The sequence below is a fragment of the Ictalurus furcatus genome, chromosome 10 (genome assembly GCF_023375685.1).
Source record: "Ictalurus furcatus strain D&B chromosome 10, Billie_1.0, whole genome shotgun sequence".
NCBI lineage: Eukaryota > Metazoa > Chordata > Actinopteri > Siluriformes > Ictaluridae > Ictalurus > Ictalurus furcatus.
Window position 1 is genome coordinate 24,337,565 of NC_071264.1, and position 118,296 is coordinate 24,455,860.

General features: G+C 39.2%; 2 protein-coding genes and 1 non-coding gene across 3 annotated transcripts; 1 reads left to right on the forward strand and 2 right to left on the reverse strand.

Annotated features, from left to right (window-relative positions):
• Positions 1–3,984: 3,984 nt before the first annotated feature.
• LOC128613320 (hydroxycarboxylic acid receptor 2-like) lies at positions 3,985–5,456 on the reverse strand. Its single transcript, XM_053633984.1, has one exon. The coding sequence runs from the start codon at positions 4,954–4,956 to the stop codon at positions 3,985–3,987; it is 972 nt and encodes a 323-aa protein (XP_053489959.1). The 5' UTR covers positions 4,957–5,456.
• A 6,171-nt stretch (positions 5,457–11,627) lies between these two features.
• LOC128613339 (CLIP-associating protein 1-A) lies at positions 11,628–93,466 on the forward strand. Its single transcript, XM_053634006.1, has 41 exons — positions 11,628–11,944; positions 13,914–14,399; positions 32,119–32,197; positions 32,405–32,508; positions 32,767–32,858; positions 32,965–33,040; positions 33,828–33,925; positions 34,549–34,613; positions 51,975–52,103; positions 52,211–52,287; positions 52,758–52,850; positions 54,344–54,489; positions 54,793–54,928; positions 57,854–57,924; positions 58,004–58,063; positions 58,410–58,487; positions 58,572–58,739; positions 58,841–58,887; positions 59,010–59,180; positions 62,239–62,346; positions 64,302–64,445; positions 67,783–67,890; positions 68,888–68,947; positions 70,256–70,359; positions 70,511–70,534; positions 71,628–71,872; positions 74,841–74,904; positions 75,072–75,074; positions 75,175–75,338; positions 75,449–75,527; positions 76,317–76,460; positions 79,232–79,378; positions 79,633–79,739; positions 82,795–82,942; positions 84,212–84,446; positions 85,399–85,455; positions 85,552–85,742; positions 86,926–87,054; positions 88,322–88,528; positions 88,782–88,898; positions 89,421–93,466. Exons 2-41 carry the CDS (start codon positions 14,205–14,207, stop codon positions 89,505–89,507), a joined length of 4,557 nt encoding a protein of 1,518 aa, XP_053489981.1. The 5' UTR covers positions 11,628–11,944; positions 13,914–14,204; the 3' UTR covers positions 89,508–93,466.
• Positions 31,585–31,714, reverse strand: LOC128614308 (U4atac minor spliceosomal RNA). Its single transcript, XR_008387040.1, has one exon. It is a non-coding gene; the product is annotated as a U4atac minor spliceosomal RNA (small nuclear RNA).
• Positions 93,467–118,296: the final 24,830 nt, after the last annotated feature.

A 118,296-nucleotide genomic window follows, 5' to 3' on the forward strand; every position in this document is an offset into this window, starting at 1 on the left:
GCTCTCTTCTTTAGGTCAACGAAAAAACTTTCCTTGACCCAAAGAAGAGAGCCTTCACAGAATAATGTTATCTGCAGTAGTTCTCTGATGACACGGCAATCATGGGGTGCAACAGAGGTGGGCAGGTGGATGAATACAGGGCCTCGGTGGATAGCTTTACTGACTGGTGCAAACTTAACCAAATGCAGCTAAACACTGGCAAAACAAAAGAGATGTTGGTGGACTTCAGGAGGTCCAGGCCTCACCTTTCACCTGGCACCACTGATAGAAAGGGTGTGGAGGTAGTGAGCACATACACCGATCAGCCATAACATTAAAACCACTGACAGGTGCTGTGAATAACTTTGATTATCTCATTACAATGACACCTATCAAGGGGTGGGATATATTAGTCAGCAAGTAAACAACCATTTCTCAGTGTTGATATGTTGGAAGCAGGAAAAATGGGCAAGCGTAAGGATCTGAGCAACTTTGACAAGGGCCAAATTGTGATGGCTAGACGACTGGGTCAGAGCATCTCCAAAACGGGTATGCAGTGGTTATCTAATCAAATGTGAAATGTGAAAACCTATCAAATGTGGTCCAAGGAAGGACAAGCAGTGAACCAGTGACAGGATCATGGGCACCCAAGGCTCACTAAAGCATGTCAAATCCCACAGAAGAGCTTCTATAGCACAGATTGCTGAAAAAGTTAATGCTGGCTATGATAGAAAGGTGTCAGAACACACAGTGCATCACAGATTGCTGCATATGGGGCTACATAGCTGCAGACTGGTCAGAGTGTACATTGCTTAATTGGGGAAGAGGTGCACCAGGATGCACTATGGGAAGAAGGCAAGTCGGCGGAGGGGTGTGATGTTCTGAGCAATATTCTGCTGTGAACCGTTGGGTCCTGGCATTCATGTAGAGTGAGTAGTGAGTACATAAAGCTGGCACTCCCCAGCATGGTATGCACTGTTAATATTTTGTTTCAGTATCCATGTGCCTCTTTTTTATACAGGCATGTATGTTTTGTTTTGATTCATGTCTTGTCTCCACCCCTGTCTTATCATAGGTTTATCTCACTACTGTGTCATGATCATTCTTACCTGTTTTCAGGTCCTTCCTTTATTCGTTTGTGTATTTAAACCCTTGTGTTTCATTGTTTCTGTATCATAGTTTATGTCAGATTTGACCTGCATGTTACACATGTTACAGCTTCATTGTGAGGATGGTGCTCTCAGAGTAATGAGTACTTTAGTGTCTTTACCTAATGGGGAAAAAAGTACCAAACTCCAAAAGGGAATTCATAAAAAAGCTGTGAACAGCATCTCCCATCTGAGCTGTGGATTGCTCCAGCTTCTTCAGAGATATAGCTATGGAATGCTCTACTATCAGAAATAAAAACGCTAACAGACCTCAGCCACCTCATATTATGGCATAGGCATGTATGGCTGCCAATGGAACTGGTTCCTTTGTCTTTATTGATGATGTGACTGCTGACAGAAGTGGCAGGATGAATTCTGAAGTGTATAGACATGATTGAACAAAGTTTACCTCTACTCTCCCCATTTTTTGTGGATAAATGAGGTAGGGCATTAAACTATGCAGTTTGACACCCATGTCTTATCCAGTGGAATAAGATCTGGACATATTTGCATATTCATATTTGAATGGCCCCACTGCTTATAAGAAACAACTCAAGCCTAAATATTTCCACATTTTCATTTGAATTATTCATACTATATGTGCGGTGAGCACCTTCCTTACTGCTACGGTCTACTTACGTAATCAGCAAAAGAAATTATTTGGTTGGAACTGATGGTTAATGTCTTCTAAGGAGCTGACATACTGGAGATGAAGTTTTGCTGCAAGCTTTCATTGAGTCATATCTGGAAAATGAACATTTTAAGTCTTTTCTTCAAAATCATTTCCTTGTATTTGATATCTTTTTCATTCAGTCATCTTCAGTAACTGCTTTATCCTGGTGAGGATCATAATGGAGCCAAAGCCTGAAACACTGGGCAAGAGACAGGGATACAATCTACTGTACTTTTTAGGAGATGGGCAGAATCTAGAGAACCTGGAGTAAACCCACTTCCTTGTGCCACCCTTCAAATGTTTTTTTAATTTATTTTTATTGCAATGACATTCCAATAACTATATCAGCATCCTACCTAGAGATGAAACAATGGCTTCTACATCACCATAAGATCAGTAGATACAGTGGGGTCTAGTAGTCTACTAGTGAAAATGCTTCTACTTTGCATTTTTTTTTTCTAAATTAATACAGCAATTTTCATTACAAATGATTTGTGTAGCAAAAACTTGAGTGAAAAGTAGAACCTTTGAAATATTTGTGTGAATTTCCCAGTTTCTAAGTATTTGATACATCCCTTTTTGCATTAATGACAGTGTGCACTCGAGCTGGCATGGACTCCACAAGTTTGTGCAAAACCGTATGATCCAGTTTACATCAAATCCATCAGAGTATTGTCTGAACACATGCTTCAGTAGAAGAGATTAGGCATGAGGAAATTTGTACAAAGCAGTTAACATGGTAAATATCACAAATTTGCTCAAAATTAAATTAGGTCCTAGAAATAGTGCAGAAAGATATTGAACATATAATTTCTTTGTTTTAAATATTTAAAAAATTCTAAATCCTTGTGTTTATTTCCAACTAGTAAAAAACATCCCAGATTTTCAATGTGGTCTCGGACTTTTTGGTTTGAACTGCTCTCCAGCTACTAAGAGTGCAAGTACACAAGATAAATTATTTAGTACTCCATTGTTTTTTTATTTAAATTTCAATAGCTTTCCAATAATTACAGAACAATAAATCTGTATTTCTGTATTTAATTCCAAATAAGAGAAATCATTTTAATGATTTAATAAATTTTAATATTATATTAGTTTACTGGGTCTAAGCAATAAAATATAAGGCAGACTCTAACCATTTCTTCTTGCACACACACACACACACACACACACACGCACACACACACGCACACACACACACACACACACACACACACACACACACACTTTCTGATGCAATGCACATGCAAAATATGCAAATTTATAATGGTTTAATCTATGTGTATCAACCACAGATGACCTTCACATTTGGAAGAGATTGAGGTTTAATGGGGCATTTTTATCAGACAGGAAATAAGATCATTAGCAGCAAATTGTCAATTTCAAATGAAAACCAGTTTCAATTGTTTAAGTTATACAGTAGTATGTGTAATATGATCCATGCATTATTGACCTACATGTTTGGGACTATTTATTAAATTTAAACAAGAACCCTTACAGAAACAAAGAGTATTAGCATGCACAAGTGTACTGTAGTGTTGCTGCGCATTCATAGAGTGGACGTTAATTTGCATTCTCATGAGCCCATGTTTGAGTAGCAGAATTTGGCCTATTAATTGAACATTCATGCTACAAGGTTCTCATATTTGGTGCTCAAAGTGAAATAGGTACAAACATGTATGCGGAACTTCTCACAAAAGTTGGTAGATTACAATTTTTGTTTACATGCTCCTACAGAATTAATAAGCTACCTATAAAATGATCAGCCTTCTTATTCTGGAACAAACACTTTTCCTAGAAGGGAAAGTCACTACTTTTAAATTTTTGGTTCAAAGTAATAAGATTTACATAAATGACAAGATATGCAAAATGTCTCATTGATGTTAAGCTTGGCATGCAGTCAGACACTTTGCAAGTCAATATGAATTCACATGTCACATGATGTTGAACACATCCAGTATTTCCTTATAGTATAAATGTAGTGGTCTACCGAGTTATTATTTCTACCATTTGTTCTGTCCCACCAGAATGGTAAATAGTACAGTATTGGTTGTTATTTTTTGTCTTTAGGCAAACTGAACTATGAAAAGCTGGCATATATACACATCATAACAATTTGAATGATCACTATAACAAAATGCACCTATCAGGTAACATTTTCCACATATTTTGTTTAAATTTACTTTATTCACTTGTTACTGTAGACACACTTGTGTTCCCTGAAGTCACCTCTTCTTTTTGCCCTGTAAGTCTCCTGAAAAATTTCTGGATGATACCACTGAATGCGGGAGTGGAAAAGTAGTAAACCAGAGGATTTAGCATACTATTTAAATAGGTGAAGCAGACTGAAGTATAAAATGCCAGATTTGCCTCACTGAAGTATGAACACTCCTGGTACCAGGCCTTCAGGATCCAAACAGCGACCCGTGAGGCAGTGCTTGGAAAGAAGCTGACGAGGAACACCATGGCAACAACGAAAATGAACTGGACGGCCCTCTTGATTTTGCCTGTGGTGTCCATTGTCTTGGTTTTCAGCTGCCATGTAATACACGCTGTGCAGTAGATGATGATGCTGCCTGGAACGCAGAACTGGATCACATAAAAGGTGTTGTGCCATATTGAAAGCGGACTGTTGTCCAAGCATATATTGAAGCTCTCACACTGGATGTGGCTGCCGACGATGAAAAAGTGTGGTGAGCCCAGCAAGTAGGCTGTCATGGCTATAATAACTGCCCATAAGCCTGCAGAGACCCACATGGCGTAGCTCAGGTTCATCCGATTTATGCGATGAAGTGGATGCACAATTTTCAGGTAACGGTCGACAGCCACAGCAGTGAGGAAGAAGATGCCAGCGGCCCTGTTGGCTGCAAGGAGGAAGAGCAGGATGCGGCAGAAGGCATCTCCAAAGATCCAGTCCTGGCCCCTGCGGTAGTAGTCGGCTCTGAATAGCAGGCAGAACAGCACCACTGAGTCGGCCACAGCCAGATGTGCCAGGTAGATGGAGTTAGGCTTCCAGCTCTCCATGTGTAAAGCAAACATGGCAAGGGCCATAACATTCCCTGTGAGGCCAAAAATGAATTCTATAAACAGTACAGGGGGGAGGACCTGCTTTAAAGTGGGGGACTCAAAAGCACAACAAACTGAGGAGTTTGACATATTGGCAGTACTGATGCAAATGGACTTAGGAACTCTTTGCCCCACACTGCATTTTTATTCTACAGCCATAGGCAAATAACTAGGGGAACAAAACGTCAAACAACCTGCCAGTCTGTGCCCACATTATAATTAGGAAGACACCATGCACTGTGGCATGCAACACACTTCCTTAGCGGAAAGTGTCATTAGTAAAACACATATAAACTGTACATATAAAAAATAAAAGTGCTTTGTGTTTGTCCTAATTTCAGTATCCTGTGGTTATGAATTAAGAGAAATGTCAAGAGTGTATATATATATATATATATATATATATATTGCAAACACAGCACGGGTTTATAAAAAATATCTTTGTTAAATATAGGTGTACAACAAATACTGAAACCCCTATGAATTCATATGAGAAAAATATATTTGAAGTATATTCCCATTGATATTTAAAAAAAAATGTTGTACACCTGGGTGACGAGGAACAGGAAATTGTTCACCCATGACTTCCATAGGCCAAATTCCCTTAGTCATTCATAACAATGGGTTAGATCAAGGAATATAGCTGTGATGTGTGGAAAAAGTGGTTGAGCTTCACAAAATATTGACTCACATAGACAAAAAGTTCCAGAAGGACTTTGGCAGTTGTTGGCTATTGTGAACACCAAACTGATGTCGAGTAGAGCACGAGCAGGGTTTCTCCAAAATCAATCTCTGTTGTAGCTCACAGCGTGCATATATTCTCATCCCTGATTTTTTTGAACATCGTGGGTCCACTACTTACAAAGTTAAATCCCGAGACATTTGTGCACTCATGGATAGGTAAGTATGCTTACTGTATGAAATGTAGCTTTGTTTTCAAAGTGCTTTTGGCAAATGTGTTTTGTAGCTTACTGAGGTGACAACACATAAGCTGATAGAATGTGCAATCCATAAATGTTTCCCTTTGTATTGAGAATACTCAGTGCTATTAAGTTTATTATGCTATTACGTTGTTGTACCAGTGTGATCAATTACATAGGCCTATCTATCAGCATTGAATATCGCGGGCTACGTGAGATACTGGAAGCACTTTTACATGACTATAAGTTCGAAGACCGGGACCTTTCGTGTGCCTCCCGACCTGCCGAATCTCTACACTCTTAGTGTTCCAGGACATGCAGATTTACAAATTAAGCACTAGAGGTAGCCATATAGAAAATACCTCTTGCCCCCAGTTAAATATGGTGGTGGCTCTTTAATGTTTTGGGGCTGTTTTTCTGCCAGAGGTGCTGGACATTTTGTTAGGATACATGGCATCATGGACTATCAAATATCAACAGATATTAAATGAAAACCTAACTGCCTCTGCCAGAAAGCTTAAAATGGGGCATCGTTGGATCTTCCAACAGGACAATGATCCAAAACATACATCAAAATCAACACAAAAATGGTTTACTGATCACAAAATCAAGGTCCTGCCATGGCCATCCCAGTCCCCTTACTTGAAAACCATAGAAAACCTGTGGGGTGAACTAAAGAGGAGAGTCCACCAGCATAGACCTCAAAATTTGAAGGATCTGGAGAGATTCTGTATGGAGGAATGGTCTCCGATCCCTTGTCATGTATTCTCCAACCTCATCAGGCATTATAGGAGAAAACTCTGAGCTGTTATCTTGATAAAGGGAGGTAGCACAAAGTATTGACTAAAAGGGTGCCAATAACTGTTGCACACCTATATTTAACAAAGATAGCTTATGGTTTTTTTTTTTGGTTGATATTGTTTTGTTTGCAATTGTTTGATATCCATGAGAGCAGAACTTTTTTGTGATTTTTTTTTAACAAAATATCAAAAGGTTAAACAGTAATGACAATTTTTTCTTTGCTAATATTTATCATATTTGTTATATATATATATACAGTTGCGGTCAGAAGTTTACATACACTCATCATGGACATGAATGTCATGGCAATATTGGGCTTTCAATAATTTCTTTGAAGTTTTCGTTTTCTGGGGCAGAGTGATTGAACATTCTATAATATAATGAATAAAAGAAAAAAAAAAGAATTTGGCTCACAAGTTTTAATTCATTTGGGGTTTTCTGTAATCAGCACAGGACCAAAATGATACATACCGGGTCAAAAATATACATACAAACACTTAGATTATTAATTCAGTGATGCTGAAAGTTCCAAAATGTTCTTTAATTTACCTTCATTTCCTGTTAGTGATCATGATTGACTATAGCTGGCAGCTTCTCTGTGCCAACATAAGAAGGGTTTGTTTGACAGCACTAATTGGATTGACCAACACACAGTACTATGGGAAAGGCCAAGGAGCCCAGTGCAGATCTGAAAAAGAGCATGGTGGATTTACACAAATCAGGAATGTCTCTTGGAGCCATTTCCAAGATTCCAAGACCATCAGTTCAAACAATCATCTTTACTTAAGTACAGGTTATTGGGAAATGTAGCCACTTCAGCTGAGAGGAAATTGGTTCAGATGGTCAGGAAAAACCCTAGGACCGACCAAGGCACAGGCCTGCCATGAACTGGAAGCTGCTGGAACATCAGTGTCACTGTCTACAGTCAAGCGAGTTTTACATCACCATGGACTGAAAGGCTGCCGTCCAAGAAAGAAACCCCTGCTCCAAAATCGACACCTTCAAGCCCGTGTAAAGTTTGCGGCTGAACATATGAACAAAGAAAAAGTCTTCTGGAAGAAATTTTATTGGTCAGATGAGACAAAGATTGAGTTGATGGCCACAATGATGATGGCTACCAAAAGCACCTGCTCAAAGTGAAACTTGCTAAGGGACATTCAGCTAAATATTAGGTGTACTGTATGTATATTTTTGACCCTGTATGTATAATTTTGACCTTGTGTTGACTACAGAAAACCCAAATAAATTAACACCTGTAAACCAAATTCTTGTTTTTGATCTTTATTAAAAATGTATGTTGTACAATCCTTCTGCCCCAGAAAAATAACTTATTGAAAGCCCGATATTGCATATTGCATATTGCATATTCATGATGAGTGTATGTAAACTTCCAACCGCAACTACACACACACACACACACACACACACACACACACACACATATATATATATATATATATATATATATATATATATATATATATATATATATATATCCTAGTCACTTGTAAATTCCTAACTGAAAACAAAAACAAAATACATGCCCAAATCAAATCCAGAGAATGAGCCATGATCAGCCATTTCCACTCTTCTGGGAAGGCTTTCCAATAGATTTTGGAATGTAGCTGTGGGTATTTGTGCTCATTCAGCCCTAAGAGGCATACAGTCTGCATTCCTATTCATCCCAAAGGTGTTTAGTGTGGTTGAGGTCAGGGCTCTTTGCAGGCCACTCAAGTTTTCCCTCACCAGCCTTGGCAAACCATGCCTTTATATACCTTGGTTTGTGCACAGTGACACTATTATGCTGAAACAGGCTTGGGCTCCTTAGTGTCAATGAAGGGAAATCTTAATCCTAAAGCATATAAAGACGTTCTAGACAACTGTGTGCATACAACTTTGAGGACTGACTTGAATTCAGCTGAATTAGACAATGAAGGACTTAATACTGTATGTAGCTGAAGTTTAGTTAAATTAAATATGTTAAATGAGGTAGGGTAACTCTATAGTGCTGAGAGGTAATTTTGCGGCGCTATGGTCCTCTGTAACTGCAGATTGAAACATGTCTTATCCAGCGGAAGAACACTGATCTGAACATATTTGCATATTCATAATATAATGGCTCCACTGTCTACCAGCAACAACTCAAGCCAAAATATTTCCTCCTTTTTATTTGAATTCATAATATAGTGTGGTTAGCACCTTCCTAACCGCTATGGTCTACTTACCTAATCAAGGAAATAATGTGGTTGAAACATAAGTCTGATGTCTTCTGAGGAGCTGACTTAAAGAAGCTTAACGTTTGCTATGACATGCAATATCAATAAAATGCTGATCCAGTTTGGAAAAGGCAAACTATATGTCTTATATTCAAAACCAACTTCTTATACTTGATATCTTATTCCTTTATTCATTTAATCATCTTCAGTAACCACATTACCCTGGTCAGAGTTCAGAGCTTATTCTGAGAACACTGGGCATGAGGTAGGAATAAACCCTGGATGTGGTGCCAGTACACCATAAAGCACACACACACACACACACACACACACACACACACACACACACACATACGCACACACAATTTCTAACCTTGTAAGGACCTTCCACTGACAGAATTTTTAATACAGCTAATTAACTCACACCTACATCAAAATCTACCCCAATTTTAATGATATTATAGAACTGCTTTGTTGGTGAAGTTTTAAAAGCCAAGGATTTTTTGCAATTTGGGACCAATTTATTATTTATTATATAAATAATTACAGGTCATTTTTTCACAACAATTTTATTGGGAGATATGGTGATGGCCTGAAAAGGAGTAAGTGGTTGAAGATGGATGGATAGATGGATGGATATGGTGATGGCCAGATGTTTTGGGTTATTATGTAGGCAAGAAAGAATTTGAACAGTTTGGGATTTTGACAAACATTTTAACTTTAGGATGAGTGGAGGCGTAAAACGAGCAAGGCCTATTGTATGGGACCATTTAGAAAACCTCCAAAACAAACTTGTGAGGTGTGTGATTTGAGACCAGAAACTGACTTACCACCATAACACATCATCAATGTTGTGACACCTCTGCTCAAAACAGTCTTATTTATCTGAGGGACATACATCTGGTGGAGCTGAAACTTCTGTTGTACAAGGTATATGTGAAATCTTTTACACTGAATTTTGTGTTATGGACAAGACAAACAGTTTTAGGCCCTCAAAGCCTAAAAATTATGGACACTATAAATGACATTTTCATTTCACACAGTATACAGTGTAATAAGTCATTATGTTATTTTCAGGAAGGCAAAAGTACATTGATGAGTCTTTAGTGGACATGATCAAAGATTCACAGCCATTTTCAGTGGTGGAGGATGATGGCTTCAGGGCATTTGTAAAGAAGCTTGACCCAGCATATGTGCTTCCTACAAGACATGGGCTGAAGGACATGGTTGCTAAGGTACAAAGTGACAAAAGAGAAGGTGGTGGCAAAGGTGAAAAAGCAAACAATGTTAATTTAAAATCTTATATGTGGATATCATGAATATGGATGTATACCTTACAGTAACTTTCCATTACATCAATGATGAAACCAAGTTGTGTACTGTTGTGCTGGGAGTTATACAATTTCCTGAAACATACAGACAACTGAGCACATTAAAGAAGCAAAGGCTGTTTTGCTGGAGTCATGGGGAATAAGAGACAAAGTTACTGACCATGCCTCAAACATGACTCTGTGCGCAAACCTCCTTCAGATGAGATGCATTGCATGTTTTCTCACACCTTAAATCTGGTGGTGAAAAAAGCTTTCTCACACACAGCCGAGTTCAGTGCCATTAGGGATCAGTGCAGAAAGGTTACCTTCTTCAGATCAAGCACCAACGCCACAGAGAAACTGTCTGCAATCCAGCAGCAGATGGACAATCCAACATTGAAGCTGATTCACAAGGTGGAAACAAGGTGGAATAGCACATTTTTCATGCTTCAAAGCCTATATGAAGAACAGTTGGTGCTGCTTTAACCACTCGAAACACCAACATAACTCCCTTGAACAGTGGACAGTTTGAAGCCATCTCGCAGTGCCTCCATGCCCTTTCATCCTTCAATCATGACACAGTTGAGCTCTCAGCAGAGAAGGTGGTCACAGCTTCAAAGATAATAGCTATCATCAAGATGATATTTCCAAACAACAGTGTGCCAAACAATAATCCCTCATCTGTTCCATCTTGCCAAAAAATATATTTCAGTACCAGCAACATCTGTGCCATGTGAAACAATTTTTTTTTTCAAAACCGGAGAAGTTCTGTGCAAAAAAGAGAAATTGTTTACATGTTATAACATGGGAACAACTTCTTATCTTTTCTTTCTGTATCACTTTATTCTTGTCACACATTTACATAATTTCCCTTTCACACACAGGCCTATATGGTTTAAAACAAAATGCGCAAAAATCTTGTCATATCATATTGAAACACAAAACATATCTGGACAAAAAACAGAACTAAATGAAAAGATTAAACCACTATTCCAACGTCCTCCTCTCCTGACTAATAACACTTTCTCTTTGACTGCTAAACCGATGTGTGTATTATTAAAACGGGAGAGTGACAGTTAACTGTGTCTAAATGGTCTGATTAGCCAAGCCTGTAACTGAAAAACACAAAATACAAGCACTAATATATAATGATATTTATTTATTTGTAAATTATATTTAAAACATTACACTTGTATGATATTATTACATTTGATATTATATTTTTTAATTATATATATATATATATATATTATATATATATACACTTTTATTATATAAAACATTACACATTTGCAATTGTTTTTTAAAAGGTGTCATGTTTTGACTGCGTTCTCGTTGCTTTTACAACGGTTTCACCAGCAGGTGGCATCAGCGTGTGGTGTTTCGGTGTTTGCGAAGCAATTGGTTCAATTGATTCAGAGTTACGAAAAGCTTCCTTACTCCCATCGCTACATCAATGTACCAAAACATTTTCTAGCGGTAGAGGGCGTTATCTCATAACCTAGCGTGCAGTCCTGAAAGGTTCCGCCTTGTTTGCCAGGATTGGCTCGTTCATATTCACAAAACGGTGAATTGTCCAATCAGCGAAAAGTTTGGGTGTACGACGAACATGCTGCCTCGCAGCCAATCGTAATGCAGGAGGCAGGATTTGCGCCAGTTCTGCTGGAAAAAATAACGCGTGCAAACGCGCTACTACTGGCGCATGCGCAGTTTAGCCTTTATTCCAAACGGGCGCTTCGGGGCGGAGATGAGCAGTGCTGCCTGCTCGCTGCAGATATATCTGATAATCAACAAACCCAGTGATGCTCAGTGCAGAGGACTGACATGGCAGGTATGTCTGTTTACAGCCTGTGTTGCTGTTTTTGGGATCCATGATCATTTTTTTCTAGAAGAAACGGCTTCGCTTCCTTAACTGTCAGAAATGCTTTTTCAAGTGAGCTGAAACAAAGCTAACCAATGAAAGTAGTATTTCTGTAGCTAGCTAGCAAGTTAGCTAGCAATCCTTTACAGCTAACTGCATGACTTCTTGATATTAAACTGTTTAACAACAACAACAACAACAACAACAAACAGACAGTGGTTTCTGAGTATTGCATTTAAATGTAAAACGATCACGGCTAGTACTGGAGTTTATCAATCAAGCCCAGTAAATTGAACATATGATTGGTGCATGAGCTGCATTTATAAGGATTTTGCACCAAAACAAACCTGAATTGCATGTTAAATCATATGCCTGGGAACCATCTGTAATAAGAAATCTACTGCAGCTAAGGTGAGATCTGCATTTACAAGTACAGCTTGTTAATGAGTAGTTTATTAATGATCGCGTGCACAAATGCAACTAATCTGCTTCCACTTGTGTGAAACAATTGAGAGTTTGTAAAACACTGTTTTAGCACTACAGTGTGTTTGGGTAGATACATTCACTGACCACAGCATGCATGTTGTTCTTCTGCAGCCCTGAGAATAAATTTATTTGTCCAATCTCCCAACTTTAGTCCTGAGCTGTTTTTTCCTCCTTTAGACAGTTGTGTCCAAATTATCAGATGCATGGACATGGAACTTGGGAATTTCATTTAGGGAGTGAGTTCCTAAACGATGTTTTATATTAAAATTGGTCACATGCATGATTGTTTAGGTGTCAGTGAGATTAAAAGATCATTTTGTCTTTTTATTGCCTTTGGACATGTCGAAGTTTTGTTACCGAGCTTGATATTAATGACTCATTTCGTTGGTGATCTGGGACACTTAAAGATGTTTTTGATGATGTTTAGTAGATATGATTAATTTTCCCTACTTTTAAAGTCCCCATGAAATCAAAATGGAAGTTCTGCGGCTTGTAGTATGAATGTTAGCCTTAAAGTTTTCTGTAAGCTAGTGTGCTCCAAAACAGTGACAAAATTCATATTTAGAAGATGTATGCATTCAAAATTTACACTCTCTCTCTACCACCGATACGGATCAGCAATTTTGATGACTTCATTCTGCACTTCAGCTTCTCATCAGATTTTCTGTCCAATCAAAAGTGTCCCTCCCCCAACAATTGTAAGTTTCCTGGTTATGAGTTAAGCTAAACGATATTGGCTATTTAAAAAGGGGGAGGAGCCAGTCGATATGTCCTGCTCTGACTTCCTGTTTCAGTGGAAATTACCGTACGTCAACACATCGAATAATGCTACGTGTTTCAAGGCACTTCACGGGGACTTTAAGTAAGGAATAAGACAACAGTTCATGTTGTTATAGGAAAATAATGAACAGTGGGGTAGTGTGATTCCCAAAGTTGATTATTTCCCAATAACAGCATGTCCTGAAGTGTTTTATTCCTCCTCTACCGTCCATCCATTTTCTATACTGCTTATCCTACACAGTCGTGAGTTCCCAGGGAACTCAGGGCATATTCACACACTATGGACAATTTGGAAATGCCAGTTAGACTACAACGCATGTCTTTGGACTGGGGAGGAAACCGGAGTACCCCAGTGGAAACCCTGAAACACGGGGAGAACATGCAAACTCTGCTAATATTTGGGCAAAGAAGGGAAAAGTAACCCATCATTTTGAGATGATGAAAGCAGAGTTGTTTAAAATACCCAGAATTGTAGAATAAAAGTAACTGTACTTACCACTGGTGTGGTGTCCGTAACATAACAGCACCATTGATGGCTCACTTTTATTGTATTTTTTTAAACAATATATTTGTACATTATATTTTTATCCTTGGGCACTAGAATGCAACCTGTGTGTTAGGAGGACATACTTGTGTACCTTGTCCTTATAAACTCTAAACCATTCTGTTTCAGCTTTCCTCAGAAGACTGTGAGTTGATCTGCAGGAGAATGCTGGAACCGACGTCACGTTCGTTCTCCATCATAGATGAATCCCTGAAGTCTTTCTGTTCCCAGTGTTTGAATTATTTGCTGTAATCGCTCTGAGCTCACATATGGTTCCCACGTGCCACAGGCCTGTAAATAAAGGGAGAGCCTTTTTGGAATAAAGTGCTGTTTTTGCACATCGTTATTACAGATCACAGCGTTTGCTTGCCTTTTTTTTATGCGAGTTTTGGTCTATAACTGGTTCGATCGTAAGGAAACATGGAGGCCAATATGGAATATATTGTGGGACAGGTGATGCAGAAAGACCTGGGACGACGACTCCAGGTCGGACAAGAGATCATAGACTACATTCTGGACAGGCAGAAGTCACATGATCTGGAGCACGATCAGACCATGCTCGACAAGATGGTGGACGGCCTGGCTACTTCATGGGTCAACTCTAGCAACTTCAAGGTGAATAAAATGATTTCGCTTTATTAAAAATGGTCATTTGAGCGTTATGAAAAGGCTCACATGCTCCTTTAGATGACTGCGTATGGAGGTAGCTAAGTGGTGCACTATATTTGGATATCACACCTCAGCAGAAATGCAGCACATGATTAAGATGAAAATGGCTATTGATTTTAGGCGATAAGTTTCCTGGAAAGGAAACATGGAGTTCACTTACATGCTTACACACTGGGGCTTTGCAGTCTTGAAGTGTCTCAGCAGCAGCTTCTGATTTATGCTCATAGTGCTGTTTAAAAGAGTTCTTGCTCCTGGAGTAGACTAATTTATATATAAAACACAGTTTCCAGATTTATTTAACGATGAAGCTCTGGATTTGTGTCCAGTATGATGTGTAGTTCTTAATAAAAATTGTAACTGTTGGCAAAATGACTAGTATAAGAGGAATCAAATGCTTCAGGACATGCTGTTATTGGAAAATAATCAGAGCCATGGTGGTTACAGTAACTCCGATTTGCATCAGGCTGCATCACACCATTCTGTTGTTGATTTCTTGACGACATTTCATTGTGTTTTATTCCTTGCTTATGCCATAATATCATGATTTTAATAATACAAATGATGTATAACATGGTTTAATGGGGTGGCATGGTGGCTTAGTGTTTAGCATGTTTACTTCGCATGTCCTGGGTTGGGGGTTCTATTCCTCTGCTCTGGGTGCGCAGAGCTTGCATGTTCTCCCCGTGCTTTGGGGGATTCCCCAGGGTACCCTAGTCCAAAAACATGCATTTTAGGCTATTTGGTATTTCTAAATTGTCCATAGTGTGTGAATGGGTGTGAGATAGATAGTGTGTGTGTGTGTGTGTGTGATTATGCCCTGCGATGGGTTTGCACCCTGTCCAGGATGTCCCCCACGTTGTGCCCTGAGTCCCCTGGGATAGGCTTCAGGCTCCCCCACAACCCTGTGTAGGATAAGAGGTAAGGAAAATGAATTGATTTATGGTTTAATGATGTATGTTTTAGGTAAAGTGTTTGGACAGTTTCTGCTGATAATGTTAAATAAAACAAAAACGACACCTACACTTTCAAGTAGTGGTGCTGATAAAATCAGCCATATAAAAAAGGTTGTGTGGACATGTTCCTAGTGTCCCGACCGAAATCTTCTATAATGATAGTAAGGAACAAGATAGTTTCAATCTTTAAAGTCTGACTGCTGTTACACAAATATCTACAGTTAGATTGTACAAAACGATGCAGATTGAGAACAACAGAATTCCCTCTTTACCACATAGTGCACTTTGGGATGCAGCCATTTTGTAGTGTTATCCAAATTCACTAATCAGTCCCTCCAGGATTTTGTGATATTGTGACCACAGATGTTCATGCAAAATCAAGCAAACGCCGCAATATTTGGAGGAGCTTGCGATTTGTCAAAATTACGCAGATTTTCTACAGATTTTGTCCAAGACACGTCATATGACGGCATCACAACACGCGTTCAGTCAAAGCCCTCTTCGTTTCACGTGCGTCGAACATGAGTACAGCTAAAATGTCTCATTTACTAAAAAACATCACTGCGAAAGACAAAACAAATTTTGTGAAACTGCAATTTTGCTAAAAAACTCTGCAAATTTCATCACAAATTTTGAAAAAAGTCACAGCAAAATCAAGCATATTTGGCCGCAACAACCCCCCCCCCCCAAAAAAAAAACCCTGTGAAATCCCGTACGGACTGATGAGAGTGAATCTGTTCCTATGCCGTATTCATTCATTTATTGAGCATTAAAAATAATTCATACTGTATATACTGTATGTTTATAACTTATTTATTAAAGCAATGCAAAAATCCCATTTTCTCTGATATGAATCTGTTAGGTATCTAATATCCAGTATATCTTCATTGTTTTACAGTCCTACCCAGCATAAAACATTACAACTAGGATGCACATGATGTTCAAAAATCAATTTGAATCTTTTATAAGAAAAGTTAAGTATGTTATGTAGTGTAGATGAAAGGGGGAGGAAAAAGAACAGATCCAGTACTCCAGCTTTAACGTGCTGAAATAGTATAACCTGCTTTTAGTTGTAAACTGTGTGACCTCAAAGTGTGTCATGGAAAGAGGCTGTGTTGAATATTATAAGTTCAGCGGAAAGTATTCGAGGAGTGAGAAATATTGCCTGGAAATTACATTTAGAGTTCTGTGGGTTTTTTATTTTGATAGCAGCGCTCTGTAAATTTGCACCATATTATGTTTATATTTTCATTTATTCATGTAGCTTTTATCCAAAGTGACTTACAACTAAGATAATACTTTATTAATCCCCAGATGGAGAAATTAGGGTGATGAAAATGAGGTAATACAAGCATATTAGTATAAATCATTACAAATTGTAGCTCAGTTTATCTCGGAGATCACAGACCAGAGTGTTTACTCAGACTCCCTCCTGTTCACTGGTGTTTTGTGCTCGTCATTGTACTGATTGAGGATGCATGATGAGGTTTTTGAATGATTTGTTCTTTATGCTTTTGTGTCATTTTTGTTAAAGATGAGTTTTGATGTAAAGTGGATTACCAAGCGGAACAGCTTCAAGCTTAAGTAAACTTGAACTTTGTTGCACAGGCCCAAACCTGTCTGACTTCTTACAAAGCCTTAAACTAGTCTCATTGTTGTACATGCTGTATGTGTATGGAAAGATTTTTCACCTCACGTTGCTCGAATCGCTCTATACTCATTGCATGTGGAAATTCCTATGTTTACTTTCTCACCAGTTGCCATGGTTTCACTGGTAGCATCAGGATAATACAATAACTATAATAACTAACCAGCTAGAACACAAGCTACACTATATAGCCAGAAGTGTGTGGACACCTGACCATGACCATCACACCCATATGTAGGCCTTCCACAAACCTCCCTGACCTCAACCCCACTGAACGCCTTTGGGATGAACTGGAACACGCACTGCACCCCAGGGCTCCTCACTCGATATCAGTGCCCGACCTCACTAATACTCTTGTGACTGAATGAACACAAATCCCCACAATCATGCACCAAAATCTAGTGGAAAGCCTTCCCAGAAAAGTGGAGGTTATTATAATTGCAAAGGGAGACAACATCTGGAATGGGATGTTCATCAAGCACATGGGTATGACGGTCAGGTCAGGTGTCCACAAACTTTTGGCTTTATAGTGTAGTTATAGAAGGCACATAACACAAATTTGATCACCAATCAGATGTCTTCCAAGATGTCTTCCAAGTACAGATGTCTTTCTTTATAGTCGTAAAGGGCTTGATGTACTAAAATACTGTAGAACATGAAAACAAGGGCACTGTTCTGTTTTCGGTTATGTAGGGATGAATGTACGCAACCATAAAACGCAGATAATATTTCCCAGTTAGGGGATAAAAGGAAATCTAACACTGTCTCTCACTCCCATTCGTCACCTATTGAAAATGATAGACTTTCAGCTGCTTTGTTGTATCACGTCACTGTGCGGGGTTAGACTTCCCACTGTGTCATCTGAACAACACTGACCTCATGATGACTCTGCAGATAAACTACAGCATACTGTGTGTGTGCGCTCGCATTGTGTTTCTTTATCCTCCTCTTCAGGCACGTCCTTCATCCTGCATGAATGTTAGATATGCACGCTCGTTCGTTATGTGTGAAAAGGAGCCTGTTGGATGTGAGATTGTCAGTGGTCATTTCCACAGCAGAATTTGTTTGGTTGCATGTTGTAAATCATTTAGTAACACTTATAACAGCGTCTAAAAATCCACTACCACTAGCTGTTCTGATCGAATAAAACACTTGGGGCTGCTCAGTTATGGGAAAATATTCAACGATTGGGCCCTGAAGTGGATTCTTTTTCATTTGTAGTAATTTGTCAATGCTAACAACATTTCTATCGATTTTTAATTACATTTAACGTCCACGAGACGAGGTAGTTCCTGTTATTACTTATGTTATAGCAGTTGTCATTCCCTCGCCACTGTTTCTTCTCTCTTGAAGCTAAGACAAAAATATAGCTTGTCATGTTACTGAGAAACCAGAACACACAAAGTCCCCTGTCCTGAAGACTTGTTTTTAAGTTTTGGAAACCGTAAAGGAACAGCTTTACTTCTGACTGTTACAAAGTACTGATACTGGAGACTCATTCCAAAAAAAGGCTAAAGAAACATCTTCTCACACACATAGTGTTGTGGTCTAGGAGAAATGAAGCAACAATTAGTTCCGCTCCACTAATCTGATTGGTCAAACAGTGTTCCAAGAGTGCTTAAATTTAGTATAATCGCACTAGGACGTTTTGTATGTTCTCCCCATGCTTCTGGGGTTTCCTCTGGGTACTCCGGTTTCCTCCCCAGTCCAAAGACATGCATTGTATTTCCAAATTGTCCATAGTGTGTGAATGTATGTGCGATTGTACCCTGCGATGGATTGGCACCCTGTGTCTAGGGTGTCCCCCACGTTGTGCCCCGAGTTCCCGGGGATAGGCTCCAGGCTCCCCTGTGACCCTGTGTAGAATAAGCAGTATGGAAAATGGAGGGATTATATTACTTGTTACCTCTCGGGTATTTGACAGTTTTCATAAATTTTTCCATTTGTGCCCGTGAGGATGACAAAGCCTTATTCACAACAGCAAAACAACATTAAAATAAAAGAAATATCTGTGAAAGTATGATAAGCAATGCCTATCTAGACCAAACAAAGGCACCAGGGCACAGTTCTCTCATTGTTGTGTGTCAAATAAGTATAACCAGTACTGGAAAGGACAAATGTTGTAATGCCCATGTTGAGTCTTGCACATGTCTCGTGTACATCTGTCTTTAATGCTCAAAAGTACCTGCAATCTATTATGAAGTCATTTCTGTCTACCGAATACTGAGTAATGAAATATTCATTGATTGTTTTATAAGTCAGTCAGAGTTTGCTCATGTTGCATTAGCATTTTTAAGTGATTGCAGTGGCAGCCTTCATGGATTCAGTATTCCAGATGGACACGATGACCTTGAAGGAGAAGAGAGACTGTAGATCACTGTCACCCGTACACACAGCTCAGCGCTGAATTTGCCACTGAAATGACAGTTCAATACGAGCGAGTGGAGAACGCCAGGCATCTCTGTGCTGCAAATAAACAGTGTAGTGTGGCTTTTTCCACAGATGGGTGAAATTAAGATGTTATATATATATTATAGCAATATCATGTCAGCATGTTGCTCAGTCCTAGGGCTGGACGATATATTGATATAATAGCGATATTCAATTCAGTTTTATTTGTATAGTGTTTTTAGTAATGGACAAAGCAGCTTTACAGAGATATATAAATTCAGGATATAGATTTTAAATGTATGAATTTATCCCTAATGAGCAAGCCAGAGGCAATGGTGGCAAGGAAAAACTCCCTGAGACGATATGAGGAAGAAACCTTGAGAGGAACCAGACTCAAAAGGGGACCCATCGTGCGATTATAAATAAGTAAATCCCTTCTATAAATGTGCTAATAGTGTCAATGGTCAAATAATGCAATTGTGTAACTAGGAAAATTCATTACGGTTTTCACATGAAGTCTGTTTTGTTGAAGTTATCCACTGTTCACTGAGGGAGACTTGAGTGCATAACTGTTATATTGTTATACTGTTATATTATAGCAGTTGTAGTCCTAGCCATCATAGCATAACTGTTCATATGAACTGAGGTCCAAAGCCACCATATGGTTTTTCATTGGTACCATCCTCAGCAATCTCAATGTTCTTTAGACTGCACCATGTGGGACCATCCTCAGCAGCAGCATGTAACTCAACCAATTGATGGGAACTACAACCAGAAGTAGGTCATCAGGATGGATCAGGCAGGTCCGTAGAGCAGAAGCGGTCAGGATCACTGGTATCTCAGGAGTATCATGGTTAATCGATATCATGTTCATGATTATGTGCTACACTTTTCTGAAATATTGTTGGTATGGTGATATATTTTAAAAAAAATGTTTTTAATTATTACAAATTAAATGGTACTGAATGGATGCTGTTGGTTTGATGTAATAAAAAAAACAACAACTTAATCTTCTTTGTCTTTGTAGACATTAAGAAAAGTATCATCAAACTCGGTTAAACTTTTTTTGGTTTATTTTACTACTGTTTTGCAGGTAGTTATGTATCATGATACACATCATGTATTATAGAAATGTCCTCAAGTATCGTGATACAATATTTTTGTCATGTCGCCCAACCCTACTCAGTCCCATTATATATTACAGTTATGATTATGCAGCATGTTTGGGCTAGTTGTGAATGAGTAGTTCACATTTGGTATTTGGAGACTTTGTAAACACCAGCTGTTATTGAATGAGCCTTTCTGTGATGGTCTTTCATCCATTCATTCACATTGAGTAACTGCTTTAACCACGTCAGAGTTGTGGTGGACTCCCATGATCACTAGGCAGAAAAACACTCTGGGCGGGACGCCAGACCATCTCAGAGCACCACACATACACACTCTCACTCCTAGGGGAAAGTTACAGTTGCTAGTCTACCTACTGGCATGTTTTTGGGAGGTGGGAAGAAATTGGAGAACCTGGAAGAAACCCATGCAGATACATGGAATACATTGATACGGACACTCCCAAGGTTATAATTATATTATATTATACAAGGACCTGCGTGTAAAAGAAAAAAACCCCAAAAAACCCCAAACCCTTATAATTGGACCACAAATGCAAATATATATGCATATTCCTTCGCCGATGTAATTATGGCTTTATATGTCTAAACCAGTATCATTCCAACAAATTTTAACAGTTGCAGGTACTTTCAAGTTGGTATTATTTTGACTTGTTTTTAAGTTATTGATGATTGGCTTAAACCCATTCATATGAATTGTGTTGCGTAAAAGGTGTGATATTGACAATTCTAATCTTTACCATTAATAAATAGTAATAAAAGATGACTGCTGTTCTAACTGTAGAAATACATTTCACTTAAGGAGGCACATGGATAACATTTTTTCCATTGTTTTGCTGAACGATGCATTTCGTAGAATTTGTGCTCAAATGGTTAGAAGGTGAACTGCAGAAACATGGGGACAAATTGTTAACTACATCTCCCATATCTGGCCATGTACACAAAGCCCTGTCTACTGGAATTTGGCCATCTGTGTTAATTCATGTTACATAACTAGTTAACATTCCATCATCTTTCTAGCCGGCAACAAAATTACTATCTACTTAAAACTTTCTTAAAAGTTTCTAGTTATGACAAAAGTAGCTTTGTGAAACATGAAACAGTGACTACGGTTATATGGACAGCAATAATCTAATTATTGACCTTAATCTAAGTAAGATAATAATGTGATTAAGGTGTTTACATGAGTCGCTTTTAGAATACTCCTGTCATGTACCCGTTTTACATGTTATAGATCATAATTAGATTAAGAGCCCGCGTCATTATGTCACCGCGCCACACCGTCCGACGTCCCTCCAGAATTTCACGTATCAACATACAGTTCGTCTTCGTTATGGGACCGTATACAGTTTTGGCTGTTTTTATTTACGAACGCTTTAAGTGCAGTTAGTTATTTGTCATGCTATACGTGCTAATAGACAACTGCTTGAAGCGGTGGGTGTGTCCCAAATCGCATAGTTACCGTCTATATAGTAGCCGAGATACATGTATTTTTCCCCACTACAGGCCTATAGTAGGAAAGTATGCGATTTGGGACGCGGCCGAACTCTCTTGTTCGCCATAAAACGTAAAACTGCCGTGTGTGATCGTGTCCTGTCGCAAAATGCGGTGAAAACTCCCACACGACGTTCATAATGTGATTAAGGTGTTTACATGTCACTACTACACGTCCATAATACGATTAAAACTGGAGTACTCCACCTGTCTTAATTAGATTATTGCTTACTTCGATTATGACCTTAATTAGATTAAGGTAAGTAAAAATTACTGTTTACATGGTAGTTTCTTAATTAGACTATGGTCTTAAGCGGCTTAAGAGTGGATTATTGTTGTCCATGTAAACACAGCTATTGTTAACATGTGAATTTTTGTGACAGGTAACTAGATGCAAGAATGGTTCAGACTTCCTAGGACAGAAGCACATTTGGAAATTTACAGCCCCAGATCATGGATTCTTTTCTAGCCAGTCTGGCTAACTACAGGATGTACCAAAAGTCTCCATAAACAGGGGACTATATATGTACCAGCACAGGTACAGGTAAACATAATAATATCATAAATACAGTATTGTGAGATAATGATGTAAATCATGATAAACGATTAGGCAGTTGTTGTGAAGTGAATATATGGGTATTTACTTCATAATTATAGATCCATAATTGATAAGAAAAAACAGGTTTTATATATTTGCAACACATTAACTGTATTGAGCTAGTGCTGTTTCTGCACTAATGCTAACTTGCACTACATTTATGAGTATAAATACAGCAGGAAATTTCAGACTGTGCTATAGCTGAGACAAGGGGCTTGGAAAAGCCACATGATGTATAAAAGCAGTGATCCGTTCCTCCAGTTTCTTCCTGTTATTTGTCTGGTTTCTTTCCTCTCGTGGCGTGAGCATTTTCAGCCCTTCCAGTATATGGGTTATTGATTCAGGGTAAATTTGCAGGTTTATTGCAAACAGCTAGGTATTATAAACATATGATACATAGTGGTTCAGACAGATTTGCTAACTCGATAAACTCCAAATGGAAAATTGCTGCAGCTGGGAGTAATGGCTGTAACTTGGCAGTTACAGCCCAGTTACTGGTTTAACTTCAAACCTTCATCTATAAACGAATCAGCTCCTGGACACAGCTAATTTATGGAATGTATGTAGTTCAGACTCAGAAAAGGTGAAATCTTTGACTTTTTTTTTTAGGTTGTATCAAAAGCATCTCTGTGAAAAGACCCTGTAAGGTCTCAAAGTGTAATTTTGTGACTATGTTATGAGATTTATAATGCTCTTGAGTTCTCATGCTCTCAAGACATTGTCTCCGATATAGGGACTGAGATAAGTTCCAGGTCTTCGTGTGTGGGATGTACAGGTGGTGACATGGCAGCAATGTATCATGATACTTGAAAACTCAATGTGTCATAATTTTTTGTTTAGCACCATCAATACAGTGGAACTTCATTATTGAAATTCGAATTTCTGTGATTTTATTCCTATAAAAATATTAAATATATTTAATGAGGAAAGATAGGAAATGGAAATATATGGCACAAAAATAGATTGTAGCTTTCGATCATTTACTTGTTGCGATGAGTAACACTGGAATTATTAAAGTACCAACATCAGATGATAGATGATACCCACAATTAGGGCTGGGCAATATTGCAAAAAAAAAAAAAAAAAAAAAAAAAATATATATATATATATATATATATATATATATATATATATATAATTTTTTTTTCAACTTTATGAATGATTCTTGATTACGATTTCAATTTCTCTTGTTCTTACATTATGCAATTGAAAAAGTATGCAACTCATCTATGATTTTTTTTATTTATTAGAACGGACTTTGGAAAATGTAGATGTGCAAAAATAGTTACAGCAGCATCTGTAGCAAATAGTGCAAAACAGTGGTTCTATTAAATAATGGATATTTAAACAACAAACAAACATTTCTCTATTTGCTATAGATAGTGCTGTTAATATTTCTGCACAACTTAGTGAACCCTTCTTTCTCCACAGAGTAAATGGGGTTTTCTTGACATGAAATGTCACCGCAACTGAGAAGTCAACTTTTGGTTTTCTTCTGAACTCCGAGTTCCTTCCCTGTTTGAGGAGTGACGTCAAATCAGCATGGTTGCGCACAGAGTCAGAAATAAACATGTAATGTAAAAATTTTAAACTTGTGTTTGGGAGTAGCGCAAGTTAAGAAGACTGGGTTTTTCCTTCATATTAGTTTAAACTTTATAAGGGCTACAACTACTAATGGATAAAAATCGATCATTAAAATAATCAACAACGAATTTGAGTATAGATTAGTTAGGTTTGTATTGTCACTGTGGATAACCCCCCCTAATGATCCAGGTCGTCCGTAACATGGGTGTTTTATATTAAGTGCTTCAAACAAACTTGTAAGTGTATTAAAGTGGCTTGTAGTGTCAGACACTGTGACAAATGTGTGCTGTTTAATGTGTACCAAACATGTTTTCTTCAGCGCAGAAATGACATTTTTACCTTTTTATCCTTATCTGTAAACATTAACAATTCACGCCAGTATTTCCATTTTACATAAAGGCTCGTCCTGACAGCAAGCGAGTCTCCATTAAACTTCACTGAATGAGCACGAGTCCACGCATGCGCGTCAATCAAACAGCACGCAATAGAAAGGAAGCGCAATAACTCTGACTAAAATATTAATTTTGATCAAATATGTTGTTTGATGCTATATTTAGAAGCTAAAGTATTGTGTGTTTGAGAGCAGTAACTGTAATGGGGTTATAACATGTAATTGTATATAAATGTAAGAAGTGTCGTACATTTACAGAATAAAGTAACATGTTACTGTGTTCATATGAGTGAACGTGTGTTACTGCAGAACATTCAACCTCTTAGCAGTTAACACTTAGCTTGTGCTTTTGTTTTTCTTTCTTTCTTTTTTCTTTCTTTTTTTTTTTTAGCATTTTTAATATAGTGATTTAACTTCAGCTTTAAAGCTTGTGGACAATCAGTTGTTTCTTTGTTTTCCAAATAATAATGATAATGAGTATTTATTAATAACATATACATTACAGCACACTGAAATTCTTTTTTTTTGCATACCCCAGCATGTTAGGAAGTTGGGGTCAGAGCACAGGGTCAGCCATGATACAGCACCCCTGGAGCAGAGAGGGTTAAGGGCCTTGCTCAAGGGCCCAACAGTGGCAGCTTGGCAGTGCTGGGGCTTGAACCCCTGATCAGTAACCCAGAGCCTTAACCGCCAAGCCATATATTCATATATATGAAAGTCATGTTAAAACATTAATTTGAATTAACCAAACTGACCAAATGAATCGTAAAAATTGCCCAGCACTACTCACAATACTAAGGACAAATTATTAATTTAACAAATTTATTTCTTTATTCTTGTATTCTCTTTATATTGGGTCATGGTGGATCCGGAGCATATCCTAGAAGCACTGGATATGAGCGGGAATACACACTAGATGGGACATCTCACAAAGCACCTTCATCTCAGATGCTCCACACTTTCCTGGCCACAAGCTGAAGAATCTTGAAACTGATCAAACCAGGGGCTCTAGAATCTGTGAAGTGGCACCGCTACCCACTGTTAACTGTGGGTTAACATAAAAAGCAGATGCTTGAAAATCATTCTTTAGTGCAGTAATGAAGTTATTTCACTCTCCAACTTCTCATACCTGGGCTGCGGGTAACATGATACATGATACTCTGAGACATCTGACTTTGTGTTCAGTCTGTAAAGCCTGCTGTTCTCTGAGATGGTGCAGTCTCCAAGTGCATGACACATTCTTAAAAGTCAAAATAGAGAAGGTTAAACTTCCCAACCCGTTTCTAGCTCGCCTTGCTTTACAATTCTGCACCTCAGTAATATTTTGGTTAGAGAGTGCGAGATCAGCTAAAGTATAGAATCCCGGAGCTGGTTGAGGGTGAATGACTTTGCTCCAAGACTTGTGTCAGTCTTGGGATTTATTGCTACTAAGCTACAATTTTCCCTGTATTATGTTCTGCTCGATAGCTATAGAGGAAGAAATCACCTCACTTATCGATCAGCTGCTCTCCAAGTGGGTAACAGACCAACAACAAGGCCACCATGAGCTAACAGCAACACTGTTCCAACATCCCAGGATAGGTTTCGTTAACTCAGTCATACTCAGTAACACTCTGTGTAAGGGTGTGCTAAACCTGTGATAACATGTCCTACACACATTTGCTAAAATTGTCAATAATACACTACTGTCAGTTGATATAGCACAACTTCAACATGAACCATAGAAATGAAATTGTATTTTTATGATTAAACATTTTTGGAGGGATTCATTGGAGTGTTCATTCCGAAAATTTCCACTAAGTATTGACCGTCATTACATCATAAATTTCGAGAGCCAATTATGATCCAGTATGCGAATTCAGACACTGTAACGGTGTTTTTCCAGTTGAATTTGATGTGCATGTCTGCTGTTTTCAGTTTGCGTATTCATAGAATAAAGCAAGGTATTTTTCTTGGGGAAAAAATATGGTATCAGAGCTGATAAATATAAGAGATCAACTCCATCTTTCTAAACATGAACCAGCATTGTCTTATCTAGACACGTTCATTTACATATGTTATTTAGCCAAAAGCAGTTCCTCAGATCAAACACTATCTGCATCATCGACATCTGGCTGCCCTGACATAACCTGTGAAAGCGGGTCACCACAGAAAGACACTCTTATTATGGCACTTATTTTACTGGTCAAAGACATATAGAGATGTGTATTTCACAGCTCAAACACTCGACACATAAAACAAGCGAGTCCTTTAATTCCTGAGAGCTGATTATGACTTCATAAAGCCCACTGTGTTGGTACCTTTGACAAAACTTAATGGCAGAAATATCTTTAGCTGTTCTATAACACAGGCTGTGTTGTCTCTCTCATGCATCTTCATTTTCACTCTGAATGTGTTTAAATTCCAGGCATTAACTTTAGTAAATATTCCTTTTAAACCTGCCACATGGTAAGTGGCTTCTTCGCACACTAAGCATATTTCATTGAGTTAGTATTTTATTGTATGCGGTGGTAATGCATGTTTATATTAATATGATGGTCCAGTTGCAGGTAGTGTGAATGGAAAAGCCTTACCTGCACAATAGGATAAATAAATGTTACAGCTCCATTTATGGAAACATTATTTTTTTGTTGATTGCTTCTGGACTTTTACTTGAGACTCAGTGCTGAAGCAAACAAATAAACAAATAGAAACAGACTCACGGAGTTTGGAAACCACAGCCACATGGGCAGCAGCTTTGCAAGATGTTATATACTAAGACAAACAAATAAGTTGTCATTGTAGTTTTTCTGATTGAATTCTGAGTGACACAACCGAAAAGCGTTCACCCGATTGTTAGATCGCAAGGTCAAACCCTGACCATGCTACAACCATTTGTGGCCCGGAGCCCCGCCCCTTTCGGCTGCTCCCGTTCAGGGTCGCCACAGCGGATCACCCATCTGCATATTTTAAATCTGGCGCAAGTTTTACGACGGATACCCTTCCTGACGCAACCCTCCCCATTTTCCAGGCTTGGGACCACTGGCACTGAGAGTGCACTGACTCGTGCAACCCTCCAGTGACTGGGGTTGGTTCACTGACTGGGCCGTGCTTTATAGGTGGGAAGGATGCCATACTCTCTCTCTGCTGTCAATCACAGTGACACTAGCCAATCGTGGGCATCTGTAAGCTCATGTATGTGGAAGAGGGCAGATAGTGCTTTCCTCTGAGTATGTTGTTTTGCTGCCCTGTGATGAAGCAGGTCAAAAACATGTGCTTGTCTTGGAGGAAGCACGTGTTAGCTTTCACCCTCTGTGGTTGGTAGCTGTCATATGATAGGGGAGACTTGGCTGATGTGTGGGAATTGGCAGGTGACCAAAACAGGGAAAAGTAATAAAAGATGCATTTACAGGGTGTCCCAAAACTCTCCATTCATCATGGACTATGTGTGGCAGAACCACGTCAGTTGTGCCTTCTTCAGTGGATGTTCGTGGAAGTCCACTTCTTGGTTGGACCGCAACACTTTCAGTCTTTTTGAATTCGTTAATAAGTTTGGCAGCAGTGTCGTGTGTGAGGTGTTTGCCATGTTTCCTGTTAAAATCCATCGCAACCTTGCGACAGCATCCCGATCCAACCATGAGAATGATTTCAATGCGTTCTTCTTTTGTTAAAGGCGTTCTTAAAGGCTGTCTGAAATTTTTTTTTATATTATATAAACTACGTATAGACATTTTGCTAAAGATTTTTTATTTCCTCCATGTATGGAGACTTTTGGGACACCCTGTATATACCACAAAGATGCATTCTTACCGCATGGGAATGAAATAAGTCCAGTCCCTATTACCATGAGTCACTCTCTTCTGCTCTGTAAAATGATTGTAAAATACACTTGTGCCAGAACATTTTTTTTTGTCTTAAAATTCAGAAATGAAGTGATAATACAGCTTAAGGCATTTTTCATGGTATTCACTGGAACTCTTCAAGTCCCATAATTATGATTATAACTGATTAAACCTTAATTACAACTCATTTCGTGTAATTTTATTTTCATGTGACCTAAGAATGATATCTATGAATTTTAAGGATGTGTTCATTTTATGATTTATGCCTTCACTTTAAACCAAAATGCTTCAAGTTCCCTTTAAAATATTGACGCTGGTATGTGGAAATGTACTGCTTGGATGATGTTGCATGATACTTTGTGCGTATTGTGTGTGTATGTGTGTGTGTGTGTGTGTGTGTGTGTGTGTGTGAGCTCAGAACTCTTGCTGCAGCTCTTGTGTGTACTGCAGTAAGGTTTTGCAGGGGGAAGCCCGCATAATGAATGCAGTTCAGCCGGATTGAAGGCCTGAAAGACCTGAAGATTTGCAGCACTATCAATGTGTTCTTTATGCTCCTGCATGAAACCTTCACAATCACATGTTCATTTTGTTTCCTCAGTATAACAAACCTGCAGTGTGCATCCTAGCAAATAAACCTAACAAAGACAACCAAAGACATTAATAGAGACTTTCCACCAGACAATGCGGCACGACTTGGCTCTGCACCTGATTACCCATAATCCTCCACGTCGTCGCTAAAATTACAAACCCAAGAATCATGTTGTGTGGTGAAAAGTGAGAGTGCCGGTTGTCATCAAGTCACCGTTTGACCTATTTAGTCCCAATTTACTAGAACGTTCTAATGACGCCTGATCTGAGCCAACCAATCAGAACTCTTCTTCCACAGCTGGCCTGGAAACCCAGTCATCTCCACCAAGTGTAACTGCACCACATGCAGAAACGAGGCCAGGAGTCCCTTTGCAGCTCTGCTACAGTTTATTTTCACACACACACACACACCTACATCAAACCCAAACCTTAACCCCATTAACCATAAAGAAACCTTTTGGATCGTTAAGGTTTTTCATGGAGACCAGCCAAACGTCCCCATGAGTTTAAGACTGTCTGATATTCCTATCCTGTGGCGGAATTTGTTCCCCACCAAGATTTAAAAACATGCCCACACACACAGGTGCTGGAGGAGTGGTGTGGTGCTGTGTATCACCCTCATGCTAAGTACTCATAGCTTAATTAAATATGTGAATAACTTGATGTTGTGCAGAAATAAGCATCAGTTAAGTTGAATAAGCAAGACCGTGGGAACTGAAGGTCCGATATAACTCTACTGGGTATGTGTGTATGTGTGTGTGTTGTACTGCAGATGTGTGGGATCTACAGATCTAGTTCAGAGGCCTGTACTGTAGTTCCCTCGGGGCAGGAAATCCACACTAGGAAAGAATAAACTGCAGCAAGCTCTTGCCTTACTAGAACTACCGGCTCTGGTAGTTCTAGTAAGATGAGCATGTGTGTGTAAGCATCCATGCTCAGTGTAGATGCATTTGTATATAGTAATGACCTTCTGGACTTTCCCAGAAGCAACACCATGAAATGGTCAAGGGAGCATTGCATTAGACACGCCCTCTAAGTTAACTTAATGTTGATAGATATAGATATAGTTGCTCAATTCTCGAATCTGATTGGTCAGAAGGTGTTGATGAATTTACAGTAACAGCAGCTCTGACAATAACTCCAGCTGTAAATCAAATCAAGTTACACCGTGACTCTCTACATGAACTAAGCTATATGATATATGGATTAAAATATGTTCTTATTTAACAAAGAAAAATGTATTATTTTTCATACCATAAAGCATTCTGTATGGAAACGATTATTTGACATTTAAGGAAGGAGTCTCCAGTGTCAGTGCTTTTGTAACGTTCAGTGAGTTTTTTCCATCATGGGAAAGTGTGCTTTCTGATCTGGGGTCTTGCTAACATGACAAGACTTTATGGCTGGTGGGGGAAAGCTGTTTAAAACTACTATAAAGTAAGGCATAACAGGAACAAAGAGTTGTCCCGCTGCCATTCGGCATCATTAAATGTAACGATGTAACTATAAATGGTTAAAAGTGTGACATGTTGTTCATTAATAAATTGAAAATTGTAATTGTTGGCAAATGGCTGTGGTATAAGAGGAATAAAAGCCTACAGGTTGTGCTATTATTGGAAAACAATCAACTTCTGGGTAGTAAGAGGAACTCTGCTTCATGTCAGGCTGCCTCACTCCACCACACTCATCACACCACTAAGCACTGTGGCTTAGTGGTTAGCATGTTTGCCTCATCAACAATGCCCCATGAATCAAACCCCCAACCCCAGGGATATACACACACACACACACACACATATATATGTTCTATATGCATGCATATACACAGTACTGTGCAAAAGTTTTAGGCACATGCAAAGAATGTTCTCCATGTGCTTCGTAGGTTTCCTCTGGGTACTCCGGTTTCCTCCCCCAGTCCAAAGACATAAGACATGCGTTGTAGGCTGATTGACTTCTATAAATAGTCCGTAGTATGCGAATGGGTGTATGAATGTGTGTGTGTGATTGTGCCCTGCAATGGGTTGGCACCCCATCCAGGGTGTCCCCCACCTTGTGCCTGCACACATTGTGATGGATGGATCAACAGATACAGATGTGAACCTTACAATCCTGAGCTCTGGTAACTGTCTGTATAGAGGCTTACACATTGTCCCTGTGCCTGTGGGTTTCTCTGTCTCTCACATCTCAAAATCATGATGGGTTATGAGTGAGTGTGGAGCTTTTCAATAATTTGGACTTTCTTCCTTGTGCCTATTATTTCTGAGATAACCATGATTTTATTTTTAAATGACTAAATTATTATTTTTGTTTTATACATAAGCTGGTGATATATTAAGCATGTCTGATGCGGTTTTCTTTGTTTTGCTTAAAAACAAAGGAATTTTATTCCTTGTGTCTTTACATACAGAAACAAGACATTCAGACTTGCAATATCTGAAAAGCAAGAACTGTTACATTTTTAAAGAACCACTAGAGGGCGCTGTTTCTATACGAACGTGCTTTCTTTTCTCTTGCCTTTATTTCACGAGACCGTAAGGGTTCCAAAAATTGCACCATAGCCTGAACAGATCGCTCAGGTGATGCTGAATGTGTTGGTCAGGTGTTAGCAGGGATGTTCTCACTAGACGTTCATTGAACAGCCCAAACCACCCCGAGACAAGGAAAGTTAAAAATGCGCGTGCGGAATACCGAGCTTATCATTTTACCCCGGAATGTACTCGATGGTAGATCCTGTTCATATCCTGTTTTTCAAAGATCTGCGTTTATAGCTCACAATATACGTATTCCATGTGATATTTTTACAACCCCGCATATATTTCTAGAAATAACAGCGAGTAAAGTAGCGATTTCTGTACTACCCATAAGCCTTTGCTGTCCTAATTTGCATACCAGCAGTGAGATGTCAAATGGGCGGGGTTATACAGCTGATACAAGCCAAACGCTTGAAAAATCATTTCACTTATTGCATATTTGATGAGAAACATCTAACTTTTGGTTTAATACAAATCTTTTTTGTGGTATGTTTTTGAGTATTTATGCACTTTTATATTTTTATGCCTTTCTTTTTCAGGTGGCTCTTCTGGGAATGGACATTGTGTCTGCTTTAGTGACCAGATTACAAAATCGCTTTAAACCCCAAATTGGTACAGGTGAAAATCCTTGCTTATTGTTTTCAACTACACAATATTTATTACAGATAGTCCCCCTCCACTTTTTCCTACATCTAAAATGCATTTTACATGAATAGAACGGATAGTTTAGAGACCAGATGACCCATTCATGCCTGATTCATTATACAGGTTTACAGTGTCATAAATAGAGGTGTAAGTTTTCTGTCTTTGTCCTTTTGTCTTCAGTCCTGCCCAGTTTAACAGACCGTTTAGGTGATGCCAAAGACCAAGTAAGAGATCAAGCCCAGGCTCTGCTGTTAAAAATAATGGATCAAGCTGCCAATCCACAAGTATGTACAACCTAACTAGTGAATTTATTTATTTAGGAAGAAGCCCAGTGTCACACAGTCTGATCTGTTTAGTTTTTTTTTTTTTAAACACATAAAATGACAGGCATCATATTCTGTGTGGGCCATGATAATTATCTAATAGACAGCCAGGCAAACAGTTATTCATATATTTCAGAATCCACAAAGCATGACATTTATTGATACACTATATCATCATTATTGCTTTATGTTTTAAACCATGTGAACTTGCGTGTGTAGTACGTATGGGACCGAATGTTGGGAGGATTCAAACACAAGAACAACAGGACCAGAGAGGCTGTCTGTTTCTGCCTTATTTCCACACTAAATATGTGCGTATCACTCGTCGTCCAGTCTGCCATTCATTTACAGTGTGCATTAAAAGTGCAAATCATGAAAATAATTTTTTCCGTTGCTGATTTTGTTTTTGTTTTTTAGATATGGAGCCCAGGGTTTAACTCTGAGCAAGATTGTGCCTCACATATGCAGTCTTTTAGGGGACCCTACAAGTCAGGTGAGTACAGAGTGTCTTTTGTGTTTGTAGTTTGAAATAAAATTTAACGAGGTTCGTTGTGAACTTTGGTTTTGGGCGCCATCTCGTGGCCAAATAATATACTACATAAAATACAGTGTATGTTGGTGTATATTGGCTTGTATACAGTATAGACTAATTTTCAAATAAACATGAAGTGCAGTGCATGAGAATGTACTTGTGCATAAAAGAATGTATTTTCTTTATGGTTTTATTAAAAAACAAACAAACAAACAAAAAAAAAACCCCACATGCCAATTTCAGCTATGTTACCAAAGGAAAATAATGGAATGGGAGACTTTATTGAAATGGAATAATTTGTGATTAATTATTGATATCATTTATGACATTTAAAGAATCAGTCAAACCCTGAACGTCTTGTCTTGTAGCTCCATTGCATTCTGGAATTTTTGAGTCCAACGTTTGTTTCTCCACTAATTCTGTGTTGGATTTCGCATTAATATGACCTTGAAGATTTTAGGCGCTAATAGTGAAATCTGATCATTGGTTACATTTTTTTCTCTCCTAATAAATCCATTGTAACTGCACTAGCAATATCCCTCTGTGACCTTAGAGCGACACCCAAGCACAAACTTCTCACAGAAATACTGCGCCATCCAACAAATCACTGAACAGACAGCAAAGATTTGAACATATTAGTTAGTATTAGCCTAGTTAATGTGTTTCCCTTCATTTCCTCAAATAAATGATTCATTATTTATGTAAATGAAGGGTGTGTTTGTGTCAGAATCTTTATTCTCTGCTCCAGGTTCGAGATGGAGCTATGAACTGTCTTGTGGAGATTTACAGACATGTCGGAGAGAGAGTGCGAATGGATCTTGGGAAAAAAGGCTTGCCACAATCACGGTATGACTTGATTTTGTATTTATTATTATTATCATTATTATTAATAATAATAAAAAATAGTGTTTGGAAAGTCTTCGAAAGTCCTGGATTTTCATTATGAACCATCTGTACGAACCCTGTAAAATTAGCAGTGTTTGATCGTAAGCGAGTTCGGTTTCCAAATTCAGTTATTTATTCCTAATGATGTGTTCATTCTTAGTTCTCTGAGGACAATTTCCTTTTGCATGATTTCATTGCTCTAGGAAACAATAGATGAAATATGTGGAACGTTGAATCAGTTGCTCGCCAACTGTATGATTGTTCTTGAGTTTTTTCGATAGCCAGGTTTGTCTGTTCTAATATATATCTGTGTTTCTGTAAATTTGGTTCACTTTGTAGATTTGAGTGATGAATTAACAGAATATTTGGATGGTATTGTGATAGTTTAGCTGGTATCGTATCGTAAGATATGTTTATGGTATCGTCACAACCCTACATCAAAGTATGCCGCTCCATTTTAGACCTGTTGTGAAGTTCCCTTTTTGGTGTTCCTGCATGTGACTGAAGTTCTCAGTTACAAACAGACAGCCGTGTGCTAACATTGTAAGTGTGGCTGAAGTTCTTTTCTGTTCTTTTTTGTTTAGGTTGAATGTCATTTTCAGCAAATTTGACGAAGTACAGCGGTCAGGGAATATGGTGCTGTCTGCAGGTGAGTGATTACACATCAGCCCGTGTCTGTATGCATTTGTTTTGGGGTTTGTAGGATAAAACCATGCAAAACATATAATCTGATCAATTTGTTGCATACTGTTCAAACTACAGTACAGTCTGGTAGATATCTCATAGTATAGTTGATCTTTTAAAAAAAAAAATCACAAAAATATTCTGCTCTCATGGATATCAAACAATTGCAAACAAAACACAGGTTTACCTCTGAGTCTTCTCTTATAATGCCTGATGAGGTTGGAGAATACATGGTGAGGGATCTGAGCCCGTTCCTCCATACAGAATCTCTCCAGATCCTTCAAATTTCGAGGTCCACGCTGGTGGACTCTCCTCTTCAGTTCACCCCACAGGTTTTCTATGGGATTTCAAGTCAGGGGACTGGGATGGCCATGGCAGAACCTTGATTTTGTGGTCAGTAAACCATTTTTGTGTTGATTTTGATGTGTGTTTTGGATCATTGTCCTGCTGGAAGATCCAACCACGGCCCATTTTAAGCTTTCTGGCAGAGGCAGTCAGGTTTTCATTTAATATCTGTTGATATTTGATAGAGTCCATGATGCCATGTATCCCAACAAAATGTCCAGATCCTCTGGCAGAAAAACAGCCCCAAAACATTAAAGAGCCACCACCATATTTAACCGTGGGCATGAGGTACTTTTCTATATGGCTACCTCTCTGTGTGCACCAAAACCACCTCTGGTGTTTATTGCCAAAAAGCTCTATTTTGGTTTCATCTGACCATAGAACCCGATCCCATTTGAAGTTCCAGTAGTGTCTCACAAACTGAAGACACTCGAGTTTGTTTTTGGATGAGAGTAGAGGCTTTTTTCTTGAAACCCTTCCAAACAACTTGTGGTGATGTAGGTGACTTCGGATTGTAGTTTTGGAGACTTTCTGACCCCAAGACGCAACTAACTTCCGCAATTCTCCAGCTGTGGTCCTTGCAGATATTTTGGTCACTCAAACCATCCTCTTAAAGTGTGTTGAGATAATATAGACACACGTCCTGTTCCAGGTAGATTCATAACATTTCCAGTTGACTGGAACGTCTTAAGTATTGTCCTGATGGTGGAAATGGGCATTTCAATGCTTATGCTATTTTCTTATAGCCACTTCCCTTTTTGTGAAGCTCAACAACCATTTGCCGCACATCACAGCTATATTCCTTGGTCTTACACATTGTTATGAATGACTAAGGGAATTTGGCCTATGTGTTACCTCATATTTATACCTCTGTGAAACAGGAAGTCATGGCAGAACAATTTTTTGTTCCAAGTCACCCGGTTGTACTAAAAAAAAATTTAATATCAATGGGAATATACTTCAAATATATTTTTCTCATATGAATTCATAGGGATGACGATAATTGTTGCACACCTATATTTAACAAAGATTTTTTTTATAAACCTGTGTTTGCAATTGTTTGATATCCATGAGAGCAGAGTATTATTATTATTATTATTATTATTATTATTATTATTATGTTTAAATGATCAAAAGGTTAGATAATAATGACAATTTTTTACAGCCTTCTTTGCTCATATTTACCAAGGGTGCCAATATTAGTGGAGGGCACTGTAGATATATATCATCATCCTATTTGTTTATCTTTTGTTGGATTATTTTGGATTTTGGTAGAACCATGCACAGAATGGTATGAAGAGGCGAGGTTGGAATTGATTTCTTCTGTAGACTGTAGATTCATGTAGCCTAACAGGTGATTAGATTTGTTCTACATTTGTGCTGATGTTTTTCAGTATATTTTGACACCTGAAGACATCCGTCACACATTATCAGCAGTGATTGAGTAGACCGTAGTGTAATGAACATGAACAAGGTTTTCACTGCACTGTGTGGCATGCAGATTTTGTCGTGATCATCAGTATGTTTCTGGACACATATGAAATCCCACTCTGCACCTTATTTCAAGATGGTTGTAAACAGTTCACATTCAGTGTGAATGAGATGGACAGCTTGTGCTTTGGGACTCTCAGTTCTGTTCTTGTGTATTTAGCAGCACAGAGGACTGATTTGAGTTTTATTGGCAGTGTTACTCCGGACAGCAGTATTGAGCTGTGTGTGATTGATAATCTTCCTCTGTGTTTCTCTCTCTGCAACTCTCCTCTATTCAATAACTTTCACACTGAAAAGGCTAATTATGTATACATTGTGGATTATGCTTAGAATAGTAAGATTAGCTGAAAAACTGGACAGTTAATTCACTTTATTATTTAGTAAATGGTTCTGAGTTGGTCTTTTCAGCTTGGTGTCATTTTCGGGTTGATGATAAGGAGCAGAAATTGACAGACACAAAGGCCACACCTCCACTGCTGAAATTGACAAGCACTTTGGTCACACCTCCTTCACTAAGACTGACATATGTACTGATGCCACTCCTCCTTCAGTAAGACTGATAGATACAGACACCATTCCCCCTTTACTATAGATAACATGTACAGAGGCCACACCCCCTTCACTAGCACAGGCATCAGGCATGGAGGCCACAGGAGGTCCTTGACTGTTGCAAATGGCTACTGAGATCACACCACTTTTGTTGAAACTGACAGACACAGAGGCCACATCTTCTTCGATGACACTGAAAAGCACAGAGGCCACATCCTTCACTAATATTTTCAGTCTTCTCCTACAATATTGCTTACAAGTACCAAGGCCAGCCCTCCTTTACAGGGACTCAGAGAGGTCACACTGGACTTCACTGGACTGACAGACAGAGACTGTGCCTCCTTCAGTGGACTGACAGATACAGAGGCCACACCTCCTATACTGGACAGACAAGCACAGAGGCCACACCTCCTTTAAAGGATCTGGCAGTCACAGAGGACACACCTCCTTCAGTAGGACCAATAAATACAAAGACCATGCCTTCTTTAAGGGAGCTGACAGGCACAGACCACTCCTCCTTTGCTGACAGGCACATTGGCCAACCCTCCTTCAGTGGGACTGGCAGGCACATTGGCCAACCCTCCTTCAGTTGGACTGGCAGGCACATTGGCCACACTTCCTTCAATGGATTGACAGATACAGAGTTTTGAATTTGTGCAACCGTACTGCAAACATAAAGAACACTTCACCAAACTAAAAATATTCACACCCCCAGGCCTTAAATGTTAAATAGCACAGTGGATAAAAGCTCTAAAGAGTCTTTCTTTCTGTTGCGTATCTGAAGGAGGAGGTGGAAGCCACTCAGTATTTTTTGTGCTGCATAAATGTGAGCAAACGTCAAAGCACCCGTCCTGTAGCCCATACAGTTCACTAGAATAGAAAAGTCCCCTTTGTGAAGGTGGCCAAGTGCAGAGAGGGTGAAATGGAGAAAGAGAATGAAAAGATGAGATTAGGAACTGAGGTGAAGTAGACGAGGAGGCTTGAACAAGCAGCTGCAGCCTCTTTTTTTGGAGAACGGTGGCACTTTGTATCTGCAGTCACAAGATCACACAGAGAGGGGGGGAGAGCGAGAAAGAGAGAGCTGAGAAAGAGAGCGAGAGGGAGAGAGAGAGAGGGAGGGAGGGAGCAGGAAAGACAGGAGACTGAAGCTATGCAGAGCAAAGGAGAGCAAACGCTCGCACTTCTATACACACGCTAACTGTACTGCATCGAACATGACGTCTGGGGAAGGTAAGAGCTCAGCAAGCAGGCAGGAATCATTTCCAGCACATTTCTTCTCGGAATATTTATAGACTCCGGAAGGTGATTGAGATTTCATGCACACGCCGCCGTGCGTGGATACATGCTGTGAGTTTAACACACTGTTTACGTAAGGATGACTCTGACGCTTAATAGCTGACCTCATTTTCATTAGGAATGTCGCAGGTGCACTTTTATAGAGCTTCATTATCATTCTCGAATCCTGTGACGTCACGCTAATGAGGCTTTTATGTGCTGGGAGCAGCAAGTTGCTGCCTGACTTAGTTTCATTTATTGGCGTGAATTCATCTTGAGTGACGTCTTGCTTCGTGCCAGTTCTCATATTTCTTACACAGGATTAAATATTGATGCTAAAGAGCTTAATTTTTTTTAACATGTGCCATGTGAGGAAAACGATCTAATCTTTCTGTAGGAATAATCATTGGGAAACTTCTGTTTGCTGTTTATTAATTATAAGTAGCAAGTATGGGTGCAGCAGTATAATTTATTCAGTACATGGTTTTTGGTACTCCTCGATATTGATAAGCACAATAATAACTGACTGATAATAACAAAATGAACACTGTTCTTAGTATGATGCAATCACAGGCATCATAGAACATTTTATTTAACTCTGCGTAGGTTTGGTTACTGCTATGTGCTGCTAGCAATGAACTCCTCATTCAGAGTTTTTTTTTTATGTAAGTTGATATAGAGTTCAAATCGTATGTTTAATTGAAAGTGCAGTGGTGGCCGACCTATAAGCACGGAAGAGTTCTGGAAAGCTTGGTCGTTAAAAATAAATGCGAGGTGGTGTGAATTGTGAGGAAATAAAGTACTCGAGGGGACGGGGGGACGGGACGGTGCGGTGACTATGGTAGTGGTTAGCCTCGCACCTCCAGGGTTGGAGGTTCGAATCCTGCCTTCGCCCTGTGTGCATGGAGTTTGCACGTTCTCCCTGTGCTTCGGGGGTTTCCTCCCCAGTCCAAAAACAGTAGGTTGATCTGCAGTAGGTTGATCGGCATTTCCAAATTGTCTGTAGAGTGTGAATGTGTGTGTGATTGTGCCCTGCAATGGGTTGGCACCCCATCCAGGGCGTCCCCCACCTTGTGCCCCGAGTTCCCTGGGAAAGGCTCCAGGCTCCCCGTGACCCTGTGTAGGATAAGCGTTATGGAAAATGGATGGATGGATGGATGGAAGGAAGTGCTCAGTATGATTAAGTGAGCATGGTATTTTATCCCTTCGTTTACAGTAGCAAGCAACAAGTCTCTTGGCCTGTAGCAACCACTACTTGTGTGGTCTGTCCAACCTTTAAAAAAAAATGTTTTTAGTTCCAGTGAAAATCAGTAATAGCTATATGCAGCTTCTAAAGCAATTTTAAATGTACTAATCATTGTGAAAATGAGTTGTTTGTTTTACATGTTACATGCTAGGCTTCACACTAGCTTCGTTTGCAGAGTAGCAAAGCAAGCTAACTGTACTAGCAATGTACACTCAACAATGTACATTCTAGAGCAGGGCTCGCCAGTCTTATCCGGAAAGGGCCGGTGTGATGAACCAACGATCTCTGATACTTGCTTCCAAGTTTTATTTTTCTTCACATTTTCCCTATACACATTTAAGGAAAGGTTATATATGACCGGTTGACATAAAAAAGTTTTTCTTTCACTTTTGATCGTCAAGTAGTAAATAGGAAGTAATTCAGCTGTAAGTGGGGAGCTTTTTTTTTGTTTGTTTATAATGTCTCTATACACACTTAATGAGAAGTTGAATATGACAGGACATGATGAATCTACGGTTATTTCCAGTTTTGCACGTTGAACAGTAAATGGGAACTAATAGCAGATAGGAACTAGAGTTGTGGGTGTGGAACTGATGAAACGGTGGCCCACACAGTATAGGATTGGTCTGAGGAATCATTTGAGCCAGTCGTTTGGAATTGTTGATTTATTGTGTCATAGCGATTTTGCATACAGGACAACTGAGAAAATATCAATTCAAGTGTTGCTTGTTGTGCGGTCGCTGAAATCGCAGCTCTGTGTCACGCACGTTCGTAGAAAACGAATGCTCACCTGTCATGCTGTTGCTTGCTAGTGTGAATGTAGGGATAGATTTGGGCCCGAATCAAATCTGTATGTGTCTATTTGTGCAGTTGTGTATATGTGTGTATAGGGAAGCCTGGCAGAGGAACACTGAAAGGTGTCACTGGATTGACTGTTGTGTTTCCAGCATCTTGGCATGTGTGTGTGTGTGTGTGTTAGAGAATGTGTGTAGGACCCGCTGGGTATGTGTCGCTTTTTCACTGTGCTGAACCCACACACAGTGACGCTACTCTCCAAAATAAGAGAGTCTCTTTATTTAGGATGTGTTCCTTCACCTTGTTCCTGACTTTACCACTGGATTTTCTAAGCTTATGAGTGAAAATCATACGTCTTTGAGAGCAGATCATGTGAGTTTTACATTTAGAGGGAGAAATATTTGCAGTAGACCAATGTGCAAAGCTTAGCACCTGAATGTCCTGATCAGGCTGGATTTCCACCCTCACTTGGGGCCTTGTGGCTGCCTGCCAAGCCAGAGCTCTTTTCTTCTCGCACCACATCACCTGCCCCATGAATCAGCCACCAAACTGGTCAGATGCCGTACAGTGCAGTGTATTTTCTATCGTTATGTATTAGCCAAAAATACGAAGTCTCATTTTGTGTCTCGAGTATAATGAAGTCATAACAAGTCACAGTTGAATCTTTGCATTTTCTGAAGGTTTATAAGGCCATGCTGGGTTCATTAACAGTTACAGGAGGTCTTAGCCCAATACCAAGAAAAGTACAGTGCAACAAGGTCAAAGTGTATTCCAAAGAGAAATCCAAAAAACACAGGAAGTGTTCAACACATGGTAAGGTAGTCAGTAATAAAAAGGCTCAGAACATACCCGCACTCCTAGAATGGCAAGACTTCGTAATGAATGGTTAAACATGAGCTGCTTACTGTAAATACTTTAAAAACAGGAAGTGACGGTTAGTGATAGAGAGGTTGTGCTAGTATTCTGGTGACAGGTGATGAAGAGGAGAAATGATGTAGTTTGAGAATTATCATTTGACAAATTTATATTAGTTTTCCATTACCTTGGTAGTGAAGTTAGACTTTAAACTCTACTGTATGTGTAACTCCCCCCTGGCTCTTTTGCGGTAGTCTCTTCATAGCGTCCACTGGTGTGATTCTCCTGTTTCTTATGATGAAGACAGTGTCATGGGATTCTCCTAGGATTCATCACACGTTTCAGCTGTGATGAATCCCAGGAGAGCGCTGTGCTCATTGTTACTGTTCTGAATAGTGTATTGGTTTGCGCTGAACAGAAGCGTCCTGTGTTTCCTTTTCCCTTTCTGTCTGAGCCAAAGCTGGAATACCCACACTGCAGTTCTGTCCTGGGTGGCTACGTCTGAGGTTTCTGAGGTTTCTCTGCCTCAGCAGCTGCAGTTATACATACACTAAGAGGCATTAGAAATTCAAACTAAAACAAATAAATAAATAAAAATCTGTGAAAAACAGGAGGATGTCATCTATTTTTGAAAGAGAGTCCCTATTTTATATAATGGGGAAAAAATTATACTGCATTCCATGGACCAGCCATTATGATAATAATAATAACAATAATAATAATAATAATAATAATATTATACGGCTCACCTGTTTGGTTTTCCTAGCTCTCTTTGCTTTCTTCTTAATGGGCTTCACTAAGTTTTCAACTTTATTTGCGATGCACTTTGTCGACCAAAAGACAAAAGTGACGATTGCACTGATGCTCGTTCGCTTTAGCAGTAGTCCAATTTATTCTATCATGGCCCGGGACAGTATGAATAATGTCCACTATGCCAAATTTAGCGATGTGACAGAGGGGAAATTGGTATTTGTTGTAGTAGCCATTTAGATAAGGGGAGTCTGAAAATCAGAGATTAGGTGTACTGTATTTGTTGTCATTGCTTTGCTAAATTATAATGCACACTGACTAATGAAATTTGGCCTTTGCGTCACCTTATATTTACACTCTAGTGAAACAGGAAGTCATGGATGACCTTTTCCTAAACACTTAAGTGATATTAAAAAAGTTACATATAAACTGGAACAAGCTTTAGTTACATTTTGTTCTTGTGAATTTCTAGGAGTGCCAATAAGTGTTGAAGGGGTTTTTTTAAAAATTATTATTAGAATAAATTTACTTCAAATAATTGAATTAACCATAACTTTTTTTTTTTGCCCATCTTTACCTTGGGTGTCAATAATACTGCAGCTTACTGTAACCGTTGCCGATGGAAACACTTTATATATGCAGAAAAAATAGAGGGATCATAAAAATTGCATTTAGTTTTTTTTATTTATTTAGTTTTCTATTTCACATAACAGATGTTTACATATAGTCCACAAGACACAATAAAAACTGAATTTACACAAATGAATGAATTTACATATGCTTGATTCTTAATACTGTGTGTCGTTACCTGAATGATCCACAGCTGTATTTATGTTTTGTGATAGTTGTTCATGAGTCCCTTGTTTGTCCTGAGCAGTTAAACTGCCCACTGTTCTTCAGAAAAATCCTCCAGGTCCTGCACATTCTTTGCTTTTCCAGCATCTTCTGCATATTTGACTCCTTTCCAACAGTCGCTATATGATGTTGAGATCCATCTTTTCACACTGAAGATGACTGAGGGACTCGTACACAACTATTACGTAAGGTCCAAACATTCACTGATGCTCAAGAAGGCGACACGATGCATTAAGAGCCAGGGGGTGTAAACTTTTGAACAGGAGGATCAGTGTAAATTGTTATTATTTTGTCTTCTGAGAAGCATGTAAATATCTTATGTACCTTCTAAAGGGTAGTACTAAATTAAGAAAAAAAGATCTTTAAACAGAATTATAACCGTTTAGTCAGTGTTTTTCAGTGATGTGAATTAACACAGAACTGCTTTGTATACAGTATCGTACTGTGCCTGTCATTCTCATTTCTCCTGAAATTGATTTACTTGACCAGCTGAGCACTTCTTGCACACTTCCTCATCCTTATACCAATTAGTACAGCTGTGGTCTTTATGAATGACTCCAGCTCTGTGGTCAGGAATGTTATTTACAGTAGGAAGCCATCTGCAGTGTCTGAGTATTAGGGAACACATTGACCTAAGAGGCCTAATAAGGAGGTACCTGAAACAGACTGATTAGAGGCATGTATTGTGGCAGAGGAGAGAAATTAGGCCACATTTTAAGGGATAGGTAAAGGACACACTCTGACCTAGTTAAAACCTACTTTTATGAGGGTTGGTCTAACCCAAGTTAAGCTGTAAGGACCAAAAAGTAGGACATTCTAGCGTCTTGTTCACATGTGACAGTTCAGAGTTCTTTATTTTGCAATGTTAGCTTTATTTGAGAGAGTTTTCAGTGTTAAGAAACATGAGTCGTACATAAACATTGTGCGGCTTTGAGCTTTTGTTGCTCTGATTGAGGTTAAGCTGATCTGCAGGAACGATCCGAGACCCAAACCTCCTGCTCTCAAAATTCCAGCACTTTCCTCCCTTCCCTGTCAATAAGAATTAATGGATTTCATCTGAGAATAAATGTGAGCCGAGGCGACACGCTGTAGCGTTTCAACGGCTGCAGTTTTATGGCGCATCTCTGCATTTTTAGCCGACTCTGAGCCATGTGTCAGTGCAAGCGTATAATTTCCATCTCACTTCATAACTGAAAAAGTCCAAGCTCAGCATGTTAAAAGTTTGTCTGGAATGTGTTGATTACTGGGTTCAGTGTTTGGTATGTGTCTTGGCTGTTTTTAACTCATTTCCCAATTATGGTGTGAGCAGTCAGCTGTCACTAAGAGTTAGTGTGTGGCGTGGCCGTCTGTGTGTTTTGGCCAGATAGACACTGACCTTTTCTCTTGAAATCTTTCTGTTTACTAAATGTAAAAACGTACTATATGTACATTTTACAAACTACTTTACTAATGATGTCTAACATCCAGTCACAGCAAGAATATCCAGTCTCCGTAATATTAACTAATCCACTTTACATATCTGGAAAGCGTAGGATGTATATACCCACACACTCGAAGTCTAGGGTGATAGTTTATAGATAGAGAATGCTGCCATCTTGTGGAGAAATATTATAAGGAGTAGAAATTAAATGTTCATTCTCATATGACTTTCCCTTCCAGAAGGATAAAATGTGTGTATTCTATACTGATAATCGGTCATTTTATACAAGATAATATATTGTATACAATATTATATTTGCACTTGAGTGTAGTTTTTATATATTGATCTGAAATGGGTTTCCTAAAAGCTTTATGACGGAAATGCTGGAAATTCTCTCTTCCAAACAATGACCACGTCACTCAGGATGTCTGTTATGTCTGTATTTCCAGAAGTCATATCCCATGTACCCTCTTTTTCTAAGGTTATTGCAGATATCATCAGTTACTTGCAATGACCAACTCTGATATTGCTAGGATGTTAAAATATATTTTACTATGAAAATGAAGCTTTCATTCTTCCTTTATTTCCATCCATGCTGCTTATCCTACACAGGGTCATGGGGGAGCTTGGACCCCATTCCAGGGGACTCTGGGCATAAGGCGGGGGACACCCTGGACGGGATGGCAATCCATTACAGGGCATAATCACACACACACATCTGACAATTTTAGAGATGCCAGTCAGCCTACAGCGCGTGTCATTGGATTGGGGGAGGAAACCCGGAGTACCCGTAGGAAATCCCTGAAGCACAGGAAGAACATGAAAACTCCGAGCACACAGGGTGAAGGTGGGAATTGAACCCCTAGCCCTGGGGGTGCGAGGCAGGCGTGCTAACCACTAAGCCACCGTGCCCTCTACTTTATGTTTTGGTGGAACATCTTGGCAAAACAACATCACAGTACTTTAGATTGTAAAAATGTCTTTTTCATATCAGTATCCTTGGTACCGATTATGTTGTATAGTTCTGTGTTGTTCATCATACTGTCTTGTCTACGTATTATATGCGAATTAGTACGACGTTTGTTCTGTTCTTTGTATTCTACTGATCATGTGCTTGTGGATATGAATAATGGCAACAGCTGACATTGTTCGATTTTTAGCATAAACTACTCGGCATAAACAAATCTGTCTTGTCTTGGCCAATTCCTACCCATCAGTCGTCTATCGCACGACAGCTACCCATTGGGGAGGGTGAAGGCTAACATGTGCTTCCTCTAAGACATAAGAAGCCAAACAATTGCATCTTTTTGAGCTTGAACTCATGCAGTGTAACACTTGGAGTAAAGAACTCTTCTGCATACATGAGCTCACAGACTGCCACGATTGGCTAGTGTCTCTGTGATTGACAGTGGAGGAACATTATGCTATCCCTTTCGCTCAGAGAGCACGGCTAGCTTTGCTCTATTGGACTCTTGGCTATGGATGGTTATGGCACTGTTGGGGACTGAATAGACAATCTCCAGATGATAAGGTGAACTCTTTTGTGTTGCATCACTCAGGAGTGAAATACTTTTTCCTTCAATAGCCTCCTTCCTGTTTCTTAGGCATTCATGTTCAGGGACTCAAGGCCTTTTTTCGGGCTATCTGCCATCTTTTTGATCCGCCCGTCCTTCCCTTCATGCGTCTGTCCAAGATTCTTGTTAGTGCGATATCTCAAGGCAGAGTGGTTGAATGTTTGTAGGATTTATATGGAATTGTCATTGTAACCAAATTACATTAAAACGGCTTACATTTTTTAATGAATCCAAACAGGCCCAAGATCACAGCATGGCCAAATGTCTGGATAGTTTTACTTCAGTAGCGTCCTTCCTGTTGGAAGTATACATATTTAAAAGGTGTTTCTGGCATAATACCTGGTTTGTATCGAGTTCTGCACTTGTTTATAAAGATGTACATGCGATTGGATAACGTTAATTTTAGTGCAGAGACTAATCAATGTGTGGAAATTCTTTCATTCTCTAATATGCAAGCACAGTCCATGCAACAACATTGTAGAAGCTCACGTGCCCTTTCATCATCATCATCATCATCATCAAGCAATTTATTAGTCAGTATGTTAAAAAAAATGAATCGTCATCAAAACAAGATTTTTAGGTGATTTTAAATTTGTATAATTTGTCATTATACAAATTTAAGGTATGTTTTAATAGTAATAGTATATTTAAAAAGACAGTGTGATGTCCGTGTAGCTTAACAAAATTAAGTGTGTGTAGCTTGCTAGACTCATACCGACCCCCCCAACACATTGTGATATAAAAAATCAAACCAGTTTTATACTTTCTGCTCCATTAACGGCATCTCTCTGCTAACCCAGTTTACTCCATCAGCACAGTGTGTTCCTATACCAGCGTCCGTTCAGTGACTCACTTTCTCTGGTGACGCATCAGAAAGTGTCCACTGTCAATGTCAGGATGCTTTGGGTACAGATTCATCAGGCGTGTATTATTACAGTGAGGGAGCACTTCAGAGGGGCAGATGGTCTGATCTCCAATCAGCCAGTGACATTTTGGGAAGACAGTGGGTGATCTAAAACAGCATTTAATCTCTAAACATGCTACTTTAAACCTCTGCTAACTGGTTAGCAATAAATCTCCAGTTGACCCAGGCCTTTTGTTTTAATATCAATATAGATGTACAGTTTATATTGAAATGCCCAATGCACGTAATCTTTATCTTAATACTTTAAAATAAAAATTATATTTATAGAAATAGAGAAGTGATTAACCCTCCTGATGGCAGGTGTGTGTGTGTGTGTGTGTGTAAAATCGAAGATGGAGAAAATATGATGGAACTTTATGTTCCGTATTTTTTTTCTTCATTTTAACACATTTAATTTAAAATAACTAAAATACCAGGAATTCTAAAAAGAAAAATGTAAATGTAAATGTAGCTGAGCTATTTTTTTTTTATTTTTATGAGTGAACAAGCTAATACTAACATACAACTATTAGCAATGGCTAAATACAGTAGCATGTACCCTGCTACTATTTTATTCGTTGTGGCAGTGGCAGTCATTAACATTAATACATAATGAATAATTTATTAATATTTTTTCTTCAAAAGCTTTTAACTGTCTGTGGCAGCTTATATAATACCAAATTTTTTTTAGCTAGTCATGCTAAGTGTGCCATTGCTTTATTGACATTAAACTCCTGTTCCAAAATGGAGGCTAATGAGCAGCTTTTGACTGACTTTAGGACATTTTCTGCCATTTCTTGTTATCGTATTTTGGCTTTAACAACCAAGAGATAAATATTTCGGAGTTATAATACTGTAAATGTGGGGTATAATAATAATTCTGAGGTAAATCTGAGGGAACTGTATCCAGTAGTTAGTTTAGCTGGCAGCTAATCACATGACTGTGTAGTTTACTGAATTACAGTTCTTACTTATACCACAGCGCTGTTGATTTTCTATAACATCAGCTCTGACAGTAGTTCCTGCTGTCATTCAAACGAAAGGTTTATATTAATGCACTCATTTCTATAGTAACAACCCATTCACAGAGACTTGTATGGCGAACGCTCCACATAATCTAAGGCTAATAACAGGATTATTTTCCCTAGAATTTTCCCATGCCCTTTCATGTTTTATTCCTTGCATATGGTACACTGTACTACATACCACTTCAAGAAGTAGTATATAGTATAGAGTATATACATGTGCAATGTACATTATATGTACATCATTTCTAACACAGCCTGTTTTGTGTGTGTGTGTGTGTGTGTGTGTGTGTGTGTTTATTAGCCCCTCCCCCCAGCCATGTCACCCCTTCCCCCATCAAGTAAATTGGGTGGTGCTTTTACAGAGTGGCACATCATCTAAACAGTGTGTTCCTGGTGTACTTGTCTCACACACACACACACACACACACACACACACACACATACACACATATGCAGGGGGAGGGAGGGTGCTTGTATGACTCATGCAGAGATGCCCATGTTCAGTGCATGCCTGTCCACACATCCGACCACACACTCGAAAAGAGCAACCTTAGTCACACACACACATATGCGCACACACACACACACACACACACACACACATATGCACACACACACGCAGGGAAGGAGGGGCAGGCTGTGGAGACACCGGCAGCATGAGGCTGAGCCAGAGAGTGTGACGGCATGTTGAGGAAACTGGTATGCCGGAGGATCTGCGCCTGTAAGCATCTCTCTTTCTTTCCATCAAGGGAGGGAGGGAAAGAGGGAGAGAGAGGCAGAAGAAGAGAGGCAGACGAGGTCGAGAACAGATAGCAGCATCGGTTGTGAATGCCGAACGGGTGTGAACAGTAGCTGATCTTTATCGCAGAGTGAGCGAGAGCATCTTGAAGCGGTGACAGTGGAATGGACTGGGAACAGATGTGGCTTTTTTCACTATCAGTGTCTTGTTTGAATGTATGTTGCTGATAATTAGGACTGTGAGTTGATATTTAGTTGAATGTGTCACTGTCTTAGATATGTCTGTCCTTCTGCCTTGTGCAAAATACGATATTTTTGATACTAAGTCTATGTAGAAATCACTACACAGAGAAGAAGTGTTTATCACAGGAAGCGTGTGTGAAAAAGATGGATTGGGACAAATGAATGATGTCTTTGGTGAACTGCTCTGGTTTGTTGTGTGTGTGTGTGTGTGTGAGTGTGTGTGTGAGTGTGTGTGTGAGTGTGTGTGTGTGTGTGTGTGTGTGTGTGTGCGCGTGTGTGTGTGTTAATAATTCATTGGAATTGATTGCCGGTCTGGCACGTTTCAGTGCAGCCCTCACGTGTACGACTCAAGGGGAAATATATAGTCACTTCCAATATAAGGTTGTGCTGAATAAGATAGTGCCCTTCACAGAGGAAACCCTTGAACACGACTAGCCTAGCATTGGCATCACATTGCATTTAGCCTAGCATTGACCTCACATCATGGATGGCACTTGTACATGCCGTGTTCTTTGGACAGATTTCCCACTGGTTACAAAGGTTTCGCGTTTAACTTAGCAACCCTGATCTGTTTGGGTAGTTTTCCTATTGTTAAAATTCAACTGATGGTTAGAGATGATTAGAGAAGTCATGCTAAACTAAGTTGTAATAAGAAAAACAAAGCATTATGTATTATTCACCACTGACACTGTGCTTTCCTCTGCTGTGATTAAACCTTGGATATCTAAAGTGATCTTTAGATATGAAACCTTGGATATCTAAATGTGAAGGCATGTTTATGTTCATTTAGGTCAGGATCTCACATTTTAAAAGGCAAACACTACATTAATGCCAGCCCAGTACTCACATCACATCATCACTCACAACTAGCCTAGCACTGACATCACATCACCTAAGGGCTAGTCCAGCTCTCACATCACATCATCACATCACATCATCAGATCATGATTAGCCTAGCTCTCTCCTCACAGAATGACTAGCCTAGCTCTCACATCACATCATCACCTCACGACTAGCCTAGCTCTCACATCACATCACATCATAATTAGCCTAGCTCTCACATCACATCATCACATCACATCACAACTAGCCAAGCACTGACATCACATCACCTAAGGGCTAGTCTAGCTCTCACATCACATCATCACATCACAACTAGCCTAGCTCTCTCCTCACAGAATGACTAGCCCAGCACTCACATCATATCATCACATCACAACTAGCCTAGCTCTCACATCACGACTAGCCTAGCTCTCTCCTCACAGAATGACTAGCCCAGCACTCACATCATATCATCACATCACAACTAGCCTAGCTCTCACATCACGACTAGCCTAGCTCTCTCCTCACATCACAACTAGCCTAGCTCTCACATCACGACTAGCCTAGCTCTCTCCTCACAGAATGACTAGCCTAGCTCTCACATCACAGAATGACTACCCTAGCTCCCACATCACATCATAAAATCACGACTAGCCTAGCTCTCACATCACATCATCACATCACGCCTATCCTAGCTCTCTCCTCACAGAATGACTAGCCTAGCTCTCTCCTCACAGAATGACTAGTCTAGCTCTCATATCACATCATCACATCACGGCTAGCCTTGCTCTCTCTTTACAGAATGATTAGCCTAGCTCTCACAAGACATCATCACATCACGACTAGCCTAGCTCTCACATCACATCATCACATCACGACTAGCCTAGGTCTCTCCTCACAGAATGACTAGCCTATCTCTCACATCACATCATCATATCATGACTAGCCTAGCTCTCACATCACATCATCACATCATGACTACCCTAGCTCTCACATCACATCATCACATCACATCATGGCTAGCCTAGCTCTCTCCTCACAGAATGACTAGCCTAGCACTCACATCACATCATCACATCACGACTAGCCTAGCTCTCACATCATCACATCACGACTAGCCTAGCTCTCTACTCACAGAATGACTAGCCTAGCTCTCACATCACATCATCACATCACGACTAGCCTAGCTCTCTCCTCACAGAATGACTAGCCTAGCTCTCTCCTCACAGAATGACTAGACTAGCTCTCTCCTCACAGAATGACTAGCTTAGCTCTCACATCACATCACGCCTATCCTAGCTCTCTCCTCACAGAATGACTAGCCTAGCTCTCTCCACACAGAATGACTAGACTAGTGCTCACATCACATCATCACAACATATCATCACATCACGACTAGCCTAGCTCTCACATCACATCATCACATCACGACTAGCCTAGCTCTCTCCTCACAGAATGACTACCCTAGCTGTCACATCACATCATCCCATCATGACTAGCCTAGCTCTCTCCTCACAGAATGACTAGCCTAGCTCTCACATCGCATCATCACAACACATCATCACATCACGACTAGTCTAGCTCTCACATCACATCATCAGATCACAACTAGCCTAGCTCTCTCCTCACAAAATGACTAGCCTATCTGTCACATCACATCACATAATGACTAGCCTAGCTCTCACATCACATCATCACATCACGACTAGCCTAGCTCTTAGATCACATCATCACATTACATCACGACTAGCCTAGCTCTGATGTCACATGATCTTATGGCTAACCTAGCACTGACATCACAGTGTGAGTAGCATAGTACTTGCGTTACAGCACAGACAGCCTAGCACTCAGATATACTATTAATATTGCATCATGGCTGGCCTAACAACGACATCTTATGGCTAGGTTTATTATTAGTTAAACATAACATTCACATTACTATACATCTAGCATCAGTGCCCTGTCTTTAAAGGGCTCACTGTTAGCTTACCATGTCCAAAGTTTTCAGAGCACGCACCACAGCTAGCTAACAATGATGGCTTTTAGATATTTACAGAAAGCTCTCATGACTAGCATTCACCTCACAGCACAGCTAGCTAGCAGTGATGACTATTAGATATTAGCTTAAGCCTTAGATTTTAATAGTATGTAGTTATATTGATATTTATAGGCTAGATAATGCTTGAAGAACAGAATTTGACAATGTTTGGTTACTTTTATGTAGCTTGACATATTTGCATCATTTGCAATAAAACCAGTTGGAGGCTGAAGTTGTAGCCATTTTTGGGGGGCTGGAGTACAATGCACTCTAAACACATGGCTGCTCATACATTCAAAAACAGGGAATTTAATTTCTGAATCAGAAGTTACGCAGGTTTCAACACTGAGAGAAGTGAAAAAGTATTTCCATTGAAGTTTTTTTTCTTTTCTTTCCAGATAAGAACATAGATGATGACGACTCTGTGGATGGAGGCCATTCCTCCGCCTCCTCTAAAGGAGCAGCGTCTGTCCGCCGAACAGGATCCGTGCGCAGACCAAGCTCTGCCTCCAGCACCAAGAGCACAGGTTAGTGCCGAGCCCCCCCCCCCCCCCCCCATATTGTATCTATTAAATAATGACATCTAGAATAATTATACTGATAGATTTGTGTGTATCTGTGTGTGTTCCTACAGGAAAAGAGGTGTCAGCTGCTGGTGCTTTGGATGAGGAAGACTTCATCCGTGCCTTTGAGGATGTGCCCACCATACAGGTAAGACCCACTTTATTATTTCATATTAACTTTTACTTCCTATTGATTATTAGTGGGTTTATAGACATTGCTCAAGGTAGAACGTTCTGTTTATCATTCTTGCTGTTTATAATTTGCACTGTTACCATGGAGCCGTCTCATTCGCTCACAAACACTAAGGTTTTTGTGGTAAAATTCTGTTTTTCCTCTCTCTGCCTCTTAGGATTTTCTCATTAGCAATGCTGACACCTCTCTAGATCTGTATATATTAACTGAAAGGTGAAAATCGGTTGCACAAATTCAGTAACCCTGAAACGAAAGCCTCAGCAAAAGACCACGCTCGTATTTTTTCCATCTCAAATATGATCTACCGCTGGGCTTGTCATTTTCCATCGCTCTAATAGTAATCGAAAGGTCAACGAGGCCATGCAGGTTGGAATTCGGCCAGTTCCGGCTCTGCTCATGAGGACTGTGCTTTGTGCCCATTTCAGATTTACTCCAGCAGAGAGCTTGAGGATTCCATGAATAAAATCAAAGAGGTCCTCTCAGATGAAAAACAGGACTGGGAGCACAGAGTGACCGCGGTGAGTGATTTCCTGCCATTTCCTGCTGTTGTTGATAAAATCAAAGTTAAGCTCAAAATGATTAGATTAAAGCTACTTGTGCCTAAGGCACCTGAATTTGAATACTGTTCCACTTCTCTGGTTGACTGAAATACTGCCTCTGTAGTGAGGGAGTCAACGAGTCAGTAAAGCGATTGATAAAGTAAGTGATTAAAGAAAGTACGAATAAAAACAAGACAATTAGTAAGTAAATTAACAGCGTGTAAGCAGGTAAAGAAGGTAAGTACAGTTGAGGTGATAAGTTTACATACCCCTTGTACAGTCTGCTAATTGTTAATAATTTAAAAGAAATAAAAGGGATCATAAAAATTGCATTTTTTAAATTTGGTTCTGCCCTGAATAAGCTATTTCACATAACAAATGTTCACATATAGTCCACAAGACACAATATTAACTGCTTTTACATAAATGAACATGTTGAAAAGTTTACATACGCTCAATACTCTGAGATTCTTAATACTGTGTGTCGTTACCTGGAGGATCAACGACTTGTTTGTCCTGAGCAGTTAAACTGCCCACTGTTCTTCAGAAAAATCCTCCAGGTCCTGCACATTCTTTGCTTTTCCAGCATCTTCTGCATATTTGACTCCTTACCAACAGTCGCTATATGATGTTGAGATTCATCTTTTCACACTGAGGACAACTGAGGGACTCGTAAACAACTATTACATAAGGTGCAAACATTCACTGATGCTCAAGAAGGTGACACGATACATTAAGAGCCAGGGGGTGTAAACTTTTGAACAGGATGATCAGTGTATATTATATATATGTACATTTACATACATATATTATGTAGCTTCTGAAGGGCAGTATTAAATGAAAAAAATAAGATCTTTAAAGAAAATAACAACAATTTACACAGATCACCCTGTTCAAAAGTTTACACCCCCCTGGCTCTTAATATATCGTGTTGCCTTCTTGAGCATCGTGAATGTTTGCACCTTTTGTAATAGTTCATAGTGTATGAGTCCCTCAGTTATCCTCAGTGTGAAAAGATGGATCAGGCAGTCAGTCAGTGAGTGAGTAAAGAATGTAAGTCATTTAGTAAGAAATTAAGTAAAGTAGGTCAGTAAGTACTAAAGTAAGTAAGGCAAATGAAATAATATGGTTTATAAATTTACTGGTTATGCATATGGTTATGTCCTAAAAATTTTTATCTCCAAAGGTATTACATGCCAGCAGAGTGGAAAAGATACACAAAACAACAGCACAACATGATTAATATGCCTTTATACTTTTGGCTCTCGATTTGATCTGCAATCAGACTGGTTGTTTTGGTCAGCCCTCGAGTGTGATTGCTATGTTCACACCTGTGCAAGGTGGTAAACTCCTCAGGGTCTGAATGACTAAATAGTGCATCTAAAAAATGTGCATCTTAAATGGATCTAAATGACAGCTCTTAGTTGTATATTACAAACATGAATTCAAATGATTTCATTTATTTATTGTAGCTGAAGAAGGTGCGTTCGCTGCTGCTTGCCGGAGCCACTGATCATGAAGCGTTCCTCCAACAACTGCGGCAGCTGGAAGGAGCGTTTAAGCTCTCCGCTAAAGACCTGCGCTCTCAAGTTGTCCGTGAGGCCTGCATCACACTGGGGTACGTTCAAGTTATCGCTCGACACTCCAAGTGGCTGTTATTAAAACGATGTCGGTTCTAAAAGGGCTATAAAGGAAAAGATCAATTAGTTGACCGGGTTCCAGGATTGCTTTTAAGATTCACGCATTACATTCAATTATCATGGAGTGGCATGAATACACTGAAACAAACACACACATTTATATCGCGTACACACATACACAATATACAAATGGCAGCATTGAAGGAAGAATAATCGATCGATCTGCATCATTCGGTAAGCATGTGAAATGATCTGTGATGTATTTTTTTCTCTCTCTCCAGGCATCTGTCGTCCATGCTGGGTAACAAGTTTGACCATGGAGCTGAGTCTATCATGCCCACGTTGCTCAATCTCGTCCCAAACAGCGCTAAAGTGATGGCCACATCCGGCGTAGCAGCCATCCGCCTCATTATACGAGTGAGTGCGTGTTTATGCTGTCATGCTGCCTCATCCCACACTGATAAAGGCCAGATTTACTGCATGTTTTGTGCAGCCGGTTGTTAAATTGTAGGAAACAACGGAAAATCACTGCCATTGATCAGAGCATTATATCTGTGCCAGCACACCGGGCTCGTGTTGAAGCATAAGTGAAGCATCTGCTTGACTGCTGTGTCTGTCAGTCACAGAGATTTAATAGCAGGAATATAATGGATAGGATCTGGTAGATGAGGGCTATTGACTGGAAGCTTGTGAGTCTGAATCCCAGGAGTCCCATGTGATCAATGTCTTCAGCTGCTATGAGCTTGAACTGTATTCAACCTCAATTTGCTGAGGCTGCTATTGTGTAAGTAAAGAATAAAACCCAACATGGTGGGCTGTTAGAAAAATAATCACCGATCGGGGCGGTGTGATGTGGCCCAGCATGAACCAGGAGGTGATTACTGTCCTATATAAACAAGTCTTTAATTACTCTTACTCTTATAACACAGCAATGACTGCATTTGTTTGATCAACAACATAGCACTTTATATCCGTTTATAGCTCCGTTTAATGTTGTGGAACGTCCTCAAATTAGTTAGTTCCTGTTTTCACTTATAGAAGCTATAAAGAGTCGTCCCCTCACTCTTGTTTCTCTCTCTTAACTCTTTTTAACAGAGGCCAAAAAAATTTATTGTTTTGGGGTTGCTCATTGGATTTATTTATGACGTCACACTCCACAGTGGTGGTTAATGGCTCTTATACCATGGTCTGTCCGAATACTCGATTCTGATTTGCTGGAAATTGTGCTTTAAAAACTGTATAATGCACAGGGAGTTCTGGTCAGTTTAATCACCAGTCCAAATTAATGCACTGCCTATAAATAACTGTAACCATAGTAACATCATACAGTTAAACTCACAGCTTCATTAGTAGAGACGCGGCACAGACGCAGGTAATTCACACATGCACAATCTCTCTCTCTCTCTCTCTAATAACTATTTACTATAATTATTTCAGATAAATGTAATCTTATCGCACTATTTTATCTCTGTGTATGATTTAGGGCGGGCAGCATTCTAGATCTGATGACCCGTATATAAAATAACTAACGTAAATTTACCGTCATTTTTATCTTTTCAGTCAAACATCAATGACAGCTTTAACTTGTCAATGCTGGCAAGTGACCATGGTATAAGCGGGATAATACATGGCTAGGTGTGCGTTATATGATTTTAATGCACGACATGGAGGCGAAGAACCACCCGACTTGAAGCGGACATTCAGGGCTTTACAAGAATTTGCTGCTTTTCATATTTAATTTTTTATCTAGCCTACTAGGTTTAAATGTTATCATTTTATTGTGGAAGTTGTATACTGTGTTATAATATATATATATATAAAAAGCTTTAGTTGTGCTGTATTTAGGTTTATCTCTGTACCAATCTTAGTGTGGAGAGGTATGAATTATTTGCCCAGCAGGGGGCTCACACCTCTCCCCATTCTAATCACCCTGCTCACCAGCAGCTAAACACAGAGTCACGATACTCTACAAACAGAAACCCAACAGTGTCCTGACTAATCTTATAACAGACTTGCGGCGATAATTCTTTTGTTTTTTACTGATTGAAAATGTCTGAAGCCCATTGTCCTAAACACTTTCCTCTGTTGGAAAACTTAAAGTTACTGATTTGCCTTAGACTATTACAAAACACTGACACTGGAGACTCCTTCCTTAAAAACCTAGTCTGTCATCTGAACAAAATCAGAATTGAGAATTCCACAGCACTGTGATATAACTATAATAAAAGGAGCATTTTTAACGTTTAAAAACATCACTAGATGTATCATTATTGTATACACAAAGATATCTTAAAAATGTGATTCGCAGTATATTGCTATGCAATGGATAGTTTGTTTACATTTTTTCCAGCCCAGAAATTTGTAGAGATGAACCGATAATCGGTTTTACCGATATTTTTCCTGATATTTTTCCATAATCGGTTATCAGTTTTATACTATCGGATCCACCGATAAATGGCCATCTTGTGGGCGTTTTGAGAATTGTGAACAGGACCGCCATAACAGCCATTAATGTATTACACTAATATATATGTATATATTAATGTATTAATTTGTACATTAATATACAAATTACATGTGTTACATAAATGCTTGATATGTAGTTGAAGCACCTTGGTGCTAAGAAATAAAGACAAATTCACGGAGTCACCTAATCTGTTTACCTCGAAGCTTTTATTTGAAAAAAGACACTATAGTAACAGTGCACTTTATTTTTTATTTTTTGCACTCTTTCAGACCCCTCTATTTATTCGTTTTGTTTTGTTTTGTATGCAAGGAGGAAGTGAAATTGACACACTTGTTATAAAAAAACAGATTTGTTCAGTTCAGTGGTATTGTTATCAATGTGTCAAAATCAGAAGTAAAACAATAAAAAAAATATTGCTTCTGCATATCGGTTATCGGGCACATAAACATGCAAATAATCGGTATCGGTTCTAAAAAATCAGTATTGCTCGATCCCTAGAAATTTGCCTCATCACCAGTCAAAAGAGCCGCCAGCTTAAAAGACAGCTCATGAGTCATGTGTCGTTTTAAAACAAAGGGTTTAGTCAGTTGGGGTTAAAAGGAAAGCTTGTCATACTTTAATTACATTTACAACTTGCCTGTCAGGTATCATTACCTCTCAGGGATATGAATTACAAACTGCTGCTTTAAATTGTACTAACTGCCCCTTTAAAGTTTGAAATACTTCTAATAGAATATTGTAGCCTTGCATGGCTTGTGCTTGCTAAAAAATTAATTAATTAATTAATTAATTAATTTGTTTGTTTGTTTATTTATTTAAAAAAATATTTTTACTGTGTATGTTTTAACTCATCATTGTGTTTTTTCCTCCCCCAGCACACACATTATCCTCGGATTATCCCCATCATTACCAGTAACTGCACGTCCAAATCCGTGGCTGTCCGGCGGTAAGGCCATCGCTGTTTTCTAGTGATCAATAGATAACGTGTTCACAGACTAACTTAAGCCTTTCTTTTTCATTCTCAGGCGCTGTTATGAGTTTTTAGACCTTTTACTCCAGGAGTGGCAGACGAGCTGTCTAGACAGGTAGGACCATGATCATTTTTCATAAAGCTCCGCTTTACATCATTTACACTTACAGTGATAAAGCTGTGCTCTTCAGGATGATCACATATTCACTGGCACACGCATCCACACACAGAGGTCAGGTCCTTGATCACTCCACTCCATTATCCCTAGTGGTCTCTCCGGGGCTGCCACTCATGGCTTCTATCAGGACTTCCTGTGAGCACAGGATTGTATCAGGATTGAGGGTGGTATAAGATACCGCATGTGTGGTTTCCATAGGGGAGCACAGAAAACCCATGTATTGATTTTGGATCTGCTTTCACCAGAGCTTCCTTTAGACCTGGTTGGCTTTGTGTCATTTCAGACATGTAGCTGTTCTGATGGAAACCATTAAGAAAGGAGTCCACGATGCAGACGCAGAAGCCAGATCTGTTGCCAGAAAGTATGTGATTTGGGTTTTTACTGTTCGAGTCTGTGTATGAAAATTATCTGGATTGTAATATCCCTGAATCCCTGGTGTTTTTAGGTGTTATTGGGGATTCCATGGCCACTTCAGTAAGGAGGCGGAGCAGCTCTTTCAGGCTCTCGAGCTGACCTATCAGAAGGCTCTGCAATCGCATCTGAAGAGCTCGGATAGTGTTATGTCTCTCCCTCAATCCGATCGCTCCTCCTCCAGCTCTCAAGAGAGCCTCAAGTAAGACATGAGTCAAGGTCAACTGTCTGCAACTGAACTGTTTTTTTTTTTAAATATAAATGAAACGTCTTCCATTTATGTTTTATTTCTGTCTCTTTTAGTCGTCCACAATCTGCTAAAGCATCTGTAGGAAGCAGTACAACCAGGAGTAAGAATATGTCATTTGTTTTAACTGATGTGATCGAATTGTAATGCCTAGGCCTTCAGTTACTTGCGTACAGTAGTGTAATGACCTAACTGTTAGTATGTGACTGCATCTCTGTCTGTCAGATAAAGTGGTGAGCTCTAGAGTGTCCTCCACACCTGGCTCGCTGCAGCGATCACGCAGCGATGTTGACGTCAACGCCGCTGCCACCGCCAAGTCTCGAATGCCCAAAGTACCCGCTGCTGCTCCCTTCAGCTCAGCTGGTGCACTGCCGCCTGGCTCCTACGCCTCGCTAGGTAACACATTACACCTGCACTTAGAGAGGAAATGTTGCTGTGTTAATATAAGTTAAAGTGGGTTCTGTGGTAAAACAAAAAGAGAGAAAAATTCTGCATTGCAGTATTTCTTAGTCTTTAGGGGACCCTTGATCCTTCTGCTCTCACACAATCCTAGACATTCAGCTCATTAGCACAATCCTAAAGCTAGACACTTAGGATTTTCCCCACGTAGCCAATATAGTCAACGTAGTAAATCAGCCAAGACATGATTAATGTCCAATGCTTGCTTCTCTAGTTTTCTACTGGAGCTATGCGTGTGTCATACAATGTCCGAAACCACCTAAGTAAGTCTGTATGAGATTATCTAACACGTGGTTGGGGCAGGCCGGGGTTTAGGAATGCTAAGGGGCCGTTCACGTATCGCGTCTTTTGCGTGCTCAAGTTCGTTATTTTAAATGTAGACACGACACTCATGCAGTGCGACGCGCTCATTTTTTTCGAGATGAAAAAAACCAAAACTTTTCAGAATGAGGCAAACGCACCGCAGGTCATGTGCCAAGAACCAACCAATCAGCTTCACCCTTTCTCTTTGTCCACTCTGAAATAGGCTTTGAATCGCCCATCGTCCAGGCCTCTTGGATTAGTTGGTGAAATTCTCCATGTTTTCTACGTGCTTGAAGGATGGGCGTTTTTTTTCTCTTCTCCATAAATAAATCTAGTAGCAGAACTACTGCAAGGGATATGCGGTGCTGTACATCCATCCTGTGCTAAAACCTCCTTGTCGTCATGGAGAGTGCAGCTCATGGTTGCTTAGCAACGGCAGACACCATGGGAGTGCAAGCTCCGAGAGCTTCATAAAGAAGGTGAAAGCGGTGTGGCTGCGTTTTCCACACGTTTTTAGGCGCAACGTGGGAATGGCCCCTAACTTGATAGCTGTAAGCTTCCTTTACTTATTAGCGATGCTAGACTCAAAGTGCTCCAGTACAAAATAAAGGAAGCAAACTTTAGACTTTAAACATTTGGACATTAAACATATTTCTGGCTATACTGTCCCTTAAAACCCTTTATGGGTTGAGTGTGATGTGGAATAGTAGGATAAATGCAAAATGTCTTGGTTTTAGGGTGCAATATATTGTTTCATTAAATATTACTATTAAAAGGCATCCAACACCTTTTGTTTTTTATTATTTAATAGCACTAACAATTAATATCACTAATAATAATAATAACAAAATATTCTGCCTTTCCTTTGGTCCCCTGCTTTTATTTGCCTAAGATGCAACTCCTGGTAATGTGGAGGGTAAGGATTCTGTGTGTGTGTGTGTGTGTGTGTGTGTGTAGAGTTGGGTTCTGTGTGCAGTCCTCCCTGTCTCTCATCCTGTGCTAGTCCTCATGTACTGATGATTCAGGGAAGCCCAGCTCAGTTGTTGGTTCACTTGATTCACAACTGATTCACATCTGATTCACCTTATTCACACCTGATTCACACCTGATTCACACCCGATTCACATCCGATTCACATCTGATTCACACTTGATTCACATTTGATTCACATTTGATTCACATCTGATTCACATCTGATTCACTTGATTCACATCTGATTCACATCTGATTCACATCTGATTCACACCTGATTCACACCTGTTTCACCTGATTCACACCCGTTCCACCTGATTCACGCCTGATTTACCTGATTCACCTGACTCGCATATCGAGCTAAATCAGATGAAGTTTGTCAGAGCTGGGCATCTCTGTGATTTGATAATATGTTGTTGATCAACTGGTGTTGATAAGCTGTGATTGATATGCTATGACTGATAAGCTGTGATTGATATGCTATGACTGATGAGCTGTGATTGATATGCTATTATTGATAAGCTGTGATTGATGAGTTGTTGTTGATAAGGTGTGACTGATAAGCTGTGATTGATGAGCTGTTGTTGGTGAGCTGTGATTGGTAAGCTGTGATTGGTAAACTGTGCGTGATAAGCTGTGATTAATAAGTTTGCATGGACCACCTGCATGGAGTCTGACAGTGGTCTCCAAACTGACTGTACTGGCTGTTAGGCATGTCATAAAAGTGTGTTTTTATTCTGTAGTACAGGGCATGAAGCGCTGGTGTTTTCAGAGCAAATGTTAGGCTCTGTAAAAAAAAATCAATGCAATTAAAATGTCACAGAAAGTCACTATAAATACACCTGTTCCTGGAAGGTGTCAGAGTTTGATTGAGAACTTACCAAAGCAAACAAGATTATAAAGACCAAGGTCCTATCAAAACTGACATGAAATCCTGGTAATGTTCAGAGTTTGGTTATAAAATTAATCGTAAACTTTAGACATCCCACAAAGCACCATTAAATCCACTGTGGGAAGAATATGGCACAACAGTGACCGGGGAGGGAGGGCATTAGTCAGAGAAACAATCAAAATGCTCAACATAATTCTACCACCACCATGCTTCACTGTGAGGATGATGTTCAGTTATATTTACCACATAGGTTGTTTTGTAGGTATACTGTACAATTACTGGTAGCATATCTGTTGCTACACAACATGTATCAGCCCCATTTTTCCTGGTCCATCAATGGAAAAGAGCTGCATAGGTCTACCACTGACCAAATATCATTTAGATGGTGGACATTCTCAGGACATTCAAGTGTATCAGGCGCTGCTGGATTGCTGGAATATTCAAACCAAATCCAGGATTGCGTATAACAACTGCTAGGCTACAGTCAGTAATAGTATCACTGATTCTTAGTTCGTTGAATAAGGTGTAAGGTATCATTTTCAATGTTAGGCTATAATGTAGATCTGAGAGATTTCTTAGAAAGAGTTCAAATTTTGTGCTGATGAGCAGCAGCAGTATTTCCATTCGGTTTATTGATATACAGAAAGTTACACCGAAGTTGCCATGTGTGTCTCGTGAAACCGTATTCATAAGCACGATTGTATTTCTGTATAGTTGATTCCATCGTCTGTGCGTTTTTTCATTTTAAAATCCAAAATCAAAGTTATCTAAACTCATTTGTCTCATTCGTGCACGTCATCCTCTGTATCTTTGTCTTTATATCTCTAGGTCGTGTGCGCACACGGAGACAGAGTTCCGGCAGCAGCGTTGGAGGCGGAGCCTCTGTTACAGACAGCAGGGGGCGGAGCCGAGCGAAAGTGGTGTCGCAGTCACAACGTAAGTTTACTGTCAAACATGCTGCCACGTTCTTAGAAAAATTACTCTTTGTCATCATGGTTATAAGAAAGTCCTGACAGGGCCATGCAACAGTTACATTATGGGATGAATTTTAATCCATTTCACCGTGTTTTCACTAAAGTGGTGTAACTTAAGAACTGCTGATTCTTAAGAAATCTGATGCTATTTTTATGCTCCATCATAAACATCATCATGCTTGGTATTGTTGCCCATGGCAACAATCAGGGATGTTTTATGTAAGGAATAAAACATGACGGGATGTGCTGCTATAGGAAAATAATCACTGATACAAAGTGGAGTCACTCAGTATGTTTACATGGACAGCAATAATCATATAATAATAATAATAATATTAACCCGATTAAGACAATACTTTGATTAAGAAACTAGCACGTAAACAGGAATTTTTAATTACCTCAATCCGATTAAAGTCATACTCGAAGTAAACACAAATTGAATTAAGACGTGGACATTATCGACGTGTATTACAGACATGTAAATACCTTAATCACATTATTAACGTCGTGTGGGAGTTTTCACCACATTTTGCGACAGGACACGATCACACACGGCAGTGTTCAACCGTTTTACGGCAAACAAGAGAGCATGGCTGCGTCCCAAACCGCGTACTTACCTACTATATAGTAGGTGAAATACATGTATATAGTAGGCGAAATACATGTACCTCTATATACTATGTAGTACGCGGTTTGGGACGCAGCCCACGGCTTCAAGCAGTCGTCTATTTGCACGTATAGCATGACAAATAATTAACCGCACTTGAAGCTTTCGTAAAAATGTAAAATAAAAACACCCAAAACTGTATATGGTACCATAACGAAGACGAACTGTATGTTGATACGTGAGATTCTGGAGGGACGTCGGACGGCGTGGCGCGGTGACATAACGACGTGTGCTGTTAATCGATCTATGTTCTATAACATGTAAAACGGGTACATGAAAGGAGTATTCTAAAAGCGACTCATGTAAACACCTTAATCACATTATTATCTTACTCAGAGTAAGGTCAATAATTAGATTACTGCTGTCCATGTAAACGCAGTCACTGTTACCACACTGAAGTGGATTATTGTCCTATAACAGTATGTTACAAAGTGTTTTATTCTCCTTATACCACAGCAATCTATTTCTATTAATGAACAACATGTACTTTTTATTCGTTAATAGTTACATTTAATGTTATGGAATGTCCTCTGAACAAATGAATTCCTGTTATCATTTACATTATAGCAGCTATAAACCGTTGTTCCCTTTGCCATGGCAGGACATGTAACATTACAGTTTTACCCTGACCGTTATAAAGCGCTGACACTGGAGACTCCTTCCAAAAATTGTTTCAATAAAAGAAGGATAATGTATTAGAAAGAACACAATAATATAAGCCTTGCAGCTAGAACTGCTGTTAAAGAAAACACCTTCTCGAGCATTTCATCACTAAAAATGAGCATTTATCAATGCTGTGGTACAAGCAAATACAATGACATGCCCAATGCATGTTGGGTAATGCAGTGTCATGGTCATTATGTAACTGGATGCCCTTCACTGCCCCGCGTGCTGCTCGTACATAAGGATCCAGGTCAGCAAACCCAGCAGGTGGTAAGACTCACGGTACAGCAGAATTTCTGACCACTACAGCATGATTTATACCCCCAACCCCCTCCAAATGTACCCCCCACCCCATGTCCCAAATGTACAATTCCTCCCTTTTAAGTTTCATTGAATGCAACGTTGATGTACCTCGCTGTTGAATTTGTTCAATTTCCGTTCATGTTTTATGACTTCCTGTGTAAAGGTGTTCCTGCATGTTATACTGTATTATAATGTATGTGTGTTATTATACTACACTACTATGAGATGTTAAGGATACGTTTACATTTTCTCCATGCTCTCGCTCTGTGTGTATGTGTGTGTAGCTGGGAGTCGTTCCAGTTCTCCTGGGAAGCTTATTGGTCAGTCCTATGGCAAAATGTCCTCTGTGACCTCAGCAGAGAAGCGCAGTAGGATCCCACGCAGTCAGGGCTGCAGCCGAGAGAGCAGCCCCGGTCGCTCGGGTCAGGGTGAGAGAAACAGCACACACACACACACACACACACACAGATTTAATGCTGCACTGTCATCAGTAATTACAATGTGGAGTTTATTTTAGACCAAAGGAGCACGATGTGAGTTAGCATACATGGATGAGCCACTCTGATGGGAAATCCTGGTTGGTGCTTCTCGCCAGATGACAAATTTAGATTTCGTAAGATTTGGAAGAGCGGGAGATTTCCTGTCTTGGTTGTAATTTGAATCGATCATGTCTTCTGGTGCCGATTACGGTTGTGACACCAGCTGCCTCCACACCTATTTGCGGAGTCTGAATCAGAGTTAATGTTTTTGGTTTGTTTGCTATTTGGTTTGGTTTGATTTCACACAGCACATAATTCAGCTAAATCAAAAGAAGAACAAGTAGCTAAGGAGTTGGGTATAGCTGAAAACATACTTTCAACTCTTTCTTTCATTGATCAGATGTACAGTGATGGGGGGGAAGAAAATAAACCTTTTGCAAATGTACAAAAATACCCCAAATCACCTGAGCACGGACAATACGGATAGATAATTATACAAGTAACTAGTTGAAAACATTTTGGGCCTGTCCAAATACCCACACTTGCAGTCTTGGCCACTCGAGAACGCATGCACGTGACAGGAAGTAAGTGCGCAAGACTGTCCCAGGTCAGGAGCGGTGTTCGAGGCTAAGCATATCCCATCATTCTTCATGTACAGGAACTCGTGTGTCACGAGATGTCAAGGAAATCCTTCCTTAGTGTAAGTTAAATGAATTAGATATTATATATAATTTGGTAGTAAAAAACGTGAAGTGGTGCATGTTTTATTGGTGCAGACTGCAGAGATGAGATGTATTTTGTAAAACGTTTTCAATTGCTTTTTATCACTTAAAATACATTTCACTTAGCCGAAATTCACTCATCAGAGTTAGGTCAGTTGTTTGTTCAATGCGTTGCCTTGTTCTGTAATTCTATGTTCTTAAAAGAACGATAACAATGACAAGAACCTCTGCCACAATCTGGACCGACGTTTTTGCACTTGCCAAGTGTGTCCTATCGGGTAATGAAGTTCTACTTGTCTACTTACATGACATAAATTGGACAAGCCCTGAGTCTTGTTACATCCTGCATTTGTCTCATTTAATGCTGTTTGGCAGATGTTCTTATCCAGAGCGACTTTTTTGATCGCAGAAATGAACGCAAAATCAAGAATATACGGAGGACCTTGCAACTTTTCAGAATTACTGCAGATTTGTACCAAGACTGTCATGTGACGTCATCAACAACGCACATTCAGCCAAAGCCCTCTTCGATTCACTCGCATCAATCATAAGTACAGCTAAAAGTTCTGATTTGCCAACAAACATTACTGCAAAATAAATTCATGCAAATGCAATTTCACCAATTCAGATAGTTTTCTAGAAAAAAAACACAAAAAACTCCTGTATGAAATCCTGTATGGTCTGATTTATCTCATTTATACTACTGAACAGTTAAGGGTTAAAGGCCTTGCTCAAGGGTCCAGCAGTGGCAGCTTGGCATTTGAACTCATGACGTGCTGATCAGTAGTCCAACGTCTTAACCACTGAGATACCACTGCCCCGTTTATTTATTTATCACATTTCTGCAGTTCTACAGTCTGTCCTTTGGCTCAATTTGCGATTGGCTTGCAGTTTAGTTTAGCAGCTTGTTCCTACAAAAATGCAACAAACCCAAAATACATGCCATGTTTGTTCATTTCCTGTAAGCAGGTCTATTCAGAGTTGAATTGCTTTCTTACTGCAGTTGAAATACGCTAGAGTTTGCTTGTAACCCGACCAAGAACATCTCACTCAGATCCTCTCAGATCGGTTGTTTTTAACCCTTATTGGAATGTGCTTGCTGTGTTCTCACCTGACAAACGAACTGTACAGAGAAGGAAAACACAACAGTGTTTGATTCAAATGGACAAATGTTGGCAAAATCGCTTCTATTTCAGCACCAAAATGCCGTTGGTCCTGAAGCATGAACCAGCGATGCCGAGGGTTTTAGGGAGGCAACATTTTATCTCCATGACAACAACTTGAGCATTATTTAAATAAGACTTGAACTGTGTGACAGGGATGGAAAATGGTTGGTGAGGTAAAGAGGAAAATGAATATTGCAGTCAGGAATCAATGGTCCAAGGAAATTATATATATATATATATATATATATATGTTATCGCATTGGACTCAATGGGAGCTATTAGTGTTACCCCTCATTCATTATTAATGTTAAGGCTCACACAAGTACAGGTTGTAAAATGCTTGCTCAAATAATTATCTGATCTTTAGTGACCTCTACTGTTTGTTTGCTGATTCGTTCTGCTCTTAAACCAGTGGAAAAATTTCTGTAATATGTTTTTGTCGATTGGGAAATCATAGGATCATTGTAAAACACACCATCATTACGCCCCAGTTTTCTACAACAGCGCTTTATATATTTGTAAACTATTTTTCTCAGAACCTGTTGAATACATTACTGAATGTTTCCTCTGTTAGCTGTGTTACAGATTCCTCGAAAATGTGAAGCCTGTGCTTCTTCATGCTCGTGTGTTATTATTTTAAATATATTATTATTTATAAGTTTTCTTTTGGGTTGCTTGTTTTTGAACTAATAATTTTAAAAAATGTGAATTTTTGTGAACTTAGTTCCGGTGTAGTATCTGAACAGAGATTTAATTTCAGGACAAAATGAGAGCGACTACTGGTCAACATCAAGAGTAAAGATTTGAAATTGAAAGATTTATGTAGTTGGAACATGTACATATTTCAGCCTATGAGTAACTCTGAAGGAGTGATTCTTCCAGTTCAATTCAGTTTTATTTTATTTCAGTCATGATTTTTCACAATAGACATTGTCACAGGGGAGTTTTACAGAAATCTAGATTTAGATTTAGATCCCGAATGAGCAAGCCAGGGGTGACGGTGGCAAGGAAAATTCTCCCTGAGACCACATGAGGAACAAACCTTAGAGGAAGCAATTCAAAATCTCCATCCTCTTCTATAGTGGAATGATAAATCATTACAGTGTACAGGCATAGAAGCGTACAAACAAACAGTGCTAAGTGTGTTCAGTATAAGCAGATTGTGAATAAGAGTTCAGGACTATCTTTATGATTACAGCAGAAGGTACAGGAACAGATCTCCGAGCATCAGAGCATTCTCTTTACTAGTCATACCTTCCCTCTTCTTGTCTTTAAATCGCTTAACCTCTTTCCTCTTCCTTTGTCCTGTCTTAACTGTTTCACTTTCTTCTCTCCTGCTGCTTGGACATGCGCACGTGTGTGTTGTGTGTGTGTGTGTGTGTATATGGGGACTGGTAGTGCGGGGTAGTCGCATCCCGCGGCCCAGTATGAGTCAGGGTTGCAGTCGTGACACAAGCAGGGAGAGCAGCAGAGACACAAGTCCTGCACGGGGTTTTACTCCACTTGGTGAGTCTCACACACACACACACACACACACACACACACACACACACGCACAAACATATGCACACACATCCGAAATTAAAGTGAGGTTTCATCCATTTGGTTTTACGAAACCTTTATGATAACCCTTTACTGCATGATGTTGCCATATGGCAACAATTAATTCATCTCCAATTTTTTGATAGGCAATAATACAAAACTACTATTTTCCTATATTACTGGAAAAAAGGGGGCTTTCTCTTTGACATAATAAAAAAATGCTATGTCACATGACCAGGAAGTGTTGTTTGCACTTCCTTTTCTACAATCACATGGCATGATGAAGGTGATTATAAGAGGGCTCTCAGAATTTGATAAATTTTTCAATATTCAGGCAAAATTACTTAAAGGAAAAAATTGAAACTGTCTGAGATGTTAACATTTTTTTTTTTGTCATTTAAACAAGTTTATATAGTTTGAGTATTCTGTTAAATGGCAAAATGTAATTGTTGCCATATGGCAGCAACATGTGATAATGGAACTGTGATATACACGTTCATGAATTTAAAAAACAGGCCTGCATAGCAAAAAAGACACCAGGCTTCTCTAGTAGCATATTTACATTTTTTCCACATTCAACGTAAGAAAAACTGTTGTAATTTCAGGCATTTTGCAATTGCACCTTATTTTCTAAATATTAAAATGATTCTTCAGCCAAAACATGTTTGGACCAAATTTTTGTATGTATTACTATTACATACTTTTTACAACTGTAATTAGTTTATAGAAGATATAAATTTGAACTTTTTTTTAAAGAAGATATAACATGCTTAGACCTTCTTCTTCACCTGCCTGCTGTAACTCTCAGAAAGTGTAACTAAACTCCATAGAAATGTTCTACTCCTTTATTCAGTCTTGTCTTCTCAGAACGTATGTTTGTGTGTTTAAAACAGTCAAATGATTGCTTGCAGTATAAGATGGGTTTTAAATCTGAACTGTATTTGATTCTCCTGTTGACCAGTCTCTCGGCGCCACTCGCGCTCCACCAGTGCCCTGACAGGCAGCGACGCTCTGCAAACAGGTGAACGCTGGCATGAGGACGCTGGCATCCGAACCCACAGGGGGAGCCAGAGAGCACCAAGTCACACATTTCACACCTTACAGCTCAGCCTGAGGCCCTGTTTGAATAATTATAAATGCAAATTGCCTATATTCATATCTTACTTATAAATAGTATAAATAATATTTATGTATTTATGATAATGGATGTCAATTTGAGCAAGGTGTGAAGTGTGTGATTTTTAAAATAATTTATTTGTGTTTTTAATTTTGCTTGTTTGTGTATTATGTATCAGTGTTTATCTTATTGTCGTTATGGAATTCAGTCGATTCCTTTTTTTTTTTTTTTTTGGAAATGTGTCACTTATACATCTCTTTGTTTATTGTTTCTGGTTGTATGATTTCTTCGTTCATTTTTGGAGCTTTAAAGAAGAGGTTTTCCAAACTTCCAATCTCCTAACTTATCGCTATTGTAGTTATTTGTACAATATTTTGTAAAAGTTAGTTGGTTCAGTTTTCCCAAAATAGAAACAAATAAGCAATTAAAGCACATGCTAACAGCGTTAATGTTGAATTAAAATATCACCATGACCATGGTCTTTTTTTAAAATGTTTTGAAATTATTATTAAAAATGAAAAGTATTTTCTTATACTGTTTACTCTGATGTTACTGTTTAGTATTAACTGTTATTGCAGCTTCCGTGACTTTTTTGTTGGGTCGTGCACACTCCAAGCCTGGATACAAACCTCTACTTTAAAACTGCAATTATTATATCAGTAGACATTGATATACCGACTGTAGCACAAGGCATTCCATTTCTATGTATTTATATATTTTTGTGCTTGTTTTTATTTATTTGTTTGTATCATTGTACTTATTTATGTTACGTGTATAAAGTATTGCATTTTATTGTGTTTTTTTTAAAAGAATATTTTGTAATGATTTGTAATGTGATTTGTTTTATATTTAATGTTTCTGTTAATTTATTTTAATTTTCTAATTGTAATAATAATAATAATCAGAGAATATTAAAGATACCTCAAAAACCAGTCATTTCCAAAGTGGCCATTCAGTTAATCTGGCGAGTTGCTCCATTTAAAGCTTCTGGTTATAAATTTTCAGGGCTGGAAAATTAGCTATGAGAGACCATTTGAAACAGCAGAAGGGAGGGGCTTGTTGCAGGGGTAGGGGCTTGTCAGTGTTTTCGCTGCAGTTGAAGTTTGTATTACAGTTTGAAGAGCACTCTAAAATGACATATTTAAAGACTGTTGTTAAGGAATAAATCACCCGTAATTTTGGCTCTCTCTTTTGCGCTCTCCTTTCTCTCAGATCGTTTTGGGCTGATCCATCAGGCGCGGATCTCTGCCTCGGTCAACGCCATGCGCATCCTGAACACAGGCATGGAGGTGGAGGCAGCAGTGGCTGATGCTCTGGTGAGATTGCGTTTGGTATTCGGATTTGTTTGTAACACAGCACACACATAACACATGGCTGAACCAGAAGTGTGTGGGAATTATGAACTGAAAAATCCTGACATATCACTGTCTTTGCTTTTCCCTCTCCGGCTGTCTTAAATTTCATCAGCTATTAGGAGACTCCAGGAATAAGGTTTGGGTTTTTTTTTATTATTGACCTATAACCTGTATCTTCTCTTCATCTTCATCGTCTCTAGAGTCCATTACAGACAGACATCACTAACAAAAGTCACACGCAGTAGTCTCTTATGGAGCAATTATATAAGGAATAAAACATGTCACTGCATGCTGTTACAGGAAAATAATCAACAATGCGGTGGTGTGATTACTGTTACTATATTGAGGTTGACTATTTTCCTATAACAGCATGTTCAGAAGTGTTTTATTCCTCTTATACCACAGCGATTTGCCAAGGTTTTTATATATTTTTTTAAAAAGAACGACATGTACTTTTTGTCTGTTTATAGTTACAATTAATGTTGTGGAGCATCAGTGAAACAGGTTAGCTCTTGTTATCACTTACGTTGTAGCAGCTATTAAGAGGTTCGTTCCCTCACTTTCTCTTAAAGTTGAAAAGACAAGAAATGCCGCTTGTCTTATTACTGACAGCAAATCACACACTCTCCTTCTCTAGACTTTTTTTATTTTACATGATCGAAAACTCACCTAGACTGACACTGGAGACTCCTCCCATAAATCTCCTCACAGAGAACTTCACCACTTCGCCACGCCAACATTCAGGCATTTTTCTTTTTTTGTTAAATATCACGTTTTTAATCAGTTTATTGATGGGTTTCGATTATGTGGAGCATCCAGCCCACAAGTCCCTGCGAATTAGCTGTTGCTATAGAAACGATAGCGTATTAAAAAGAGCGTATAAATATAAACCCGTGATTTGAATAACAATAGTCGGCATTACTGTCAGAGCTGCTGTATCAGGAAATTAAACAACACCTTCTGACCAATCGGATTCGAGAACTCAACGGCACCGAGGTTTAACTCTATATCGTTTTGAATCGGAGTGCTTCGGAGATCTGTAGCGCAGTAACAGCTTTCACGGATACATGACAGCGTCACTAACACTCTGCATGCCTTTTTCTTCATACATCAGCAATAGATCCTCAGAAAAGCAGCTGCATGCATAGTGCTGCATGAACACCGAATATAACAGCAGTATTATATATCCGGAGTCTTGCTGTGCTTTGTGTTTTTAATCGGATCATTAGCGGAGGCCCGTGCGGCGCTGGTACGAGTCTCCTGGCATGTACTCGGACGATGACGCCAACAGCGACGCCTCCAGCGCCTGTTCAGAGCTTTCCTACAGCTCACGTAACGGAGGAGTGCCGCACTACATGCGCCAGACGGAGGACGTAGCCGAGATCCTAAACCACTGCGCCAGTTCCAACTGGTCCGAGAGGAAAGAAGGCCTGCTGGGCCTCCAGAACCTTCTGAAGAGCCAAAGAACCCTCAGGTGAGTTCATCGAAACAAAGGAACAGCTTTGGACATGTTTCTTTTTGTGTTTTAATTTGAGTTAAATGAGAATTAGAGGAGCTAGATTAACCGTGTATCACAAGTAACTGAAATAATGACCTCATTTACGACCTTCATTATGTCCTGAAAGGGAACATCCACATTGCAGTACAGATATAAATGCACTCATGAGGAATTTAAAACAGATTAAAAATCCGTGGCTGTGGTTTCATTCAACAGCCAAAATTCCTCCCAATACAGACATAGTGTTATATAAATGCAAGCATAATTAACATATAATTAGCGTTTTCCATTTTGCGCTTCGTTATATTTTCCTGGTCACAAGTAAACCTGAAGAGGTGCCAACATTAGCTGTTTTGAACCCTTTTACTACAGTGATACAGGAGACACTTGACAACTACACTTCCCTTTCAAAGGGAACTCCACGTTGCGTTTAGCATAGCTACGCAATGTCTCGTTCTCTTCTCAGAGAACAGGGTGACATGCGTAACCCAGACGTTTTCTGCGTTATCAGCTGGAGAAGTGGTCAGACCAAACACAAATGAAATGTACTCAATCAAAAAGCAAATTCACTGAAAGGTGTAAAACACTAAGTTGTGGTCACTTTCGCTTTGATCTAGGTGAATGTGAAATTGCAAAACCCGCAGTCTTGTGATCCATTAGAAAACAAAATTGCAAGTATCATGGGTTGCATCTCAGTCAGCTCCCTAGTTCAGTAGTCAGGGCACTGATCAGGTAGTCGGCCATTTTAAGGGCTGTATCAATCGCGAAATTCGCTCCCTAAACAAATCCCACAATGCACCGCGAAAGCCAGGGAGCATCGGCGCTCATTATGTTCCCTTACTGAAAATAACGTCATAATTTCTGAAGCTTCTCAGCAAAAAAAAAATTAAAAAATGACGTAGCTTGTTATCGTTGTTGTGGCTCTCAAATAATTTCTCATGTTCGCGATTTTTAACTTTATTTGACGTTCTGTATATGGTTTGTTTGAGTCTAACGACTTTTAAGTATTTAATGATTAAAAAAAAGAATAAAAAAAATCCACTAGCTCTCCTACGGTTCTGCTTGATATGCCATGACAGAAACATGTGTGATCAAGCTAACAAATTTTATTTATTTATTTATTTATTTATCCTTTATTTAACCAGGAAGATCCTTTTGAGATATCACAATCTATTCTTCCAGGGAGACCTGATCAGGATGGCAGCACATGGAAAACAATACCCATAGAAAACAATTAATTAAAATCAAGAAAAGCACTCACAAGACTCCTTTAACATCGTTTGCAAAAGCCGTTAAAAAGTACTCAGAGGTGGCAAGATCTCTAGTTTAACTACGTTTTGCAGATTGTTCCAGGCCCAGGGAGCAAAAAAAGAAAAAGCATGTTTGCCAAATTCTGAGTATACCTTTGGGACTTTTAACCGAATGTGTATATGGCATATAATATCGGAAAGATATCGGTCTTGCCTGTTGTTGATAAATGCTAGTGGTGATGTTTTACAACACAAGTACGTAGTCACAGGATATACTGATTCACCATCTACAGAGCTAGGGAGCTGATTGAGACGCACCCTTGCATTTCTACATCAATAAACAGGTCGGTTCATCATAACAGCGCAGAGTAAAATGTGTTCTGTGACACTATTTAGTATTTTCTCTCATATCATACAGTATGTATCATATGATTATACATAATTATATTTTTTAACGTTTTGAGCAATTCTTTTGGTCATAAAAATACTTCGTTGTTATGTGCAACTTTTCTACAAGTTTCCAAATATGCTGAGCTCCTCACTGCTTATTTGAAGTTCTAAAATGTTACCTCGAAACTGGACTACTGCAACGCACTACTCTCGGGCCTCCCATCCAGCTCCATCAAACCCCTTCAGATGATTCAGAACGGAGCAGCATGCCTCGTCTTCAACCAACCCAAAAGAACCTATGTCATACCCCTCTTCATCTCCCTCCACTGACCTCCTGTAGCTGCCCGCATCAAATTCAAGGCCTTGATGCTCACGTACAATACCTTGATCTGGGACAGCACCTCCCTACCTCAACACTCTCTGTGAGCTGTTCTACTGAATCCAGTAGAACACCTTTGGGATGTGGTAGAACGAGAGATTCACTGCATGAAAGTATACCTGAAAAAGCTGCTGTAAAATCTGCAGGAATTGCATGATGAATTAACGTCAACATGCACCAGGAATGTTTCCAACATCTTGTGGAATCCATACCGTGAAGAATTGAGGCTGTTTGAGAGCATAGGGAGGCCCTGCCCAGTATTAGTATAGTGTTCCTAATGAAGTGCTCAGTGTGTGTATATACTGTAGCACAGAGGTTCTCAACCTTTTGTAACTAAAGCCACCCCAAGCCTCCCCTATCATGTGACATGCCCCCCCCCCCATTGGAGTAGGCCAGGTATAATAATTATCTATTCTATATAAAATATATACCTAATCTATTATCTGTTTTGATAGATAATGTAGATAGATAGATATATTTTTTGCTTTTGTGTTTTTGTACTTTTTAAAATAACTTTTCATAAATTTTATGATTTAAAAAAAACTTTGACATTTATTAAACTCGACCGGTATGGAACTTGAATGATCAAAAATGTTTCTGACCACTATAACTTCTTTGAACAAGAGAACTAGGCTGTAATAACGTGGACTATTTTAAAACATGTTGCATTACATTCATCTTACATTCTAAAAACAATCACATAAGAATGCTGTAAATTGGGACGAAGGGCGTGTCTCGTTATCCATGACATTGTTATTGTTAAATCTCCAGCTCTCAGCCCCTCACTGAACCCTTCCGATCTCGCCCCTCGGGTTTAGAACTACTGCTGTAGCCTAACAGTTCCTACTGTAATTCCAGCAAAAACTGTAGTGAAAGGAGATTCTCTCTGATTCATTAAGATTTTGGATTTCTTTTTGTCTTTCAGCCGTGTGGAGCTCAAGAGGTTGTGTGAGATTTTCACTAGGATGTTCGCCGACCCTCACAGCAAGGTGAGTGACCTAAATAAAGACATCCTTTATAAATCAGATGAATGACAAGAGCATACAACTTATTTATCTCCTATAATACAGTACGATGTGTAGCATCATGTGATGCTAACAGTTTTTCTTTTTGATTTTGTTGCATGGCCTTACCTTGGTGTGGATTGCTGCATCAGAGAGTAAGTATATTCCTTCTGGGGTTGGTCAATCAGTTGCTGATTCAAACAAGTAATATTAGGCGTTGTGTGTCATGAGTGCTTAAAAGTGTTGTGCTGTCAGGTGTTCAGCATGTTCCTGGAAACGCTGGTGGACTTCATCGTGCTGCACAGGGAGGATTTGCAGGACTGGCTCTTTGTGCTCCTCACACAGCTGTTAAAGAAGATGGGCGCTGATCTGCTGGGCTCAGTGCAGGCCAAAGTGCAGAAAGCTCTCGATGTCACCAGGTCTGCCCTCTACTGGAAACTTTTGGGATATATTTTTTGCGTGTCTTATTTTTAAGCATGTTACTATCAGTGTCTTGTGTGCACATGTGTCCTCTCTCTATACATTACAGAGATTCTTTTCCCTACGATCAGCAGTTCAACATCTTAATGCGCTTCATTGTCGATCAGACACAAACTCCAAACCTCAAGGTTGGTGGCCTTTCTTTTTAACTACAGTGGTGCTTGAAACTTTGTGAATCCTTTAGAATGTTCTACATTTCTGTATGAATGTGACCGAAAACGTCATCAGATGTAGATAAAGAGAACCCAATTAAATGAGACAAAAATATGATGCTTGGTCATTTATTTATTGAGGGAAAGGATCCTATATTACATATCTGTGAGAGGCACCTATTGCAGCCCTTTAAAAATGGAAACAGAAGAATTTTTGTTTTATTGTGAACATTATTGATAATAAATGATAGTTTATTGAAAACTGGTGTTTATCATATTGTTTTTGTGACCATTTTCTGTAAGCTCTGCTTTGTGTTATGCTTACGAATACCCTTACTCGTGATAAAATCTATGTAGCACAACTTCAAGTGGCTTCTTGCTTTAATTCATCATACGCTGAAGCTCCTAGTGCACTGTTGAAGTGTAATCTGATGTGATGCTACACCTCATATTAGGCAAATGAAGTACATTTTGATGTTTTGTAGCAAATTTCATAGCCATTCCTGACCTAGTTGTCTAACATGAGTATATGTTTTTGATGGAGACACTGTGGACGAGAGTCTGCTGAATAATGTAAATGTAAATAACACTTGTCTGGAAAAGAAATAACAGAATAACAGACTATTAATTAATTCACAAAATGAAAATTTCCATATACCACTACAAGCTTGTTTAAATCATAAAGCATAGTAATTGAGGAATGTAATTATCCTTCCTTAAATCTTCAGTTCCTAGTTGCTTAGCGCTGCCGTCTCTATCGTGTAGGTGAAGGTGGCCATTCTGAAGTATATCGAGTCTCTGGCCAGGCAAATGGATCCCACTGATTTTGTGAACTCCAGTGAGACACGCCTGGCCGTCTCCCGCATCATCACTTGGACGACGGAACCCAAGAGCTCAGATGTCAGAAAGGTGAGCATTTTTTCCTTTATCTCTAAGAAAACACTACCCCCCCCCCCTTTTTTTTTTTGCAGACGACCACAAAAGCTCTTATGATCCACCACAACTGCCCAGCTGTAGTTATACACACACTAATCGTCAGTTGTAATCAGAGACCTCTGTAGTCTACAGTGTGGTTTCACAAAGACGTGAATTAGTGATTGAGCTGCACAGTCAGCTTTTAATAAATCAGAGCTTGGATTTTTCCATATATATTAAAAAATCAATCAACACAGCTTGAAGCCTAAAACTATCTGATGCATCTAATAGGTGGGCTGGGGTTGGGGTTTGTTAATTCCCTTTAATGATGTCAAAATGAAAAATATTTCATGGTACATATTTGAAAAGGGCATTATAACAGTAATCTAATTTATTAGCCTAAATCAGAGCTTCTTAACCTATTGTAACTAAAGCCTCCCCTATCATGTGGCAGCCCCCCCCCTCCCCCATATTGGAGGAGACTAGGTATAATGATCTATATTCTATATAACCTAATCTATAATCTGTTTTTCATTGATAGATAGATAGATAGATAGATAGGTAGTTAGATTTTTTTGATTTTGTGTTTTTGTGCTTTTTGCAATTACATTTCCAGCCTTTTGTTTGTAGGCTAGACTTTTAATGACTAAAATAAATAAATCCATTCAATATATGTGCAAAATACTCAGACATCTGTGTATAATAGTATAATATTCCACTTTTTAAGGATGTACTGATTCTTAAAATGCACTCATGTGGACAACTGGGCATCTCAATCATTGTAAACATTGATTCTGGAACTGAGAGTGCGCAGCATGGAAGCTCATGTCCATCAACAGGACCCTCCTTGTAGTTCAATAAGCAGCCTTCCTTGGATGGACGATGCTTTGTCTACAGCAGCGTTTGAGAGGTTTTTCCAGGCTGATAGTGAGCCGTTACTCTTTGCAGTTTTTTAGAAGGTGTCAGACGTACAGACCTTGTTTAAGCTTGTGTACAGTTACACACTATAGCTCATCTTTTCTGGATGCACAATTTATGCTAATCGTCATCTACCATGTATAGTCTGATTCTGACCACAGCATTGTTTCTCAGCCCAGCAGTGACACTACTGTTGCTTATGCACTTATACCAGCACCAGACACACTAGTGTCACTATCAGCATCAGTGCTGTGCTGAGAATGATCCATCACTCATATTAGGCGTTCTCAGACATTTTGCAGCCAGAGACTCCTTTATAACTGTAAAAATAAATAAATAAATAAAAATCCTCAGACCCCCCTCAGTACACATTTATTTTATGAACAATCCACATATTCAAATATTCATACAATATTTCAATGTGTTCAATAATAGTTGGTTATTTATTAGAGCCAGAGATTTTTTTAATGTTTATTTTGATTTCTGAACTTTCTACTCATGAAGACGTTTTAATTACAATTATCCTTAGATTCAAGTTAATATTATTTATAAAGTAGGTATAACTTTGTTGATGATGGGTTGTAATTTAAACCTCTGTAGTATAAAAAAAAATTAATAAATAGCAATCATCCTGGTTATGATTCACACACTCGACTATGAGAACCATGGCCATATACTCTCAGGTCATTGGAATGATGATAAATTACAATTAGATGAGCTGAAGTCAGTAATCGCACCTACAGAGTGACGTCTATGGCAGGTAAAATAGCCAGTGAGTATTAGTGCAAGGTATACCCAGCTTTTCTGACTGTATGTGTGTGTGTGTGTGTGTGTGTCAGACCCTACACAGCTGGGTAAGTGAGGAGCTTGCAGGCAGGCTCAGCTCACTCACCTCCCTCCCCGTGGAGGGCAACCTGGAGGAGAGATGTAAGCAGGTAGTCAAAGTTTCACTTTAAACCTGCATGACCGGCGCATAAACCACACTTCTCACTGAAGCCGCTCTTCTGGATAACCTTCAACTCTTCTTATTTGGTACTCTGTAGGAAGAATGTGTAAAAGGCTATATTCTTCCCTAAATGTCTATCTGCAGATGTGTAATGCTTACTCTGTGATGCTGGGAACTTGTTACTATCTAACGATTCTATTGCTTTGGACTGGAAAGATGTGCTCAGACACCACGCATGCCGGAAAATGCCGACTCTAACAATTTCTTCTGATCTTTCTATGTTTTTAACATCTATTTCTCCTTTAATGGCTGCAGTTATATATTTATCTGACAGATGCACAATATTAGGATCTGAAAGAGTTGTTTTAAGACAGTGTTTATCTGAAGGGAACTTAAATTTGTAAGAAATAAAACGTGATGATGTGGCATGCTGTTATAGGAAAATAATCAATGATGTGGTGGTTAAGTTACGCAGGTGAGTTGTTACTATAGAAACAGTAATGACACCGGCATTAAAATAGTCCTGTGATTTGAAGTACAGCTGCAACTGTTGTCAGAGTTTCTGCTATTCTGACCAATCAGAATCAAGAATTGACAGTGCTGTGGTATAATGTTTCATATTGATATTCCAATAGAGTGTCACAGATTTACCATTCTGAGACTATTGTAAGAGCACTGATCAGCTGTATTAGACATTAAATCTATTTTTGTGTCAGTTGTTTTACTAAGTCACTTTATGTTGGTTTTTCCTCTACTTTCTTTCTCGTTTGTGTATTGTGGCTTCAAGTGTCATGATATGATGCAGCTATGTTATGAAGGAGCTGTAAAACAACTTCTCTTATTCGTAAGGCTCACTACACTCTTAGTCCTTTTCTCACTGTACGCTGTGCTTGTATTGCAGGCTGCTCAGGTGGTGCTGATCTCCCTGTTTGAGCTGAACACACCAGAGTTCACCATGCTGCTGGGAGCGCTGCCTAAAACCTTCCAGGATGGAGCCACCAAACTCCTGCACAATCACCTGAAGAACTCCAGCAATGCTGCAGCCACGGTACCACCAACATTATGACCTTGCTACTGAAAGTACTGTACAATAAATACTGAAACGATGGTAGGAAAAAAATGACCTCAAACGTTGACAGCAACGGATGCAGAAGCTCATTATACAATGACATGAATACATGGAATTTAAGAACATCTGCAGAATGATTACCCTCTAAAGCTGGAAAAGACCACTTTTTCAGACTTTCCAAGGATTTGTTCACACAGTAGTGCAAATCTCATGTATTTCTCTTTACAATTTAGAGTTCGCCGAGCAACACAGTGGGCCGCACACCTTCAAGACACTCTGGTTCCCGCACCAGTCCCCTGACCTCCCCTACAAACTGCTCTCATGGAGGACTCTCACCCAGGTACTACAACAGTGCTGTGAAAGTCTTACAGAACATTCTGGAAGTATATGGACAGTACCCCTTTTGTGGCTTTTCACCAACGATAAGACTAAAGTCAAAACGCCTCTAAACTACTCAAAGCTGAAAACAACTGCAGATGTTTTGTACTTAAGCAGAATTGTTTAATACTCCAACCATTTGCATGCATTTTTTTTTTGCAGCAGAGATTCTCATTTTATTAACAAACAGGATTAAGAGGTAATGCACTGCAGAAGCATGCAGTTCCAGTGCACAAGTATTCACCCCCTTGAACTTTCCCACATTTTGTAGTGTTACAACCTGTTATGAAATGGACTTAATTGCGATTATATGTCATTAAAATTATTATTATGAAATGGAAACCACAACTCTGCCTAGCGGAGTCTATCTACCAGTGACAGTGAGCAGGTAAAGAGGGCACTAGTCCAATAAGCAACCAAAGTGGCCATGGATAACTCTGATAACGTCATCACTATAGTGAAGCATGGTGCTGGTAGCATCATGCTTCACTATAGTGATGATGTTGTCAGAGTGATGGGTTTTTACCAAACATAGTGCTTTTAGTCAAGACCAGTAAGTTCAACTGGTTTCATCAGAACAGAGAGCCTGGACCCCAATACCCCCCCCCCCCCCCCCCCCCCCCCACACACACACACACATACGCAGGTCCATTTCAGTTCCAGGTTGTAAGATTAAAAAAATATGGAAAAGTCCAAGAGCGTGAATACTTAAACAAGCCACTTTATATAATTGAGCCAATCACATGTTTGGTTATGGATCTCTGCTGTTTAACAGTACTAATCCTGTTACATTAACCTGTAAGTTGACCTTCTAACACGCAAGCCTGTTTTCCTCTGCTTTTCCTTCCCTTTCTCCTCTTTCTCTTTGTTTTTCCTTCTCCCTGCATCATCCCTTGTTCCTGACTCAGTCGTATATGGGGCTGGAGTTCGAACGGTCTATCAAAGGCCCCGTGTCCCTTCACTCCCCCTCCCTCTGGCCCTGGCACCCCCCCTCTCCGACCTGGGCGCCGGGCCCCCTCGCCCAGGTAACGGCCTTCCGCCTGGGGGTCACAGCGTGGGGTCAAAGGTCATGGGGAGTCACTTTCCCATTTAGAAACAGGCTGTTGTTCATTACCAGTTTGCTTGTTTTGCATTTATTACGAGTTCCTACAGGAAGAATGTCTCAAAATGGCCAGACACACTACGTTTTTGTTTTTCTTCTTCACATCTCATTCTTCACATTATACTTCTCATGATCTCTTGATATTAACTCAGTCCCCATCATTCCACACTTCCTGCTTGACTATTTGGGAATCTATCCCTTTCACTCCCTTTATTCGAGTTACTTTTCTCTGTCATTCTGTTTTGTTCTGCATCTGGATGAAGACTACAGAATAAACTAGAGCCTCATTCAGGAGCTGTTGACAAGACTACAGAACCACATAAAGCGAAATGTTCAGCATGTTATCTCGCGTTCACAGAAGCCTGTTCTCGAGGGGATAGCACAAAGTGAGCTAAATATATTCAGAACGTCTCACACGCAGATGGTTTCACTAAACTGCGCATTTCTAGTCACACTTAATTACAGTGTAATAAAGATGACAGATATAGCTAAAGCTGTATACAGCATTGAGATAGTCTGAACATTTTGAAAGGTAAAGCAGATTAAATACAGATGCCTAGAAATGGCTACTGAAAAAGGTTTTATTGTAAGACTCTTTTGTCTTAAGTTTATATCAAAGCAAGTAGAACTAAACTATTGCATGCTTAGTGTATCACACAGTTTTGGCTTTTTTATGCAAACAGCAATAAATATCATACGTACTCCAACTTGATCATAAAGTTGACTTGGAAACACACTAGAGAACAAAAGGCAGGCAAGAGGTGCCACAAATCAATATAAAATGTATGGAATGTTTTTAATATCCTGATTAAAAAGTCTGTATGAATCTAGTTGTGTAGATTTGAGTGACTCACAGCTGCTTGATTTTATGGATACCCAATTTACGCTTGAGGGATTTACACTGACATGAAGATGTACAGTACTGTGCAAAAGTGTTAGGCACATGCAAATAAATGTTGTAGCGCAAAGATGCCATCAATATAATGAAATCAAATGTTTCTACATTTGGAAAAAATAAATACCGTGAAGAGCAGTAAACAGTAGTAAATGATACAAAGTCAATATTTGGTGTGAGAAAAAAAAAAGTAGTCTCTGGTAGAATTAGTGCAGTTTTATAAGGAAATGAGCTGTAAGTTTTATTGAGCATTGTTGCAGAACCAGACACGGTTCTTCTGGAGACTTTAACTGTAGCACTCGCGCCTTATTTTTGCAGCAAAACCCAGCAGCCTTCATTGTGATTTTTGTCTGAAAAGTGTCTCTTACATAAAATGCTGCTTTCTTTACTGACATACAAACATTTTTCTGTAACATTTCATTTTGAGCAGGAAAACTAATGTTTGGGAATCTAAAATGTTTTTTGTACTGACTCGATAATGTAGAAATCATCAAATAAAAAATCTATAACAAAGTTTGTACTAAAAAAAAATAGAGTGCCTAAAACTTTTGCACAGTACTGTATATACGTGTTCAGAATTGTGTAATCACAGAACTGTTGTCGTGGCAATTTATTTATTTTTTTTTACTACTTTATGTGTTATTTTATTGTCATTCAGTAGGTTGCAGGCGTAAACCAGCATTAAAACAGTGTCCTGGGGGAAGTATAGTCACTGGAGTAGAATGATCTGGAAAATTCTCAGATAAAGAGAATTCACTATGCTATAAAAAAAATCTGATTGGAACTTTAAACATGGTGTGTGTGTGTGTGTGTGTGTGGGTGTGCAGGTGTGTGTATGCGTGTGGGAGTGTGTGTGGGTGTGTGTGTGAGTGTATGTTGGTGTGTGTGTGTTTGTGCTTGTGTGTGTGGGGCTTTTCAGGATTTACTCTGTTGCTTTACTTTACTAACAGTTACTTTACATTGAAGTAAAAACAACTTAGTTTGTTATGGCGTGTGTGTGTGCGTGTGTTATGTGTGCAGCATGCTGGAATATGACACAGAGAACATGAACTCAGAGGAGATCTACAGCTCTCTGAGAGGAGTCACTGAAGCCATTCAGAGCTTCAGCTTCCGCAGCCAAGAGGACAGCTATGAGCCAATCAAACGCGACACCAAGAAAGACGACGCGGTGAGTTTTACTTCACTTTGTAGTGAACAAAGTGGGCGGAACTTTACTGCCACTCCCGCAGCGTTGGTTATTTTGTATCTCTCCAGATGTACTTCCTTCAAAAATGCATCTGGCTAAATAATTCTGAAGAAAAAAAAAAATCTTAATGTTCTCATATACTGTATGGCCAAAAGTTTGTGCACACATGACCGTCACACCCATATGTGGGCTGTCCCTAAACTAAAATTCCCACAAAGTTGAACGCACCCAATTATCTAGAATGTCTTTGTATGCTGTAGTTTAAGGATTTACATTCACTGGAACTATGGAGCCCAAACATGTTCCAACATGACATTGCCCCCGTGCACCAAAGCAAATGGGGTTTGTGTCAAGGTTTGTGTGGAAGAACTCGAGGGGTTTGTGCAGAACCCTGAGCTCAACCCCACTGAACACCTTTGAGATGAATTGGAACATCAACTGCGCCTCAGGCCTCCTCACCCAACATCAGTGCCTGACCTCTCTAATGCTCTTAGGCTGAATAAGCACAAATCCCCACAGCCACGCTCCAAAAGCCTTCCCAGAAGAGTGGAGGCTGTTACAGTAGCAAAGGGGGGACCAACTTTGGAAAGGGATATTCAGCAAGCACATGAAGGAGAAGCTTTTATTTGTCACGTATACACTGCAGCATAACAAAATAATTTTTTTTACATATCCCATTTAGGGTTAGAGCACAGGGTCAGTCAGGATACAGTACGGTGTCCCTGGAGCAGAGTGGGTTAAGGCCCCAAAAGTAGCAGCATGGCACAGTTGGGGCTTGAACCCCCACCCATTTGAGCACTATACCAGATAACCTTAACCATTGAGCCACCACTGCCCCGTATGGGGGGTGTGTGGGAGTGGACATAGTTTTGTCAGTATAGTGTATATAAATGCAGTACATTGAATTTCTTTTCTTTGCATGTCCCAGCTTGTTATGACGCTGGACTCAGACCACAGGGTCGGACGTGATACAGCAGCCCTGGAGCAGAGAGAGTTAAGGGCCTTGCTCAAGGGCACAACAGTGGCAGCATGGCGGTGCCAGGGCTTGACCTCATGACCTTATGATCATTCAAAGTGATATATCAAAATAATATTATTCTAGTGGTTTTCAACATGCATGCACGTACAAATGTAGTGCGTAGAAATGTTCTTGTCTGTTTAATGACATAGCTGTGAAACTTCCATATCCTATCAAATGTAGATTTTCTTTCAAAACTGTATCTTGTATTTCATGGTTTGTGCCTCACACAGAGTGCCGTAGCGTCCTGCGCTGCAGACCCCCGGCTAGGTACAGACGTGATGGAGGGGGGCCGAACGGCTCTGGACAACAAGACGTCGTTACTGAACACACCGTCCCCTCGCTCTTTCCTGGGGCCGAAGACACGCGAATACAATCCCTATAACTACACCGACTCCATCAGCACTTACGATAAAGCTGCTCTGAAAGAGGCGGTGTTCGACGATGATGTGGAACAGCTCCGTGATGGTAACGCATTCATTTATTTGTTTGTTTTTTTGTTTGTTTATTGCTGTTGACATTTGTTACTGTATAGAGGATATGCATTGACGTCACTTTCCCACCTGAACACACCCCTGAGTGTTAAAACATCCAGCGAAATGGCTGGTTTTAATAGAGAAAGCTGCGAAAACGCTCGTATATCTAATGATTATCAGCTTAAATTAAAGGCAGTTGGACTCGACAGTGACCCTTACAACTTGCCCAAGAATCTGTGGTCCATGGACATTGGCATGTGGCCAGAAACTGGTTTCCCCGACATTTATATGTACCCGATTTTCAGCAAAGCCTGAATGCATACAAAAGCCTTGACGCGTGGTCCTACTTAAAGGTGGAATTTGTTGGAGAAATTAAAGTGATAAGAACACCAATAAACATTCTGGTTGTATGTACAAATATTTTTATTTTATTCTATAATTTTATCTGGTAAACCGTAAGCTAGCTAGTCCTAATTTGTTTGTAGCGAACACTGCTTCCACTTACTAACATTATATATTTATGAAGGTAAAACACAATCAGAGAATGAATGAGCCTCCATTATTCATCAATGGAAACAGGCAGCGTTTAAAAAGAAATATGTAGCAAATTATTCATCATTATACATGAATACCACATGCCAAAAGAACTTACACATACACTGCTCCACTTAGTAAAAAAGGACTGAATGGTTTTTTGGCACTCTGTAAAAAGATAGCTCTGAATTCTTGTTGAATCTGTTAGCACATCGCTCTCACAACAGCTTTTTCCCATTTGAGATGTGTTTTTCTGTGATTTCACGGAATTCACGCTGTACACTAATGCTGCCGCTCAGTCTTTTTGCCACTCAGTGGGCGTGACCAAGGCGAGTTCCACGCCTACCGTGACATCACGTGCGTACCCTCTATAACATGCAGTGTTTTCAGTTTTCTTGGTTCTTCTTTAGGTCGTCGTCAAGAGTTTGGTGAAAACAAAATCATGGCTCCCAAAAGTTATTCTGCAGGTAATAGTTTTTTTTTCAATTTCTTGTTGCATTAAACAAGCAGATCAGTTATATCTGAGTGTAGTCTCACATTATTCCTTTTCTGCCATCTGCCAGGCCCTGCGCAGCACCTGGAGCTGGTTGGTGACCTCCTGAAGGAGCTGTCCAATCACAGCGAGCGTGTGGAGGAGAGGCGGGCCGCCCTGTTGGAGCTGTTGAAGGTGACCCGTGACGACAGTGTGGCCGTATGGGAGGAGCATTTTAAAACCATGCTGCTGCTGCTCCTGGAGACACTGGGGGACAAAGACGTGAGTGATCCACTTTACAGCTCCTTGTGCGTGTCAGTATGTAGCACTCACAGCGAAGCAGAATGCGGAAAGAGCAACGTATGAACAGCACTGTGACCTGCCAATCTTCACACGTTTTGCGTATGTGCTTCACATTTTAACGTCGGAGTATGCTCATACGAGTTATCACTCAGATATATGCCAATAGAGCAGTAGTATTTTCCCCGCCCAATGACACGGGCAGGTGTGTCAATTAGCATACGAATGACACCCGTGGAAGCTCTGCCCCTTCCACCATCTTATATTAATGGTGCATTCATGTAATGTTGGAAATACCATATATACACCAGTTCAACGCACATGATCGCCACCACAAAGTCGTAATTACGAGTGGGAAAATACAGATTTTCTTTGAGTTTCCGAGTTGGGGGCGTGTCAGTAAAGAAAACGTATAATGAATGGATGCACCGTCTGTAGTTGATGGTAAATTTGTCGAAATTGAATGTTTACAATAAAACAAACTTACTGCCTGCACAAAATGCAATAGCATTGTATAATTACGATGTAATGTGTAACGATAAAGTTTGTACTGGCTTCGTAAATTGATTAAAGACATAAAAAACACATCTGATGTGTCTGCATCTTCAAGAAGTAGAGTTAAAAACCTTACTGTATTTTTTTGTAGTTGATTTAAGAAAAGGTACACTGCCATCTTGCTCCGACTAAAGTGACTTAAACGCACCCGATGTCGTAATTACGCCTTCCCAACTCGTAAATACGAATTCCCAGAAGGACTTGAATGCACAGTTAGTAATGTTTCAGTTTTCCCGTTTTAAAGATACACTGATGCGGCATCAAGGTAAGTGGACAATGTATTCGGTTTGTCAATGGGAAATAAAATCCAGCGAACATATTTGAACAAATACAGTATGTTATATAAATAAACTTTAATGAAGTGCCACATCTAACACTGCAAATCATTTTAATGGTAATGGTAATTAAAAAGTAAACAGAAACACTCCAACGTCAATCAGCAGGCCCGTCAAACAGATCAGCAGTGTAAAACATCGTCAGTGTGGAATTATATCACTATATTACCCACTTTAAACAGTCTCGAGTAGCGCACTAAACTAAGGCTTTTGGATCAGGAGTGGGAGTGTGTGGATCCATGTCTAATGTCCATTTTTGCTGTTTTCCTGCTCAGCACACCATCCGGGCGCTGGCGCTGCGTGTTCTGAAAGAGATCCTGCGAAGTCAACCTGCACGCTTCAGGAACTATGCAGAACTGACCATTATGAAAACACTGGAGGCGCACAAAGACTGCCACAAAGAGGTCAGACACAAGTGGGGTCAAAAAACCTTTTCCGTTACTGTTGCCTGAGGTGGAAAAGTCTGCATATCAATAAAGACATTTACATTTACATTACATTTATTCATTTAGCAGACGCTTTTATTCAAAGCGATTTACTAATGAGAAAACACAAGCAAAGCGATATATCAAGCAGAGAACATCACAAGTAGTGCTACTATACAAGATCCGTTAATTGAGTTCCAGAAGAAGCAAAGTGCGCAGAGTAGAGGTGTAAGTGCCAAAGTTAGTTAGTTAATTAATTAATTAATTAATTAATTAATTAATGTTTTTATTTTTTTATTTTTTTATGGGTTGGTTAGGTGTTCACGGAAGAGGTGGGTCTTTAGCTGTTTTATGAAGATGGTGAGAGATTCTGCGGTCCGGTTTGAGGTTGGAAGTTCATTCCACCACTGAGGAACAGTTATTTTGAATGTTCTTGAAAGGGACCTTGAGCCACGCTGAGTAGGTAGTACTAAGCGTCGGTCGTTGATTGATCGCAGATTGCGTGAGGAAACGTAAGCCTTCAGGAGAGAGTTGAGGTAGGAGGGTGCTGTTCCAGACAAGGTCTTGTAGGTGAGCATCAAGGCCTTGAATTTGATGCGGGCGGCTACAGGACGCCAGTGGAGGGAGATGAAGAGGGGTGTGACGTGGGTTCTGGATCATATGAAAGGGTTTGACGGAGCTGGCCGGGAGGCCCGAGAGTAGTGAGTTGCAGTAGTCCAGTTTTGAGATAACAAGAGCCTGGACTAGTAGCTGTGTAGCCTGTTCGGTGAGGTGGGGTCTGATTTTCTTGATGTTGTACGGGATGAACCTACAGGACCGTGCAGTTGTTGAGATGTACTGCACACTGCATCACTTTACTGCACACTAAAGAGTGCAGTAAAGTGATGTGATTGCAAGTATGCATTGTAGTCTCTCCATTGGGAACAGCGAACACGTCGCATTTCTTCTGGCAATTTTTGTTTGTTTATTTTTACCCCCTGCGAAGTTCCTGGATGGAAACTTGCCTGCAGTCACTCTTCTTACACAGCAGCGCAATAACATTGAGATGCGCATTGCCATCGGAGATATCAGTCATGTTAACATTTACTGATTTAGGGTTAGGGTTAGCAGTTGAGAGGATAAGTGCCTTCTTCAAAGCCAAGTTACCACTGCCCTGGTTATCATATAGTAACTCTTGTACTGCCAGTATGAAGAATTAGACGTACACTTCCTTTAGCATCGCACTGTGTTTTTGTCTGCTGTTAAGGTGGTGCGTGCCGCAGAGGAGGCCGCCTCCACCCTGGCTTCCTCCATCCACCCGGAGCAGTGCATTAAGGTCCTGTGTCCCATCGTACAGACTGCAGACTACCCCATCGACCTGGCCGCCATCAAAATGCAGACCAAGGTCATCGAGCGCATTCCGGAGGAGTCCCTTTATCAGCTGCTGCCTGACATCATCCCCGGTCTACTCCAGGTGCGCGCATATAAAACACACCTACTCACTGTGCACACATGCAGGTCCACACAGTCATTAACACACATGATATACACCTGGTACACTCAGCTCTTACCAGTAAACCCAGGAACAGTACAGTAATAAAGAAAGCCATTGCAGGTTTTTGCAGCCATTAACACACAGTTAGACGCCACACATGTACCTTCAAATGAGATTGTTGTGTCCCGTTGCTTGTACGTGTCACTGTCAACGCTGTGTGTCTGTGTTTAAGGGTTATGATAACACTGAGAGCAGCGTGCGGAAAGCCAGTGTCTTCTGCCTTGTGGCAATTTATTCTGTGATTGGAGAAGGGTTGAAGCCTCATCTTGCCCAACTGACGGGCAGCAAGGTAAATGGATAGAAGGATGGATGGATGGATGGATGAACTGATTCTCATGGGGAAATTTGGGTGCTAGAACCGCAAAGACATTGATGTACAAGACGAAGTTATACATTCAACACATATGTTATTATATTGACAATATACTACACTACTATTAGACTATTTATTAGGTTTTTTTTAAGGCTTTCCATTCTCTCATTCATATACTGTATCACTGTTTTAGTCTTTTTTAATTTGTCATTTTTTTTAATTGTCCATCACATTACAGTTTGCAGAAAAGAAACTCTTTTCTTCTTCAGTCTGCATTTTCTACTACTGATTTGTAGAGTAGTTTGGGAAAACTCTGGCAACCTTGGAGATGCAAATATTTTAATTATCTGAGCAATGGATGGGAAGGCCAGAAAATTTCCTTAAGCACATGCATAATCCATCTTTGAATACACAAAAAAGTCACCAACTGTGAGTGTATGCATTGTTATTATTAGCATGACAAATCTTCAATACTATCTTCATCTTGTCCTCTGACAGATGAAACTGCTGAACCTCTACATCAAGCGAGCCCAAACTACCAACAGCAACAGCAGCAGCTCCTCTGACATCTCCTCCTACAGCTAAACCAACCAATCACCTTCTAAACCAATCCGAACCTCGCTCCCAGTCCAATTTTACTGAAACGACTTAAAGGACAGTGGTTTTGATCGAATTGAATCCTTCATTAAACCCAAAACAACAATAATTATATAACAAGACCTGTTTTTAGAAATGTGACTTGTTGCTTGTTCGGTTTTGGGTCCACGTTCCAGTATGTGATGACTGAAACGGCTTGTATTGCCGTACTCCTGAATGTGTGTATATCAAACATTAATGAGAGCAGTTGTGCCTCAGTCCAGTGGACCTGTTTGTCTGTATTCTCTTGTAGGGCAATCTATTTCTATTAAAGGAATACTCTTTTTTTTTTTTTTTTTTTTTTTTTTTTTAAATCTCATTACCACATCTGCAGGGTATGTGTAATGACCATGGACAACAATTTAGAAAATTGCCCTTTACTGAGAAAAGAACAGAAAATCTGTTCATATATTACTTGCTTAAAATGAAAGTCTAGTCTTTTTTTGCAGACCAATGCTTAGAGCACGTTTATGAATTTATAAGTCAAAAGTTTTGAAGCTTTAAATCTGTCCAATTCAGCCTTTCAGAAACAGAACTAGTTTTTTTTGAGGGAAGAATTTGTTGGTATGTGATGTAGTTACTCTAACTCTAGGGAAACATGGAAGTACCTCATTGGCACAAAATTGTAAGTGAAGTATCTGAAGGATACTTTTTACTGTATTGCTTCACTGATAGAACATAGGGTAACACTACATAAGAACATTTTTATGTTAAAATGTGTATTTCTGTACTATCCTAACATGTTCATTGTTAGAGTCTACTGTTTGGAGTTTCAAATTCCTGTTATATAGACTTATATATATATATATCTTAAACATTAATTCACTGCACCAACATCTGCCCCAAAGACTTCTATTATAAGTCTGAATTTTTCTTAGTACATGCAAATGTGTAGGAAAACTTCAGTGCTTGGACCACCACAGAGAAAGGAGCTTCTCAGTAAAGGGAAGCGTACAGGGAAACTTTAGTTCTTGGACCCCTACCAAGAAAATGTCTTCTGTGATTACACATACGCTATAGATTTGATGTACAGAGATTAGATTGAAAATTTCTGGAGTATTCCTTAAAACCCTTTTTTTTAAAAAAACATTATTCCGTCGGTGCAGAGGAAAAACGACGTACTGTAGCTGGTTGCGTTTTAAAATCATTCGGGCGTAAAATTCAAGTAGCGACATTCGCGATTGGCGAACGAAAACTGACCAATCAGCTGCTGTATTATTGTTCGCTTGTGTCAACAATTCAGTGATGGACGTTTTATGTCTTATAAATGTAAGGACGAGTTGAACGTTCATTCCTATGTAGGTGTAGTAAGACATCTTTATCACTGCTGCCTCTAATTTCTGGAAAATTCTGTTGCATGCTAATCATTTGGACCTACAGAAAATTCTCTTCTTGGGGGGGGCATGTAATGCTAAATATGCAAGAACAGAGATTGTATTTGTACAGTAATTGTCCTTTTTGTCCATTAAGAAGGGAAAAAAAGATGAAGGATAAATGTATCCCTGGTTCATTCTGTAAAAACAAAACAACAACAAAAAAACCCCCCCGAACATGTATAGAAGATTTGACTGAGCATTTCCTGTTATACCTGAATTTGCTTGACGATCATTTAGCTAGTTCAGTGACTTCCATGAGGAAGTCTGCTTAGAATAATATAGAAATTTTATTGCCTTTGGGTTCGATTTTGAAGACCAAGAAAAGATATTTAAAAGGACTGTGGATGTCAGATATGCTCAATTTGAAGCAAACCTCTTCATCAGTGAACCTTCATCTCAATGATGTTCATAGACCCAAAGTAAACGTTCAGCTAACTGAGCTTAACATTGGCCATTTTCAGATTACAATACCGCTATGAAATGACACTTCGTATGATAAGTACTCGCTCTAATACTTATAAGTTTAGTGCAAATGTCAATTTTATTTCGAGCAATAATTCTAAACTGATCCAAATTGGATTCACTTTTAGCCAAACCACTTATCCAATTTTTTGGTTGTGGGAACGTCTGTGTGCCTGTATGGCCTTTTAAAGTTCTTCCTTACACAAAGCTGCTGTTAATTGAACCCTGGCTCTTTAGCTATTACACTTTGTGCTCTTGAATGCTGAATGTTGACAGTGTGTTGATTTGTTACCTAGCTATTAGGTCATGTACTAATGTTCATAAAACATTTTCGGTATGTTTTTAGGCGCTTCAGTTGTACAGCTGGGGACTGAAGATGTCTCCCCAGCAGTGGACTCACTGAATCGTAAAAAGTCAGCAACAATTTTCCCTGGATGTGTATTCTGTCTTTGTGTCAGTATGAAACTGGATGAGAAACGTTTTACATCTAGGTTACAGTCATCCAGGTTACATCTAATGTCTTGTGGTAAGTCAATATATATATATATATATATATATATTTGACTTACTACAATATATATAGTTGTCTAGAGCATTGGTTCTCGAAGTGGGTCCAGGTGGCTCTGATTTATTCATTTAGTTAGGACGGTGAAAATCATAAATCCACTTTTATTTTTATTATTATTATTATTACTATATTGTTCCTAAGTTCCTATAGTTGTTATAATGCTCCATACCTCTCATAAATTAAAAACAATACCTCCAGTACTCATTAAAATAATGAGGTTAATATTTGAATTAGTTTGTTTATGCTCATACATCAGTGCTGAGGGGTCTGTAGAATTTATTTTATAGTTAACGGAGTCCCTGGCTGCAAAAAGTTTGAGAACCCCTGGTCTAGACTTAACACAACATGACAGATACTAAGAACAATTTATTAGTATTTGAACTAATTAAGTCAGAAAACATTAAATCAACCTCACTGCAAAAAAAAAAAAAAAACAGTATCTATGCAAGTGAATAAAGGCAAATTCATTTAATCTAATACAGTATGTATAATTATGAGATTAGTATATAGCAAAAAAAAAAAAAAGATCTCCAAACCCATTTCTAGAGCGCTTTTACTAATGAACTACTAATTTCAAGCTTGAAATGGTCTTTTTTTAAAAAAAATTTTAAAAAATCAGTGGATAATTTGGCTCTTTTCTTGAAATAAACTGCTGAGATAAGCAAAATTATCCACTCATTGTCCATTTCAAACCTAAAATTAGTGTCTGAAACCACCTACATTGCGGAATTTGCCTATATTCATGATATTTCTACTTGCTTAGGTATTGTGTGACGTTTTAGCAGTGTTTTAATCGACCATCCTGAAGAGTTCTTCCTGCATGCACGTAAAAGCATGCGTGTTTTAGCAGTCGCTTTCACAATCTCACATTCTGGATCCAATCTCTTCTGGTGTAAACACAGTACTGTAATGATGTGTGCAGTAAGCAGCGTCGTACTGTAGCTGACTGAGTAATGATCCTGGTTGTGTGTATACTGTAGATATGTTTACATGGATACTTACTAGGGCCCCAGGCTTCGGTTAGAAATGTCTAGAGGGTCCCAATGCTTTATACGTTCCCTCACCTTACTCTTCACTACTACTACTACAGAAAAGCACCTCTTCTCTTATATCCAACTATGTTCACTTACGCTGCAAATGTTGGGGTTTTTTTGGTGTGTGTGTGTGTGTGTGTGTGTGTGTGTGTGTGTGTGTGTGTGTGTGTGAGGGAAAAGCCAGTGTTTTAAAGGACTGTTACAACGGCAGCCAGTACAATGCTTTTGCTGACGTATTGAAATATTAGCCGACACGCCTCCTATCGCTTTACTGTGCATGCCTTTCGTTTAGCTGCTCTTATTTAATATCCATATCTGTATTTATGTGTTTTATTTCGTGTGCGTTCCAACAACTGTACATAAAAGACCTGTTGTTTTTTTTGTTTTGTTTTTTAATTAAACTTCCACCTGTGATAGATTCTGTAAACACCATTTGCTCTAGATAAAGCAAAACCTCTGACTTTTCCACCTCAGTCTCTGTCTCCTTCTTAAAATATATTGCATGTGTCGAGTTTTGATGCAGTGTATTTCAAATACATTTTATATAAAGAACAGTTTCCGTTCAAAAATCCAATTGGAGTCACATTTGAAACCGTTGTAAAATCACGCTTCGTCAGTGAATAATTGAATTCTGTGTTAAATCAATAAAACGGTTACACTTAAGCCATTGTTCTGTCCATGGAATACCTTCCTTTTTGGGCATTATGTTGCTTAGCAACCAAAGCTTACTGTTAACAGACTACATTGTGTGGCAGAAAAATTGTTTATCGCAATGATGATTAATAATGATTTATTTATCGAATTCTGGATTTGATCATATTGATTTATTTAGTATTGAATACAAACAACAACCTTTTTGTCCTATTACAGTTAGTGTTTGAATTTTAAAAAGCTCTTATGTCACCTTCAAACCTACCGAAAGCTCTGTTTTGTGTACCAGTCTTCTGAATCTTCTAGATTAGTAAATACTTTTGAATCTAAGGTCAGAGTTTTCGATTTGAGACGCAGCTCATCACAGCAATCAAGACGACGGCGGAACGTTTTAAGAACGACAGAGCTCGTCATCGCTGTGCATAAAAACGCTACACATTATTCACTTGGACTTGACGGACGGATGTTTTCACTCTGAAGTGCCACATAGTGAATGTTGGGCTGCTTGTGCATACTCGTGTATAAACCAGGCTTGTGTGCTTCGCGTCGGGGCGAATCACACCACCTCATGGGGATTCTTTTCATATAACAACACAACATTTCCCACTAAACTGCTAAGTCAGTGCGTACGGCTGTACTAGATCTCCACTATACCGTATCATTGCGGTTTAGGTATTCTATTTAATGTGCATTGTGCGGTTTGGGACACAGCCTTAAATTCTGTTTAAACGTGTGTGAGTAGGGCAAAATCGTACATGCTGCTACACTAATCACAGCGGGGTGTACACAGTCTTTTAATCTTTCAAATACAACATGAGGCAAGTTCAGAGCAAGATAACGGCAAATTAACTTATTTCAGAATGTTTCTTCCTTCAGTCCAAAGTTATCTAATATCAGTGCGCTTACGCACTTCATACTGCTTTGTTCCATTCGTTCTACCTGTCTCTTATTTGATCTGTCAGTCATTGGACCGAGTGGACTCGTGTGCCGGCTTGCAGCTGATTTCATCAGGGAAGGTTACATGGAGGAGGAAGTGTTTTAGACCTTCTGAGCCTCTGACTGACATCACAGCCTGAGGCAGGAGAGAGCTCATCACATCACCCAGCTTCACCCAGCTTCACGAACACTCTCCATTCTCTCTCCATTCTCTCCTCCGCTCACTAATGAGCTCGAACAAGCTGTGTGGCACTTTATTTATTTATTTATTTATTTATTTATTTATTTAATAATGACCTTTCCCACAAAAATGGTGCACGCATGTTAAAAATCAGAGTGACTTCTAGATGGAGTCTGCTCCTAGAGCATGTGATACACAAGCGTTGGACACTTAAGTTGAATCAAAAGAAACTTTGGGACTGAAGTATAATGAGCATTTTCACCTTGACATTCACACATTAATCATAATCCCATTTCCACTGAATATAGCTGATGTTTTGGTAAATGAATCTAGTTATTGACTAGATTCTGAAATGAATATTCCGTATTAAGTAAGGAGTAAGATATGACAGGGTGTGCTTTGATAATCAGCATTAAATAATCAGCATTTCAAACTGTGCTTTATTTCACAGGAAGTTGCCAATGATTCCAATTATTAATGAACAACATGGCATATTTTTTATCCATTTGTAGATGAATTGAACGTTGTGGTTTGCAAGACCACCAAGTCAAGTTGGTTCCTGTTATCAAATTCCTGTTATCAAAGCAGCTATAACCAGTCCCTCCACGATTTTGTGATCTCAGAAATGACCGAAAAATCAGGCACATTCCACAATCAGAGGAGTTTGCAATTTTTCAAAATTACCGCAGATTTTCTGAAGATTTGGGCCAAGACATGTCATTTGACATCATCACAACCCGCATTCAGCCAAAGCCCTCTTCGATTCTCTTCCGTCAAACATGAGTACAGCTAAAAGGTCTCATTTACTAACAAACCATTACTACGAAAGACAATTTCGTGCAATTGGACTTTCACCATTTCAAGTAGTTTTCCACCAAAAAAAAGCACAAAAACCTTCACAAATTGCATCGCAAATTTTGAAATAAGCCACAGCAAAATCGAACGTTTTTGGCCACAGCAATCACAGAAAAACTCCTGTAAGTACTGTATAACCAGTCATTCCCTCAATAGCCTCTCTTCTTATTCTCTGTCTTAAAGTTACTAAGACAAAACTGCAGCTTGTCACGTTACAGGGTCCAGAAACTCCTGTGTCCTAAACACTGTCCTGCAGAAAACTGTTAAAGTTAATGACTGTTACGTAGCTCTGACACTGATGTCTCCTTCCTTAAATGTTAAAAATCTCCTTAGAGAACCCTTTACCATGTCAAAGATCATCTTTTTTCTTAAATCTCCTTTTTTTTTTTTTAAATTTCAGCTCAAACAAACAATCTCCAGTTTCATTTCTATTCATCATTTCTGCTGAACATTTCTTCTGAACATTTCTACTAACATTTCTATCTTTTTTCTTAACTAACATGTTTTGTTGTGCTGTTACAGAAATGAACCAACACCTTCTGACCAATCATATTTGTGAATTGAATAAAAACAACAACACTGTGGTATAATTCATATTAAAGGGGACCTATTATGCAAAATTCACTTTTATTAAATGGTGTTTGAACATAAATGTGTGTTGGCAGAGTGTGTACACAACCACCCTACAGTAGTAAAAATCCACCCAATAAATCATAAACAGCGTCTCAAAATGAGCCGTTTTCATTTCTGCCCAAACGTGCCGTCATGTTGGAATAAGCCCCGCCCAGCACCCTATCAGCATAGCTCCTCCTCTGAGTGAGCTGCACACAGTCCGCCATGGTTTCCACGCAGGAGCAGCTACAGTGATAAGCTACAGTGTTGAGTGATGAGAAGAATGTCTCAGCTTCGTAAGCTTTGTAAGTGTTCTGTTGTTGGCTGTATGAACATAAGGGTCTTCATGTTCTCCTGGCATCAGAGGCACTGAAGATGTAGCAGAGGAGTTTTATTTTTGAAGGAAACATGCCCCAAAAATACCTTAAATCATTTCACACCAGACTGCTTGTGAACGAGGCTCAATACAAAGCAGGATTTGCTAAAAACTTGATTCTCAAGCATGGATCATGACCAGCTGTTCATGACCCAGCTTCATATCCAGAAGACGTAAATATCGCACTTTATATTTTGTGAACGTCTGCCAATCGCCTTTCCGAATGAGATTCCACGACTAATGCGACTAAAGTTACCATTGTTTCTGATTGTATTCACAGAGACCAGAGTTATGTAGTTGTTTTTATTTTTAACCAGAAAACGTCTTTATTACACACAATACAGTGAGGGTGATTGTCTTTTTGAAAAGTGTGTACGTTTTGTGCGAATCATTTTACACCAGAATGCTTTGTGAATGCGCTTGTTAGTAGATTCCACGGCTAATGTTGTTGCTGTAGTATCTGAAAGCACGAGCTGTTCTCTTCCGGAAAGGGGGCGGGGAGCAGCAGCTCATTTGCATTTAAATACACACACACCAAAACAGCGTTGTTTTTTCTGCCACCCAAAAAAGGGCATTAACAGTATGGTGTAATGATCTGTGGGATATATTGAGCTGAAACGTCACAGACACTTTCTGGGGACACCTGAGACTTATATTACATCTTGCAAAAAGGCTTAAAATATGTCTCCTTTAATATTCAGTATTACCATGCGGAAAGAATTTCATGGTACAGAGAACTAATAGAAATATGGATCTAACTCAAGTTTTTCTTACATATAAAAGTTCAGTGTATGTTAATAGGATTTTGAAGGACACAAGGTGTCTCGAAAGCAGACTTCACCATCACCTGATCCAACAGAAGTGCGGTCCGATAAATGTTAATGAAATGCCCTTTCACGTCCAAAATCTGAAGCAGCTTGTCAATCAAACACACTTTTTATGACATTTGATTAGATGAGAATAGTCACGGACGAGAAGCTTGCACGGATATCGTGTTCATGCAGTTCCGAAAACTATCAGCAGGGGGAGTGAGAGAGCTGAGAATGAAGCAAACCGTTCAGATCACTCTCGACCTTGACACATACTACACAATTTAACAGATAAATCAAATATTTAGAGCATAGTATTTATTAATGCAGTGAGTATAATCGTGATATAATACACATGATCTGGAATTACTACAAGGTTAGAGTAGTGAGATCACCTGCATGAGAAACTGATGTGGAGAAATTCCATGCAAATGTATAGCTAATAATAATAATAATAATAATAATAATAATAATAATAATAATAATAATAATTCACAAATAGTTAGTAAAGTGTTTACAAAAAATATTTCTACTCATATGGAGTGACTAACTCCAATTCATATTTTGTCTTAAATGACAAAATATAGTTTATATAGTTCATAGATTAAATCCTTTGACTGCGATTAAAATATTGTTTAAGTCGATCCATCTATCCATTTCCCATACCACTTATCCTTCAAGGTCAAGGGGAGCCTGCAGCCTATCCCAGGGAACTTGAGGCACGAGGTGGAGGACACCCTGGACCAAGTGCCAACCCATCGCAGGTCACAATCACACACACATTCACTCACTATGGTGAATATGGAAATGCCAATCAGCCCATAAAGTGTTTTTGGACCAAGGAGGAAACCCTCAAAGCACAGGGAGAAGACGTAAACTCTGTACACACCGGGCAGAGGCGGGATTTGAACTCCCAACCCCAGAGGTGCGAGGCAATCATGCTAACCACTAAACCACCGTGCCCCCTATTTAAGCTGATCAGAAACCTACAAACTAATTGAGAATGAATGCATTTACAGACTACATACAAGTATACTAACACAGTCAATGTTAATCCCAGTCACATCATAATGCTGATAAACTGCATAATGCTGAATACTGCTGTGCATTCTGACTGAAAGGTCACATTTCTGACTTTGTAAAAGTCCCATCATTAAAGTGTAACGTGAGTAGGCATAAGAGCAGACAAGTCTTGCCTAGACAAGCCCAGCGCAGGAAAGAATTAGTCCAAGCTCAGGCCTAGTGATATCAAACTATCCTGACTGGGCCTTTCAGAATCAGGGAACAAGGCTAGATAATATATTGTTAATTCCTGATCTACAGTTGAACACTGTAAAACATGCTAACTTTGCTGAAAAGCTGCATGAGCAACATGTAATGGATCCCTACAAAACAGAAACACAGTCAGACAGATAGGTGAGTGAGATGGTGGTACAGTAGGTAAAAAATGGTAAAACTTATATAGCGCTATTTTCCAAAGCTCTTTACACTGTGTCTCCATCACCCATTCACACCCCCCCAATGGTAGCAGAACTACCATTCAAGGCACTAACTTGCCATCGGGAGCAACTTGGGGTTCATCGTCTTGCCCAAGGACACTTCGGAATGTGGAGTCACATGGGCCGGGAATCGAACTGCCAACCCTACGATTAGTGGACAACCCACTCTTCCACCTGAGCCACAGCCGCGCAGTAGTAGTATTACTTCCTCATAGCTCCCGGGTCCCTGGGATTTTTGGTTACTGTCTTCCCAAAGAGATGCCTCTAGGTGGATTAGCTGCACTAGAATTACCCCCAGGTTTTAATGAGTGTGTATGCATGGTGCCTTGTGAGTAGCCTATCCACATACTAGCATGTTTTTAGAAGGAAACAAGAGAACCCGGAGGAAACCCAATGTGTGCCCAAGCTCAGGATCAAACCGGGAACCATAGAGCTGTGAAGCAGCAACGAAACTTGCTGCGCAGGGTCGCGGGGGAGCCTGGAGTCTATCCCAGGGAACTCTCGGCACAAAGCAGAGGACACCAACCCATTTCAGGGGTATACGGACAATTTGGAAGCGCTACTCAACCTACAACTGGAGCCTCTCCCAGGGGACTTGGGGCACAAGGTTGGGGGTCAACCTATCGTAGGGCACAATCACACACACACACACACACACACACACAACACTACATCGAAAAGCCTTGTCTTTGGACTAGGGAGCTTTAGTGGTTAGCACATTTGCCTCACACCTCCAGGGTTAGGGATTCGAATCCCGCCTGTGTGCGTCGGAGTTTACGTGTTCTCCCTGTACTTCGGGGGTTTCCTCCAGTTTCCTCCCCCAGTCTAAAGACATGCATTGTAGGCTGATTGGCATCTGTCTGTTGTGTGTGTGTGTGTTTGTGTGTGTGTGATTGTGCCCTATGATGGGTTTACCCCCAACCTTGTGCCCCAAGTCTCCTGGGATAGGCTCCAGGCTCCCCGTGACCCTGTGCAGGATAAGTGGTACAGAATATGATTGGATGGATGGAATTTGTTAATGGTAAAGTTACTATTAATGCAAAATTTTATACCAAATATTAACATTAATGTCTAGCTGTTCTGCTCCTCATGTGTTTTAGAAAGCTTTTTAACCCTGCAGTATTTCATGAATAAAATTATGGCACCGTAATTGAGTGATAAAGGATGATTTGAGTGGTGATTGGATAAATGACTGTATTTATACATATGTCCTGACAAGTCATCATTGTTCCTCATCAGGAGTGAGTGTGTCATCTTCTTCACACAGTGTGTCATTGGGATAGAAAAGCATGAGCACTGAAGCTGAAAATGGCTGTGTGGCAGTTCCTCGAGATGTTGATTGCAAGAGTGATATGAGCCGCAGCGCTGGGTGTTTTCCTCCGGCTGTCTCCACTGACACATGCATTTACATCACATCGATTAATTTACTGTAGAATTCTGGGTCATCAATCATTTGATTCCTAAAAATGACTCATTTAAAAGCTTGGTTTGAAAATCAGCTTTAGAATTGAAGCCCTGTAGGTCATTGCATTTATTGACACAGTGCTTGTTTGCGTCTTTCAGGAAGTGGTAATACTTGATGTGATGATGTTGCTTGCGTAAGTATTCACCCCCTTGATCTTTTCCATATTTTGTGAAATTTAAATGGGCTTAAATGCCAGGAAACTACACAAACACAGTACTGGTGTAAACATTTAGTCCATAGTAAGTCACATACGTAACTAGTTGAATGGAGTCCAACTTCGTGCAATTTAAATGTTTCAATGTTAATACGCCTGTTTGTGGAAAGCCTCAGAGATTGCTAGAAAGCATACCAAGACAAACAGCTTCATAATACTTAAGCAATTATAACTTTTACATTAATATTTGTCAATAATTGTGTAAACTATGTTTTGTTTGATCTCTGTACCAATGTTATTGTGGAGACGTGTGAATTGTTTGCACAGCAGGGGATTCACACCTCTCCCTTTTCCTTTCCCATCGCCCTGCTCACCAGCAGCTAAACACAGTCGCTATACTCTACACACAGAAACCCAACAGTGTCTTGACTAATCTTATAACAGGCTTGCGCCGATAAAAGAATTCATTTGTTTTTACTTATTGAAAATGTCTAAGTCGATTTCTGTTCTGCCGGTGGAATGGAATGCTAGTGTACTGCGAGAAAGGGTTACGCAAGAACCTATTCCTATAACTGCTGGGCCAGATGCTGCCTCAGTTGTAAGCCGCTTTGAATTAAATGTGTATGTATAATACAGTACAAACAAAGATGCTTTCAGTATATAATAATCAAAAATTTTATACAAAGTGCACTAAAGTGTAAAGCAAAAAAAAAAAATTCAATCCATATTTGGTGTGACCACAGGTAGGTTTCATTATTTGATGATAATTACAGCAATGATTGAGTGTTGTTTTTAAGCAAGGATATGACATGGTGTTTTGATTTCATTGTAATGTCATGCTGTCATAGGAAAATAATGGTGTGATGCAGTCCAAGACAAAACAGAGTACAATTATCACCCAATAATAAGTGAATATTTTCCAATAACACCACCCTCTGAAGTGTTTTATTCCTCTTATACGACAGCATTTCCAGTGATTAAAAATTGCACATAAAAAGGCAGCTTGTCATGTATCTGTCCGCTGTCATGAAGACTGCTGTGGTGGAAAAGTTAAAGGAACAGGTTTTTCACTGACTGTTACAAAGCACTGACACTGGAGACTCCTTCCATCAATTACAGAAAACTTCACTATATCAGCATTTTTATTCACTAAATAACATTTCTTAACTCATTAGAGTGGTGGCTTGAGGATTAAGGGTTGCTGATCGGAAGGTTGGGGGTTCAAGCCCCAGCACCACAAAGCTGCCACTGTTGGGCCCTTGAGCAAGGCCCTTAATGCTCTCTGCTCCAGGGATGCTGTATCATGACTGACCCTGTGCTGTGACGCCAACTACCTAACAAGCTGGGATACACACACACACACAAAAAAAAGAATTTCACTGTGCTGTAATGTATATGTGACAAATGAAGACTTCTTCTTCATTTATTATTGAGCTTAGATAAGTCCCTTTGCATGAGCTATTACTGTAGAAGTGTATGAGAATGAGCGCTTTGTTATAAACCTCGGATTTGGCTTGCAGTTGGCACTACTGTCAGAGCTGCTGAAATAGGAAATTAATCCACTCCTTCTGACCAATCAGAATCAAGGATTCAACAGCCGTGTGGGGAAAAATAATTATATGTGCATTGTGGCAGAGTAAGAAGGGTTTTAGTTCTATTTTACACTTACTCTTTCTTTCTTTCTTTCACTCTTTATTTCTTTTGTTCTTTCTTTCTTAACAGTATTTTCTTGCATTCATGAATAATTAGGGCAGGTTGGTTCTTTCGTGTTACGTTATTGTACCGCTTTATTAATCCTAACCCTAGAGGTACTTTTTTATTTTTTGGCTCATTGAAAGTTCATCCAAAGCTGCGAGCTCTATAAACTTTGTTGGCCTAAATCTGTAAGTATCGCTCCCCAGGCACCAATATTTATTTGTTTAATTTTAAAAGCGAGGCGCAGTGTTAATGCCGCAGGTATTAATGGGAGTCCAGTGCAGGTGTGTCGGCCGTCCTCGCCTCTCATTACGGCCCAATCTCTCTCTCCGGTGGCCACGTCTCATCTCCGGCACCGCATTCTCATCAATATTCACCCTGCTGTTGAAAATTAATTTTATTAAAGGCCCTTGGTTCCCTTGGCCAGGCCTGACTGTTTAAGCATCTTTTTAGCGTATGATTAGCGTGCATTTCCCAAACCTGGCCAGGAGTGGCGGCTGGGTCGGGGAGGTCGAGCCAGTGAAAGAGAACGACTTCATTGTGAGATGACTGCACCATAAATCATCGGGCCTTTTCTATAAATCACAGCAGATGGCGGGGAACGGGCGCGGGCCCGTGGGAGTCCTGCAGGCCCAGGGCATGCTGGGTACACCGGACTGCGGCAGACGCCGGCTGTGTAGGAGGTCAGAATGTGCACGGTGTTCCGTTTCTCCGCAGCAGAGGAAGGAAGACATCGTGCTGAGAGAGATGAGACGCAGACCTGGAGGTCTGAGAGATCCACCTCTCCATCTTGGCTCGCGTTTTTAACATGCACTAATCGGCCTGATTAGTATGCATGCACTCAGCTCCCGCGGCCCATGTGAGGCCTGTCAGACTGACATTAAAATGTCTCATGTTGGGGGGACTGTGGGGGGCAAGCTGCCCGTCACATCATCCATTTTGATTATGAAGACATAATTGAGCTGAATGTGGGCTGTAATCCAGTCACAAGGCAGCGCAGACTCACACAAAGTGTCATTTTCTCAGTTGGGTTTAATTTACTGCTTCAATCTTTTGAAATGATTTTTTTTCATCATTTTTGTTGGTTACTGTTCCAAATAATGATGACAAGAACTATGTATCTATGAGTGTTTTCAAAGTATTTGCACTCATAATGACACTGCTATTTTCACTTCCTTGGTGAAGAAATTTGCATTATAATTTGTGGAAGTCGTTAGTTTTACTGTGTAAACATTTTAATTGGAGATTTTACATTTAAGCTTGAATGTAAAAATGTCACTTGTAGAGATTTGTTATAATTAAAATATCGTTTACAGACACATTTTCCTCTGTGTCTCAGATTTTCAAATGTGGGCTTTTAATTTGTTTCCAGGATTGCAGACATTTAGCTTGCATCTAAAATTTTAAATGTTGGCCTTTAGCTTGTGTCTAAAAATGTAGAACTTTAGCTTATACCATGAAAAGTCCAATTTAGACATTAGGGAAATACTTTTTATGAAAGCCATGTGTATAATGACTTATGAATGCATTCATAACATGTTATGCCACACTTATAATGCATTTGATATGTTGTTATAATTTTCTTCTGAAATTTTTTTTCTACACTTTATAGCAATGGTTATAATACATTATAAATTATTAATTGCTATAGTCACCACATATTATGTTAACCTTATACATTCCCTGTAACATACAATTATAATAAAACAACCTGTCATTAAATATATTAAAATAACTATATTATAATGCATTGTGTATATATATGCATTATATATATATATATATATATATATATATATATATATATACACAATGCATTATAATATAGTTATTTTAATATATATATATATATATATATATGTATATATATATATATATATATATATATATATATATATATATATATATATATTGCGTTATAATCCATGTTCAGAGTTCATAATGCCTCTTTTGATAGAAGATTTGTTATAACTTTTAGTGCATTTTCATAACTAATTACAACAATGTGTATAATATCTTATAGATGGATCATAACATGTTATGAATGATTTTGTACTTCGTTTTAGGTATTAAAAGTGTTACCCAAATAAATTGGGTTTTTATATTTTCAATAGTCTTTGAACTTCAGTTTTAAATGAAGGCTTTTAGATTTTTTCCCCCCCAGAGGCTCCAGTGCCCTTTAGATATTTACATTTCTTCAAACATCAACAAGACTGAGGGACTTATCTTTTTGTCTTTAGAGAAAGAATTCTGCATTATATTTATGTACATAAGGCAAAGCAGATATGACCACTGACTCATTGTATCCCTGATATTTAAAACAGGCGGGTTCTTGTGTCACTGTCCCAGTTTGTGTTCTGTTCCAGTCTCACTGGACTAAATGTAATATTAAACCGAAGCCCTACTTTATCTGCCGCTTTTAAGTTGCACTTGGCAGTCGACCTTGTTTTTACAATCACCCGCGAGGCATGTTAAGACAAACTTGGCTTGAAAGAAGATTGTCTTACAGGTCAGTACTTTATGGATATGTTTTTCCTGATGTCTTTATGAGCTTTATGCATCCACCTGTTTCTGTAGCCTTAATGTTCACTACAGATCTCCTTTTCTGACCACTAGGAAAGCCTGAAGTGGGTATTTAAGAGTGCATTTAATCTAAATCTACTTTTTATGATGTATTTAAGCAACAAATACGTTTTGACACTGGTTGTAAAAGTGTCTTGTAAAACTGATCCAAATCACAGCTCCCTCTGAATTTCACTTTCCTTTTACTGCAGAAACATCAGGAACAGCAGTGGGTGGAATGGGTAAAAATAAGGGCTCAAATTCCTAATGTAATTAAAATGTGTATATATATATATATATATATATATATATATATATATATATATATATATATATATATATATATATATATATATATACCCACCGTGGCCCTGTGTGTGCGGAGTTTACATGTTCTCCCTGTGCTGCGGGGGTTTCCTCCGGCTACTCCGGTTTCCTCCCCCAGTCCAAAGACATGCATGGTAGGCTGATTGGCATGTCCAAAGTGTCCGTAGTGTATGAATGGGTGTGTGAGTGTGTATGTGTGATTGTGTGACCTGCGATGGATTGGCACCCTGTCCAGGGTGTACCCCGCCTCGTGCCCGATGCTTCCTGGGATAGGCTCCAGGTTTCTCTGTGACCCTGAAAAGGATAAAGCGGTATAGAAGATGGATGGATGGATGGATGTATGTATATATATATATATATATATATATATATATATATATATATATATATATATATATGTGTGTGTGTGTGTGTGTGTGTGTGTGTGTGTGTGTGTGTGTGAAGATTAACATTATTGCATCATTACATATAATTATAATAAAATAACCTAAAAGCCAATTGTATAAATGTGGCCCATAAAATTTGTTGTGTGTGTGTAAAATTATAATCTTCGGAACAAATTGTGGGTAATTTTAAACTGCTAAGCTGCCATTGCCCACATTTAAATATCCTCTAAATGATCGAGAACGTGCTCAAAAGACTGTTTACTGCTAAATTAATTAGCAAAAAGGGTCCAGATGCTCATACATGCTTCACGTCCAGCATCTCCACTAGAGGGTGTATTACTGCTGATTATTTAATAGTACTTTGAGTCTTCTTAGTGAGGGTCTGAAACAGCTGTAATCAGAGCCTGTTGCATTCCTGCAGTGCTGCACAAAAAAAAAAAAAAAACACCCCGCATTGTTCAATACTCGATTCTGATTGGTCAGAGATTAGTTCCAGCAGTAAGGTTTATATTAATGTGTTTCTATAGTAACAACTTACACAGGGACTTGTATGGTGAATGCTGTATAAAAAACTGAATTCAAACTTAATTAATAAGTAATTGTTGATATGGTGTAATTAAAAAAATAATTTTGTAAGGAGACATTTATCTAACATAATTTATCTAACAGTTTTGGATGAAGTCTCCAGTGTCAGGAGTTTGAAACAGAGGTAAAGCTGTTGCTTTAGCCAAGGCAAGGCACGTTTATTTGTATAGCACAAATCATACAGAAAGCTCATTCAAAGTGCTTTACATAAATGAAAAGATAATAAAATGAAATAAAAAGATAAGAAAGAAATAAACTCGAATACATGAAATATAACTGGTTGAAAAATGAAGTAAAAGTCATATTTAAAGTAGGATACTATCAATAAAGTGCAGCAGCAGTAAAGCGTATGGCTTGGAAATATGGAAAAGTGTTCGCGATTGAGGAGTTAGTGTTTTCTGGTTTCTCGGTAACATGACAAATGCTTTGTGTTCTTTTTTTTTGTCATTTCAACTTTCTAGAGAGAGAAAAAGAGAGTGAAGCGTACCTCACTTAACTAAATTGTTTCATTAACGTTCCACAACAATAAAAACTACAGGCTGTGGGCAGTGGTTGCTCAGTGATTAAGACGTTGGACTACTGCTGCCACTGTTGGGCCCTTGAGCAAGGCCCTTAACCCTCAACTGCTCAGACGTATAAATGAGAGAAATGTAAGTCGCTCTGAATAAGGGCATCTGCCAAATGCCATAAAATGTAACTGTCCCAAAAGTCTCCATACATGGGGGAAATTAACACTTTTTAAACAAAATGTCTTCCAAAATGTTTCATACGTTATAGTTTATATTATATATATTTTTTCTTTAAGAATACCTTTGACAAAAGAAGAACGTATTAAAATCATTCTCATGTAAGGGTAAACTAAATCAAATGTCACCCTTGTGGGCGAAGGAGCAGTGTCCTGGGCCCTCACCACCCAGAGCACGTACTGGTACTACAGTGGTATCTGAAGAGAAATGGATGGAGAATGATGCTGATGAAATTATTGGTATTTATTATTAGTGCCTGTTTCTATGTTCAATGTAGGATCAATGTACATTATGAAAGTAACCCAGTGCCATCCAATGACGTTTGTGTACACAGCTGTATACGGCAAATGAAATAAACAATTTGCACGTTTAATTCCTATTCTTTCTTATAGAGCTTGTTTGATTGAGTTTACCCCTACGTGTTAATGAATACATTAACCAACAAACACGTACTAACGTACTTAAGATGGTCGTTACTCACACATGAATTCACAAGTCTCATGTCATGGTTAAGCATAGTTAAGGCTCTTCATTAGTTTCTGATTAGTACATGCCTTAACTCATACTCAAGTATTAATTCAGGTATTAGTGCATGATTATGTATGTATTATTCATGTTTTTATAGTAATCATCATTATCTTATTATATATGTTAAATGCACAAATTGATTGCTCAGTATATTAAATATGAAAATGCTCAAAGACAGCTATTAAGTCTCAGGATGAAAATACAGATTACGACAACACAGATTCACGCTGATTAATTTTAATCCAACACAATTTACAGTTCAGGAGAAATTACAATCCAAGTATGTAGGCTAAACCCTTTAAGCCCTAAACAGGCTTAAATGCCCAACACTGACACTCTGCTATTCCCTGAATTTGATTTTTACCACTAGAACTGAGCTCCGTCTGCATTTTATTAATTTATTAAATAAAAGCCTGGACCCAGGAACTGATTTGTGTGCCTGTTGTGGAATTGTGAGCTGCTTGGTGTGTTTCCTGCAGCACTGCACATTTTGTCTGGAGTGAGTGTGAGTGGCCCAGCGTGATTGTGTTATTATTTAACAGCTGGGTGAAAGATGGCTTCCTCTGTGCTGGTGAATTTATGACGGCGTCTGAACCGGGGGCCCGCGGCCCCTCTGATCTGCTTTTAGTCCGGCGACCTATGACCTCAGGATCATTAGGGACAGGCTCGGACCGGCTGGGTGTGTATGCTGTTAATCAAGCGACGTATTTAATGCGGCCGAGGTCCCAGGCCAAAGCCCGCTCACATCTGGATGAAATTGCCACCTCTGGTAATTACGTGTGATTTCTTTTGTTTATTATTGTTTGTTTTGCCATCTATAAACATCGTTTAATACTCAAAGCTTGTAAATCGCCAGGGGATGTAACCGTAAATTCCTTTCATGTTTACGGGGAAATAAAAAAAAAAAAATAGTTGAAATTGTTACAATTCTGTCATTTTTTTTTTTTTTGCCAATAATACATGGATTTAAATCAGACTCAGGAGAACTTTTACTGCTTGAAAAGAAAGGGAGTGTCATTTGATGTTCAAGTTTCCTTTAGAAATTTGAGATATTTATATACACTGGGTCTGAATTTACCTCCTTGGTCTTAAGGGAACATTATTGAATGTAGAAATTTCAATGGTTCTTTAGTGGTGTCTCTGGAGAACCCTTTGAGGTTTTATTTAGAACCTCACAACAGAGCGATTCTCTATCAGAAAACTTTCAGAAGCTAAAAACATGTAACTTTCCAAAGAATCCTTGAAGAACCTTGTTGTTCTATTATATTATTAACAGTCATAAAATTTAGCACCTTGTACTCACATGGCTGTGAAATTTCAGCCAAAACCTTGACCTTAGAGATGCTGTGTGATTGGCAATGACTGACTTATTAAGTTTTTTTAAGTACTCCAGATGATTTTATTTCTTTCTTGAACTTGAATTTCCCCAGCCATGTAAACATAACTCACTGTATTAGATTAGCTTGTAATAATTTGTTCATATTTAAACCCTAGTTTTCCTACCATCTGAATCTGAATCAAGTCATTCAGATCTACTTTAAAAAAAACCCCGTAGTGGGTTATTTTGTTAAAATACACCTGTGTGCACAGTTCAGGACACGGCATTTTGTTTTACTAATGTGTTGTTGTATTTAACACAAATATGTATTAATTATTCAATTCCATTTTATTTGTATAGCACTTTTAACAATGAACATTATCACAAAGCAGCGTTACAGGAATATAAAAATTTAGGATAGAAATTTTACATTTATAAATGTATGAATTTATCCCTAGTGAGCAAACCAGAGGTGGCGATGGCAAGGAAAAACTCCCTGAGACGATATGAGGAAGACACCTTGAGAGGAACCAGACTCAAAAGGGAACCCGTCCTCATCTGGGTGACAACGAATAGTGCGGATTATTATAAATAATTCCCTTCTATAACTGTGTACAACATGGTCAAAAAGTGCAATCGTGTAACCAGGAAATTCATCATAGTTTTCACATGAAGTCTATTTCGTTGAAGTTATCAATTGTTCATTGAGGCAGACTTGAGTGCAAAACTGTTCTTTGGAGTTGCAGTCCTAAAGCTACCATAGCAATTGTAGTCCTAAGCCATCGTAGCAAAACTGTTTATATCAATTGCAGCCATCTTCATGGTGTTTAAGTAACATCCTCAGTAATCTTACTAATCTTTGGCTGTCCATGTGGGGCCATTCTCAGCAACAACTATATAATCTACATGTATAATATTTATAGTAATTATAGTCTGTTATACCGCAGCATTGTTGAATTCTCGGCCAGAAGGTAGCAACAGTTGTTCCAGATGCAAGGCGTTATTACATTATTGTAACAGTTAGCATTTTTGAAGGCGTCTCCACTTGAAGTGCTTTGTAACAGTAAATTTTCTGACACAGGAAAGTCTTCAAGATCGCCGAGTTGACGCTTTCCAATTGCTTGGTAACGTGACAAGCTGCACTGCATTGTCTTACTAACTTCAAGAGCGGAAAAACAGTTCGGATAGTGAAGGAAAAACCGTTTAGAACTGCAATAACATAAGGGAACGACATGTAAATGAAAACTGATTTCTTTTGCGGATGTTCTAAATTGTTAAATGTAACTATGAATAATTTTAAAAAGTGTGCCGTTTTGTTCATCCATACTCAATCATCAGTGGTGATTTAGCTGGCAATGTTCTGCTGGGTAGCTTTCCTTGCTCCTTAGCACAGATTTATACAACAAAATTTATTAAATTACCTTTTGATAATGAACAGGTTTTTCTTTTTTTTTCCTTTTCATTTTTGGATGATTTGCAGTAAGAACCTTTCATAACGTCGAATAGTGTGTGTTGATTTGGACAGTCATCCTGAATCCTCTTCTCATGGATCTCATTTAACAACATAATAATTGACTAATTACTTTAATTTCAGAATAATTTACTAATTTAACTAATTCAAAGATGTGGATTTGACCCTGATTTTTTTAATCATCATCATCATCATCGTTATCATTATCATTATCAGCAGCAGCAGCAGCATCACAGTGTTTATTTCCTTTTTATTTGATTTGCATGTGAGGTGCTACAGCATTTTTTATGAGGAGTGAAATGAAAGAGAGGAAAAGAGAAAGAGAGAGAGAAATAAAGCAGGATTATCAAAGTGAGAGAAAAGGAGAGTAGAAACAGGCTGTTCAGCACGATTCAGCACACATCAGGGATTGTGCACATCCGTGTATTCCTCTGGTAGATCACACTTAAAAGAGGAGCAGCCCCATTAGCCTCTCTGTCTTCCTCTCTCACTCTCTTTCTCTCGTCTTTTACTCTTCTGTTCCCGTCCAGCTGGCTCGGCACCAGGGCCTCCTATCCCCAGCGAGAGCTCTTCAAACGCTCGCTTAGAAAAGGACAACCGAGGCAAATGTTTCCGAGTCCTTGGCTGGCTAATGAACACGAAGCCTCTCCTGGGCCTGCGGGAAGAGAACACGTGAGCGCGAGACAGACTCGAAACGGGCCGCTCATGTGGCACGGGATCTCTTACACTCTGTAATTGAGATGCTGTTGAATTATTTGTATTGTCTGCCCTTCTCAGACTTCAGTTGTTGTGTATATAGTGAAGATTTGTAACCCTGAGATGTCTGTAGTTAAATATGAAAAGTATACAGAATGATTGCATGCTGTTATTATGCATGCTGTTATGATTACGGGTCTCTCTTTTGCCTTGTCAAACAGCTTGAAATGTAGGGAGTAAATGTGGGATGTGTGTGTGTGTGTGCGCATGTGTGTATAGGGCTTTGGCAATTTTAGCAATCTATAATAACCCGCTATGTACTCCACGATATCAGGGCAATCCGCATTATAAAGAACACGGTCTGAGCAAAAGAAGAAAGAGAAGAACCTTCTGGAAGTCAAGGACAACATAGGAATGGAAATATCGTTTTGTCTACAGCAGCCACGAGGCCACGCTGTGAGACGGCTCCCCCTCGGACATTAATGCAAATTATGGTCCGATAATTTAATAACTCCGCCAGCTTGATCTGTCCTTTTTATTACAATTATCATCGGCCAGGGGGTTGTGTTCCATCACCACAAAATAAACATCATCTATCATCCTTTCCGATGATTAGCCAGTGACAGGCCGTGCAAGCCGCTCTGCATAACTGAGGCCTAACTCTGCCTGGCCGTGCAAAACTCCTAAACATCCTAAACACGCACAGATTTTATGATATTGTCTCGGTCTGATGTGACGTTATTAGCAGGCTGAGGAACAGTTCTGACGTGTTACATCATAGTGTCCATCTATCACCAAAAATGGACTGTCTGAAAACCTAGAACACTCAAACAAAGATTTCTAGTAGCCCAAAGTGGCTCTCAGTAGCCCCAGACTTATTCGTTGTGGAAAATATTGTATCATTGATGCTTCTGCATGGAAAATATGGTCAATGGGTGAGAACTGGCAAGAACAAACCGGGGAGAAAAGGGGGGGGGGGGTCATTAAAAGATTTTAGTTTTTAACAGAAAACGAAAGGAAGAATATCATTTTGCTAACAGTTTCTATAAAGGCTGTACCTATGAATACATTGGTAATACACTGATCAGCCATAACATTAAAACCACTGACAGGTGAAGTAGTGAATAACATTGATTACCTCGTTACAATGATACCTGTCAAGGGGTGGGACGTATTAGGCAGCAGTTCTCAAAGTTGATGTGTTGGAAGCAGGAAAAATGGGCGGATCTGAGCGACTTTAACAAGGGCTAAATTGTGACTGGATCAGAGCATCTCCAAAACGACAGGTCTTGTTCTTGGTATACAGTGGTTAGTACCTACCAAAAATGGTCCAGGGAAGGACAACCATTGAACCGGTGACAGGGTCATGGTCGCCCAAGGCTCACTGATACACATGGGGAGTGAAGGCTAGCCCGTCTGGTCCGATCCCACAGAAGATCTACTGTAGCTTGCTGAAAAAGTTAATACTGGCTATGATAGAAAGGCATCAGAACACACAGTGCAATGCAGCTTGCTTGCTCAGTCTGGTCGAGCATCTGTGGGATGTTTTAGAAATGCAAGTCCGATCCATGGAGGCCCTACCTTACAATTTGTAGGACTTTAAGGATCTGTCTTGGTGCCTGATTCCATGCCAGACCTTCAGAGGTCTTGTGGAGTCCATGCCTCGAAGGGTCAGAGCTGTTTTGGTGGCAAAAAATATTAGACAGGTGGTTTTAATCTTATGGCTGATTAATGCATGTTATCATATTAGCATCATAAAAGCATTACAGTTAATAAAAATGTTTCTAATGCATTTATAAATAAATGGAATAAACCAGGGCAGAGTGTGTTGTTATAGGAAAATAATCAATTTCTTACTGCTACTGATACCACCCCAAGGTTTTGATATAATGTCTCATCAACACTACATGTAATGCATGCAGTTGTAATGCTAACAGTTCATAATGCATAAAAAATATTCATAATAAATATGCATAATGCAGTTCCATCATTTTATTTTCAACATAACAGATAATGCCTTACGAATGCATAATGACACAAATGTGTTCATAGTTCATTATAAATATGACAGTCGTGGCCTAATTATTCCAGAATAGTTCTGAGTTTCCCAAAAGCACTGCAACAAAAAGACTGTTGTTAAATGGTAGCGTCGAGCATCACATTAAACACTCTTTCATGCTCTTTTCATGCACTTTCTCTGAAGAAGAATCCCTTGATTTCTGGGTTCTCTCAGAGGAACCGAAAGAACTCTTTAGAATGATAGCTTTTACCATTTTTAATGAGTGTACCAATTAAGATGAAGTTACCTTCACAATGTTTTTAGGAAAGTGGACTGTCTCATAGCACCAGGGCCCCTGATTCAATCCTGTGCTTGGGTTACTGTCTGTGTTGAGTTTTACATGTTCTCCTTGTGTCTGAGGATTTCCTGTGGGTTCTCCAGTTTCCCTCCCTCCTCCCAATGCAGGTAGGTGGACTGGCTATGCTAAATCGCCCATAGGTGTGAATGAGAGTGTGAATGTGTGTGCATGGTGCCCTGCGATGTATTGGCATCCCATTGAGGGTGTATCACTGTGTTCAAGGGAAGCCTGATAAAGCAGGATAAAGCAGTTACCTGAAGATGAATGAATGAATGAATAAATGAATATTTAATATGAAGAAGAAGAAGCCTTTATTTGTCACATATACATTACATCACAGTGAAATTTTTTTCTTTTCTTCACATGTTCTTAGGAAGTTGGGGTCAGAGCACAGGGTCAGCCATGATACAGCACCCTTGGAGAAGAGAGGGTTAAGGGTCTTGCTCAAGTGCCCAACAATGGAACCTTGGAGGTGCTAGGACTTCAATCCCCGACCTTCTGATAAGTATCCCAGAGCCTTAGCCACTGTGCCACCAATGCACCACCTTTTATTTATTGGATCCATTAGAACGTCTTAATAAAGCTATTATAATACGTATAATAACTAAACATACAGTATGTCTATAACAATAGCACTTGATGGTAGTTGATATTGAACTCCACTGCTATGTCACAAAATCCTAGAAACCCCTCTATGAACAATTAGACAACTATTAAGACGATTAGGAAAAAAATGTACTTTCTCAGTTTCCGTCAGCTTCAAGGCTGAACAATGTATATGCTGTCGGAAAAAGAGACAAATCAAGCACAGACACTGACACAGGAGGCAGCAATGGTCTTTGTTCTTTGTATGACTTTGAAATTATGAAGAGGAAATATCTTTGGTTTTGCTAGCTGGAGCACAGTTCTCTCTCTCTCTCTCTCTCTCTCTCTCTCTCTCTCTCTCTCTCTCTCTCTCTCTGACCCCCTATTTCCTTTCCCTCCCACCTTTACATGTATCTCACTTTCAGCCCACAACAGAGCAGAATCTTTAAACTCACCGGCTTTGTGAAGACGTAAAATATATTATTTATGTTCAAACCACCATAACATTGTTGACCTTCAGTGCCATGGAGATGAAAGAGTGGTGGCACCTGTGTTTTGGGTTCAGGGGCTTGTGAGTGAGCACTCTTGAATTCTCTAGTCCTGTTTGTCTTGAGACAGTGAAGGGGTTTGTGTGGGAAGGTTTCTCTTGACATACCAGCATGACTGAAATGGTAGCAGCAAGCAGGTCGCTTTCCACTTCTTTTGATCGTCTCCTGGAAAACATGAAATTATCCTCCTCTGGGTAAACATCACACAGTGTTTACTGTTAGACAGTCTGGGCCAGTACAGGAGATTTGGAAACAGTGTGTCATTTGTAAGAAAGAAAACATGATGTTGCCACCCCAAAGAAGATTATTTTCCAATAACAGTACATTCCAATGTATTTTATTCTTCTTAGATCACGCCAATTTGCCAGTGATTACATTTTTACATAACAATTTTATCAATGGCCTTCACATTATATTTTCTTTCCATCAGCTTATTTTATTATATCAGCTCTAAACTTTTCAAAGTAGAAAGCGCAACCCCCTGTGATCTAAAGACATTCCCATGTTGAAAACTTACTGACTCTATTCATAATTGTTCAAGATATATCTTCTTATACAAAATTTCATGATAGCAATGATTGCACAATTTTCTTTGTTAAATAACAGCAAATTTTTTTTATTTGTTTATCATTAGTCTTAGATTATCTGGAGAGTCTCAAATACAAATCCCACCATTTGCCTTGCACCTCTGGGGTTGTGGGTTTGATTCCTGCGTCTGCCCTGTGTGTGTGGAGTTTGCATGTTCTCCCCGTGCTTTCGGAGATATATTTTCCAAAAATATATGAAGGTCATCATTAGATGAAGATCAACAATTTTTAGACACTGGGTGATGATTTGTTTGTTTGTTTGTTTGTTATTGGGCTACAATTCATTTCTGTATTGCTTAAATTAAGCTTAATTGACTGGAATGTAGCCTCTTCACCACTTGCTCACTTCTCAGGATTTATAATTGGCTAATTTTCATCAACCCAGATCCCTCCAGTTACCAGGATTGAACTGATCTGATTGGTGATTAGGCATATACAGTGATGTACATGTACTGTATTAAAAGCATCAGTGATTAGAAATAGTATTATTTAAGACTGTTTTGGAGAAGTCTGGATATGGAATGGCTGGCATTTATGTTAACAATGTGCAGCTGGTGACTTTATGGGTGTGTGGATGTGTGTGAGTGAGGATTTCACTGAACTGATGGGTCTAGGGGTGTTTGGGAGGTCAGATTGAGTCCCATGTTAGAACCTGTGCGATTTTGGGCGTTTTAATGAGTCCCTTGAGGACAAGAGGGGAGAAGAGAGGATGGAAGGGGAAAGACAAGAGGGGAGAAGAGCAGAGGACTGGAGATGAGGTGATGTGAGGTGGGAAGTGGAGTAAAGGATCGGTGGGCAGGTCTCCAGCTCAGGGAACTGCCATTTGTGACCTCCCTCAGCTGGGCCTACTGCTGGAGACGCCTCCTCACACATACTCACACACTGCTCATTGCAGTTTAACACGGCTCTTCACCCCTCCATATCCGCTTTTCATAAATCTCTTTTGGATTATTCACTTTCTCTGTTGATGTATGTGTGTTGAGTAAATACACTTACTCTGCTGATCACTGTTATTGTCATGTTAGGTCAAATTTGGCTTAATACATAACCCTTTCTGGTTTCCGTACAATGGTGCTTCATTCCGCCGGTCAGAATCGAGTTATCTGACATGTTCAATCAGCATAAACAAATAAATTATTTTATCGACTCATGTCTGTTATAAGATTAATCTGGACACTGTTGGGTTTCTGTGTGTAGAGTATCATGACTGTGTTTAGCTACTGGTGAGCAGGGTGATGGGAAATGGGTGGGGGGAGCCCCATGCTGGGCAAACAATTCACACCTCTCCATAATAACATTAGCACAGATATTAAACAGACAGCACAAAGCTTCTTTGATAGAATAACACTGCCATATACAACTGCCACAATGAAATTATTGCATTCAAACCTAGTAGGCTTGGTAAAAAAAAAAAGAAATACTTATGAAATTCTTATTCAAATTCTTAAACTCTTAGTGTCTACTTTCATATGAACCATTAACCACTGCTGTGGAGTGGGATATCACAAATACATTCAATGCTGAACTTGGGCACCCACGAACACCTACATTTTTTGGCCTCTGATAAAAAAAAAAAGAGTCGAAGGACTTAAAGGAATAATGCATATGTGTAATTACCACAGACAAGAATTTCCCAACATTTCCCTTTACTGACAAAAGAACAGAATTTTTAAATGAAGCTCACTTATAATGGAAGGCTAAGGACAGATGTTTTCTAAATAGATGTCTATGCAAAACATATAATTTTTTTTTTATTATGAATCTTTCAGTCAAAGGTACATTATATGTAAATGTAACTCTAAATCTGTATAATGTATACTTTAAGTCACCAGGAACAACAGGAACTAACTTGTCTTATGGATGAACCTCAACATAATTATAAATGAATAAAAAGTATGATTTGTCGTTTATTAATAAAAACATTGTTAGCATTGGCAAATTGTTGTGGCACAGTATAAGATGAATAAAACATGTTATTGGAAAATAATCACCTTTGTGCTAACTCTGCTTCAACTTTGTTCGGTCAATGATTAATTTCCTATAACAGCACCTACCAAAGTGTTTTATTCCTTACACACTAGCTGTTTTGGGAAATTATATTAAAATGCACATGATGTGAATAATACTGGATTGTGTTCATTGCTGCCTAAATTAACAAAGAAGATTTTCTTAAAAATGCTTTATGTATTTTTGTATTTTATTGTACAATTAACAGTTACAGTTATGAGCTGGAAATGGAGATACCACCATAGACTAACCTTCTACGGCCTTCACGGTATCCATGTCTATTATCTTCTACAAGCCCTGCTTCTTCAGTCCCCTGGTGCATGATGGGACACTTTGAGGCCAAACAATTTCCATGGCTTCATGGAAGTTTTCTAGAATAGTGCATATGCAATTTGAGACACAACTACAATGTCAGGCCAGAAGAAAATCAGTTCTGTCCTAACACAGCTTGTTTGTCCGATGAAGGTTTTGAGAATTTGCTGATTTGCTGAATCAGGTCTGTCGGAGCAGGGGAACAAATCTGGGAGTCACTTCTTCAGAAGACAGCACTGTCCTGCAAGGTGATCTTTGGTCTCTGAGATTTTTTTTTCTATCATCTTCCATCCTGAGGGATGTTGGGAATAGTTTCCCACCTATAATGTGTGTGTTTTACACCTTTGAGTGCTAAAAGCCATCAGCGCAATGTGAGGTGTGGAGAAGCTCTGAATTTAACCGAGAGAACACAAAGTTATATCTTCTCAGGGACAGGAGACACAGGGAAGAGATGTAGAGATGGAAAGAAAGATGGATGGGGAGACAAATGAGTGAATGGGACATGTGTTTGCAGTGTGTGTTGAGTAGGCTTTACCTTGAGGATGCTTGTATTTGATGGTTTCCTGTTTTTAGTACAGCAGTGACTCTAATACGGTACAGGGCAGCCATCTTTGAAACTCATCTTGCACCAATGTTTCATGTTTATAGTGTTTTATAGACTGTTTATATGCTAATCAGCATTTAAACAATGTTTTATGAACAAGGAATTACTTGTATAAAAAGATTCATTCCCCTGTATGTAATTTTACACACACCCTGGTGAATTAATGAGGCAGAATTAACTATGAACGTTACCATTTGTTTGATGAGGTTTTCAGGATCAGCATAGGAAACATTTGTCACCTTAATAAAAGCATACATCTTTAAGAACAATGCAAAAAATGATCTTTTTTAGATCAAAATGGATAGCATGCACCATAACAGCTCTTTAACACAGTCGTCCCTAAAAGTCCCAAAAACAGATGGCATGTTATTCCAAAACAGATGCTATTTTGCATAGAACCAAGGCATGAATATTTATGCTTAATTATTTCATGACACTGACAGACC

Bases quoted from the DNA above. Each gene is read 5' to 3' on its own strand.
- LOC128613339 (XM_053634006.1), top strand. From the start codon at position 14,205: ATGGAGGCCAATATGGAATATATTGTGGGACAGGTGATGCAGAAAGAC. The intron at 71,873-74,840 runs GTGAGTTCATCG...TTTGTCTTTCAG, and splicing joins AAGAGCCAAAGAACCCTCAG to CCGTGTGGAGCTCAAGAGGT. The intron at 84,447-85,398 runs GTAACGCATTCA...GTTCTTCTTTAG, and splicing joins TGTGGAACAGCTCCGTGATG to GTCGTCGTCAAGAGTTTGGT.
- LOC128613320 (XM_053633984.1), bottom strand. From the start codon at position 4,956: ATGTCAAACTCCTCAGTTTGTTGTGCTTTTGAGTCCCCCACTTTAAAG.